This window comes from Anopheles moucheti, chromosome 3, assembly GCF_943734755.1.
Source record: "Anopheles moucheti chromosome 3, idAnoMoucSN_F20_07, whole genome shotgun sequence".
In the NCBI taxonomy this organism is placed as follows: Eukaryota; Metazoa; Arthropoda; class Insecta; order Diptera; family Culicidae; genus Anopheles; species Anopheles moucheti.
In genome coordinates, this window is record NC_069141.1 from 69,777,723 (window position 1) to 69,902,886 (window position 125,164).

At 47.1% G+C, this 125,164-nt stretch overlaps 11 protein-coding genes and 4 non-coding genes across 17 annotated transcripts; 10 read left to right on the forward strand and 5 right to left on the reverse strand.

Annotated features, from left to right (window-relative positions):
* Positions 1-1,387: 1,387 nt before the first annotated feature.
* On the reverse strand, positions 1,388-1,460 carry Trnav-cac (transfer RNA valine (anticodon CAC)). The gene has a single exon. It is a non-coding gene; the product is annotated as a tRNA-Val (tRNA).
* A 4,860-nt stretch (positions 1,461-6,320) lies between these two features.
* Positions 6,321-6,392, forward strand: Trnag-ucc (transfer RNA glycine (anticodon UCC)). Its single transcript has one exon. It is a non-coding gene; the product is annotated as a tRNA-Gly (tRNA).
* Positions 6,393-21,429: 15,037 nt separating this feature from the next.
* On the forward strand, positions 21,430-22,434 carry LOC128302959 (solute carrier family 25 member 35-like). The gene is made up of 2 exons (XM_053039811.1): positions 21,430-22,144; positions 22,220-22,434. Exons 1-2 carry the CDS (start codon positions 21,430-21,432, stop codon positions 22,432-22,434), a joined length of 930 nt encoding a protein of 309 aa, XP_052895771.1.
* Positions 22,435-27,390: 4,956 nt separating this feature from the next.
* Positions 27,391-28,853, forward strand: LOC128304399 (elongation of very long chain fatty acids protein 7-like). The gene is made up of 4 exons (XM_053041586.1): positions 27,391-27,548; positions 27,637-27,827; positions 27,909-28,289; positions 28,352-28,853. Exons 1-4 carry the CDS (start codon positions 27,491-27,493, stop codon positions 28,679-28,681), a joined length of 960 nt encoding a protein of 319 aa, XP_052897546.1. The 5' UTR covers positions 27,391-27,490; the 3' UTR covers positions 28,682-28,853.
* Positions 28,854-32,251: 3,398 nt separating this feature from the next.
* Positions 32,252-33,920, reverse strand: LOC128305120 (uncharacterized). Its single transcript, XM_053042424.1, has 3 exons — positions 33,876-33,920; positions 32,535-33,785; positions 32,252-32,452 (listed from the first exon to the last, which is right to left on the reverse strand). Exons 1-3 carry the CDS (start codon positions 33,918-33,920, stop codon positions 32,252-32,254), a joined length of 1,497 nt encoding a protein of 498 aa, XP_052898384.1.
* A 2,258-nt stretch (positions 33,921-36,178) lies between these two features.
* On the forward strand, positions 36,179-37,108 carry LOC128301136 (brachyurin-like). Its single transcript, XM_053037465.1, has one exon. The coding sequence runs from the start codon at positions 36,179-36,181 to the stop codon at positions 37,106-37,108; it is 930 nt and encodes a 309-aa protein (XP_052893425.1).
* A 784-nt stretch (positions 37,109-37,892) lies between these two features.
* Trnak-cuu (transfer RNA lysine (anticodon CUU)) lies at positions 37,893-37,965 on the forward strand. Its single transcript has one exon. It is a non-coding gene; the product is annotated as a tRNA-Lys (tRNA).
* Positions 37,966-39,015: 1,050 nt separating this feature from the next.
* Positions 39,016-39,088, forward strand: Trnat-ugu (transfer RNA threonine (anticodon UGU)). Its single transcript has one exon. It is a non-coding gene; the product is annotated as a tRNA-Thr (tRNA).
* Positions 39,089-39,756: 668 nt separating this feature from the next.
* On the reverse strand, positions 39,757-41,523 carry LOC128303716 (uncharacterized protein CG1161). The gene is made up of 4 exons (XM_053040766.1): positions 41,380-41,523; positions 41,021-41,260; positions 40,820-40,945; positions 39,757-40,148 (listed from the first exon to the last, which is right to left on the reverse strand). The coding sequence occupies exons 1-4, from the start codon at positions 41,440-41,442 to the stop codon at positions 39,996-39,998; spliced, it is 582 nt and encodes a 193-aa protein (XP_052896726.1). The 5' UTR covers positions 41,443-41,523; the 3' UTR covers positions 39,757-39,995.
* Positions 41,524-41,919: 396 nt separating this feature from the next.
* LOC128305925 (cytoplasmic aconitate hydratase-like) lies at positions 41,920-45,452 on the forward strand. Its single transcript, XM_053043567.1, has 3 exons — positions 41,920-42,076; positions 42,548-42,637; positions 42,697-45,452. Exons 1-3 carry the CDS (start codon positions 42,070-42,072, stop codon positions 45,300-45,302), a joined length of 2,703 nt encoding a protein of 900 aa, XP_052899527.1. The 5' UTR covers positions 41,920-42,069; the 3' UTR covers positions 45,303-45,452.
* Positions 45,453-47,810: 2,358 nt separating this feature from the next.
* On the forward strand, positions 47,811-79,582 carry LOC128301505 (rho GTPase-activating protein gacZ-like). 2 transcript variants are annotated; one of them, XM_053038032.1, is made up of 4 exons: positions 47,811-47,951; positions 63,215-63,364; positions 68,161-68,945; positions 77,361-79,582. In XM_053038032.1, the coding sequence occupies exons 1-4, from the start codon at positions 47,863-47,865 to the stop codon at positions 77,729-77,731; spliced, it is 1,395 nt and encodes a 464-aa protein (XP_052893992.1). In that variant the 5' UTR covers positions 47,811-47,862; the 3' UTR covers positions 77,732-79,582. The 2 variants fall into 2 exon arrangements, with proteins under 2 accessions (XP_052893992.1, XP_052893991.1); XM_053038031.1 differs by lacking the exon at positions 47,811-47,951 and adding an exon at positions 52,293-52,436.
* A 117-nt stretch (positions 79,583-79,699) lies between these two features.
* LOC128302058 (protein draper) lies at positions 79,700-88,562 on the reverse strand. 2 transcript variants are annotated; one of them, XM_053038777.1, is made up of 11 exons: positions 88,380-88,562; positions 87,675-87,970; positions 87,334-87,580; positions 86,799-87,269; positions 86,550-86,695; positions 85,900-86,322; positions 85,056-85,760; positions 82,780-83,139; positions 82,592-82,708; positions 81,853-82,176; positions 79,700-81,297 (listed from the first exon to the last, which is right to left on the reverse strand). In XM_053038777.1, the coding sequence occupies exons 1-11, from the start codon at positions 88,544-88,546 to the stop codon at positions 81,290-81,292; spliced, it is 3,264 nt and encodes a 1,087-aa protein (XP_052894737.1). In that variant the 5' UTR covers positions 88,547-88,562; the 3' UTR covers positions 79,700-81,289. The 2 variants fall into 2 exon arrangements, with proteins under 2 accessions (XP_052894737.1, XP_052894736.1); XM_053038776.1 differs by having other exon boundaries at positions 79,700-82,176.
* A 12,078-nt stretch (positions 88,563-100,640) lies between these two features.
* LOC128302059 (solute carrier family 25 member 35-like) lies at positions 100,641-102,001 on the reverse strand. Its single transcript, XM_053038778.1, has 2 exons — positions 101,287-102,001; positions 100,641-101,212 (listed from the first exon to the last, which is right to left on the reverse strand). The coding sequence occupies exons 1-2, from the start codon at positions 101,999-102,001 to the stop codon at positions 101,016-101,018; spliced, it is 912 nt and encodes a 303-aa protein (XP_052894738.1). The 3' UTR covers positions 100,641-101,015.
* Positions 102,002-106,441: 4,440 nt separating this feature from the next.
* On the forward strand, positions 106,442-108,187 carry LOC128303190 (ribosomal L1 domain-containing protein CG13096). Its single transcript, XM_053040058.1, has 2 exons — positions 106,442-107,189; positions 107,263-108,187. The coding sequence occupies exons 1-2, from the start codon at positions 106,510-106,512 to the stop codon at positions 108,149-108,151; spliced, it is 1,569 nt and encodes a 522-aa protein (XP_052896018.1). The 5' UTR covers positions 106,442-106,509; the 3' UTR covers positions 108,152-108,187.
* Positions 108,188-108,562: 375 nt separating this feature from the next.
* Positions 108,563-109,366, forward strand: LOC128302960 (uncharacterized). Its single transcript, XM_053039812.1, has 2 exons — positions 108,563-108,777; positions 108,844-109,366. The coding sequence occupies exons 1-2, from the start codon at positions 108,563-108,565 to the stop codon at positions 109,364-109,366; spliced, it is 738 nt and encodes a 245-aa protein (XP_052895772.1).
* Positions 109,367-125,164: the final 15,798 nt, after the last annotated feature.

Sequence of the window (125,164 nt, forward strand, 5' to 3'; positions counted from 1 at the left end):
TCGCCAAGCATGAAGGCCGGCAGATTGGACTGCACTGGGGCCAGGCCGGGAATCTTATCAACCGGCCGACCTGTCAGCGTATGTACTGCAGCCATTAATACCACTGTCGCACGTCCTAGCGCGTGTGTGTGTGTGGGGATGGGGGAGGGCATGTATCCTGAATTCCAGCTCGCATCCACGTACAAACGCTGGTCAAACGCTGGCGGACACCACTGGAACGATACACATTCCAGGGCTCTGTCCTACGAGCCGAGCCCGGGACCGGGAGCAATACGACCCCGTGAAGCAAATCAGAAGTTATCAAGTATTCAGTCCGGTACGATGGTGAACGGGGTTGGCAGTAGCGTTCGCTTCAGTTCGACAATATCTAGCCCTACGAAACGCCCCTGCTGGCAAACAGATGCAGATACCGCTCAACAGCTAGAAGAAGTTATCTTGGAAACTCAAGAAACCATTTGCCTTCCCTCCTTTACCAGGGGAACCGCATCCTGGAGCAGCAGTTTCCTACTGCAACCGTACGCTGGGTTCGAGACGTTCGATGTTGTGCATAGTTTTGCACTTGTCTCCCCAACACCGGGCGCCCCGGTTTTGCCAACCCGGGGGTTCGGGTTCGGATCAGCATACGAAAGTCTCAAACGATGAACCAGAACCTAGCCGGCTCATAAACTTCTCATGGACAAGTTCGAAGAATTCAAGAATTTCAACCAATCCGCAACCGGCCGCTTTTTAACCGTCCTGGATGCATCCGAGGGCTCGAATGAAAACCCGTTTTACCCGTTTTTACCCTACACGCCGTACAGAACCGTGCGATCGCCTGCCAAAAACCCCATTCCCCCCCGGGGGGACCCTACCAGCGCGCATTCTAAGATGACCGAAAGGCTTGCTGCAAATGTATGCATCTTTGCAGAAGGACTTGAAATAGACACCCCAGCAATGTATTGCTCTCCACCCTGAACACACACACACACACACTAATATCCGGACGTCTTCATCAAGGGAGAAAGTGCACCGAAGCTCTTCTCCCTCACTCGCAGGAAAATAGGGCCGAACAATTACTTCCGTATCCGGCTGCAGGAACTTACCAACGGCACTAGGCAAAGCAGGCAACTTTATTATTACGGCTGTAATTAAATAAATCCCCGGCCCTGACGGTGGACGGGTTTGCAGTGGGGAATTCAAGTCAAAACTTTATCCTCTGTAAGGGAGCGCAAGCAAGTCTGTGCCTCTTAACACACAGGACAAGATATGAAGACAAAAGTTAATATAAGTCTCTTTCAGACAAGTCCTTCCAATATTATGAAGAAAAGTGTCCTTAAAGTACTCCCTTTCCTCCTTGGAATACATTAAACTTTTTCTTAATACAAAAAAACCAGGAAAGACTTTCACTTGTTTCCGCCCGGGTTCGAACCGGGGACCTTCTGCGTGTGAAGCAGACGTGATAACCGCTACACTACGGAAACACACAGAAGATAAGGCGGTTGGTTGGAGCAACGGTTATAAGAATACTCCACTCGTTTCTTCCCATTCGACTATCTTGTTTTCGCTTATCAGTCGCTCTTGACAAATTAATGCTAACTCAACAGAATAATGGTTTAAGATTACTGGCTTGAAGCATGCATAACTTTGCCGAGTGGTTCGAAACTGTTTATTTTTTTCTGTCAGACAATGATGGGACAGAAACAAATTCATGGTATATTGTCATTTTCACTACTTTAAAGCTGCATATTTAATAAGGAGTTCTTTCGGAGGCGCTCTTGGAAAGAGTTCTCCGAAGAGTTAATATGTAAAGTACCACAGGGACTGTGGGGGATACAATTTTCCAACCTCTCATTTAACACATTTTTCTCATGTGTTATAACAAACTCCTTTTTTCTGTGCGTTTCCGAGCGTTGACCACTGCATTTCTGTTCCGGCAAATCGAAGTCTCTGCTCAGCAAACATTCACAGCCCAAAGACAAACAATACTCAACCACCCGTAGCAAAACGGATTGTGTATGACATAATCAGCGTGCGTTGATTGATAACGATAAGAAACTATAGCGAAATGTACTAATTACCATCGATTTCGCTATTAAACGCTTCACAAGCACTACTGCATTATCTGCACCCACCATTGTCACGGTGAGATGCAGATGAGTGCTTTATTAGATCCCATTACGAAGCTTTAAGGCGAGGACGCTTTAAAGCTGTCCGCGTTTTATGGAGGCAACTGTTGGAAAGCATGATTTGCTACAAACTTTATTAAACATATGATATAAGAGCGATGTTTGGAATAACTAATAAAAAAAATTAAATAATTGATAATGCGCTTCAAACAGTTTATGCCAAATGACATCCTTTGAACCGTCTTCCACCTACATTTGATGGGTATTTATGCAACCGAACGCGATCAAACGAGGATGGTGAGTGATGAGAATAAGCTGTTCACCAACACGGGCAACACAAATACCTACACCGTCAGGATTGTCCATCTCATCGCACAGTACAAGCTCAGGGGCGCTCAGGTAGATTAACACAGTCAGTCCCGGTGTGCCATACCATCCAGTCCCCGTTTACGGTCAAAATCGGGCTGTTTGTTTAATAGTTATGCCTATCAATTATGCAAACAATCTGCTATGCACGTCCGAACCTTCTTGGCCGATGTACATTGAGCCACTTCCCCAACGAACACTTCACCCCGAGGCGAAGTGCAACGATGATTGAGACGTATCGATATCACTGCACGGAAGGAAATGCTTTGAAGGTGGCAACCCGCTGCATCCTCGGTCTGTCCTCTGTTCTAGTCCTGATCAAGTACAGCGAACCAGATATTTAAGGATATAAATACTGTTTTTTGTTTCACCCCCAATTTTCACCCCCATTGACGAGGGGGGAATGTGGTGATTTCCATCCAAGTAATCGGATTCATTCTGATGCTCTTGAACGCGTTTCGCACAGATAACAAAGACAATCATGAGTGTACTCCCGTCACCCGCATTGACATATGCCGGACATGGCCCTACCCGTAGGGCAGGAGAGTATGCGTGGCGAGACAGTTTTACACCCGTTACGCTCTTGTTCTGGATGCTCTGTTCCTCTGCATCCAACCTTTCTTCCACACGGGAAAACCCCCGTACAAAACGGGAAGTTATCGCACCGGTGACCCAATCAATAACCTAATAAATTAATTAGCTTCGAATCATCGCTTCGCTACCACGCTCCCGTTACCACGCGCAAAAGACAAACAGTGCTAGGATCAACCGGGCTAAACCCGGAAGACAAAGGATTAACACTGGCTGGTTAATGAAGGATGGGACACCGGTGATGTGCTGCAGGAAGTCACTATTCAAACCCCGCGACTACCGTCCAGTGTCCATACCGATGATTTCTGATCACTCACAACGCCTCTCCGGGACCGGAACCGGGGGGTACCACCTGCCTGCCATCACGCCCCTGTTGATTTGCGTAAACAGTTACAAATGCCGGGAAATGTCTCGAAACCGTACCGACACAGCCTGTTGCCCCCAGGAACGGTCCACCAACCGGTAGCCGATTTGATTAATGTTTTCAAACATAATCAACTGCAGCGGAGTGCTAAATGGTGCCACCAGAAGATGGGGTTCAACCTGCAAAGCGGGGCGTCGCAGTTACATTGCTGACAATCGATTGTAGGTGCCCTCCTCCTGCTGTAGTTACACGTTGGGTGAGCTAACTTTTTGCTCACTTGCTGAACTTCCTGCCACTGGGAGGAGGAATGGTGGTGCTACACCGCTAGTAGCCCAATTCCCAAGGATGAAACGCTGCGCTGAAGCGATGTCAGTGCGGAGATTGTTTAACAGTGGCAATCATTGTAACGTGCCTGATTTTATAAACCGTTTTGCATGCGAGTTCATTTGGGGAATCATTTTCATTATACATCGTAAACGCATTGTTTGAAGCCATTGCTTTGGGTGACGTTTTTTAATCGATTAGCAAAAGGTTTTTCCCTCCATTATTCTATTATTCTGCTGCAACACTGCTGCTTTACTATTTGTCACCTTATTTATGCTATTTACACCAAATAAAATTATTATGTTGGTATTGTTTTTTTTTTGGGACCCAATTCACTCCATCCTCACCCGATTCACGCCAGTCACTCGCACGTCACTCGTTCGATACTCATTCGAGTGAGATGAAACATGAGCTCGTCGGTGCGTGCCTCTCACACACGCATCGCTTGATCTAATCGACCTCCGCGTGCGGCGCTAGGGCTTACAAGGGAGCGCAGTGGGGAAAAAGGGGGGAACATTTCGGTTATTGATACTGCCAAAAGTTACACATGTTTGTGCAGCGGATGGTGGCCATGGGGGCCTTTCACGTCTTGCTATGGTGGCATATTTTGACAGGCTCTCCTGTATCGCCAGCACGCCAGCGCACGGGGTGAGGACGGTACGGCGTACGGCTCAATTACACACCCGATTACAGATTTGTCGTCGGAGTCGGAGACGGTTTTGCGTGTGTGACAGCGTTTATCAAATAAAATAAAAAGCAAAACAAAAGGTACACAAAACCAGTTTATCATCGGATACTCGTTCGCGTTCGAGTGACGGGTTCTTTGTTTTTAGTTTTGTTATATTTTCACCCGTTTTGCATCCACCGTTCGCTCTCTCTCACGCCCAGGCTCGCCCATCCGAGCGGCAGACATTTGGAATCGATTTGTTCTCGGTTATGCTAATGCCCAACGGGAAACCCATCGCTCGCTCCCTTCCCGCAGAAATAAATCCCATCTTCAAAACCGAATCCTATCGCCGCCCTCCGAACAAAAAAAAAAAAAGCGCAAGCAACCAAACGCTATGGATAAAAACGGAGTATCACATCATGTTGAGCATCGGACACAATTTTGGTAACATAAACAAAAATCTCACGCAGACACGTTCCGCGGGCACAGCAACAGATATATTTATGCCCCTATCGATTCATCGCAAAAGCAACCAGCCCCCGGGACGGCGGGCAGATTGGAATTCGCACAGTTGACTCCTGGGGACTTGGTGATAAATAAATTTACCTAATTGAAACATGACAGCCACAGAACCGTAGGTATATACCGACGGGAGAACTCCACGAACGGAGATTTTGCGCGACCGTTCCCAATTTCAAAACCGAAAAATAAAATTCCAATTGCTAACCACAAACAAGAAAAAACACAAAGGCGCGAATGGCGAGTAAAGCAAGAAGAAGGTATTATTTTCAAAATTAAAACTTGCTGAGCACTGGTTGTTTTTTGTTGGGTTAATTTTTTATAAAGATACATTAGAATGTTGCATTACAATCATTCCCCGCGTTACGCGACACTCAAGTTACTGTCAGAATTTTGACAGTTGATATATTAAAATTGAATAATCCAAATAATTCGTTACATTTGAATATTATAAACATTATTTTTGTCGATATTAATGTAAAACTATCAATTTTTAATGTGCTTCATATCGTGAAAAGAAGAAATCGATCATTAAATATGAAATAAAAACAACATTATTCGAGTTACGCGAATTTGGCTGGCTTGCACCATTAGCGTTACTCGGGAGAGACTGACTTTATTTACATTATTATCAATTTATTTTGCTTCCATTCCTTCATGCTCCTGCATGCGGTTTGTCACACCAGTGGTTCAAACCGATCTAAAAATAGTCACGGTCCAATAAACTTTTCTTCGACCTCTATTCGACAGCGAGTTCCGCACTTGGCGTTGGCACTCACGTTCGGGGTTACACTTTGTTGCGTTCAACACCGGCCAAACCCCGGCAGCGTAATAGCACCGGATGATTTATGGAGTGTTGAACGATAAAAACCCGAATACGAGCAGCATTCGGTTGCATTCTAGTGCGTACGATTGCGTGTGTGCGTATGGCCCCGTACTTCTGAGTGCTTTGCTTGCATGCTGTGATGCTACAGTACCACCACCGTCACTCAAATAGGCAATGCCAATTTCTACCCGATCCCGTCTCCTCCCAGTGCTGCCGATTCCACACCCACGCGTATGGGTGATCCTCTGCCCAAAAAGTGTGAAATATAATACTACTCGCCCAAAACGCATGTAAAATGGAGCTCTTTATTACTTCGCGCACGAGCATCACGACGGTGATGGGGGTGCTGGAGTAAATAGTTTGTTTTCGTTAAGCGGGTGTTACGCGCACTACGCATACGGACAGATTTATCGCCCCGTAATTGACCACGGATCTCGATCTTTGCAACCGGTCGGTGTAAACGCGTGCCGTATTATCTTCGCGCGCCCGGGTTCGGATGCTGCTGGAGTGTGTGTGTGTGTGCGATGATGTGGCCGCGATCGCCGAGCGTGATCGAGTGCGTCGGTGGTGTAATGGTTAGCATAGTTGCCTTCCAAGCAGTTGATCCGGGTTCGATTCCCGGCCGACGCACAAAGCCTTTTTTTGTATCTCTTTTTAAAAACAAATTTGACATTAAACAAGACGATTAACCTTTTAAAAAAAACATATCAGAACTTTGCAAAATATTTAATATCATCCACAAAAATTCTACAAAGCCTTTCATTTCCAAGGAATGTTTGCTTAAATAAACATATTTGTCTTTACAGATTGCCAAATTCATTCGCCCGTGCCAGCATTAACCCATCAGTTTTGTGTTTCACAATAAAACAACAAAGCACACAAAACCAGACGCGCGTTCTGATCTGCCTCCTGGGACTTTCCCGTACAAGGTCTCAAGGTTCGTCTCAAGACCTCGGTGCGACGGGTGTGCTGTGGACGTAAAGACGTCGCGAAACACAACCTGCTCATGGGTTTACGAGCTGGAGAAACTGGTTTACTACTGCCAACCGACACTCCCCCGACCTTATACCATGTTGGCAAGATTGTCCGGATCCTCTGGTCCAAAACGGATTATGATTAACCGGCGATAATGAGCGTCGCACACGGTAAAGGTGGAGCGAGTCTGTGCCCTCCCTGGAGCACTTGCTGTTAAAGCACCTTCGTTGGAAGATGGCCAGCGTCCACGAGTTCAACCAGAATGAACTCAACGAGAGTGAGAGAATGAAAGGTAAAACAGGAGAAGAAAACTGTCCGTATCCTTGGGCATGGAATGTAAAATAACCTCAAGAACAAAATACTACACGGCTCCAGAAGAAGCGCGGCACTGCGGCACTGTACCGATCGGCCCGGTTTGTTGGTGGTTTTAAGTTAAATAGCCTAAGATTTATGCACACATTCTCGGTCGCTAACATCACACCGACGGTCATTCGCCATTTCCCCCCACTTCACCGGCCTTGGGTTGGTCCGGGGCGAAAGCTTTCCTGGTTTGTGTGTTTTCAATGCCCTCCCCCCCCCGGGCACCAATGCCACCATTACACCGCCCCCATGGCGAATGGCAGCCAAACCCAATGCCAGGAAACCGAACAGGAACCGTGCAGACGTGCGCGAGTTCGCGCGATATGTGCGATGATAAATTTATGAGCTATTAGCGTTGGGTGGTTGGGAAACGCTGGCAGGTGGTTTAGGGGGAGAGGTGGGGTGGGGGGAGGGGGAGAGGAGAGAGGAACAACGAAACGCGGAACCAGTTTGGTCGCGGTGGTGGTCGATCACCGATCGAGCAAAGCGGATCACGGGCTGGGTGACGGGCTGTATGGAACAAGTATTGTCATCCGTGATTAGAATTCGAAGCAGTTTTTGTGTTGAAGAGACATTTCTAATAATAAAAAAATGATTTCAAATACCAAATGTTTTAACTAAAGAAATATTATTTAATTATACAAACATCAGTAAAACAGCACAAGATAACTTAGGGAAACAATAAAAATAATGAAGCAGCAACTTATGAAAAATACTAAAATACTGAAAAATAATAGTTTTAAACTTCACAGTATAAATATCATACACCAATCATAAATGAAGAACATAAAATTAAACAAAGAACAAACCAAACACAAACTGAAACAACATATCCGTTGGCTCAAACAAACAAAGAAGAGGAAAAAAACACTACCCTTTGTGAGAATAAAATCACGATCCTTTATTGCTTAATCAATTCTCGCGACGGTAAACAAATATTGCAACAGAGCGTTCCTTCTTGCTTTGCTTAATTTAAACTGATTTTATTTGGACTGGAAAACTGTCCAACCCGTTCGCGCTCCCTTTCGTTCACCCCTTCCCATTTTTTTTATTATCTTACACACTGTATTAACGCGCCTTTACAAAAACCAATCACATTTTGCAGCCCCCGTTACGCTAAACCCGGACACCGGGGCCAGTGTCCATGCACTAATCTTGGCGGCACACGGAACCGTACGCACTGTTCGGTAGAAGCTAATGATTGAATATTATTCCAATAAATCACCCCCAGCGAGAGGGCAAGCCACTGAATTCGGCACCGCAATTTATTCCACACACACACCCCTCCTCGTGGGGGGAGGCTGGAGACACGAAGCGCCAAACCGAAGAACTCTGCCGGATCGTAAATCAATCCCGCTGAATAAAGATTCTCATTCTTGACTGGTTCGTGTCGGAACGGTGCAAGCGAAGAAAAATACTTGCCCGCGCCACGAAGCAAACCGGTCGACCAGGCGAAGAAAAGCCGATGCTCGGTGGCCGGTGGCCAGAGGATGGAGAAGAGAAGTAAAAAAAAAATACCAAAACACAACATAAACATGCATATTCGCTTCCGCATCGATTGGTTGCGATGGGTGTGCGTCTTTGTTTGTATCGCAAGACGGACCGGACCGATCGAACAGGCGGGACCGAAAAACGGGGCCAACGACGCGCAGTGCAGGAGAAAGGCTACCGATCTTGATCTAGGCATGAAACAAATTCGTGAAGCACACAGCATCGATACACTCCAGCGTGCAGCGATGGGCGTTGGGTGCTTCTGGGAGGAAAACAAATCATGCCCCAACGCTGGGATGCTTTACTTTTCTAATCGCCTCTGTTTTCGAAGTGCTAAATCGGCGGGGAAAAATGCACACATGTGAACGAAATGTTGGCGCACACATGGATCCTTCTGTCGGTATAGTTTACGACGTGTGGATTAATAATGAAAAATTGGTCGTCTCCCCCTGTTTTGGGGGAAAAAGGAAGCCGCCTTAGACTTTAAGCCTCCATAACCGGTGACAATCGAAAACCAAACATCCCGTAACCCCTTTTTGTCAGAAGGTCTTTGGATTAGCAGCGGGAAACTAAAGTGAGCATGAAGTGCTATATCTGAAGACATTTTTATAACTCTAGCGCCAAAGCATAGGTTTCAAGTACTGAAGTTTAAAGTCATGATGTTGACGATGTTTTGCTGCAAGTGGCAATTCAATTTTCGGCTTCGTTTTGTGCTTACACGCCTAAAGGTATGCAATTTTTGTTATTAGAATTTAACGAAATAATTTGATTAGAATTAGAAGAATTAGCAACCTAAGGATAGAACAATTGCATGCTTTCAGGCGTTAAGAATCCATAACGCACATCAAGTAGCTGAGTTGATGGAAATAACGCACTATAATATCAGTATTTTTCCCTATTAAGTTGCATACACTCCTTCCATGCCTTCATCGACTTTAAGGCCGCCTACGACAGATGGAAAACTGGAACATATGGAAAGTGCATGGAAAACTCTATGGGCCTTTTTGCTGTCAGCGAGAATCTACGCCAAGAAGATGGACTAGCTTGTTTCACTATTCAACCTAACGCTAGAGGGGGCTATCCGCGACTCAGAGGTGAAAACTTTGAGAACCATCTTCTATAAGTCAATTCAGATCCTGGCATACGCTGATGACATAGATCTCATCGTTTTACTGCACTCCTACGTAGAGCATGTTCACCAAAGGTTTGAACTGGTGACAGAAAACCTCGAAGCCCTGCCTACAAATTCTAACTTACTCAGGGGTGACGTATAGATAGGTGAGTGCACTATTGAACTCCTCCAAAACATCACCTATCTTCAGTCAAAAATCAGCATCGACGGGAAACTTCTCCACTCAAAATACCATTCGCGACGAACGAAGCTGGGACTATACAGAATTTATATAGTTCCAGCACTCACATACTCCTCTGAGCCATGACTTTGTCGAAAACTAATGAAACCCTGAGACTCTAGTGGTCTGGTGATGTCATGAAAATGACACTGAACGACTCAGTCCGTAAAGTCCTTTGAGGTTGTCCACATCGACAGAAGAGGAGTGGTAAGTCCAAATTGAGATGGCTTTGATGCGTTCGCCTGAAAGACCGGGATAATGGATCAGCAGACGAAGGCACTGGCGGTTTAGAGGACTCCTTCATAATAAGATAAGCAAATAAGTAAGTAAGGGGCAGCCCGGTGGCATGTGGCCAAAATTCCATCCGGACCAATCTCCCGTAGCAAGGACTCTGACTATCCGGCTACGTGTTAAAATAAGTCTAGTAAGCGAGAAATGGCAGGTAGTAGATCGTTACGCCAAGAAGAGAGAGAGAGAGAGATAAAGCAAGCAAATAAGTAAGTTGCATACTTTAAGGCGTTTTGCATCACTAATATTGATCTCAACAACACATACACAATACGCCTAAAGTTATGCAAACTGCAATGTAAAATTAACTTGCTGCCAAGCGCTTGTTTTGTGGCTCACGGAGATGAACACATCTCCACGGACAGTAGAGATCAAACACTCTAGACATGTTTGACATGTATACGGTGAAATCACTTTAATAAGCGTGCAGATAGTATACATCCACCCCAGCTCATCCTAATCCAAACTTCCAAATCAACAGCCAATAAATCAGCTGCCCATTCGACCGGCCCAAACCGTGACGGAGAGCTCTTCGGCTCCAGTTCCACCCGGAACCGGTAGCTTTAACGGTTATTTAACGCCCGACCTGCTACTCAATGCCCTCGATTTGATGCGATTTGCATAGGCCGTGTTGGGCAGAGCGCGGGTAAACGGGCAGCAAGGCCGCCATCAAGGCTATTGTACGGCAAGGAGCCTGCTTTGCACGGTCCTGGTCTTTGGATTTCTTACAGCACGTGCGAGCGGGATGGACGAATGCATAACGGATTAGGGTCTTTGCTCGTAAATAGTACGAACCAACAACAGTAGCAGCATCTGTTACCACCTTTGTTTTGTACCGAACCGTTCCAAAACAATTTTCCGCATGCCGCATTTGCCCGGACACCACACTCGGCGGTCCCATCCCTTGGCCGAAACCCAACCCCCCACCCCCTTTCCGTCCCATTTCAGTGTGGCAATTGTTTCCGACTACGGTTTCGGGATCGAAATGCATAAATTTCCTCCATTTATTATAAATGTTAGAGCAAAATGGGGGAACGCGGGATGGAGGAGTCGGGCATTCGCACTCCTGCAGTAGCCACAAGGTGCAACTGCAGTTTGGTGTTAAAGGGAAGGTACCGGGGGGGGAGAATGGGTGGTCCGCTTCAGAATGGCATCGTTTCGCACATATGGAAGTCCTGAACATGCTACATGCAGTTCATCGATGCCAGGATCGTTTCAGTGCTCACTCGCTTCTCGCTCGCTCCCCAACCCCCGGTGCACGTTCCGCTGCATCCTTGCGGCATGTACCGAAGCGTACAAAGGCAGTTAAATCTCTCGTCCATTCCTGGCACTCGCTCACACCCGCTCCATTCCGTTGCATTTTCCCGTATCGCTTTCCCCCTTTTGCCACACGCACACACACATCTAACGGCAGTACTGACAGTATCGATACAAACATCATAACTTCCTACCAAACGCTGCACCGTGGCAAGTGGACATTCCGCCTTCCGTTTCCCTCCAATCCCTCCCCATCATCCCTCATTCCCTCATGGCGTTATTTCGCATAACTTTAACATCAACACATATTGGCTTTCCATGCTCGCCGATATGCTCCTGGCAACAGCACCGTATAGCTAACGGCTGTATCGATGGATGATCGAACACGGGCCTGGTAAAAACGAAATCATGAACAGAGTCGACGGTACGGTTCGACTACGGCCTCGCATCATCCTTGTGCAGCAAGGCCCGAAATGTGTAACAATTCGCCAAACCACCTCGGCTACCACCCGGGTTTTCCACCGCCCAGCTAGAATTTTCCAATAAATTTAAACAAACCCCCATCACTGCTTTGGCCCATACTGCTGCTGCTGCTGCTGCTAATATTATGCATAAAATCCTACACAAATTCTATCGGCAAACGACAGCAGCTAGCAGCACCGCACACAACCGAACGATGTTTGATACATTTACCAAGCCATGTCTTGAGTGCAGTGTTGCACTTTTACAATACCACTAGAAGTACACTTCGCACCTAACCAGTGTGTATGTGTGTGTGTGTGTGTGCTTTGTTTACAATGCGTTTTGACCCTAGTCTTGTACCGTCTTTGATTGCTTTTATCTTTAGCAGCTTCGATAACATCCCTGGTAGCAGAGCCTATTGCTTTAGAGATGGACCAGCTGTGGCAGTAGTTAATCAAATAAACACTCACACTCAAACGCTCAAACGGTACCGTACAATGAAGCAAACGATGGTGGTATGTGGTGCTCTATAATCCACTCATACTTTTCCTATTTATTACTCGCATTTTATATACTGTAACATTCTGAATGAATTACAAAACGATCAATCGAATTAAATTTAATAAAACATGAAAACAATCAACGTACACACGCACACACACACACACATTTGCGTTAAATACACAAACATTATCAATTTGTGACGCCGATTGCATGCCTTCAGGCGCTTGACGCTAATGTTGATTGCATACATTTAGGGGTCATTTGTTTGCCTGTTGCATTAATTTATTAAAGTATGCAATCTGCAGTACAAAACGTCTCACGTCATGCTATTTTATTCGTCACAACTTTCGCTCCTTTATTCGTTTTCATACATTTTCTTCTAAAAAACCAACATAAAAAATCCCATCAACTAATTTTCCCCAACATCTTGTGTGAGACACCGTCGCCGGTTCCTAGGAGCTGTTTGGTAAAAGCTCACACACTCAGCAAGCAGGGAGTGCTCGAAGCCTTCCCACAAAAAAATACCCGAACAACAGTTCACTCACTTCCGGCAGGCAGTCGGTTACTTCGGGCCGATCGTACTCCACTGACGAGTAAAGTTCCAGTACCAGGAGCTCAGCAAGCGACGGTAGCTTTCCGGCAAAAGTTCCGATGCCCCTTCCAGCCGGGGTTTCGTAGCTGAGAAGTTTTTGGGGAAAAGCTATCCAATCGGACATGCAGAAAATTCGTCTCTCCAACGTAGCAAGCCACACTGTTCGGATGGTAGAAAATGGAGAAATTGTGCTCCTTCAAGATGGCATCACAATGGCTGCTGAAACTAAATTTCCCCTTGCTTTCGCTTTTGGAAAAGCTATCGGCGATAGAATTTAATTGTATGCGTACTATTTTATAATTCAATTGTTAGAACTTCCTTTTCGTGGTATAAAGTATATGTTCGATAATCTTTTTACGGGAAACGCTTTCATACTAGGCGCCCGACATAATTAAAAAGAAATTATCTAATTGCTAACAATCTCTCTAAACAGCCCAGGAATTACGAACACGGTGATATAGCATAATTAATTCCTGCTCAATCTGTACCAGTTTCTTCGTAAGTGATTCAGAGAATTCCTCCCAAATCCACCAAAGTTCTCGCGTATCCATTTCCTGCAAGCGAGCCAGCTTTCATTGATTCGCAAAATATTTGTGCCAATAAGTCAGCAAACAAAGAACTCCACGAGGGCTGCTAGCTGCACAACACTATTTCCAATAATATTTATAGTGCCAATTCGCCCCGGTACATGCATGCCGGTACGTCGGGTCCCCCACTTGCACTTCGAGCCATTTCACATCCTGCCCGAGGTGGTGCGGGTCTCCTATCTCCACTCGAAATGAATTAATGATAATTGATTCGATCGCCCGATCGAACGTATATAAACACACTCGCACATGCAGCCTCGTAGCCGAGGATTACACCTCCGTTCTGCCGCTCGGTGATAAGCCCGGGTTCCCGGGTATGGGACATGTCCTGATACCAAGGTCCTTCACTACCATGCTGGAACGCTACTCCACCACGGACAATGGCAGATGGTAGCCAAACATACAGCCGAACAATGAGTACACCGCCAACATGATCTGCATTCGTCGCTCCACCGGCGTGTCTCCCAGCCATCCGAACTGACCACAACGTCCCACCATGTACGGGCAGCATGGGATTCTCCAACCAGCAAAGCGAAACCGTGCAATGATTCTATCGTTTCCCTTTGCGTGTCCTGCACACAGCGATGCGTCTCTATCATGCTCGGGGCATCCGAACCGTACATAGATACACACAAACACTCACACATACACATATACATTCGCCTGTTCCATCCCACGATGAAAACTGCCCCAAATGAACACGGAACATCGGCGGGTGAATCGACAGTCGAAAGCATGACCCAAAGGTACCGGTTTATTTACCGAAGTCAGGATCTCTCGCACCGTACACCGGGGCAATCGGAGCGAAAGAGACATCTGCCGGATACCTTTTTGATGTACCGAACACTCAGTAACCACCGACAAGAGGGGACGGTTCCATCGGTTGCCACCCTCCCCGCCCCGGACGACACCGGTGGCATACATTTGTAATATTTTCCTATCCATCGGTTATCCCCTACACGGACTGCCTCACTCATCCGCAGCCGGCACCGTGCAGGCAGGCGAACCCATTTCCATTTCCAAATCCCGAATCCCCATCACACCTACACGCACCAGGGAACCACCTTCCGCGCACCTTGACTCCAACCCACCTGCCAGTACCATCGTTTGACACATCGGACTACAGCCCGTACGGTAGGGCACGGCTGTAGTGTTACAACCGTACGACACAACGACACAACGCCGGGGTGAGGGGGTCTTTGAAACGGAAGGGAAGGATTTTTATGAGGTGAGTGCCAGTTTGGGTTTGTGTTTGTCAGCAAAGGCACGCTACATCACAGCCCATGGGCCCATGTGCTACAAAAACCGGGAAGCTAAATCGATTTGCAAACCGTTTGCGCCGGTTTTGGGCTGGTTGCAAAGGATAACCTTCAAGAAAAACAACATAAACATACCGACTTTTCCCAAAACACTCTCCCTAAACGGATAACTGCCACATTAACCTTTTTTTTGAGGAGAGAGTGAGTACCGTCTATTAAACAATACACCTTTGCACAGATGAGATAAAATTTGTCGGAAAATATTAAGAAAGAATGTATCTTGAGTATAATTCTTGACCGTATTGAAAAAGTTATCAAAACATTATCCGTAAGAAGAATTTATTAATTTATGTGAAGAATTCACAATTCACAAAAGGGAAAAACGCTAATGTACTGTTTTAAAAGAAAGCAATCAAAAGGTTCAAACAGTGAAGCAAAGACAGAAAAACAAAACATGAAAAAAAGGAAACGAAATAGAACAAAACAAATGTAAAATAAAAACCAAATGTAAAATAAAAATAAATGTAAAATAGAAAGAGTACCTTAACAGTGTAAAATAAATAAATAAAAAGCAAATGCTACTTATTTAAATAGTAGCAAAACAGTAGTAGTAAAAGAAACCATAACGACAGATAAATAATGAAATAAAAAAGAATAACAAATGTTAAAAAGTCAAGCTTCAAAATCGAAATGTGTACGATGGCAGCTTGAAGTAAATGTATAAAAAGAAATGGCTACTTATTTAAATAATGAAACAAAGAGTTAACAACAAACATGCCGAAAAGGAAATGCCGGTAACGAAATAGAATAACAAATATTAAACAAAAGTTTGCCTTGCAGTCGGAAAGTGTACAATAACAAAGTGAAATAAACTTAATAAAAAAACAAACAAATATCAATTGAATGTTAAATTCATCCTTCTGCTCATTCTTGATTTGTCAACCACTGTACCTTGTACGTACGGTGTCGCCCAAGGTTGGCTTTCGGTATGACATTCAAAAATCGAAACCCTTCTGCACCACAACACCGGGCGACCTTCGCGTTCCGACCGATCAACCCAACGACAGTTTGCGAGAGGTCGAGCTCCCTGTTGAACTCCCTGTTGAGCTGGAAGAGGCAGAAGCGTACGGACCGAACGGACAAAAATAAAAGCAACACTGCATCTCCTCCAGCACACAGACACGCAGTACGTGGGTGGTTTCCGTTTGGAGCCGCAGGGTGAAGAAGAACCACAAGCATTCGGACGAGCACGGTGTGGAGGAGCGTGCTTCGTATCGAGATGGGTGGAATGACCAAAATAAAAAGAAGACATACATACGGATACGGTTGAACATTGCACATTCCGTATGATACATAGTAGTTGACGGCAGCACCATTATATTGCTCCGCTTGCCAGCGAAGGGAGAGAAGGACACCGGGAACCTCCAACAGTAGGGATGGAACCTGACGATGATGTTGCTTCCGACTGTTGGCACTGGCATTACCGGCACCGACGCACGCTGAACGACCCTCGCTGGCAGCGAGGGAACCAACGATTCGTAATCGAACTTGATGGCTAGCCAACGACCGAATCGAACTCGTACGGGATGGAGTCATCGAATCACCATCACCATCTCTATCATCCCATGCACCACCCCCGTTCGCTCTTTTACACAATAGCCCAAGCAGATCGGTAGTTTCGAACGTCGCAAAATCTATCCGTTCCCCCAAAAATCGAACCATCCGGCGGAGTTCGTCGGTTTGTCGGTCTCAAACATTGAATAAACAAATCCGGCGTATCCGTTATCGGTCGGTACGGGCCGGTGGCACTGGCTGTAAGCAACACTTGGCCCAAAACGCACGGCCACATCCGTATGTTCCCACACCGACGCCGATCCGGCCATCGGCGTTGATTAGCTTTTCCGTTCCAAAACTCCAACCCGAACTCACCGGGTGCCGTCTACTAAAACGCTCCGTGCCGGGAGTTCCTTTTACCATATGGAGAAGTAATTTTTGCAAACGAATTCGTACGACCCTAGCATTTTTGTTCTGTTTTGCTTGTTGCTACCGTTTGCTGCTGTTTGCACAATTTGGAAATGAATTTCACAACACAACAGCAATCGTTACGGTCGAATTGATGCATTACGGCATGGAGAGTGAAGTTGCTAGCAGTGAGCGCGCATCAATGCAACTTCGAGATCCCTGATCGATTGTACACTCCCCATTGGGAGTTCGATAGAGTGTATCGTAATATTAAAGTGTTATTAGATTAAAGTCGCCGCTAGTTTAACTGAATCATAGTATTTATGGATAACTAGTCGATGATGTTGATAGTAACGTGTGTTTGAACGTTCTTTGGTAAAAGATTTTTGTAGTATTTTTGTTATTGGATATAAAAAGTAGAAAAAAATATAATCACTCACCCGATATTCAACCAGCAAGCAAAATACACAATTACCAATTGTCACAATTTCTACACAAACACTTAACAGGCACTACATAACACTACACTACATAACATAACAGGCACTTACTAGTATTATTTGTACACCGCCAGGGATTTGATAATTGCGAACCAGATTCATTATCTACAAAAGACGAACAATAGAGATTACATTAAAAATTAGAAATTTTATAAGAGACGCTAATACTCACTTCTGACAGTTGTACCAAAGTCCCAACAAAGAGTCACTAACGAATACATTCGAGCTTGATCAACTCGATCATAACTATTTCTTACTACACCACATAACTGCTCTATGTACGCATTGTAAAACTATATCCCGCGAATAAGGATAGGATAGGATAGGAATAAGGATAGAGGACTTATAGGATAGGATAGAGTCGAAAGGATCGATAAGTACAGAACAACACTGGCCACATTTGATGGGCACACTGCGATGATATTCCGACCGAACCGAAACATATTTCACTGTGATCTAGATCGAATTTTCGATTGCCTACACCGAAATGACCGTACGCGATCTCCAATAAACCGAAAAAGAAACTTTTGCATTGTAACAAGTTAGCAATTTATAAGCAAATCTTGCGAAACTAAAACGGGCTACGGCACGAGAGTGTTTTGTTTTGTTTTCTATAAGGACCACGCGCAGAAACGATAAGTAATTTGACAGCTCGATCTAGTGAGCGGATGACAGCCAGGGGTGCTCAATGCGAAACACGCTCACCGCGTGGACTCAAAGATTTTGCAGATTTTATCAAATTGTTTTCAACAAGGGTGTTAATGTTTTATTTTAATTTTCCCGTTGCAATGGTAGTTTCAAACGGTAAGTTAAGGGAAGTTCAGTGAAAAATAAGATTTAATTTAATAAACTATCAATGTCACGGTTTATCTTATTCGCTTGTGCGATTCAAGAAGTTAGGCACGCCATATCCTGTCTATTGCCAAACCCTGTAATGAAACCCATCTAGCTCCCACAAACAATTCAGCGTAAGTTATTCATTAACCGTTCTGTGTAACCGTCATGCATAGATCATGCCAACTTATCATACATCAAGCCCAATCATACCCAGCAAATGATTCAAAACCATCCCTCTGGCTAGTGATCCCAATTCCGTTGCCCAATCGTTTACGGCAATTCACTTCGGGACAGATTTACACTCAAAGGCACCACCGCAAGTCCATTGCTACAGGACAAAATCAATATACCGATGGTTGATAGATAGTCACAAAACGTTTCATTCCGTGCTCGTGTATGTTTCGATATGTTTTCACTTTGCCAAAGCTCCTCTTGAGGCAATGCAATGTCATCGTCAAGCCGATCTCTCTCACTCCCTCATACATTTCCGGTTTCCGGTCCATCGAAGGAGTTCCTGCTGTGCATTTGACGTACGTACCCGGCCAAAGGGGTAAGATACTGAACTAAGCAACGCGTTGCGTCTTCCCAAGACGCTACCGGGCCACTTTGCATGATGTGTAAGTGTATCGATGAAGATGCACTGCGGTAAAAACCTTTTTTTTTTTGCAACACGGGTGGACAAATCTTTGCTGGATCCGGTGGCAGAAAACATGAGCAAAACGAGAGAGAAGCACACCAGGGAAGGCAAACCATTGGGGCAATAAATACAATTATCTTACTCCGCAAGCAGTGCAACCAGTGTGCGACTACGCTAGGACGGCGGTTCGAAGGGTGACATCAAGTGAAGCGGCAATAGACGCCGTCGAGACTTCCAGACAAGTTATGGACGTCAGGGCAGGCGGTTTGCCGAGCTCGGTAGCCTTCGTTTGTGTCGAAACTCTAGCACTTCCATTGCGAACGCGCTCCAGCAGTAACCGATGGCGTTCATTGGCATTCGAATTGTCAAGGCATCAGCCCAGAAAGGAACGCGAAGAAGATGTCGATGTTGGTCTTTCGTCTTCCCACCAGCCCCACAAACCCACCCTTCCCCCCCGCATATACCATCCCGCCGTTCCTCCACTCTCTCTCCCCCCGGGGTTTACCCAAAGGTCGATGCATCCTGAACCACGAAACGGGGGATAACACGATAGGGTGCTTGCACTCGTCGACAAAGAGTCCAACGAGCTGCTATAACGGATTTGCTACATGCCAAGCGCATATCACAACATTTTCACCGTCCCAGGCACCGTCCGTTCGCACCAGCAGTCTGATGCAATTCCACCCCGTCGTTGTAGTGTGCGGCCGAAGCGAGAAGCGAAATGTGCAAACAGCAAAGGAGAACGGTCGGTAACTTCAAAATATGTCCCCACCAATTGATCCCCACATACACACCACCCACCACCCCCGTGCACGTCCTGCGACCCAGCAATTACTACTCCGCCCTCCCCGCCCACCCCGTATGACCACTTTCGAAAGGAGCCGTACAACGGTGCAACCATGGACGGATGCGACAATGATAACGATCTCATATTTTGACAAAATTTATGTTATTGCCGAAGCAGACAAAATCGTCACCCAAACGGGGGACGGGCGCTACAGTGGTCGAGCGCTGTCTTTTCGGTCCGGAGAAAAGGTGAACTTTCACTTAGCACTTGCCCGTATTAGGATTATAGGGATGGAATTGGTCTGGGCAATTAATTGATTTGCTACGACGGTCTGGTATGTTTCTGCTAGGTGATTTCAAATTAAACAATTACAGTTCGTACTTACTTACAAAACTACTGGCAAGGTTTTGTAAATTTTGGGTTAATCAAATGTAAAATTGTTTAGCGGATTTCTGAATCCATAGAGTTGGAAAACTTCGTGGATGACGCCTCCACTGAAGAAAGGTAATCCTAGCCTTGGGAATATCTTCACTGTGCAAAGTTTGTCGAATTAATACTACACGATGTCCTGTATAACGTATCCCGTTTAGAGATGTTATTTTCGACTCTTCTGGAAGAATGAATCTTAATGTTTCGTTCTCTCGAGTCGGATTAACTTTTGAAACACGCGTTATGAATCGAACGACCCGCTAATAGCAATGGAACCGTGGAGAACCAATCATGCACTGAGCATTACGTCTTCTAACGGCGAGAGGCTCAAGGCCTTATAAGTCGGCAACTTGCTGCATAACACGGAAGGTTTGTGCGATTTCGCTGAGGAAGTAACCGTAGAGCAAACCGAGTTAACTTGCGCTGGATGGTCTCTAGCCGAGTGGCGGTAGTAGGTCTCCCAGTAGTATCAAAGTATCACATGCGATCACCATTTTGATGCAGACAGGGTCTCGGAATTCTTTGGTAGTCCTAATGATGAGGCCTAGTAGTTGATTACCTCTGGTAATTACCTCGTCAGTGTGCAGATTGAAGGTTAAGTTTGCATCGAGCAATACACCCAGATCTTTAGAATAAGTCCTGTCAATATTCCTACTCCTACAGATACAAAAGCATGTGTCGATGCAGATTGTCAAGCCGTTGTGCTTACACCAAGAACAGAACGAATCAAGGTGGCATTGGAGAGAGTTACAGTCACTTTGGCACCCTGATCGGTGCATAGATTTTTACGTCAGCTGCATTCACGAGGATGCTACTACCTTGGGACACGCCAGAGCTACGGGTAAACTCACCAGAGAATTAAATTTTGACAGGAAATTGGTACAGGAAAGACCTAGCTTGGCTAATTTGGCAAGAAGAATCGCATGAGGTAACGAGACAGCATCGATTTGAACTCCAGTGTCAATTTGAAGAGTACAAAAGCTGACGGACTCCACCAGGTTTGTGATGGTCCGAACCTTTTAGGCACGAATCCATGTTGAAACGGACTCAGATAGCAACTACAGGCTGTGTGCATTATGGTTCAAAATAAGTCCAATTGATGAAATCAAAATTATCTTTTGCATGTAATGTTAAAACCATCTTTCCCACAGCTCCAAGACACGTTGTGTGATTATTAGTCGTGTTCTAATGTTAATATAGCCTGCATTTATCTTCCCGAAAGCTGCAAGATCATTTTTTGGTGATGTTTCTATCTTAAGGTAAACAATACGTACCTTAAGATAAGATAAGAAGCGGAAGCCTCTCATACTTACTGTCTCAAATCAGCGGAGCGTTGACTCTGCTCAGTGACTCGTCCACTCTCGTCCACACGAAGGTAGGTGCGAACGATGGAATTCCTGCTCGGTGGTGCCTCGTCGATGTGTGCCGTGCTGTTTACAAACCCTTTGGACGTGCTCAAGACACGCCAACAACTTGAGGGTGAGCTGATAGCCAAACAGAACCTTACGCAGCGATCCTACAAGGGAATCCGCCAGTCCGTCATAACGGTGATCCAGACGGACGGTTGGCGTGGTTTGCAAAAGGGTCTGCCAGCCGCGCTACTCTTTCAACTCTCCATGAACAGCGTCCGGCTGGGGACGTACCAGACGGCGGAGAATCTCGGTTGGACGAGGAGTACCAAGCATCCCTCACTGACACCGTTGCTGTCACTGTTCTGGGGAGGTTGCGCTGGACTGGCAAGTGCTACTGCATCCTGCCCATTCTACGTGGTGAAGACACAGCTTCAGGCCGTCACATCCGGATCGTACACGGCACGCTTTCAACATCACCATAGTGGCACCGTGTCGGCTTTTGTGAATATCTACCGGCAGAGTGGAATTCGTGGACTGTTCCGAGGGTTTCCAGCATCCGCATCGCGACTCGGGGTCGGATCGGCCGCTGAAATGGCTTCCTTTAGCGTGTGTAAAGGGTTCTTCTTGCGCTACCAACCGTTCCAAGAGTCCATTGTGCTGACCGCACTGGCCAGTAGTATCGTAGCGGGATTTTTCACCAGTGTTCTAATGTGTCCGTGCGATGTGGTGACGACACGCATGACTAACCAAGGTGTGTTCCATTGTTGAATGTTTCTGAATATCTCCCTAGGAAAGACATTAACCAGTCATCTATCTCTGCCCACAGCCGTATCTGCCAACGGGAAAGGGTTGTTGTACACCAACATCTTCGATTGCTTCCTGAAGATCTACCGATCGGAAGGCATCCACGGTTACTACAAGGGATTCGTGCCAATGTACCTGCGTGTGGCTCCACACACGATGCTTAACCTCACCTTCTGGGAGTTCTTCAAGGGTCTTCATCAGCGATATAGAAAGCATAGTTACAGAATAATGACTTAAATTCTGCGCTGTAAGTCGTCTAAAGACGTGCCTGACGCGCTACTAAACTCATGGTTAATGAAGATCTGATCAGGGGATCAATCGCACTGATCATCAAAACGGTCTCTTCAACGTGTGAGACCTTCGCGAATTCCCTAATAATAATTTACAGCATTAAAATGAAATTTTGATTTCATTCTTATAAATATGAAGGAACCTTCCAGGAGATCATCTTTTCAAGCGTCACATTGGAATTGAACAGCCCGACACTAATTAAAATAACATGGAACCTGCAAAGTGTGGCGCAAGGAAGGGATTTTCCCAAAACAATCTCCACCAACTCGAAGTAACTCTCAGAACAAAGGCCGCCCGAATATTTGTCGATTCGTAGAAGCCCTATTACCCTATCGAAGTGGGGTGTATTAAACTGAGTTCCATGAACTGTACACCGCCATCACCGAATGACGTTAATTGTCATGAAATCTACGCCAAGGTTAATTCGCGCTCACATCCGAAGAAATGTGGCTTTCCACGTAGAATTCAAATACCCTGCGAGAACATTCCACCGCGAATAGGCGGAAGGTGGACCTGTCGGGTGTGGATGAATTACAAGCGAAGAATGCGGTTTTTTGTGCGCGTTGTAGCTGCTGTTGCTCAAATGAAACGTTGAAACGATTAGATACAAGGCGAACGAGGTGGAGAATAGGTCCTTCTCGGTACTCCATGATGGAAATGATGGAGATGCTTGCGTGCCGCTTGCTGGTGGGGGTTTGCCTCCCGTTCGGTTCATCAGTGCGCCATAAACGGGCACACATACAGAATGCTCATGTGCTTGCGATTTCATGTGCGGAGTCTGCCTGCCTGCCGAACGTGGTGTGTGCTGATGGGTCCGTGTATCCTTTCGCAGTACATTCGAGCGGTTCATAGCTGTTTGAACAACCTTACCCTCTGCAAGACGTTCGTGAGCGCTACCGTATCCCTTCCGTACCGGGACGGAAGCAATGCACGACGGGGCGACGGATTGTGGGAATTCGGTAGAAAATTCATTTTCCCACCAAACAACCCACCGGCAAGGCAGGAACGGAAAACGGAACAAGTTCGTACGCTGTATTCCGTGTGCGGTGCAAAAAAAACCCCTTTTGCCAGCCAAATGGAAGCCAAGTCCTGCCGGAGGGAAGGAAAAAAAACTTCATCCTTTCACTTCGCTTCACTGTTCCGAGCGTTCCGAGAGTCCGCAGCTTCACTGGCTCCGTGTCTGGGCGGTTTTCTCCCTTGTGAAGTGAAAACTTTTCCTTCTACGTGCCTTCGTAGGAGAATTTTCCGTTTGGACTAGCACCCGGTGCGGTGATGGGGGGGCCATGTAAAGCAGTACGATGGAAGCTGCCACTTGCATGGGCAGAAGAGAAGTGGGCAGATACACTGGGCAGGTGGGACCGAACCGAGGGGGAAGGCACCGCTTTATCCCGTTTGAATTCTCCAACACCTACACCTTACCGCAGCCCTAGTAAATCAACTCGACGAACTTACACCACTGTACATAACCCGTAGTTCACGGGAGATGCTGCTTCGTTTTGCCACGGTCTGACTTTTGGCTGACATCCCTCACTCGGTCCCGTTCGGCCGGTCGGTGTTTTCCGGGGAGTTTCGGAGGAGACTATTTGAAGATGATTACATAATGCCCCCCGGGATCGGTGGCGGGGTAGGTTGAGCGTACAGCAAACAGAGAACACTAGAGATTTGTCGAGAGAAGTGCTCGGGTAAAAAATAAAACACACATACACATACATACACAGGGAACGATCAGAAAGGGCGAGAAATGTGAAGAAGTAGGTCCATATCTACGATTCATGGCGAAACCGCAACAGAGTGCCGCCGTACACAAACGCCAACGTGCAAAATCCAAATGTAACCCATTATGTGCTGATTTGTTTAAACAACTTTAACGTGCGGGTTTGCGAGTGTTGCAACAAAATTTAATTTTCTTACGATCTGTGTCTGTGGATGGTATTTTTGGTATTGTTTTTTTTTTACTTGAACAACTTATTGCTTATTAAACATTTAAATTTCTTTAAAACGTTAAATTTGTATCACAACTTGCATACATTAAGGGTAGCACGCTAAGAACACTTTTAAAGTAAATTGGAAATAGCGCCTAAATGTATGCTATACGCACAAAAAATTCATTTCCTTTTATTGTAGTGCTCTGTTTGGGTCCCGCCTAAAAGTATGCAATACTTTGCTGTAAATAAATTTCTCCATAGTTACCAAGGACAATAGAATCATTAACGAACTTTAAAGTGTAATCGAAGAAGGCATTCCTTCCAAAGTTTTGCACACGGTCCGGTAGCTAAACTTTCCAAACATTCGATTGATCTCGAAACAAACGTCATCCGGTCGCATTTAATTCATTAACATTAACCCACCCGGTAAAACACCCACGGAATGAACATTCGGCAGGTTGGTGTGGTTTCGCGCTGATAGGGCCTAAACTTTCCAACCACACTCACAAAACCATCCCTGTCGTTTGCGCCCCCCCCCCGCATCACATTCGCGCAGTTTTCCGATGCATGGAAGCAGATGTTCGGCGCGAGCTGGAGGGATCACCGTTGGAGTGGAAGCCAACCCCGATCGAATAGCAATTGCGATAAATTATCGTTACAACATATTGACGCGATTACCGCAACATTTCAGCAATTTTTCATTCACCACCACCACTCACGACGGCGTTGGCATTGTTGTATGCAGTAGTGGCATTTGATGGAGAGCATACCGTCAACCGCAATATATTGATGTGCACGGGTTTGATGCATCCGGTTGAGCGTTTGTCGTGGAATGGCCGGGGTAATGTTGGGCACATGGGGTTTGCCGGTGAAGTGCGAATTAGAATGTTCGCTTATATACAATGCTGGCGCGATAATCGATCCAAATCAATATTGGTGCACGAATCAATCGGTAGCAAACCATTCGATAAAAAGCAATGAACAAAAGGATTCGACTTGGTAGCGCGCCGGGGCTAGATTTAAAGGACCTCCGTTAGGTAGGAACATACTTTAAACAATATTGGTTTGAATTCACACCAAACAGTGGCATAATTTTTTTCCACTTTACTAAACCTGTTCGGTGTGTTTCGCATGACATGAGATTAGTTGTTCACATTAGTTGTTCCAAATTATTCTAGTTAACATTACCTTAACACCACCTTGCATTAAACATTTAAACCTCAAAATTCAAAGACGGATTTACCCACGTCAGGGCCCCACCAAACGGTGGTACCTAATGAACCCGCTATTTTTGGTTTTCTTTAACTTAATTTATTCGTACGTGGATGCTCAGTCCTTCGTACTATCCTCCGGATGCGATTTTAGACCAGTTCTTTCGTGTAAAGACTGTTGTCGCTTCAGGCTACTCCAAAGATGGCCATTATCAAACATATTTTAACTAACATTATAATGAGGTTTATATACTAAGAATAATTAATAATATCACCCATTCTATTTGATATACATCTTTGTTGGTTTTAACGCCGCTAGTAACTTTGAAGTATAATTGGGATTATTTATGTGTTCACGCAAGGCTTAAGGCTTAAATGTAGACGTCTTTACAATACTATTGTTTAAACCAGCACCAACCCAGTTATCACTAAAAGGCCAAATATAAAATAATCCTGGAGCTGGTGGACGTATGTTGCTATTCGTGTTGCAAACTTCCAAGAAGATTATTCATAAAGATATGATATAAAACAATATTTGCTCTTCAAGACATTTTAAATCTGTGAACCACTGGGTCGGCCCGACGGCATGGTGGTAACAGCCACGGTCTTCACACGAACGGGACCGGACCACAATCCCATCCGAACCAATTCTTCCGTGCAGAGGACTTGACTATCCGGCTACGTGGTATAAAATAAGTGTCTAGTAAGCCATGATTGGCAGACAGACAGGGAAACTAAAGTAGGCAGGGTTCGAAGTCCCCTACAATTCGAAGTCCCCTTGAGGTTGTGGTCAATAGTGAAACATGATAAACCTCGAAATGGTGTTGCATCCCTTAGGTCACATACCTTCAGACCACCTGTCCCGATAGCTAACCCACATCTAATAGAATACTCTACAGCCAAAAACTCTCTGCTCCTAAGACTGTGTCACCCAAACGTTGATCGCAACTTTGTATGGTGAGCTTCTTTATAAATGCAACGCAATTTTTCAAACCTTGTGTGACCTTTCGACTTGTGAGTTGACTACCCACCAGCTTATGTTTACACCTTGGAGTTGAACGACCGCGATGCATTCCGGCTCGATGTCAACGAACTTTTGGCGTGCTTGTGTCCGTGGTAGCTTGTCCACACCAAAGTCTACTTCGACTATCCTAAAACCCGCAGATCCTCGACCGTGCGCGATCTGCCACCAAAAGCACCAAAAGGGCGGTGACTTTGTGTTCGCAATGCGTCCGTTCTAACCTCAACTCGATACAGCCCAGGTCGAAGATCAAACAGTCTGCGGCTTTCCCACGGCGTGTCTCTCTCTCTCTTTCGGTGTGTGCGTGTGTTTTTCCCTCGCATTGCTGCACCACACAATCGTAACATGCGCAAGTCACAGCAGAGTTTGTAACAATGGCCGAAGGGCGGAACATACGGTGTTGGATGGGCATTGAGTTAACGACAGCTTGCCGGCAAAATGCACAACCAGCCTGTTAATTTCAAATGGAAAATTATACATCACAAACCACCAACAGCAAAAAAAAAAACACACAAACTTCCATTCAACCATTCAGGTGCCGAGTGGTAGTAGTAGTAGTTCCAGGAAGCGTCACCATACCGTTCAGTTCGGTGTGCGTGTGTCCCGGGTATCGCCCGTGTCACAGTGTACAGGAATAGTGTACATCTCGGGCGGTCGCTATTGCTAACTTAGCCGACACCCAAGTAGTACGGGCCGATGCGGTACGGGGTTCAGTAATGTGCTAAGTTCTACCCGGTCCGGACACGGTTCCCTCGGCGGTGTTTTCGCGTGCACGACCTCAGAAGAAGACCTCCAGCCCTGCTGCTAGAGTTGAGCACGGACTTAGACGGTTCCCCCATCTCAAGATGCTGGTGCTACGGTACTTGGCATCGTTTTATCACTACGTCAACTACGAAGTCAGTGGTCAGTGCTTTTGTGCAGCGTGGGACGCTATGCGATCGTTACGATCCGTTACTAAACTGTGTTGCCATCTGCCATTTTCGCTAAACAGATCCGCGGGTCAATGATTGGTTCCTGATGAAAACGCCCTGGCCCGGCGCTGCCATCCTGGGGCTGTATCTGATGTTCGTGCTCAAGTGGGGCCCGAAATGGATGGAACACAGAAAACCGTTCCAGATCGACACCATCATCAAGTACTACAATCTCGCACAGGTGGTCATCTGTGCGTTCTTGTTTGTGGAGGTAAGTAGTGTCTCCCATTCGTATCAACCCTTTGCCCTGTTGTACATCTCACCCGCCCGGTCTATCTCCTCATCCTGCAAGGGATTCCGGCTGGGGTACCTGCGCGGATACAGCTTTCTGTGTCAACCGGTCGACTACACACCGACGGAGATACCGACAATGATCGCGCGGCGCTGCTACTACTACTTTCTCGTGAAGGTGCTGGATCTGCTGGATACGATCTTCTTCGTACTGCGCAAAAAGCAGAACCAGGTTAGCTTTCTGCATGTGTACCACCACACCGGCATGGTGATGCTGATCTGGAGCGGCGTCAAGTGGTTCCCCGGTGGGCACGGTGTGTTCATGGGCTTCATCAACAGTTTCGTGCATGTGGTCATGTACGCCTACTACTTCCTCACATCTGCCAATCCCAAGAACAAAAACAACCTCTGGTGGAAGAAGTACATCACGCAGCTGCAGATTGTAAGTAGTACCGCTGCGATACTGTAGACCACCGTCTCACTCACACCTCGCAACCCAAACAGATCCAGTTCGGCATGATCTTCCTGCAGTGGTTTGTGCTGCTGTTCCAGCCCAACTGTACCTTCCCGAAGTGGCCACTGTTTGTGATTCTGCCGCAGAATCTCTTCATGTTCTGTCTCTTCCTTGACTTTTACTACCAAGCGTACATAAAGCAGAAACCGGCGGACGTCGCGCGGCGGTCTGGTGGTGGCACGGTCGCAGACCTACCCCAGAACGGTATCCACACGTGCGGCTCCAACGGCAAGTCGCCAAACGTGGAGTACAACGGTAAGGTGAGCAGTGACGCGGACTGCACAAAACGCAACTCATCCAAAGAGGTGGTGACCTCCTAACCTCCGCGTGTCCCTGGTGGAGCCGGAAACGGGAACCCAACCCAACACATGCCTCATGCGTCACATTACCGTAGCGGAAGAAGAGCGTTGTCCAGCGGGGGTTTTGCTTTGTTTTCTTTTCTGTGAAAATTAGTCAATAAAAAAACACGCCACTGGCCACTGCGCGCCAGTTGTCAAGATCCAAAACATCAAGCGCCATATTGGCTTCGTGTCAGTGACGGCAGTCGCTCAGGGTCAAGCAAGCGGCAGTGTCCATAACCACCGAAATAAAATATTCACCTACGGTGACGACGCCAACCGCGCTGTCATTTGAATTTCGATGAGCACTCTTTGTGCGGAGTTTGCTTTTGGGAAGTCTTGGGTGGACATGCATCTCCCCGGGGGGGGACAAAGGTTTTGCGATGCATTCTTTCCTACTGTGGCTCAGTGTGAGCGTGTGTGTTGGTGAGGTAAGTTGGAATCTAATTTCAATTGACTGCCCGGTGCATACTGGCGTTATTATTACAATACCAAATTTGCAGAACTTCCACCGCCGCTGCATGTTGTCTCCTTGAAGACAGGCTAAACTGCAGCCTGTTACATCACGCCATTGTGCAATGGCAAATTATCGTCCAATGTCCAGACACACACACACACACACGCGCGTGGATGCAAACAACGCACCAATAAACGTCACTCATAAAGCAAGTGGCGGTGCTGTTGCACATTAACAATTCCGGTGTCTGTAAGCTTGACGTCAGGATTTAGCTCAGATTCCAACGCCTGGGAGAGACTCCCCATGCGGTAGGATCCACCATTGCTGGAACCGACAGGCAGCGTTGCCAACCTCCCGGTAGACGGGTCTACATTGTAGAGACATCATCATCCACCTTCCCTTCCTCTGGGAAAGGACGTTGGTAATTGCATCCACAAACACACCCAAGGCAATAGGGCCATATAGTGTCCGGTGGAGGGAGTTTGGTTGCGAGCAGTGCTTACTTGCCAAGCGGTAGGACGATTTGCCGTATACCAAATCCCATTTATCGTGATGGACACACCATGGCAGACGCATACCGTAAACCGACTCCGTACGACGAAACATTGGACATTGTTCTCGAGTGGTCAAACCCGAGTTGCCTGCGGATCGGGCCGATGATGCTGCTGCTGTACGGGGAGTGTGTGTGTGTGGATGAATGTTTTATTTATGTACCAGAGCCATATCCAAACCAAACCATCCAAACATGTCGCCGGCCGGAGAGCGTCGCTAGTAGCCGTCGTGCTAGCACGGACTAACCGAAGGCACAGCCCGTCGACGCATTCCGGCATCCTCACCGTGAGACAACGCAGGACGAGCGATGAGCGTACGAGCGTGAGTGAGTGAAGTGAGAGACCCAACCCCTCGCACCGTTGCTGGATGTTTCAAGCGAACGAGCCGGAAAATTATGATCCGCTTACCCGTCCGCTAACCAACCTGCTGGCCTGCAGGCACTCGGGCACTCGGGAGTCGCTCTGTACCGAAGTCGCTTGGCGCATTTCCATCAGCTCCCACCAGAGCCGGTTATGATGAACAGAACGGCGGCGTGTGAAATGTGGGACAAAGTTTTGGGTGGATGCTTTTCCAACACTGAAAGCGCTTTGCAAACTGTGTATCAAGTAGCGCTTCGCATCCACACTTCCCCCGGACGCGGGACGCTTGGTAGTGAGTTCGCGGTGATAATGCTTTTTGAACATAAACGGCTTTGCGCTTTCGTTGCTTGTACATAGTCGTCGGGCCCTATGTTTCTGTGGCACGGACGCACAGTGGGGTAGCCAATACTAGGTGGAGATTATTTATAGGTCACTATCCACCCAACGTGCTGCACATCTTTAGACCACTGCTGGGTAGCGGTGAGAGGTGTTGGCATTGGGTGGAAATATGTTTTCCCAGCTTTCATCGCGCACTGTCAGTGCGCGACGACCACCGCTCTCGAGCCGTGATTGCATCCACTAAGACACGAAACAATTACGCTGGGTGTTAATGCAGACAGGCTAATTTAGTCGATAATGCTAAGCTTCCTCACCGTGTACAATTATTAGTCGAAATCTAATAGTTTACTGTGCCAAAATTAATTGATTTCTTCCATGGAGAGGGGAAAAAACTATTGTCTATTTACCATCTTGATAGACTTCAACCGTCGATGAATACGTTGAGCACCCGATCAGAATCATTATTTTAAATATTGTAGCACTGACACTCATATTTTAATAAACTATTATTGTGCTGCTGCCCATAACACATCACTCGTCTAACTTCGTCTTTCGTTCACATATCCGGAGACCCCGAAGGTAGTGTTGCTCAGTCCTCTTCTCTTCATCCTTTTAATTAATGATGTTAGTTTATCCCTCGACCCGGTAGCATGATGGTAACGCAGCCGGTCTTCACACGAATGGATCGCACCAAAATCCCAGGATCCAGCTATGGGTAAATAAAGTCATAGAAAGCCAGAAATGGGGGAGGCCTTTTTAGGCCACTTGAAGTTTTTGTGTCGAAAAAGAAGAAAAGGAAGCTAATCCCTTCCTTTAACCTTGTCACCTCTTTTACGTTGATGATCTCAAAATCTTTTATCGTATCTCCTCTACTTCTGATTCTATGGTCCTGCAAAATCTTTTAGATTCTTTCTCTGCTTGGTGCTCTAATAATTTGGTATCCATGTGCCACTTCTTGGACAGCAAGAATTGAGAAACTTCAGTGCACCTTCAACAGAATTGCGATACGATGTCTGGTGGATCGTTGAAGAGCTTCCATCCCATTCAATGCCGACCGCAGCCAAATCCTAGACCTTGATACACGTCAGGTGTAACAGGGCACTTTCCAGTCTCATTTGTCTATAGGGGCAGTAGGGCATTTATCTCTAGCTGCTTTCCGATCTCGACTCTCTTTCTCAAACCTTCATCTTTGCATTTCCACTATCAGTTTTATCTCCTCTCATCCTCTAAGTCTGCTATATGTCTATTGTTAGATTCTAGGTTTATATTCTACCTTAAAGTTATTGTTACAAAGTATATTATTTTAATTTAGCTTTCAAGACACAGTTTGTAATATATAATAGTAAGTTATGCCTAAAGGCGGACCACTTAATAATAAAGTGAAATTAACTAATTTCGGAGATGTATATAATGCACGTCATTGAACAATTTTGCTATCTAACACTCATTATACATCTTCACCAGCATCCTCAAAGGCACAAAACACCGAAATGCATAAAATTGCCTACATTTAGGCGCAAACAGACCATCGAAGCAACAGAGCTCAGAACTCAGAGAACAGAGCTCAACGACTGCTTTTAACAAAAAAAAGGTTGTTATACTAATGAGTAACCCTGCATTATGCAATTCTAGAAAAAGCAATCACTTGCTTGTGATTTAGCATAAAAACAATAAATATTTAATCAAATAAATTCATTTTCTCACACATACAGTCAAATACCTTGCAGATATGTTGCGTCGAAAATGCAATATTACACAATTTTATTGATGTTTATTTTTCACACACACACACACACACACACACAGCTTCGCACAAATCTGGTGTTTTTTTTTTTATTATTGCTTCTATACTACAGGTCCACTATCAGCACATTTCAAAATTTCTGGCACAATCGTTTTATACTTGACCAGTATTTGCTGTACCTTCGACGACCAGCAAACGCTCAGCCGCTCCTTGCTGGCGTTCAGCTCAATTTCGGCCAACTTTGTGAAGGCAGCCAGTTTTGCATCGTACTCGGTCGAAATGACGGTAAAGTAAGCGGCAAGCTGAAAGACAAGAAAACAAAACCAAAAGCCATGTCACATGCGTACACCTGTTTCGCTTTCCGTCCCCAACCGAGGACCTTACCTCCGTCGCACATGGTCCAACGCGGGTGGAAGCGGACGCGGGCAAAAAGTGGCACGCGCTCGTGTACGGATAGATAATCTCCTGATTGAAGGAGATCATTTCGATCTCCAGCAGCAGTGCTTGCTGCAGTGACTGCAGCCGATTGTACTCGCGATCGTAACACTCGCTGGCAAAGTTCGACGTCAGCAGAATGTTGTGCAGTAGGCTGGCGTACTTCCAGAAGCAGAAGCGCGAAAAGGGCCCGTTGGCAATCAACACGCCCACCAGTACGGCGGCTGGGTTTTCGCCCGCCAGGAAGGAGAAGTTGGACTCGATCGGTAGCAGCTTGGAGAGTTCGAGAATGCGCGGCACGTACAGATCCTTGTACGCCTTGAGGGTGGCCGCCAGCTTGGTGTTCTGTACTGTTTTCAGCCCACCGATGGCTGTCGTCAGATCCGCCACATTGTACTCGGTGGCGCTCGCTGTGGCCAAGTCGAGGTCGCTAGCGTAGTCCGAGATAAGCGCGTTCATGGCATCCTCCACGGGCTTCGAATATGCAACCGTATTGTCGTAAAAGTCTTTACCGGATGCGTCAATCTCGTCCAGCACGCGGTCCGAAGCCAGCCGCAGCCCGTAGTAGTATTCATCCGCCTGTTGGATGTTCTCCAGCGAGGAGGTAATCGTGTACGTCAGTACGGGAATGCGATACGCTAGCAGCGTCAGGTGGCGCGTCAACTCGGCGACCAGATCGGCATTGATGAACTGGCGTACGAGCGTATCGGACACTGGACCACCGTTGGCCGCGGTTTGCGCATCCTGGGCGGCTTTCTGCAGCACCGTGAGTGTCGCTTCCAGCGCTGTCAGGCGCGCCGAGATGTGGAAGAAGTCATCCACCAGCTGGTCGCGCACGTACAGACCGAGCAGTGTCTCGAGATTGTGTATCTGCTCCTCCAGCACAACATTGATGTAGTCCTCAAACGTTATCCGTGCCATCGTGATCAGTGAGAACGTTTTCTCGACATTACCACTATCGTCATCCGACGCTGTCGTCAGCGCATCTATCAAGGCCGGACCGAGCGTGTTCACCTGCAGTCCGATGGCCTGCAATATCACTGCCGCATCGCGCAGCTTGCTGATATCACTCTTCTGGGTCGGTATGATGTAGTCATCCACGCGCAGAAAGTGTTCCTTCGCCAGCACGGCGCGCGCGTTGATCTTCACCACACCTCCGATCGTACCCTGGATGCCAAAGTCCGGGCTTGCATGCGCGACCTGTCAAAAGGAAGACCAAAAGACAAACGAAAGCGAAACACACTCGTCAACCTGAAGCGGACACACCGGGGTACGCCACCCAATACCGACCTGCAGTATGCAGGCCAGCGCCACGGACACTACCAACGCGTACATGGCGTAACTAGAGCTGCAGATACGTGTGATGAGAACCCGACCCGCTAGATTACGGTGGCCTTTTGGGGTGTCTTGTTTTCAAACTGCTCGTTGCTTCTACGAACGGCACCGTTTGGGGCACCGTGTACCGAAACACGTCTACCCGGTTGCGGATTGGGCATCTGTGCAAACAAGGCACTCTCCGTCAGGATTTTTACAGTGCAATGCGGTGGATTTTGCTTGCACAACTGAAACACCTTCGTGCGAAGTGGTGTGTGAGGGTTTCGCAGCGCTAGTCGGTGGGTGCCGATGCTTGACACTACATGTGGATGGATTTTTCTGGGCATCTATGAAAGCAAAACTGGAAAATTCATTTCATTCGCTATAAGCGTTGCCAAAGAGTTTTTGTTGCGAGCTAGTTTGTCCAGCGTTCCTCTCACTGCACACGGCTAGAGCAATTAGTGAAGAAAGTCTCAAGATTCTGAAGGGATATTCCAACTTCATTCAAAACAACAATATAATTCTCCCAGGCTTTCGGGGAATTGCAATCAAACGAAGTCCTGTGATACTACCTTGTAAAAAACAGATCCAGAGCACGAGAGGCATTGTATTTCTAAACAAGAGACGTCAGGTTTACATATGCTATGCAAACATATGCTCTCCATATGCTATTTGGTATTTTGATGAATTATTAAACGATTCAATTCAGTTGGCTCAAGAATTATAAGGCACCAGGAACTTATTAAAAATGGAGGATTTTTTGCCTTGTGATTGGAATCTTGGTATCATCTGCCCCATATACTCCCTAGAGTGCAACAATTCCAAGGGTATTAAGGTGTTGAATACCACCTACAAAATATTCTCCCCTATACTACAAGATCGTCTTGTCTCATTCGCTGAAAAAGCAGTTGGAAACTATCAGAGGGGATTTCGCAAATGATCAGACCTTCACCGTGTAGAGCAGCAGTTACACTCCTTCCATCTCTTCTTTGACTTCAAGGCCGTATACGATAGCATAGCAAGAGTAAAACTTTACGACGCAATGAGCTCTTTTGGAAGCCCGGGCAATCTTACCAAACTAGTACGAATGACAATGACCTACATCACATGCCAGGTGATGGTGCCTGGAAAACTTTCAGGGCCATTTTCTGCCACCGAGAATCTGCGCCTAGGAGATGGGCTAGCTTGTCTACTCTTCAATCTAACGCTGGAGAGAGCTATCCGCGACTCCAAGGTGGATAAACTTCGGGGGGCCATCTTCTATAAGTCAATCCAGATCCTGGCATACGCTGATGACTTAGACATAATTGTTTTACTGCGCTCCTACGTAAAGGATATACACCAAAGGATTGAACTGGCGACAGAAAGCCTCTAGTTGGAGATTCACGGTGCCAAATCCTCCATTTTCAAACTCCAAACTTCCCCACTCAAAATACCAGTCACGACAAAGGAAGGTGGGGCTATATATGGAATTTTTATAGCTCCCCTCGTAGCCTCATATAAACCCTGGTAGCCGCGATCGAGCTGAAGATGCACAGAAGGATTTTTGGCTCCGTATGTGGGGAAAGACTGCTCCTCTATGAGCTGTACGGCGAACTCACTGTCGTACCATGGTTTAGACTCCCCAGGCTTCGATGGGCTGATCAAGTCAAGAGAATGACACCGGACGACCCAGCCCGTAAAGTCCTTTTAGGTCGTCCACATGGAGGCGTGGTAGGCCCAAATTATAATGGAGTGATGGCGTTGATGCGTCCGCCAGAAAGGCTGGGATAATGGATTTGCAGACGAAGGCGCTCTACCGTGAGCGGTTTAGAGGATTCCTGCAGTAGGCCATGGCCGCGAAAAGACGTCAGGTTTGAAGGTGATGCTTAACAGGTAGTACTGAGCGGCTTAGATATTATCACTGATCACTGCAATTCTACAACAGTCGTTGAGCTTATCATCTCTGTAGATGATTTTTCATTCAGCACCGGACTTACCCTAAACGCCATCTCCGGAACGGAATTCCCTCCATTACGCCAACGATATCACCGTACTTACTCACACAGGTTGAAACGACCCATTCATACGTTTTTTCCCAATAGGGCATTCCCCAAATACTATAGCAAACCAGCTTAACCTTCTTATCAGGTATCTTCTTATCAAGCGTGACACCGGCGAAAGGTAACTTTGAAATACAAACTGATAAAATCCTAATCGTAATGTTTATCGTTATCAAAATCGATATAAAAGAGTGCTTTCAGAGTCCGCCATATCACCATACCTATCGGAACTCCAAAATGAAGTACACGGTTTCGCTTTCGGTGCTTCTGGCAGTGCTCTGTGGTGGCTCTGCGCTGCCTGCAAAGAACAGTATCGATTGGTCCCAAGTGCGTCCGATCGAAGAGTTTGAACACATCAAGGTTCATCTTCCAGTCCATCGGATCTCCGCACCAGGAACGCCGCAACGTCGCGTCGTTAACGGACAGGAAGCCAGTCCGGGCCAGTTTCCGTACCAGGTGGCACTTGTTGGACAGTACGCTGCCGGTGTCGGGCTTTGCGGTGCCTCGGTCCTTACGCACAACTACATCCTGACAGCGGCCCACTGTGTCTACGACAGTTTCGACTCCACCGTACCCATCGTGGGCGGTACGGCCATTTTGGGCGCACAGAATCGCATGGTGGAGGAACCTTCCCAGCAGCGCATATCGTTCACATCGAGCGGCATCGTTGGCCATCCGGGCTATACCTTGGAGAATATACGCAATGACATCGCCGTGGTACGGCTAGACGAACCGATCGTCTACACCGAGCGTATTCAACCGATTCGGTTACCAGCACGCACCGATACGCGCACCTTTGCCGGGGTGATTGGTACCGTGTCTGGATTCGGTGTGTACTCGGTAACCAACCCAGCACTGTCGGACGTACTGAACTACGTCGCCAATCCCATCATGACGAACGCGGACTGTTTGGCTCAGTGGGGCGGAGCGGCCGCGTTGATTGAACCCCAAAATATCTGTCACTCCGGCGATGGAGGACGGTCGGCGTGCAACAGCGATTCCGGTGGTCCACTGACGGTGCAGGACAATACGGAAAGCTTGCAGGTCGGTGTAGTTTCCTTCGGGTCTACGGGCGGATGTGATGATGGCATTCCAACGGTGTATGCCCGGGTGTCCTACTTTTTGGAATGGATTGAAGACAACTCGGACTTCATCGCTGACCCATGATAGGCTGATACGGGGATGTGTCTTCTGGATATAATAAATTAATATGAAGCATTCACCAAACTGACAAGGGGAAAATAGTTGCCCAGTGAAAACGTTTAAGGTTGATAAAGAATTATGCTTAATTTCCGATTTTAATGTTACACTTCAATTAATGAAACGTGGTAAACTTGAACCTTTGAATTTAAAATTTCTCTCCAGCGTATCATATTGTACCTTTCTCCAACAGCAACAGCTCTCAATCGCTGTACACCCATTTGGGCCACTCTCGGTGCCGTTTGATTGCCGGCGTTCTTCTGTCCGACCCATGCGTTATCCGCGAGGACCTGCTCACACCGCGCGTTCCAGCCGTGTTTGCCCTCGGCACTCGTTCTCACGCTCATTCGCACTCTCCTGCCGAGGGCAAGCAGGCAAACCGAACAATAGCACGCATCGGGACCGGTGGAAGGTTTTCTCCACCACTCGAAATGAGTTGGTGACCGCCACCTTAAGGTGAGATGACGAGGTTTCACTCATGGATGCGCGCCTTTGCATCGGCGGTCTGTTTCCCATCCTGCTTGCCTGGTACTTTTGAGCGATCGAGCTCTCGATTTGCAGGAAAAGCTGTCTCTCATATGCTGCCGGCACCCCGATAGTTATCGCTGAGGGAGTGCGAAAAGAAAAACTGCCGCCGAAATGGATGGGAACGCATCCTGCATCCGCCGTGACGCTGAACGATATTTGCTCGACCATCAACGAGTGAACGCACGCGAACCGGTAGCGCAAATGGTGGCTGGGTGGCAATGGTGCCCGGCTAGCTCAGTCGGTAGAGCATGAGACTCTTAATCTCAGGGTCGTGGGTTCGAGCCCCACGTTGGGCGGAATGAGCGAAATTATTTTTATAACCAAGTTTTACATACATACAGGCATATGATATATTATATTTATATTTATATGACCTAATATCAAAGGTCGTTACGCTAAGAAGAAAACCAAAACCCTGATTTGTAGATAGCAGTTATTAGGGGGTGTGTTTCCTTTGAAAAGAGAAGGTCGTCGCAGATAAAGCGGTTCGATTTTATAAAACCACGTGAAGGCTCACAAACCCGGCTATTTACAGGGCTATTGGAATGAAGACTATAAGCGGGCTCGAGGGGGTAGCCAATAGTAATTTTCTATTGTTTCAGTCAATTTCCCCGTAACTGTATAACGCTTTAAGCGATGAGTTTGGAGAAAAAGATACGACACCGTATCTACCCCCAGATAACGTATCTCACAGATTAATTTTTCGCCGGATTAAACACACCGGACAACTTCTCTATCACGTACTGTACAACTTCTGCACAATAGTACACAACAGAACACCAACAATCGCGCGCATGTGCTGTCCCACAACAATCCCACTCATTTCACTCAAGCAATGCTTTCGTCGTTAACCGCTGTGCGAGACTTGCTTGCTTTAGCTGCGTTTACACGCAACGCTATAGTTGTAACTTGTATCGATTATGAGTCGTGTAAGTCAGCCTTAACTGTGAGATCTGCACACGTGAAAGATCAACATGCTCTCTCTATATTTTCCAGATACGATTGAAAGTTAGCGAGAGCGAACCGGCTTATAAGGCTAAAAGTGAGTGCAAGGATGCGAATGAGTGAAGTTTGGACTTGTGAGTGACCTTAAAAATGATGCAATACGAACCAATCGACTCATACAAATAAGCCTTGATTTAGTTTTAAGTTTCAATAGAAATTTTAATAAAGTTGAAACTTACGATCAATATTTGATTGGTTATCACTTTACACGCCACGCAGTTCCGATCATTTTGTTTATTGCATGTTGTGAAGGTAACGTTGAAAGAAGAGTGACTCATTGTTCCCTACAGCCATTCTCGGATCTCTGTTTATATACACATGTACGAACCACGTAATCACCCGCCTCTTTAGCTCAGTAGGCAGAGCGCTGGTCTTGTAAACCAGCGGTCGTGAGTTCGATTCTCACAGGAGGCAGAGATGATTTCTCACATATTTTCTTTTTTTATTTATTATATTCAGTAAGTTTTAAGTTACTTCAATCAACAACAGTAATAAGTGTGCATTTACCACCGCAAAAATCACCTACAAAACTGAAGACTGTATGCAAACCGGAGGTTAATAAAACATGGCTTACTTACTATACTTACTTCCTTATCGGGCGCTACAACTGCTACGCGATGTTACTACTGTCCGCCGCCGCATGAACAGTCAAGTTAGCAATGAAGTCCTAGTGGAAATCATCACCGCGTTGTTGTGTTCTGATCGCGTTAACAGGACCTCGCGCGTACGGCAGCATGGCCAGCACGGAAGCGCTCAACACAACTAGTAGCTTGAGAAAGACGTCGACCAGGGAAGAGGTCAAAAGGGCTTAGCTAGCATCGGGAGAACCTTGCTTGGATTTCGGCGCATTCGTTGGCATTTTACATTTAAGGAACAGCTCAACAGAGTTAGGAAGCATAGGACTTGCCACCCTTGCTAGTCGTGAGGTCTCAACTACCAGAACCGCTAAAAGAGCTTCGAATAGTGGATTGATGTCTATTGATATTAAAATTAAAATAATAGGTGTGTAATTTTGGCCTTAAATCAGCAAATTCAAAGCATTAACAGAACATCATAAAGTATCATTAGCAAACAGATACAATCTACAAAGTCTGATTTTATTCTTCTATCGATTATGCCAAACATTTCCAACCAATGAGTCACAATTAATGAGGGATCTGATGCATGCTACAACAATAAATTACCAAAAAACAATAGTTCTATTACACAGCTTATCGGACATTTAGTATGGAATCCGTCCTATAAACTTCCAGATCATCGGTAAAAAGCATTGCACATTCGTGTGATGATAACGTTCGGTTGGCCGGTCCCCGGTTCTATGTTAGTTGAGCATCGTGTGCCGATCATAGATATTACGCCGCTGTTCACGTACCTGGCGCTTCCATTTGTCCTGCTGGTGGCCTACTCGGTTCAGCACGTTGTTTTCGCGCACATGCATATCCTGCCCATTGCCCACAGTGACAGCCGTATCGTCCTGCAAGAAAAAAGAAAAAGGAAACATCGATAGGACCATGTGTTATTCGGGAATTCTCAAACGGGAGGGGTCGAACAACACTAAACCAGCAAATAGTGAATGTAACACATAACCATTCCTTTGCACCGGATTGTTAGTTACAAAAGACAGATGAAATGATTAGCGAACATAAATTTGGGCACATGCTACCAAATTGCTACGAAACAATGAGAAAGAGTTACATAAAGGTAATGAAATTATAAAACAAATAAAAACAGATAAGCTTTGTTTTTATTCCGTGTATCGGAAAGTGGAATGAATGGCAGTGCGGACGTGATGAATGAGTCTCCAGAAGACTCGATTCTACGTCGGCGTCAAGGATGTGTGTATGGTAGGAACATTTCGTAACAACGACAAATGTCGACCCGTGGAAGGTTCTTCTCGAAGAGTATTCAAATCGTCGCACCATCTCAATCACTTATTAGCCGCACCCGCTCATGTACGTCGAGGCGATGGTTTGTGGCCAAAAACTCTACCTCACTCTCGCTCCCACTGTCCCCGGATCGGGCAATGGTCGTTGTTACGAAAGTTCCACTGTACTTATTTCTATACGTGTCGCGAAATTGGCGCAGCGACCCATTAATGCTAGTGCTTGTGGACTTAGTGCTAATACTATCACTGGCGATAATCACATCTTCATTCGTATGCTCCTGGTAGTTAGCTTTCACGCGCTTGTTCAGCAGCGGATCCAAACACATCAGGAACAGCATGTAGATAACGAGCAGCGAAATGATCCATATCACAATGATTACAACGACCTGTAAAACGTGTGAAACAAAAGGATATGTGAAAGCGGCCGTAATGCGGATGACATTCTGGGCTAAACCACGCACCTTTATGATGGTCGTGTTACGGTTTTCGTACTTGCAGTCACACCGCGGACAGATCTCCTGCCCCTTTACGTTAGGGATCTTGTTCGCTAGCCGGGGCAGGATGACACCGTCGCAGTTGCATTTGTTCGGTGGAACATTATCGATGATCAGCATCCGGTCGGTGCCCTCCTGCGTGGTGTTATCCACCGTCTTGAAGCTCGGACAGATGCATTTGCACCGTTTATCTTCGTACGATTGGCTCTAGGGGGGCGTAACAAGCGGAGAAAAAGTGATAAAGAACAGTCAACAAGATGACGTTGTAATCACATTGGGGGTGGGTGGTAGAGCTTTGTTTGTTTTAGGACCTTCCAACCACTTACCTGTGTGGATGCAATGTGGAATATTATCACTATGGTTATACTGTACAGCAGTTTACGATACATAGTGGCGCAGTTCAAGTGCTACATACGCGAGAATTTTCACTTAATTTACGCCTACCAAGCAAAATGTTGTTTTCATTTGTCTCCGCGGACAAACCCGATCGAAGCAGGCCAAGAAGAAACACCAACTTTGACATAACGTCAAATGGTACCCCAACTGTCACGCCGTCGTGGTCCACTCTGTGCTAGCAACAGTTTTATTGGCCCAAGAATTGTAGATTTATTTAAAATTATTATTTAGTTACCGATCCGCTTATTTTAAATACTTTGCCTAATTTTAAAACACCTAAGCAAGATGGAAAAAAAATTCAAGCAGATAAAGCAGATAAACAAAACGCATCCGTCAACCTGCAAAACGTCAAAATAATTTTTATTCCGTGGCCCGTTTTCCTTCGGCGACATTGCGTTGATCAACAAAAACTTGCTACTTTCTAAAAGAAACAGGAATTTTCTTCTTCGTGCTTGGGGGCAAAGCATTAAGCCATCAAATAAAGTTGCTCGTTGTTCATTTACACAACCTCCATTCAACGTCACCAGGTGTCGTGAAGTTCGCAATTCCAAAAGAATCCTTCTGCCGGTTTAGAAGTCTTCACTGTTTCAAAGTATTTTTCAGTAAAAACAATCGTAAACATGGCGGGTAAGTAGAGCGAAACGGTAATTTGTAGGTTGGTAAATTATTTTCCAACTACGAAAAACCATCATTCCTTTCGATAAGGATGAATCTTCTTCGAGTGCACTAGGTGGAACATTCCGGGAGCTTCCTTTCATTCATCTTCCAGCAACGATAAGAGTTGCGAAAGTACATACTACCCCGCCGCTGCAACCCACTGATTATTGTGGGTTTTTTTTGCTTGAAATGGTACTCCAGATCACAGATAACACGAACAGGATTAATTCTAACAGCCTACGGTTGAGTCGTACAAAAGCTGTTTGAAGAATCATGCAAGCGACCAATGTGAACTCTGATAGTCGAGGTTGCGTAATGACGTTGTGGATCGTATTGTTGCTTTGATTGCTTCTATGGAGGCTTGTCACTGAAAGTGGAAGTGTTGGAAATGATCGTTATCGCCTTATTTTAATCTCATTCTCGTTTCCCGTTCCCTACCAGGTGCCAATCCATTCCAGAGTTTGCTGAAGGAGATCAACGTTAATGGAGAAACATTCCATTATTTCGACATTGCCTCATTCCCGGAGTATCGTGAGTTTTAATGGCTTTCCTTGGCTTCAAGTTCTTGCTTAACACGGTTCTGCTTTCAGGTGAACTTCCTTACAGTGTGCGCGTGCTGCTTGAATCAGCCGTCCGAAATTGTGACAACTTCCAGGTGCTGGAGAAGGACGTACGGGGAATTCTACGATGGAAGCAAATGAAGGGCACACCGTCGTCGGAGGACGAGCTGGAAATTCCTTTCAAGCCGGCACGTGTTATTCTGCAAGATTTTACCGGCGTACCGGCAGTGGTCGATTTTGCGGCCATGCGTGACGCCGTCCTAAAGCTCGGCGGTGACCCGGACCGCATCAATCCAATCTGTCCGTCCGATCTGGTTATCGACCATTCGGTACAGGTGGATTTCGCGCGCAGTGAGGATGCGCTGGCCAAGAACCAGGATCTGGAGTTTGAACGCAACCGCGAACGGTTCACCTTCCTGAAGTGGGGTGCCAAGGCGTTTAACAACATGCTCATCATTCCGCCCGGTTCGGGCATCGTACATCAGGTGAATCTGGAGTACCTAGCCCGGGTTGTGTTTCAGGACGCAAAGGATGGCGCGGTGCGGATGCTCTACCCGGACAGTGTCGTTGGTACCGATTCGCACACGACCATGATCAATGGGCTCGGTGTGGTTGGCTGGGGTGTTGGTGGAATCGAAGCCGAAGCGGTCATGCTCGGTCAAGCCATTTCGATGCTGCTACCGGAGGTCATCGGTTACAAGCTGGTGGGCAAACTAAGCCCCCTCGTAACTTCCACCGATCTGGTGCTAACGATCACGAAGCATCTGCGCCAGATTGGTGTGGTGGGCAAGTTTGTAGAATTCTTTGGCCCGGGAGTGAGCGAACTATCGATTGCGGATCGTGCAACGATTAGCAACATGTGCCCGGAGTACGGTGCCACCGTCGGTTACTTCCCAGTGGACAAGAACGCGCTCGACTATCTGCGTCAGACGAACCGGGCCGAGGAGAAGGTGCGTGTGATAGAAGCTTACCTGAAGGCAACGGATCAGCTGCGTGATTTTGGCAAAGCCGAACAGGATCCGGTCTTTACGCAGATCGTTGAGCTGGATCTGGCCAGCGTTGTGACATCCGTGTCGGGTCCGAAGCGTCCGCACGATCGTGTCGCCGTGAGCGAGATGCAGGAAGACTTCCGACAGTGTTTGGTCAGCAAGGTCGGTTTCAAGGGTTTCGCCGTCCCGGAGGCGGAACTTGGTGCGGAGGGCACATTCAGCTGGACCGACGGCAAGACGTACGCACTGCGTCACGGTTCGGTCGTGATTGCAGCGATCACATCGTGCACCAACACAAGCAATCCCTCGGTAATGTTGGGAGCGGGTATGCTGGCAAAGAAAGCAGTCGAAGCGGGACTGAAGGTGGCACCGTACATCAAAACTTCCCTGTCACCGGGAAGCGGTGTCGTCACGTACTATCTGAAGGAATCGGGTGTGATTCCGGCACTCGAAGAACTTGGATTCAACGTAGTTGGGTATGGCTGCATGACCTGTATCGGCAATTCGGGCCCACTGGACGATAACGTGGCGAACACGATCGAGAAGAACAACCTCGTGTGCTGTGGCGTACTGTCCGGCAATCGTAACTTCGAGGGCCGCATACACCCGAACACCCGTGCCAACTATCTGGCCAGTCCACTGTTGGTGATCGCGTACGCGCTCGCCGGCACGGTGGACATTGACTTCGAGAAGCAACCGCTCGGTACGCGACCGGACGGTTCGGCCGTGTTTCTGCGTGACATTTGGCCCACGCGTCAGGAGATTCAGGCCGTGGAACAGCAGCACGTCATTCCGGCCATGTTCCGCGATGTGTACGAAAAGGTTGAACTGGGATCGCCCGCCTGGCAGGGTTTGAATGCGCCGACCGGCAAGCTGTACCCGTGGGATACCGCCTCAACGTACATCAAGCGTCCTCCGTTCTTCGAGGGTATGACGCGCGATTTGCCCAAGCTCGGAAACATCGCCAATGCGCGCGCCTTGCTGAATCTGGGCGATTCCGTCACGACCGATCACATATCGCCGGCCGGTTCGATTGCGCGCAACAGTCCGGCCGCCCGGTTCCTCTCCGACCGTGGCCTAACGCCGCGTGACTTCAACTCGTACGGTTCACGGCGCGGTAACGATGACATCATGGCACGCGGCACGTTCGCCAACATTCGGCTGGTGAACAAGCTGGTGCCGCGGCCCGGACCCCGTACGCTGCACATTCCCAGCGGTGAGGAGATGGATGTGTTTGATTGTGCGCAGCGCTACGCCGGCGAAGGCACACCGTTGATTGCGCTCGTCGGTAAGGATTACGGTAGCGGCTCGAGCCGCGACTGGGCAGCGAAGGGCCCGTATCTGCTGGGCATCCGGGCGGTTATCGCGGAATCGTACGAGCGCATTCACCGTTCCAATCTGGTCGGGATGGGTATTGTGCCGCTGCAGTATCTAGCCGGCGAGAACGCGGAAAGCCTTGGACTGACGGGCCAGGAGCTGTTTAGTGTAGCCATACCGGCAAACTGCAAACCGCACGAGCGCATCACCGTCAGCACGGACGGTGGCAAAACGTTCGAGGTGATTGCGCGCTTCGACACGGAGGTTGACCTCGAGTACTTCCGCAACGGTGGCATCCTCAACTACATGATCCGGAAGATGATCGACTAGGGTGGGAAGCCCGTGGTGTTGCTACCTTATATTACAATTTTTGATACTTTACTAAATTTTGTTACAAAAAAAAAAACACAGAAGCAAAGCTCACTAGAGAGGCAATAAAAATGCTTTAATGCGGTTGGTTTTTGGGTGGGTATAAAACTACACGCTGTTGTTGTTATTGTGTACTTTTCTCTTCACGTGCCGTCGGATTTTCCCGAAACTCTCCAGGGAAAGCAAAAGCAGGTTGCATGTTTTCCCTGCCAACCAGCTGGCTGTTGTGCCGGCTTTTGTTCGCTTTCAATCACACAATTCGCTCACCAACACACCCAAAAACCAAACCACCCTCCTGTGTCTTTAAGGGGGTTAAAACGAATCCACTCGTTGTGTGCAACACAGCAACCGGTGTGTGATTGCAATGAAAATTGGAAAATTTTCCCCTCCGTTTTTGCAATACTTGCGAGCGAGAAGCGTTCGTGCGCGCTAGTGTTAGTGTGCGGGGAAAACGAAAACACTACCCTAGCCGAACGAGCGCACATATAGAACCCGATTTCGCAAGCATCTCGCAACAAATCGTTAGTCCTGGGAGTTTGCAGTCAAACGCTCTCCCCCCATAAGGGTAGTAGCGTATTGGCCGAGCAAACACATGGTCTCGCGTTGAGTATTCCGCTTTAGCAGTGGCGAACTATAAACGCGCGGTTGGAAAAGCGTTCATTTCCACCGACCCCGGTCGGGATGAGCTCATCGGGGTCCGGGATCAGATGATGCTGGGGTTCGATTTTCCACCCGCGTACGACATATGAGCGACCGTAAGATGGTGACACATATATTCGTGGACTGTGTGCGTGTGTGTGTGTGTTTTTTTTTAAATTGTGTTGTCTATTTGTTTTGTTTGTTGCTGTTTGATTGCGTGCGATTTTTTCCCAATATTTCCCGCAGCGAACACTAACACTAATGCAGATGCAGTGTTACGTGTAGCAAGAACCAAAGGAATATACGGAGGAAGGAAAATTCACAATAATCAACTGTTCGTTGTTGTTTTTTTTTAACAAACGGCGGCTCCAACACACGTCCAGATGTGACGGTGGTCGTACGTAAGTAAAGGTCGTTTAAAAACCCGTGTGATCTGTTGCGAGGCGATCGATACAGGGACAAGTTGGTTGCGTTCTACGCGCGACTCATGATGGGCAGTTCTACAGAACATTCCGTCACGGTGGGCACACTAAGGAAGATTTTCATCCCGATCAAACCGACGGTGCTCTCAGCAAGTGAAACCTGGTGCGTATCAATCCGCGAACGCGTATAACGTCAGCGACGACACTGCATCTGTGTGTGTGTGTGTGTTGGGTGGCGCGGTTTTCCACACAGCCCATCCCTCCTCCCCCTCCCCCGGGGAAAAGTCATGTCGTCAGGCGGTCGCCGTCTTCACCCGACTGACGGGTGTTCTGCCGATATGATGGGTGGAAATAACTTTTCATCGTTCGTGTCTCCGGGCGGTTGGAACAACCACCCCCTTGCACCGCATGGAGACGCAATTCAACAAAACCGGACCACAGTTTTCCGCAGCATCTTCCCACGCCATACGAAGCTACATTGGGGAAAGATCGTCTTCGGGGGGTTGGGGGCGAAGGGCATCGGTTTTTGGTTGTCCTCCCACCCCACCCACCACCGCGTGTGCATCTACAGCGCTTGGTGGGATGGTGTGACAGGTTGTACGCTCAACGCCAACTATGTGTGGAGTGCGTGTCTGGGTCAAATGTTGGAGAGCTGTTTTATTGCTAGCACCTGCTCATTAGGTGCGAGATCCTAGCAATCGCTGAGGAACTGGTCGCATTACCAGTGAATGTTACGGTACAGAACATTTCGCTTCCAGCGCTACTCCGAGACGGCCGCCAGTTCGTAAGCCTGTGTGTTTCTCTGTGTGTATCAAGTGTTTCTCGGGCAAATTCTACCGCGACGGCTTTTCTCCATAAAACTAACCTCGGGAGTCACCCAAAAAAATACGTTGAACGAACATTGGCCATAGGTTGAAACCAACCGTTCCTGCACAGTACGAAGAATTCACGGACTCGAACCCGTGCCGCAGCGAAGATCTAGTCCAGCCGAGGCCGTGTGGTGGGCAGTTTGGAAGTGGCGAAATAGGGAAGCTCTGGTTCGGAGAAGATATTTCTGTACATCAGCAGACTTTGAGTTCCGCGACGCGTAATCCAGCCACCAGCACACCGGACAGTCGATGCTTTTCCCTCGCAGTCCCATTAACGTGTGAATGTGTTTGTGTGTGTGTTTTCCGGTGTCGTCATTCGAGTGAAGTGGATGTTTCCTTTTTTTTTACTTTCCCTTAGCGCTGTCATTTTGCAATTGTGAAAAAAAAACAACATATTGACCACAGCTGCCTCGTCTGTGGTATTTCGATCAAAAGTTTTCCCCTCCCTCCGGCTGCAGGAAAGTTCTAGAGCTGGCAGGGAAAAACCAGTGCGTGAACGGTTTCACGAATACGCAACTGGTACAGAGACCAACAGTTGGTTGCTGACGGCGCTGTGTCTGTGTGTGCGAAAGATTTGCCATCCGTCCAACCATGCCACCGTCGTACTGTTCCGTGAATGGTTGTACCAACAGCCGCAGCCCTTACTGCAGTTTGTACTGCTTCCCGAAGGATGTTGTCATGTAAGTACAGAATAATTCCGTTCCCAAAACACGAAACGCGTGCTTTCAAAACGGTGAAACGTAAAAGAAAACCCGTACCTTCATCTCATCATCTTGAGCTTACGGTTGGGGTATTGCGAGATGCTTGTTGGGCCTAACCACAAGTAAATACCATAGCAACGGCTCACAAGTACTCTTGGAGATGGGGAGGGAGGAGTTTGCCAGGAATCTGGCACGGTTTCGATCGATAAGCAACCGTCGGTTTGCTGCTAAGAAAAAGCTTCCACACTGCAGCTCCCACGCACATTCGGCGGTGCTTGTTTTCTTGAGTGTTTGGTTACAAGACGGTCTCCGGGTTTCTACTCAGAATCTGGGTATACACGAGCTGGTTTTTCATTGCTGCCGTTGGCATGCTGCGCAGCTTCTGGGCAATTTTCATGGCCTGCTGTGATGAATGTGTCAGGGCTGCAATATGGTTTGCACGAACATAATAGGACATCTTGACTAAATCGTGTCACTTTTGCAGATCCTTAACATCTAGCCCATCCTTAACGTCTGTTGGTTGCCAACATCTCAACTCTGCCACTCTGAATTCGCAAACTTCAACATCAGCAACTCTGTTACTATGGAAACCGAGAATCCTTGGATCTTTGGAGAATCCGAGAGTTCTTGGATGGACTAAATCGTGTCACTTTTGCAGATTTCTAGCACATCCTTAACGTCTGTTCGTTTCGAATATCTCAACTCTGCTGTGTCAACTCGCAACCATCAACATCAGCAACTCGCGTGTCCACCGCAGGGATACTACGGAAACCGGGAATCCTTGGATTGCTATAGTGAGATGCTTTCTTTTCCGCTTTGACTCTATCCCGCCAGCTTCGAGCTGCTCACCCATAATGAACAGCACATGGAACTGCTGCTTTAATGGAAAAAAAGTCACCCATAAAACTACGTTTGAACCCTGGTGTTCCGCACGCCTCCATATCCGCAAGAGCGCCGTGAAATGCTGAGTCCATCCTGCTCTGGCTGCCAGTAATAACTGGACTTTTTTCACCTTCAATCTGGGGCCACGAGGGATAGCACGAAAGTCATACCGGGAAGGGAACCTATTTCACCGGCCAAGAATCCATTTTCGTCGAGGGGGTTCTTGGTAAAGTTTCCTCCAAGCAGCGCGTTGCTTGGTCCATTCCGTTACCGTGCCGGCCCCGTCATCATCGCCAGTGGTTTTTTCGGGATGAAAACTGTGCCGCAGTTTACTCGGAGGGGTGGAAAAGTTTTTTTTTTACCCTTCGCTCCTGCCTTTCATCCCCCTCCCTCCATGACCACCTTCATCGTTCTATCTCTTCTGTCCCCCCGAACGTTATAAAAACGTCTTTTGCCACGGGGTCGGTTAACGCATTCGGGATGCTCTCTTGGGTAGGGCGTCCGAGCGACAGGTGGCGGTCCGGGAGTGTGGATCGCGGGAACCGAGAGTGTGGTACGCGTGTGTTGGTGGAAATCTCTTCGTTTTTGTTTTTTTTTCTTCTTCCTCCTCTCCATCCAATAACTGTGAGCCGGATAGCTGGCAGGGCAGATTCCCGGGGTGGGTGGGTGGGTTTTTCATTTCCCCCGGTTGGCGACAACGGTAGGATGCTAGCCGGGAATGCTGGGCTGGAACTGACTGGTATGGATCGATATTTAGGGTCAGAGCCTTTTCGGATATTTTGGCTCGGCCGGGTCGTGTGCACGCGTAGGGTAACGTTTTCCAACCACCCCTCTCCAACCGTCCCCCCTCGTGGCCGGTTCGTCCAGTGATTTATCGATTGACGAGTTCCCGGGATGCGGTTGATTGGCCGGGGAGAGTTTAAAGAGAAATGGCTGAATTGCGGGATAATTGTTTGACGATTTGCGGGAATGGAGCTGCGTTTTCTGACATTACGCTGACAAGGTGACAGGACAAAAAACAGCGAAACTTTAATCACGAAAAGGCTGGGTACGGATCGAAAGGAATGGAAGTCGACCCTCATTACCAGTAAGTTCTGGAAGTGGACATATTTTGTTTTTTATTGGTTCTGAATTTCCGTATCTTTTCAATATCTTCTACAGGTTATTATTCTAAAGGGGTGATTAAACATGCTTGCTGGTCTAGCACCGATTCAAAACCATTAACACGCGCCTACGTGCGTAAATTAAAGCCAAAACGTTGCTTTGGTGAGACTGTTGTAGGGTTTCTCTCCTTTTCAAAACGTTCCGTTTATATGCCCCTTAAGGATGCAAACACTTTTCTCTCTCCCTCGCTCATTCTCTCTTGCTATTGCTTCGTTCTCTCGGACACGCTTTTGCTGATATGGTGCAGGGTAAGAACACCGATTTTTCTGAAACAGATATTTTTACAAATAAAAATATTTTTCATTTATTAGTTAGTGGAAATTCAATTCATTCACCGAAATTCAATAAACACTCTTGCTTCTTCTATTGTGTAACCTAACAAAGGGTTTATTTGTTAAACAACAAATACATCCCCATGATACATTTATTTAGCTACCGACGAGCCCTGTAAAAACATTTTACTCTCTGGTTTCGCTCACTTTCTCTCTCCCTGCCGCTCGCAGTGTTTCGTGAGATGCTCAAAACAACCCCGCCATCGGCATTGGGCAGATGTATCGTTTAATTCTAAGTGAGACACCGCCGAGAACGTGTGCGCGTTTGCTTGCCTCTCGTATCGGTCCGGTACCCGTGGTTCACGTATTTGTTTGTTTCCCTTATCGGCGGACTTTCGTGCGTACGTGCGTGCGTGCGTGACAGAACAACAACAGCATAACCGTGTTAGTGGTTAGGCATTTACTGTACGTGTAATTGTAGCTTCTCCGTGCCAAAAGCGCTGGGAGGATAATGGTGTTCCCGGATTCAATCCTTTCTGGCCTGCTTTCCTGCGCCCATTACATTCTTGGCCAAGTGTGCGTGTGTGCCGCCCGGTTGACAATTAAACGATTAAGCGAGATTGTTATTGTTATCGATATTGGTACCGAATACTCCCACACACACACCCACACACACACGCGCACAAATACACGGTCAACTAGCCTTCATCGACCCCGTTCATCCCGATTTATTCCACTCCTCGTTCCCCGTCCATCGGTTCCCCAACGAGCCCCTTTTTGAAAGGGGATTTGTCCCCGGCTGGAAATCAAAAACCCCGGGCGACCGTCATCCCGGGCATCCCGGGTAGTTGTATGTGTGCGCGCGTGTGGAAAGGAATTAATGTGTGGCGAAAAAAAAACCCCTCGTCCATCCCATCCCATTAAAAGACCGTGGCTTTGTGTATGTGCGTGTGTGTGTGTGGGTGTGTGCGTACCGGAAACCGCAGTGCTACACACACTCGGGGTTTGGTATTTGGGACCAACCTCCCCCGCACCCTTCGGTTTCGGAAACCCAGAACCGGGGGCAGACCGCGCTGAGAAAAAGGGCAAGCGTGGGGACGGGCCGGTTAGTGCTTTGTTACGGTGTGGAGTGGAGTGGTGGTGGAAGCAAAAACCGACGCTACAGGGAGAGGGGAATCACAGAAAAAAAAGGGAAATCGGCTCACCCCTCGGCCATTTAGCGTTGTGAACCGTGGCACAAACGCACAAACACGGCACGCGGCCGAGCGGTGGACAGCAGCAGCAGCAGTCCCATCGCCATTGTGTCACACGAGCGCGCTTCCCGCACACGTCCTCCCCTTCATCACGTCCCCCGGTTCTGTACATTCCACTCGCTCTCTGTCGCTCGGAGACTCTTAAAGGTCCGGGTGGCCCACGGACGGGAGTTTGGCATCAACATCCATCTCGGAAGGTGTAGTTGCGTTGTTGTTTTTTTCTCTTGCCAAACCCGGCCTGTGAACCTTCCCGCCCGGCCAGACAAAGGAAGAGCCGAGACACGCTTCCACCGTTTTTAGTGGAGATCCGGTTCGGTGGGTCAAACTGACCTGGACTTCCCAGAACGAGCGAGAGAGAGGGAGAGAGCGTGAACGAGACGGAGACCTTGTTGGAGCACCAGGCTGGCAGCGGTTCACGGAGATGTAGATAGTGCCGCTCCCGGTCACCATTCGTTAGCACTCCTGCCGTTTTACTAAGGACGTCCCCGCCAGAAGCGTGCCAGAACGAGTGTACCGCGCGCGTGTGTTGTTTTGGGTTTGGTCTAATCGGTTCAGTGTCTATGCCTATTTGCAGAAGATTCCTCCTGCGAGGTGTGATCAGGTGCGGTGACATCGGAGAACGTCACTTACGAGCATTATCAATCCCATCAGTGTGGCACCTCTTTGCTGGGTGTGTGATAAACGAGTGAAGAAGTGCCAGATAGTGTGTGTGTGCGTGTGCGTGCGTGTGTGTATTGGTCTGTGTGTACGTGTGTTGGATAATCACTTCCCTAAGTAGCGGAGATGGGGAAAATCTCCGGAAGTCACTGTCTAGTCCTTGGCTGCCGTAACCGGCAGCTGCTGAACCAGGCCAACACGCGTTCCTATTTCCGCTTTCCGCGAGATGCCGACCTGTAAGTAGCAGCTTGTGATGAAGAACCGAGTTGTCCCATGTTCCGTTTCGGGATCGATGCTCTTGTCCGTAATGTTTCTTCAGATATTCTGAGAATATTAATGTTATTGAGGTTTTTGGAAGTCCTTTTGATCTGGGTCCATGTAATCAGAGTGAGATATCAGGTCGAATCAATAAAAGAATTGAACATTGATGATTTCCGTAATTTTCTTCAGATATTCTGAGAATATTAATATTATTGAAGGTTTTTGGAAGTGTATTGAATCTGGGGCCTGGTAATCAGAGTTAGACATCAGGTTAATTGAATATCGTCAGGATTGAGTATCTTCATGTTTTCCGTAATATGCTTGAGATATCCTACGAATATCCGTATCATTCAAGGATTTTCAGCTAGGGCTGTGTCATACCAGCTTGAATGAATAAAAGAACATCCAAAATCGGTACCTCAGTACACCAGAATAACTAAACACGACCGGATGCATCGGCAAGTCGCAACCTCGATGGCCCTCGTTGGCCGGATGTGAGCCAGTTTTGCTTCCTCCATCCACTCATTCCGGCTTCTTTTACGGGCCTGGACATACTTCCAGCCACACAGCGGATGGGATCAGCTCACCCCGCGCACACCTCAGCATAGACAAATTTCCACCTGGCATCGCCCAAAAAACACAGTGCGCCACAGTGCTGTGCCGAGGTCCAGGACGTAAAGGGAACCCGATATATACAGCCAGCACCAGTCCAGTAGGTAGATCTCCGGCTTCCAAATCCCAAACTAAGCGACGAAACGTTCGGAGCAAGTCCTTTCCGCCGCGCTGTACAAGGCCCCGAAGAGCTAGGGGTTGTCCAGCAAGGCACCACAAAGGGGCCCCGATGGTAACGACACACGCAACAACTGACACACGCAAAACGTGTACGGGCGAAAGGAAACGGTCTCCCGAACGATGATCCTTTGGTGGCCCCTGCGGCTGTTGCGAAGGAAAACTGGCAAGAGGACTGGCAAGCCTCCCCGGACTCGGCACACCACCAGTCCGTGGGAGCCGCCGGTAAGGGTGCGGGGTGCCGAGTACCGGAGGGGGGCGGGGTCGACGATATGTGACGGCGAGTAACCGGAGGAAAGCCAAATACCAAGGGTGGAAATAAATGGAAAAGGGCAACGAACAGCGGCACACACGGAGGCTGGCGAGAAAGGCGAGCCGAAAGGAAGTTGGAAAAAGGACCATCTGCCATCATCAGCGGCCGGGCCCGACGTCGTCGTCGTCGTCGTTGTCGTCGTCGTGGTTGAAGTTGTGTAGCCTCCGCACGGGCATATGGGCATGGAACTTGGGTCTTGGAGTTCCTCCCTCTCTGCCAAGGGCTCACAGACTGATGGAAGTTTTTTTTTTTTTGCTTGCGGCCGTTGTTGCTCTGCCGACCCGCTTCGTCGCTGCTGGTTGGTGCTGCTATTGATGTTACCGTATCCGTCCTCTTCTTGTTTTTGGGCATTTCGGGACACAAGGGGAGAAAAAAAACAACACTCGTGCCTGGTGGAAAGCGAAGCCCGATATCCCATCCGTTTCCCCGGGTGTGTGTATATATATATACCACACAACGGTTCGATTGGGTCACCTTCATCGCGCGCACGCTGTGGCAATCGTTGGGTTTTTTGGGCATTTCTCGGGGATTTCGTGTGTGTGTGTCGTAGTAGTAGTAGTTGCCTTGGTTCCACCCGGGGTGTGTAACCGTCCCTTCCCGTCTCGTCCCCATCACCGCACTCATCTACTGCAAAACCGACGCCACGGACCGTGCTTGATGATGATGAAACCCATCGACGGTCGGAGGCCTTGGGAATGCTTTCCCCGTGGATGGTTCGAGCTGGTGTGTCTTTGAATGTGTGTGTGTGTGTTCCGATGGCCATCGTTGGATTCGAGGGGTGAAATACCCAGCTCGATGATTGCTTCTCCCGGCTTTCGGTCCCACTCACGGGGCCGAGCCGGACGTACGCTGGTTTCAATTTATACGCCTCTGACAGCTGGTGGTGGCGTTGCGAAGTTTCGTTGCGATGGGTTCGGTGCGCCGCACAAAGCGCGTGGGATGGCTTGGGTTTCCCCTGCCGAACGCGTTCAGCCGCACCGGGCAGCCAAATTCTAACCAAATGCTCCCCAACCGGCCAATCCTTCAGTGTGGATACAGTTTTACCAGTTTTTTTTTCGCTGAAGTTGCTTTAAAGTTGCACCAAAAAAAAAACCTTTTGTTTGGAGGAGAACGTTTTTTGGGAGCTTGTGGCCCGGCCAGTACCTTGGGAACATGCTGAGAAGGGATGCCATTTTGATGAGAGTTTGATCCTTTTTTTTGAGAAGCGAATTATTTCTGCTTTGAGCACAACCAGCACAGAGTTGGTTGAAAATGCCTCAAGGGGTAGAGTGTTGCAGAGTGTGGGGAATTCTGGTCTAAACCCTTTGTGAAAGTGTGAGGAATTCTGGTCTAAATGCTTCCTAGCTTTCCACGGTACAGATTTCGGTGAGTTTCTTGCTGATATGAGCTATTCTTCAATTGATCACATCCAGAATCGATCATTGTAGATCTTTTGGGAGGGAGGTTGGATTTGGTCTGCTTCCCCCAGTCTGATGCTGGAACACCACAGGCGACAGGTGGAGGAAGACAGCAGGATCGTTTCCAAAACCTTGCCGAACTGCTGCTGCTGCTGCTGCCATGGTATGTTGCACACAGTGGCAGCTGCACGAACAAAAGGAGGAAACAAACCACACACACGATCGTGCCCAAGGGGGGGAGTCAGTAGCAAACCGAGAGAGCAAACCAACAAAAAAAAAAGGCAACAAAATCCCCCCAAAACGGTGCTTGCGTGGATAAAATCAACCGACCGGACGAACTTGGCTGGTCGGGGCCGGTTGCTAGCCGCTTTGCCTGCTCTGGGTTGCTGCTGGGCTGCGCGCTAGTGTGCGTTAGCCGCCGCCACCGATGCTGATGATCACTGCCAGCCAACTTCCTTCCCTGTTTCCTCCACCGCGCAACTTCCCTCCCTTTTCTCCCAAACCACGTCCGGCCACACGGTGCAGTCAAACTTGACCGCGCAACCACCCATTGGCATCATCATCACCCTGTGGCTGCGCTGCGATCGCAACGACAGTGTCGCTACGTGTGTGTGTGTGTACCGCGGACCCCTCGGTGTGTTGGTGTTCATCCGGCAGTGATGATGGTCGCGCTCTCCCGGGTTAGTGCTGCGGCGCACGGCCTATAGCTCTTGGGTGTTGTTGCACGCGCATCCGCTAACACAGAAAAACGCTCCACAAAACGCTCCACGCCAGCAAGCGGAAGAGAGGAAAGGGCCCCTGCCCACCGAGTTTCCTTTGCAGCGCTATCGAAGGGGGAGAGGGGGAGCTATATGGTAGGTGGTTTTTCCCAATCAACGCAATGTTTTCGCTTTCGGTCCGCGGGACCGCAGGAACTTGCTGTTGATGATGATGATGATGATGATGATGATGATGGTGTGCCGCATCACCAGCAGCGCGACAAATGACACGGACAAATGAGTAAAGAGGGTGTGGGAGGGGTGGGTAAGCGTTGCGGAAGTAGAGGGGGGGGGGGGGGGGTGGTAGTCGACGGTGAGCGGGGACGGTACACCACCATCACGAAACGCGCTCCGGTTCGCTCGAATCGAACTCGAGAATCCACCATCCATTCGTAATCGTCCGCCACGACCCTCAAGCCCAACCCAACCCAAACCCCCCCCCAAAACAACAGTGTGCCGTCCGTCCGCCTTCATCCATCGGTAGCTGATATCACGCGTTTAACACTCCCCCCTCGTCCACCGCCAACTCCAGTGGACGCTTCGCGCTCCCATCCTCGCTTGAAGTGGATCTGTGGCAGTAGCGGCAGTGTTGTGCCTCACAAACAACCAGCTAACCACACATTCCCAAGTTCGCTGCGCCGCGGCACCACTGTGATCGAGCGGGTGTGATGTTGCTCGTTTGGTCGCTTGCCAACTCCAACCTCGCGACTATGCGCGTGAGAGAGCGAGAGAATGCGAGAGACAGAGAGAGCGAGAGGGCAAGCGATACCATCCAGTGCGTGTACGCTCACAGAGTCGTCGTGTTATTCCACAAGCTCCAGCTCCACACATTGGAGGGGCCATGCGGGGGGGGAACGCAAAAACAGGGGGCAAGAGGGGTGATGGAGGCAGCACGTTTTGGAGCCATCGCCATCGGCGAAAAAAAAAACCTTTATGAGGGTGCCCTACTGCTGCACTAACTGCCTGTATGTATGTGTGTCCCCACGCGAGTGTGTATGTGTGCGCCCATACGTCGCTTTGGAACTCCCCAGCGAGAAGCCCCACGAAGGGTAGCTGGTGCTGGATTGGACGGAAGCGAATGGGGAGGCAAGGGTGATCAGTACACCAGCACGACACACGCTGATGGCGAGAAGTGATGGGCAGTTCGATGAGGTAGCTGGAAACGGTTTTGCCCCAGTGCAGCAGTTAAGTACACGGCGTGTACTCACGTGTGGTGGTTCCGGGAGGGAGGGAGTACAAAGAACTTACCGGTGGAGTCGCCTGTCCCCACACTGATTATGACTTCTGACCATGGGCCCCGAATAGCAAGGCCATATCATTGCAGGGGCTCCAAGTACAACAGAACACCATTTGGGGCTGCAGACCTAGCAGCTGAGAGGAGTGATCCCACTGGAGGAGATCTTGCCCCTATATCCAAAAAACAAAAACACCCATGAAGTTATTAATAGCACCAGAGCGCTCACTGATGGGACTTTTTGTGCTAGTTTTGTCCAGAATGTCCAGGAGCCTCCACTTCTACCTTCGTCACGATCATCATCGATGGTTCCAACAGACTACGCCTCTGATCCGGTTTTTAGCGCTCGCCACCGTAATCAGCAAACGATGTGTGTTATCACACGCTACCAGCGCGCCGTTTGATTGTGTGCCATCCCGAAGAAGGGGACCAAAAAAAGTCACGCCGTACCGAAAAACAAGCCTGGCTTGTGGCGGACTTTCTACTACCCCTTTGGGGCTGGGTGACGGAAGGGGGCACTGTGGACAGAAGGCACTTTTTTTTTGCTTATCGGTTGGCGTAGAATTGAATATCGAAGAATTGCGAAGCAAAAAAACTCATGCGTCACTTCCAGGAAAAGCTTTCGATCTTTATCTTAGGGCTGGGTGATTCTTGGAAACCTTTCGGCGAGGAACCCCATACCTGGCGCAGATCGTCGGGTTTCCCTTTCGGGGGCTCAGTTAGGGCATTAACTTCGAATTTGACTTTGACTTCAATGCGGAGACATCCAGTTCGTCTATGTGTGGAGATGTTCGGGAATGAATCATGTCCCAATAAAACGCATTGGAGCTCTCTAGCTCTCGCCCATTTGGGGCCCAACTTTCTGCTACAAATTCCACTACGAGGAGTTATCTCGTCTACATCTGTAATGCCTCACGAAATCAATTATCCCACAGTGAGCGACCTAAGTACACCATCACACCACAGCCGATAGATTGTGTGCATCCCACCCTGGTGATGCTTCATTATCGGCCTGAACCTGAAGGTATATGGCTTTTCGGAGCGAGAAGTACCCCCCAGTGCTGCGGACAGTTTTATGTGCCAAAGATTCATTGGCGGTACGTGCCGTGTTGAGCATTTGCCAATTGCTATTTGAATCCCATTCCCCTGGATGGAGGGAGGTAGGTGAAGAAGGTGACTCAGACGCACGTTCCGAGCCCACGCGTTCCGGGTCCAGTTATTGACCATTTTGCCGAACTACCGGTGTGTCGAACCGCGGATGATCGGTGATTAATACTTTGCATATGGAGCGCCCGTAGTACAATTCCCGCCCATGAGGGCTCCTAAAAATAGGGTGTCTAATCGCGCCAGCTTTACTTGGGGGAAACAAGCCGCCAACCCAGTGCGCGAAAGGTTAAGGTCAGTCAGGGGGAGTGTTTTGGGAAATGGGAAGATTCTGTCCCCCCTCCTATTACAATGTTGTCGGGCGTTGAGTCACTCTATCAGCGTCTCTATGAGGTCGATAAGCATTATCTCTCTCTCGTTTGGGTGTTAGGGCCACGGAATCGAATGCTGCCAATCTTTCGTGATGGATCGGCGGGGTCTTGTAGCTAAACGTCACCGTGTCAGACCCGCAGGACAAGACGAAAAAAAAATACGTCCTCGGCACGGTATTCCCTTTGCCTGCGAATGCGAAAGGTGCCACACACGCTGGGCCCCAAAAAGGAGAAGAGGATCGATTAAACTTCAGCTGCTGCCGGTGGTGGTGGTGTATGTGTATGCGGGCACTTTTGCTACGGACAGGTGTTTGCTGAGCTCTCTGAGTCCCCTTGTGTACCCTGCTTCGCGGTGGGACACACCTCCCGGGGAGTGGGGGACTCCTTGAGGATTGCTGGACAGGAGAAGATAAAGAAACCCAACGGACTTGCCTACGTGCCCTTTCGGTGTTTTGCGATGCCAGCCGAGTGCCAGCTGGCAACCAACGAGCTTTTTAAGACCCTTGCATTCCCTTTTGGGCAAACGAAAATTGAAGGTCCGACCACGGGGGACCACGGGACATATGTCGAACCGAGCGCTTTTGCTGATGCACATGAAGAAGCAAACGAACTCTGCCCACCTCGGGGTCTCGGTTTACTTGCTCCCCTTCGAGCTTGATGTGCGGTTGCAGCCGGACTATTTTTCCTCTTCGGGGCGGTGTTTAGGGAAAGCCTTGGCCTCCTATAAGAAAAGGGCAGCCATCTACCTTTTACGTTTTTATATAAGCGATCGAGTTTGGAGTGTTTTGTACGCGTCTTGTATGTCTTGCCTGTGAAGTCCTGGCACACCCGGCGATATTGGCTTCGGGACTTGGTAGTGACTGACGGTTTTAAAGAGCGAGAGAGGTAGAAAGAGAGAGAAAGAGACTCCAATAATAATCAACGAAGCATGAGCAGCAGTAATCAGAAGCTGCTGCCGGTGGACAAACAGGAAAAAGCGGGGAAGGGTTTCTCCATGGACGACAGCTGCTGGTTTTCGGTTTCCTCTTGGTGTGCGTGTTGCCCGTACCAGAGGGCCCATGGCGAGAAAAACTAGGGGCTGCTGCCCCGGCCAACCCAGATGATGCACCGCGCCAAGAAGGGCGATGCACAAAGAAGGAAGACGAAAAGGAAGAACCGCCACCGAAAAAAAATAAAAAATCAAGCCGCACTCCAACCAACACCGAGTTGCCTGCTGCAACGCCGTCGGACGGCCGGCACCGAACCGACAGGGGGTTGGGAATGTGGACGCCGGCGATCGACGGTTGTGTCGCTAGTGCGCATGTGTGTGGTGTGAGGATCGCCACCGTCACCGAGAGAAAAATGAAACCTTCCACCAACATTCCACCTCACACACACACGTCCCTTTCGCCGCATTTCTTCCTTTTTCCTCCGCCGTGTGTGATCGTGCGAATTGTCCGGGCCCCGGGGTTTGTCCTTCATCGAGCCTTTTTCTTGCTGTTTTGGGCGTGGAGTCGTCGGAACCCAAAACAGATCTTGGTGCTGTTGGAATATTGGAGCGAGATTCCAGAGTTAGCTCAGTTAGTTTTCGGGAACCGTTGAGTTTTTTTGGAACATCTTCCGTGGTTAAGGTATTGGGTGATATATGGGCCGCACCGAGTGGTTGACTCAAACCAGCTCCCCTTCCTTTGACCGAGAGCCGCATATACATCATCGGTTGGCCGCGAGTCGTCGTGTAAGGGGGGCGCTGGGCGTTCCAACGATTTTTCTTATCGGTCGCCAGGTCCGAACGTTCCCGGACGTGCGCAGCAATCTCGCCCCGTCTGTGTATGTGAGCTTATTCCTCTCCTCCCTCCCCCCCCTCCTCCTCATGCACCCTCTTTCCACCCCAACATCCCGCCCTTGCAATTGGTGGCCGGCGACAAGTCGACGGTGTGTGCTCGTCGACGGCCCCGTCGTAATCGCCTGCTCGAAAACCGAAACCCACCAAACCATTGCCCACCTCCCTCCCTCCCGGCCACTGCTCCGGCGTGGGAGCGAAGAAGCCACAATGCGCCGCTACACACAGCCCCCCTTCAAACCCCCCCCCCTGCTTGGTGTGGGGACTGTCGCTGGTCGGGTTTCGGGTCGGGCCACTCTCGTTTGGCACACACGGTGTAGGGGGTACGGTGTGTTGGCATTCTTTTTTTCTCTCTGCCACCCGTGTGCCCACCAACCCCCCCCCCCCCCCCCCCCCCATCTCGCGCCTAACTGTGTCGCGCTGTTGAACCGTCCACTGCGCGCCCGTGTGACACACACAACCCCCTCCACCCCTTTGGGGTGTGTTTTTTTTTGTGCCTTGTGGCTGTGTGTAACATCATTGGCAAACTGTGCAGCGCAGCGCGCGCGTACAGTGTGCATGGATGGCGGCCGCCCAGACCCACCGGGGCAGAGAACCGTCCGCGTCCGTCATCGTCGGTCATTGTGCCCCATTCCGAGCAATCACCAACCCGTACCCACCACCTCCACTCCTTTCAGTTCCATTCCACTTCCAGCTGCGTCTCGGCTCCCTGTCAACACCCCATCCCCCCCCCCTCTTCCCCCATCCCCCCTTGTTGGTGATCGAGAGCTCGTGCGCTCGTGCGTTCAGTACCTTCGGTCGGTGGCGACTTTTGCCCCGCTCGTGTGGTGCGCTGTGTGTTTGGCGTCATTGTCGCACCGCGCGGTTACTCGTCGCGCTCGTAGCCAAAGCGAATCAAAAACCCACTGGCGGCCTGTGTGTGTGTGTGTGATGTTGGATTTTTTCATTGGCGATGATTACGACATTCATTTCACTCACGGCGACCAACGAGCCAACCTCCGAGAGAGAGAGATCCCTAGCGGTAGCGATCACCGCCCGGGTTCGACTGACCTCGGTCTCCAACTTGGCCGCGATCGGCACACACCGGGTTGCGCAGTTGAACACTCGGTTGGCCGGACGAGGTGACTAGAAGTTCTGGGATGCGCGCACACGCCTCGACGCGCTGATCGCTTTGGGGGGTTTGGCCTTGGTAAAGCCCGCTAAGCCACCCTGGACCGGGTCTGGAATCTGGGAGTTACCGTACCAATGCTAATTGCTCGCTCGTCGCACCCTACCTGCCCTGATTGCCGTTTGTAGCCGAGGGTACATGATCTTGCCCGCCGTGATCGATAAGTTTGAGTACAATTTCAAACTGATTCTGGGGTTTGCCATTGGAAGCTGTACTTCACGAGCATTACATGATGTTCTGACACGAGTCAGAAGCATTTCCGTCTTCAACTGGTCTAATTCAGTGTCTGTGAAGTCGTTGAGAATCATCGACAGAACCAAACGAGAAGTCGATCGATATTCAAACTCGGGAAGCTTGGAGTCCACAATTCCAATGTCCAATGTCCAAAAAGTTGGTAAATCGTTGAGAAGCTATGCTTAGACCAAATTCCCGTCAAGTCAAGTTCTGCTCTGGAACACGTAGTGCTCATCTCCGTAGAGGGTTGCGAAGTCCTAGCGGCAACAACCTTCGGCTTTGTTTTTCCAAAAATGCCATGGGGGAAGTCCGCGTTTGGAGACTGAAATCATTACGGACGTAGTATTGGGATGCGTAGGATGGTAGGATGGAGTCTCTATCCCTGGTCATGTTGCACATCATGTAGTTGCTGCAGTAGCGCGCACAGTATCTCGACCGAGAAAATGAATTCTTGACTCTCGTGCCAAACAAGGGAATATCCACCTAGTGGTGATCCCTTCGAAAGTACAAGTGAGCTCATATTCTTAAAGAAAACAATTACAATTTCTTCTGCAAACAATAAAACACATAGGAAATAGAAATTATACTCTAAAAAAAAGCCCTACCTATGTCACATTATACGCTAATTAAATCATAAATATGATTTGTGCGTATTATACGTTTCATCCGATTATCCGGCAACCCTCTCGAATGTCCCGATGAGCACGGATAATCGGCGCTCTACTGTACCATCCAAGTATGTTTGTCTACCAAAGCTGCAAGTCTATGTAAGATAACGGTCCTTTCAGCTTGCAGGTTAGAGAGACTTGACTGTATCGGGCCGCACTCATTCTGAATGGATTTGTGAAGGGCATAGCATTTTGACATAAAGAATGACATAAGACATAAGGCCTAAACTCATTCAGACCAGCAAGCAAAATGCTTTATTTTGACGTTTGTTGAGCAGCTGACGGAAGCTTTCATTAGGAAAACAATTTAATCCTTTTTTTCCTAGGCTTAACTTGGCCTTGTCATTTGTGTGGGGAGTTGTAAGCGGAAACGTCAAAACGCATACAAAAAAAAACTGACTTATAGTAAGATCTACCCCAATATCAGAACATAATATGAATATAGCGCACTAATAATCGGGCCGCCCGGTAGCATATTTGGTAGCGACGCCGGTCTTCACACGACAGGACCGGTCCAAAATCCCATCCGAACCAACCCCACGTACGCAGGTCGTGATTATCAGGTTATGGGTAAACGAAGTGAATAAATGTCCCAGAAATGGTAGGCCTCTTCTGGACCTCTTGAGGTTGTTGAAGAAGAAACAATAGCAATGACGCATACTTTGACGATGCAAATTTATATTCGAGCTGATCAGTAAGAGCTGGTGCATATCACAAGAAGGGACCTCCAGATACGCAACAAGCGAAGAATAGCGATATTTGTAGACATTAATGTGTGCTGTACAGTACTTTTCAACTCTCGCCTTATATAAACTTCCTCCTCTATAACACTAATCGCGTTGTAATTCTTCTCTGTCTGTTTCTTCTCTTCCATTTCCATTACCGACACGACTGGCAGCTGCAAGAAGTGGGTCGACTTTTGCAACCGTCCGGAGCTCTACAAAAAGTACGACGAGAACGGGCCCGAATATCTGTACAAAAGTTCCCGCATCTGCTCGGACCACTTTCAGCCGACGGATTTCAACAATCCCAATCTCTTCAGCCAAGGGTAAGTCCCTGCCAGCATCTCACCGGAATCCTTGGACTGACGGCACCGAAAGGGATGCCCCCGACCCGCGTTTAGGTGTAGCGTACCCGCGAGGACACACGAGCAGTGGGACTGATCCCGCACCAGCAGGGGACCTTGGGTTCTGTGGTTTTTTCGTTTGGAAAACCTTTTTTTTTTGGTTTGGTGCACCCGATTGGTACGGTGTATTTTGTTTTTGTGTGAGAGTACGTCCACGTTTAGCCTTCTCCGTCTGCACCCCTCACTCTCGCTCGCGCAGTATGCGGGAGTTTCTTGCTCGCACACACACACACACACAAGCGCGCGCTGTGGACCGGATTTGGTGTGGAACGATTACCGGACGGGGCAGCTGGACGAGGGCAACCGGACCTCTGATGACCGGACGCGGTTGGTAACGCCGATGACGATGATGATGCGTTGTGGGACCTTTGGACCAACTCGAGGTGCTGCGCTTTCTGAATCGTCCACCGTAGAAGACGAGGAAAGAAGAGGAAGAAAACACCACCTCGAGAAGGACGGTATTGCGCACATCTCGGTTTCGCTTGCCCTCCGGATCTTTCAGGCGGACAGCGGAGAGGAGGGGAGGTGCATGTATGTGTGTGTAGTTGGCTCGGGGGTTTCTGAGTTTTGCTGTTGCCATTGGTATTCCTTTGGTTTGGTGATCAAAATCCGATGGCCTTCTCGGCCATCGCGCGCGCTCTAAGGTACACAGTGCTTCTGGGGCTTTTTAGTCGAGTTGGCAGATATTCTCTAAATACCGCTCTATCCCCCCCTCCCGGTATGTGGGGGCACTTGTGTGTGTGAGCGGTCGCTGTTTTTTTGTTGCTGTACTGCGAAGACCTCTGCGAGTGATAAAACAGACCAACCAGAGTGATGAACCGTGCCGTGCACCATGCCGGGCACCCATCCGTGGTCGTCGGTTTGTGGTCTTGCCACAGTAAGGAACCTTACAACGGACTTTTTTGTTGTAGTTGTTTCCTTTCTTCCGTACCCACTACCACCCCTCCTCGCGCGTTGAGTGTTTATTTATTTGCTGCCGCCTGCCCAGTGTCTTCTTACGCGCGCGGTGCTGCAACAAATCAGAGGGAACAGAGCAAAAAAAAAAAAAAAGCCACCCCAATTCCTCCCGTATATAACCGCGAAGGGTATTCGGAGGAGACTGGTTTCGTTTTTGCTCATCTTCCTCGGAAGACGCAGACTCCCTCCGCGTAGCGTTTTTTTTTTGTTTTGGATGGTGGGCCCCAGCAAAAAAAAAAAAAGAAACCGACACACCTTCATACCGCGGTGTGTCGGTCACTCGGTTGAGAGAAGGTATGAAGGTACACCCGATCGGTTGCCACCGTGGTCGACTCGCAAAAATCGTCGACTCTTCCCTACACACATGCCCAAGTGCCCTCAAACACGGGTCTGCCTCTACCACTCATCATTATCTTCCGGAGGTGTAGTCCGGGGAGGGAGGGCAGAGGTCTGTTAAGGTGGAGGACGCACCAGTTCCCCCCCAAAAGTCACACCGAAGAAGAGATGTGTGTGGATTTCTTTTTCTTCCACCTTTTTACCAGGTGGAGGCTACACTGGGTCGCGGCAGTTGATGATGTTGACGTCGTCGTCATCTCCGCCGGGCGTAACGCGCGCGCACACCGTTGTAGCGCGATCGGTCAGTGGTGCCCAAAACTCAAAAAAAAGGGAAGAAAAACGTTGAGACTGGCGGAAAAAAACGGCGAGGCGCTCAACGGCGCAACGCCCCAAAGGGATGGGCGCAGACTGGGCCAGAGAAGGAAGGAGCCACCTTACCACCAAAAAACCGAAACGAGCTGGCATGCTCTGGGAGTGGTGGCAAGAATAAGCGAGACCACGAGCGTTCCCTCCTCGTCCCGGTAATCTCCCCTCCCTCCCCACCACCGCACCTGGCCTTTCCATATTCCAATGAAAATAACTTACCGCGGTTAGCGCGGCGGTACCGGATCATTGGCGATATGTGTTCCATCGACGCAACTCCAACACCAGGACGGAGGGAAAGGAAGGGGGGCCTGGGAGGTTGGGTTTTTTTTTTCGTCGTAAAATAACTTTGTGTGTAGGGAACGAATTTGGAGGCACTGTGCGCGACCCGTCCGTGCCGACCGGTCCGACCGACCGATGGGCGAAGGAGAACTTAATGGTAATCGATTTCCTTGACTCTTTCTTGAACCCACTTGCCGTCTTGCCAACCTCCCTTGTCCATAGGAGAAGTGGGGAAGAGTTGTCTCTATCCCGGGTGCTTCACTGCCTTCACCTTTGGCAGGGATGGTGGTGTCCCCCGCGTAAAAAGGTGAGGATTTTTACCGGTGAGAAACTAATTTAGGCTCGATCACGCACCGGAGGGCGTAACGGGCCACGGGTAGTGTGTTTGGGTGAGGGAAGAAGAAAGTTTTTATCCCTACAATCGCAAGGAAGAAGTACCTTGATGTCCCTTTTTTCCGGTACCTTCGTTAGCACTGGAGTTTGAATTGCAGGGTTTTACAATTGATAGGATATGTGCGAGCACAACTTACGGGACAAACAAACAAATAAGGCACCAACGAATAAGATTAACTGGAAGATTGATAGTGTAACGCAAAAACCAAACGTTACTCGAATCACTAAAACTTGATATGGAAATGCGTGCACAATTTAGTGAATGCTTAATCGGACAGGCCGGTTTACGCGTAGGCGGATTCAAGAGTTGAGATATACAATACAAAAATTAACAAAACTATCTACAAATTATGATGAGAATAGGAATTAGAAATATTCACAAATACACTCACTTCATTTCCAATTAATTCAATCCTCAAAATTTTCATTTTATAGCTCAATTTGTAAAGCCACCGGTATGTAAACCGACGGCCGAGACGCGATTCAAATTTTTGTGTATCATTAAAATGTTTTGTGTTTCACTATCAACCTTTCCGTTTATTTTATTCGCTTGCGCGATGCAATTTGGTCGCCTTAACCTAACTGGATACCAACATAGGCCGACTCGGCAAGTTGATGATTGGTTTTATTAATTGAGGCTCGACAATTATAATCCATAATAAACGACGGTCGCCATATCCTATCGAAAACCCTGCAATCTTCCTATTTGCCGGCAGGGTTTTCGGTCCGAGCTTGTAATGAAGGCAGCACCCACGCAGCAGCAGCACCAACCAACTCTCGGGCGCATTGAATTGCTTGTGGAACTTTTTGCCAGTTTTTGCCTCTTCTCTCGCTCTCTCCGCTCCCTTGCTCCATCCTTTGCGGAGTACGGATCCGCATCCGTTTTTTTTTTCTGAGGTGGTAAAACCCCTGCCTGTCTTCCCATACGATGGTTTTTGCACTTCACCGGCACACCGTTGTTGGTGGGTTGGGATGACGGACGGGTCGGGAGTGGACCGTCGAAAAGCGTGTACAGTTCTACCTTTGCGCGTCAATGTCAAATCGGTTGTCCCCTCGAAGAGCCTCGGTCCCTCGGTAGCGCGTTCTCTTCAACGCATCCGCCAAAGACGGATCCCCCCCCTTTCCCCTCTCTCCCTTCCCTCCCAGCCGTGTGATTCAAACTCCAGGTATCGGTGTAACTTGGCTTGACGCACACACACACACACTGGCACGACTACAACGGGCAGTACCGTGCTGCGGCGAACCCTGCTGGCCTCGAACCTCACTCGCGCACACACTCCCAAAAGCGCAGACGGTGTGCGAGCGCGCTCACTTTGCCACCACCGGGGGCCCGGGTCGACCCGAAACCGAAGGATTTGAAGGTTGGTTGGCTGGTTGGCACCGGTTTCGCTTCGGTTCTTCCAACACGGGCATTTGCCAGCGTACCCTTTTTCGACACAGTGCCACTACCTGTGCGTGCGCTCGCTTACACACGGCTCGGCATCGCCCTCACTCTTTCGCGTACTCGCCCGGTTTGGCTTCATCATACCTGAAGTTTGTGATGGCCTCCGCTTTTTGCCCAACGGTCTGCCAACGGTGTGACTCTCTGGTAGGCTCAAATCGATACCGAAAACTCGGCGCTGCGTGACACACGGGCAGACAAAGCAAGGCAACGGTCTGTGCGCGCCTGTGTGTTGGAGAGTCTCTGGCGGTACGTTGGGTCACCTGGTCCATCCGCCGCTTTGGTGGGTCTTTCGGGAACGGTTTCGGGTTCGCACATTGTCGCCATTCGCCCGAGATGCGCGCGCGTGTGTGTGTGTGTGTTTGTCCTCTATCTATCATTCACGTGGTACCCCTTCGGTCCATCGTTTTTCATCCTTGGTGTATTCGTCAAGCTCGCATTTTTTCCCTCTGCTCAGCTTCTTTTCTTCTGGGGATGTTTTGTTTTTGTCGTAGTCCCCCCGGGCAATTCGAACGCTGCTGAGGAGAGATCCGGGAGAGTTTTCAGAAACAAACAAACAAACAAAAAAACAGAACCATTTAAACATCACCAACTAGCAGCAACAATCCTAACGACGTTTTTTTCCTTCTTCTTCTTTTTCTTTCTTTTTTCCCACGCCTCACGCACCCGAAATGGCCTCGCTTTTTCGGGGATGATGATGATGATGATGATGTCCTTTGTCTTGGCGTTGATGGGTTACAAAAACCACCCCCTCCCGGAATGGTAAACCGACGGTGTTTGATGCCCTGGCATTGATGTAAACTGACGTCATGGCGCTCGTCCTCAATCGTGTGTGTGATCCGGTGGACTGGACAAAATCTGGCACGAACGCTCATTAACACCTTTGCGCGCGGTTCGTCGTTCTCGACTGCATTAAACCGTTTTTTTGTTGTTGTTGTGATTGTAGGCTCAAGAAAGGCTCTATTCCCTCGGTAAACCCAGCGAGCCACGAATCAAAACCAAACGGAGGTAATGGCGTGACTGGCAATGGTGGTGGTGGCGGAAGTGGCAGCAGCAATGGCGCCGGCTCACCAATCGATGAGAAGCTGCTATCGGCCGTGGCCTCGATCCCGAATCTACACCCCAACCTGTCGCTCATGATGGCGGCGGTCGCTGCCGCGGCACAGTCCCAGTCGAACGCAAACCACCTGCTCAGCAGCCTACCGAACCTCAAACGATCCGTCGCGGCCATGAGCGGTGGCACCATGGTGGCAACCGGTCAGGCGGGTGGCGGCACCACCACGACCACAACGCCCGTTTCGTCGAAGCGCAACCGGGCGGTGCCGCCACTGGCCGCACCTACCGGCGCCCTTGCCAACCTCATCCAGCGCCAGCAGCAGATCAAGGAGCAGCAGCTGAAGGACCAGCAGCGGAAGGCGGCCGCACTAGCTGCCGGTGGACTCGTCAACGAGCAGGTGTCCATCACGCCGGCCATCATCGGTGCCGGTACGTCACCGAACGGCAGCAACAATGGTGGCCCGATCTCGCTGGTGACGACGAAAAAATCCAGTGCAAACAGCCACAACAACAATATCAACAACAACAACAACAACAACGTGACCAATCACAACCACAACCACCACGGCAAGCTGAACAGCAGCAGTGGGCGAGGAGGGCGTTTAGACCAGCAGCAGCATCGGGACCATAGCGAGTATGGGTTGAACGTGGTCGACATGGATATGACCGGTGGAGGTAGGTTCCCCCGGAGTGGCATGATTTGTTATCTCGCGGCACAATTCTTGTTTATTCCGAATTCCGCGTACACCCCCTCCCCTTGTACGAAACTGCATCTAACTGCGTTTTGTGGAATGATTATTACGCATGAATTGAAACATTGAGACCTGCGGAAATCTACGGGGATAGTAGCACTCATCATGGAAATTGAGCCACAATGTAAGCGGAGATACGCTCAGCAGCAGCAGCAGCAGCAGCAAATGTTAAGCTGGTGAGAATTAATGTACCCAATCAGTCAGTCAGTCGGGCTGCGGGTGCCAGAAAACCTCGCTAGATTACGTACGTATGGTGGCTTTGGTTTCCGATCGACTTAACGACCGTTGTCACCATCAAGGTCAGGCGCGCGATATGTGTGCGCCATTTCAGCATCGCATCTTACCTGCGGCACGCTCGAAACAACACACAGCCACTAATGAAGCTGGCCTGACTCCACCACTACCATCGGCTTACAACCACGCGTGCTCCCGGCGACTTCTTCGTACCTCCGTACGCCGAAGATCACGAGCCTGCTCGTTTTTTGGGGGGATCTTGAAAGATTCGTTTCTTCGTGCTTCTTTTTTACACGTCCCGCTAGCGTCGAGGCGGGAAGATATGTTAGGTCGTTTGTGCTTTTTTTTCCTGCCGTTCCAACTGGTGGTACACCGGGTGGGACACGGAGCAGTAACTGCGCCAACCAGAAGAAGATGTACGCGTTTTTGCACGTTCCAGCCGCGCTTGTGTGTATATGCGCGGGGAAAACCCCGTGATCGTGATAATGGTTCCGTACATGTCGAAGCATGTCACGGATAAAGGGGATGTCTTCGACGGGGATCGAAGGTGACAGACGAAAAGCAGAAAAAAGTGGAATTGGAGTTGGAACTCAAGGCTCCGGCGCGCGGTGATCACTAGTGTCACGATCACATCATGATGAAGAGACGGTCCAAGGAAGTTACGCATTGTCGAGAGATATCTCCCCTCTTTTTTATCGGCACAACAACTTCAAGAGATCTATAGAGAGGCATGCCATTTCTGGCTTTATTTTTACGTAGCTCCAGATGGGATTTTGGACCGGCGCGGCTTCCAAATACACCACCGGGATCGACTCAATTGTTGAGAGATATCTCTTCCTAATTTCACTGATTGAAGAACAGTGTGTAATAGTTTAAATACAACATTGTAAAGACATTAGAATTTATTTTTAAGAACTCTGTCTCCCTAACCAAAGTGGGCATCCGGTGCACTCTGAGCCACTTTGACCTGCAGTTCATTGCACTTGGAAAAACAGATTTTCCCCACGTTGCAATCAAAACTAGTGCGATGTCTCACGCATCGTATCACTACCAAACACAGTTGTACGGTGATTCCATGTACCCATCCCCCCTGCTAAGCGTATCCTGTCAATGGTACCGGTAAGGCCCCACGCAAACACCAAGGTCGCGCATATAGCATACTCTTCTGCTACTAACGTTCATTCACAAAACCGTTAAAACATACGCGTGGACGATTGGTCTAGAGGAGCATAAAATGTGGTAGCACAGGAACGGAGTAGTGTATCTATAAGGAAGGGGGGGGGGGGAGCATTCTAATCGCTAACATCTGGCCGGTTGTATTGTTAAAGTGCGCGAGAAAGAGAGTGAGAGTAGAGAAATTTTCTTCATCATTTGCCTGTTTTTCATTGCCGTATGCTCTTTCCGTCTGAATGTCGGAATTTTCTCAACCATGTGATAAACGTACCGACGCGACCGAACGGCCAGAAAGCCGCGGAGAGCCGAAAGAAAAGCGCATGGTCGCTGGTGACATTGCTACGCGCTACGAGACGATGTTTGTTGTTCGGCTGTGTGTGCGCAAGTGTTGTCAGAATTCTTTTCCGGCCCGAAGGTGAACTAGCGCTGTTCCAACTGTTGCGTTTTCCTGTTGCCACGCTGGGGCGGACGGAACGGAGGGCGGGTTCTTTAAACCCCGAACAGGAATTTTCTCTACACTCTTTTGAGCGATGGGGTTCGATATTCAGCAGTCAAATTCGTCCCATTCAACACGTGGCCGGTGAGATGCGAGACGACGACGACGACGCCCCTTGTGTTGTGCGTGAGGGAGAAGATTTGAATTGGAATTGCAAGTTGAAATTCCATTTCCAGATAGTGGCGATCCCTTCAACGGGGGCCATGATCATTCTTCTTTTGGCAGAAGAAGCTTTCGTTTACTCGCCACCGCAGAAGAGCTTGGTTGGTGTGTATTTCAATCCGCGCTTTGTTTTATCAAAACATGACCTACATAAACAACAATGGCTCCCTTGCTGCAAGTAGCGCGCAGCAGACGGGACTGTTACTGTTTTCTCTCTCTTTCTTTTCCTTCTTTCTTTCCTCTCCTTTATCTGTCTAGTCGTTGGGGTGTCGCCGGGGACTCGAAACCCGGACGAGACCACCCCGACCCCTTCGAGGAGTTTTGGGGTGGGAGAGATGTAGCCACGCATGTGCAATCGCGTCTTAACACCCCAAAGTTGAAGTCGTCATCATCGACCGCCCCTCCCGCTCCACCCGATCCAGGCAGATCCCGATTTCATACTGGTCCCGCCGTGCAGGGGGGTGATGGAAGAGGGTTGCTGCTTGCAGGAATCCGAATGCTCTCCGTTCTCTTTTTTCGCTCTCGCGCTATGGCTCGTACACCGTACGTATGTAGGTGTTGCACATCGGGGGGAGGAAAAAAAAAGTTGTCCGATGTTACCACACCATATGCGGTCCATTAGCGATACGCCCGTGTCCATCCCTCGCCGAAGGGTGACAAAGGTGGCCAACCGTAGCGGAGAGTGTGTTTGTGCGTCGTCTCCCGTGTGAGGCTTCCTTCTTACTCGTCGCGCCTGCGTTTGTGTTGTGGATGGCCTGTCGCGGGGCCGATCAACCGGGTATGTATGTGAAGGTCACACACAGTGGGACTCGTTTTAATCCTCCCACCTGACGTGAATGCAAATGCTGTGTGTGCGTGTGTGTGTGTGTGAATTGGAGAACCTTCTGCTTGTGAGTATCTGACCGGTGGTACAGAGGTTAAATTTTCAAGTAATTTGTATGCATCAGGTTTGTATGTTAACAGGTTAAAGCTCTGGTATGTAAATCTGATCTAAGCTTTAATTCTAGTTCGATAGCTCTGTTTCGAACTGATGCTTCCATTTCAAGCCTTCGATTAGTAAGATGAGATCGATATACTAAGGTCAAAAGGCCGAATAGACATACTGCAACTCTAAGAAATTCAACGTTTACTCTCATTTCTCACAGTCTTATCATCCATGATAACCTAGAAATGTTTTGATAAGTTTTTTGGAGGATTTTCATCATTAAAAATGTACCAGAAATCGGAAATTGGTCATGAAGACTCAGTGAGCTATTATTAGTATTCTTCGAATTGCTGGGGCTCTCAGAGGCACTTGCATTACTCATAGCTAAATAGACAATTCTCCGTACGATAGGTTTAAGAAGTCATCAAGATAAATCTTGGTTACAGCCCACAACTCGTAATACTCTATTTGAAACAGATCCCACCAGTCTCCTAAAGCCGCACTGAGGTGTTCAATTGGCTGAGCCTATCTGTGACTTGAATTACTCATAGTTAAGGCTCAAGATATATATATAGGCCCAAGAAGTCATCAAGACAAATCTTGGTTACAGCCCACAACTCATAATACACTATTTGTAACCGATCCCACCAGACTCTTTAAGCCGCACTGAGGTGTTCAAATGGATTTCTGACTTGAATTACTCATAGCAAAGGTTCAAAATACACGTAAGTCCAAGAAGTATATCACGAGCATATCACGACAAATCTTGGTTACAGCCCACAACTCATAATACACTATATATAACAGATCCCACCATATTCTTAAAGCCGCACTGAGGTGTTTAATTGGCTGAGCCTATCTGTGACTTGAATTACTCATAGCAAAGGCTCAAGATACATATAGGCCCAAGAAGTATATCACAAGCATATCACGACAAATCTTGGTTACAGCCCGCAACTCATAATGCACTATTTGAAACAGATCCCACCAGTCTCCTAAAGCCGCACTGAGGTGTTGAAATGGTTGAAATACTCATAGCTAATTAGCTTACAGCTAAAACGACTTGAAACAGATCCTACCGGAATAATTTAACCGCATGCTTTTAGAGATCTTTCAGCCAACTTCAACACTCTTCTTGTGCCCACATTAGTCATAACCGTCCCTGATAATCGTCTTATCATCTCACTACTTCTTCGCGAGACTGCAAGTTATGTTGCAGCTTCTTTTCTTTTATTTAAAAAAACCGTGCACGTGTTCGTTCGGCACACGACGCCTTTTAGCCGGCATTAATCGCTATGTGTATTGTGATTATGGACATTTTGTTTTGATGTGCGTGTCTATGTAGTGTGACGCGCAAAGGTCATCGCCGTGTTTTTACGACATTCTCTGCTGACCCAGAGTGGGGCATGGTGATGGTTATGTCGAGCAAAGAAAAGCGACGGAGAGGAAAAGAATGTTCGGGACACAAACACAAAAACCCAAAACGTCATCGCGCACATCCCCTCGCAAGGGGTGAAAGGTGTAAACGCGCGAGCATTGTTGGGGCTTCTTTTAAAGTCCACATAACTCGATTTCATCGAATGCTCAAGGGGGATACCAAAACATGTGTGTGTGTGTGAGGGAGAGAGAGAGAGAAGGAGAAAGAGAAGAAGTAAAGAATGTATGCGAAAATAGATAATACATACGGTCGTGTGAAAGAAGTAAGAAACTACGGGACGCAAACGAGGCGTTTGCGCAGAAACAGCCATAACATTTGCACACGCACTTTTTGTTCTGTGTCTTGTAGTTTATGCTTTTTCTCTCTCCCTCTCTCTTTCTCTCTCTTTTTTAATCGAAACTCACCACACACACATGTAGTACCAGTTTGTTTTCCACCACCTGTTTGCGGGGGGGTAGTTTTGCTCTATCACTCATTCACACACACACTCTCGCTCTCTCTCTCTGTCTCTCTCTCTCTCTCGTTGTAGCATAAAGAAAATAAAAATAGTTCAAAACAAAACATGATCCCGGAGTAAAAAGGCCGCATGTTGTGCTCCCGTGCACTGGTCTTATCAGATGGCAAACAAGGAGAGTGAACGCACACAACCCCAACGTAACAGAAGCCACCCGCTGGCTCTCTGAGTGTGCGTGTGTGTGTGTAGAGGGGGGGGGGGAGTCTTTGTTGAATGAATGAAAGTGAAGTGTGGCGTCCTAAGACGACGACAAGCACGAATTTGCGAAAACACACCACCATTCCGATTGCTCCGGTAAACAAATGGCAATCGAAATATGGAGCAAAAGGGGTTGACAGCCCCCAACACACACACACACACCCTCTCACTCCCTCCCTTCCTTCCTTTGGAGGCCACAAATGGAGTGTTGAGTATGACGTTGCCGGTTGTGTTGTTTTGACGTGCGTTTCTATATTACCTTTCTTTCCGATTTCATCCGCGTGTGTGTGTGTGTGTGTGTGGTGTCCCTGGCCTTTTGATGACACACATAATGCTAATGTATTTCCAACCCCCACGGTTCAATACACTCTTGCGCCTTGGGGGGTGAGTAGGGAAGCGATGAAAAGTGGCCAGTTTATTGTGTGTTATTTTTTTTTTATTTCTTCCCTTACTCTTCTCACATCTATTGTTCTCTCTCGCTCTCTTTCTTTTATTCGCTCTTGTTTTGATTTATTTATTTTGAAACCACACAACATAAAACGAAAACGAAAGTATATGCAGTTGGTGCGTGCCTTTTTTTTATTATTAATCAACAGCTTTAATTCTTTCGGCTAAAATGTTCTTCAAGGGGGCTAGGATTAAGAAAGAGGCACAAGGAGGAGATAAACGTGGTTTGTTTTGATTCATGGGTTTCCCACTTTTATTACCCGCGGACTTTGCCTACTCGTCGTTTACCTACTTTTGCTCCGCACTATGACGATTATCATCATCATCATCATCATCATCGTGTTTTGTGTTCGCTAATCAATTCTTCCGACCACGTGATTTGTTTGTTGTTTTTTCTCTTTCTTTCTTTGCTTGTTTCTTTTGTTTGCTCTTTTTTCTCTCTTCTCTTGTTCGTTCTACTTTGCTTCTTCTCGTTTGTTTTTATGTTTACTGTTTTGCATTACTTACTACACCCGGTTTCGTGGTTCTGTTTGTGGGTTTCACTTTCTTTTTCTTTTCACTATTCCATCTGTTGAGTAGACCCTTGGAGTTTTGGTTCTCTTTGCCTTGTACTTCTCATCCGCGCTAGACTTAAAGTTCACTCGCGCGCAATGGCAAACGAAGCAAGAAGGGGAAGAAGGGCAACCGTCGACACACGTGACGTCGGTTTTCCAAAGTGCGGCCGATGCCTAATGTGCCTTGGTCTAACTAATCACGATCAAGTCCACGGTCACTCGCCAGCAACTCGGCAGCACCGGCAGCGGTTTAACACGCAAGCAGAACCGGTTTTTGTTTCTTCGCGCATTTGACCTTGACGCGGGTCGAAGGAAAGGGAATAATGGTGTGACGCAGGGGGGGGGGAGTAGAAGAAGAAGTTACTCGAGGAAGGTGGACGAGAGAGAGAGGGGGGGGAATAGCATAACGGAGCGGCAATGTGTTTCCTTTTCAATATTTCCACAACCACCACCATTAAACGATGTGGAAGGTGGTGTTTGGAGGTAGGTTAATTTTAGCCATCGAATGCATACCACCACCACCACCACTATGCCAAAGGCCCCACGTAGGGTGCGCGAAATGCATCAAGCATAAAAACATGTTTTTCTTCTTTTTTTCCTATTCCGATTGGGGCGCACCGCAAATATTTCCACCGTTCGTTCGCTCGCGGTAAACACACACACACAAAACGTACAAACAGATGGAGGAAACCTGTTCTATTGCGGTGTTTTATGCTCACGTTGTTTTGTTGGTTGTTTCTTTAGAAAGGGAAAGAAAATGGAACAAAAATTGCATTCCACCCACACGCACACACACACACATGCGCCACACATGATCATTATGTAAGGAAGGTTCCCCTTTCGAACTGCGACCACTGGTGCCCGATCACTTCAGTCACGATCGTTGTCAAGTGCGCGTTTTCTTCACCAGCCCAGGGAAACTATCTTCCGATCCGACCGCCGAGATCGGTTGATTAAGCGTGGGAACTGCGAAAACCTCAGCGCAAGCAACCTCAAGCTGTCTGTTTCTGCGGCGATTGTTATCATCACACCGAGTCGCCTTTTTGGCGTTATCCGTCACCGCAAACTTTGTCCAACCGCGACGTAAGCCCATTGACCCCCCACACGACATCCACGACTGGGGTTGTTGCTTAGACGAAACGAAGAAAGAAGGGAACTGCGTTATCGGAAATACTCTGTTCCAGGAACTCGCTAAAAACCTTGACATTCTGACGCGTGGTAATGCCCGAGTTGGGGGAGGGGGAGGTCAGCAGATAATAAAATGACCGTGTCCAATCAGCAGAAACGTTCCCAAAACATACTGTCCCGGCGACGAAATGATGAAAACCATCGAATTATTGACTTTTCCGTGGTGTGTGGACACTGTCGGAGCATAATTCCTGGATGTACACACGTGGAGTCGCGATGATTCATAATCCGCTCACGCATTCTCGGAAAGGGTTCGGAGCGCTGGCTGGACAAACTTCTTCGCATTTGATGTGCCTTTATCGTGCGTCTCTGCCAGCGTAAGGAGATCCAGATTTTCGACCGAAAAAAGATAAAGATTTCAATTCCAAACCCGATTGAGATACTCCAAGGTGGCCAGATTTGTTGGGGAACTCTTTACATTGAAAGTCACAGTTAATGGAATTAATTCTTTGCCATTGAAGATAAAAACAGTTCCTTATAATACTTACGCACTTACTTATCAGGCGGTACAATCACTTGGTGGATTTGACCTGCGGTAAGAGTTCTTTCCGGGTGAGCACCGTCGTCAGGCAATATGTATCACGGCCTTTCTGGTGGACGCAACAACGCCATCACTCCATCTCAAGTTGGGAATAGCACGTCTCCTCTCGACCTAAAAGGACTTTACGAGTTGGATCGTCCGGTGTCATGCTCATGACGTGGCCAGGTAGTGTCCGAAGATATCTAAAGTTCTAAGAGGACCGAAAGGACGCTTATAAGTTTCCTCCCTCACCTGACTATGTCCAATGTCGAGGTAAATAGTGAAGCGAACAGATGATCTTCAAAGTTCTATTAAACTCCATCAGGAATTGGGTCTTGAGCTGATCTAAGTTATGCTAGGATTCCGCAGCAGATCTTTGCAGCTAAAATTATATATTTGATTGTAAAATTGTAGCATCAATTTAAAACAATTTCACTAAAATCTCTTCTCTCCTGCTTTCTTTTGCACTTCTCCCCGCCGCACATCCAGAATCGTCCGAAGGTGACTCGAGCTATCAAAATTCGGCCGACGAAGACTACGCGTACCATCAGAAGCTGAAGGTCGCCAAGGTGGAGGCGGTCATACCACCGTCCCTCAAGTCGCAGCTCACGGTAACACCGGCCGGGACCAACAACAGCATCACCGCCACCTCCACCCCGAACATTAACAACAACAGCATCCACAACGTGAACGCGAACGGTAGTGGCGTGGAGGAGATCAACATCGACTACAAGGAGAAGTACGAGCAAACGCTAAAGGAGCTGTTCGCCTGCCGGAAGATCGTCAAGAACCAGAACAAAGCGATCCAGCAGCAGCAGGGAGAGATCGATTTCCTCAACCAGCTGCTGAAGGAGAAATGATCCGAAATGGACAGCGGACGGTGCCGGATCGACCGCAATACCTGCGGAGCGAACGTGGACGGTAGTGTCCTGTTGGCCTGCTAGGGAGGGTGGGACCTAGGCACCGTTGTAGATGCGTTTTAGCGAGTCAGTCGTTGTTGTAGGCGAATGAAGTTGCCCACAAGCGGACAACAGTCGTTAGTTACCTTCTCTCCTCATCACCTCGGGTTTCGATAAGTAACAGTGTATTGTAACATAGGACGAACACATTCCAACCGAATCCTTTTTAAAGAAGGTGGTGTTACCGTGACACAGAAATAAAAAAAAGATACTAGAATTACATGGAATGCGTGCGGTTGAGGTTAAGTAGTAAATATACCCGCCCCCTCCCACTAGGTGTACATAGAAGCAATAGGGAGGGAGGGGCGGGGGAATCGTTTTGATAAGGTATGCGGGCATTTAGGGAAATAGTGGAAGAGAACCATGACACGTATGTGGTTCCGAAGGGTCCAGTTTTCTGTATATGTATATGAGCCATAGGCGCTCTTTTCATCAATGAATTGATGTGTTAGAAGCAAACGGCATGAAGTAATTTAACTACATATTTAACAGTGATTCGCGCGAAATGGGAAGAATGTTTTAAGTAAGATTCAACGAGTGGTCAGTACTCTGTTTGCCAACCAACTGCACACACGCAGTTGAAGTGCAGTGCGGTGTACGTTTGCCGAAGGAAGTTGCTCCGGTGGGCGCCAAAATAGTGAATAGTTTACAACGTACACCACACCCCTCCCAGCTATGTAAGATATTCGATCAATTACGGTGAAAGATAGAAGAAGTTTACAAACAACCACAACAAGAAAAATTACACTATACTACACAAATCACCCTATTTTCGGAGGTGTTACACATGCAGAAAACAAACAGATGGAACTATACAAATATATATACATAGAGATGTAGTAAATTAGCTAAGATATTTTGGGATATTCTAATGAGCGTGTGTATAGTATGCAGTTTGGGGTTAGGATTCGTAATTTCGGCTTGGTGTAATATTATACAGTACACTATTTTAGTTAAACCAACTGCGTGATGAAACAGTGCAACATGTGAAGCAGACAAGTAAAGTAGAAAAGCAACAGAAAACAAGTAACAAAAACAACCGTAATGCGTGGAGTTTTTTTCGGGGTTTTATAAACCACTCCTTTTTCCTTTCTTGAGTGTTTGGTTTCGATAGTAGCGTTGAAGTGTAGAATTAGAAACAGAACGGAAACAGATGACGGTCAAAAATGTAAACTCAACACAGGAATAAAAAGGCGCCTTTGATATTCAAATTCAAACGAGAAAACAAAAACGGAAACGGACTGTTTGGTGAAGGGCATCACAGGAAACAAATTCACTTTGTTATTGTTGACTCCATACGGAAGTAAGAAACGGAAAGACTAAAACATGCGCGTGTGCAAGAGAGAAAAAGCGAGAGAGAGAGAGAAAGTGAGGGAACAGTTTTATGTTATTTGCTGCGCAATGTGAATATTGTAAATATTTTCCCATCAAACTAATCCGTCTCAATTACAAAACACCCGACAAAGCAGATAGTTCCGATATGGTAGTATTTAAAGGTGTAGCAAAAGTAAACCGTACAATACTAGATAGGCATTAAAATGGCGGTCGGCGGTGGGTGTTACATGGAATGGTGAATGTTACTAAGGGCAAATGTCTGACGGACTTCTTGCGGACCGTTTGTGCATGTGCGCATGCCGTGGAAGTATGATGTATTACTACCACCTACTACTACTACTATTATGATTACTGTCACTACCACTACTATTACTACTGCTACTACTGGTTCGGTACAATCGAAATAAAAACAGAGTTTGCCATAAAAAAAAACAACAAATGAAAACGGATGTGTTCATCTCAAAACGATTTTAGTAGCAAATTGACCGACTCTGGTTAAGAAAGAAAATACACTTTTTTTTTGTTGTTTTCCAGCAGTAAATAGTAATTCATCTAATTTCGTTTATTGTTCAATATTCAATCCAGTTCGATTTTTACATGCCACACGCCATTCACATATTTAAAGATAACCTTAACGCTTAGCTTAACACATTAACATGATTAGAAATTTGTAGTACAGAAAAAAAAGCAGAGAATCTGTTTTCCATCTCTTCGCCTTCACGATCGAATCGAATCGAGCGCTCGTTAAATATGAATGTTTCACAGTTCCCTTCCGTTTCTCCTGAACATTATTTATCCTTTTTCCTTGTATTGTTTTATTTTTCTTCTAGAAAATAATCTTATCGAAAACTTTTGTATTCTATCAAATTGCTTACCGTGTTTTGTGTGTGTTTGTGTATTTTTTTTTTTGCACTTTTCGTTTACGGTTTTCTCACTTCAAATGCATTACTTATGTTCGTCCTTGACTTTACAAAAAGCTACAGCTATAGTTCGGGGAGAAATGTTTCATTTTGCTCTAATGATTTTCATTGTCAAACGATTTGCTGCTTTATATGATTGCAATATTTTCATTAAACTAATTTAAATGTCACCCGTGCATTTATTAGCCATGCAGCGAATGGATGCGCCGAAAACGATGAGAAGAGCAGTAAAGATCGACGAAATCCTATGAAATTTAATTACATAGTGCACATACAAGGTAACAATTCATCGAATTTCCTTGAATTGTGATCATTCAGAGATAATTTATGTAATGAAAACCGGTACTTACAATAAAAGGGATTTGAAATCGTGCTTTGTTGTAATATAATTGACGCTACCTCCATCCGAACAAACAAAACAGGAAACGTTTTCCTTGTCCCTCTCATAGTAACTTATACTGCTACTTCTAGCTTTTCACCTAACCATTTCTTATAGGAAAACAGTTATGAAGATAGCAATTGCATACGCGACAGACGGAACCTAGCGGGAAAGATTCCCAATCAAACCCTCGAAATAGTGGCAGTTGCTGACAACATAAATCGTATCAAGGATCATACCTTATTGCGTTAATACAAAAACGAATTAAAACAATGTATTTCTCTACACTCTTACTATGAAACACTAACGGTTCCACATCTACACGCATGATATCGTTGTGAAGAATTGGAATTTAAAGAAAAACACACAAAACACATACACTCGCAAAAATAAACAAACAAGATTAAAATCAGTTCTGGGTCGCTCTTTTCTAACCCATCGCTCCGCGTGGTACGATGCGTTTGCTCCTTGCGACACCAAGTTGCAAAGGCTCGATAATAGAATTGCTCCTGTTCGCGCTCAGGCTGAGATTCAATAATGCTTAGTTTTGATACACTCTAATTCGCGCTTACGCCTTGCGGACTGTTTCTTTTTTTTTTCGTTCAACTTCGATTGCGCTTCTTCACTTCGCTACATTTTGGCACGTGGTTTGATGTACGCACTACGCCCTTCTTCGCCATGTGCCGTCGTTGCAAACGTGTATTCTTCCATTTGTTTCATCACAATTACAATTCTATAAATACACACATCCACACACACACGCGCCGGGTAGGCACACGCTATGGGACGCAATAGGTGTGATGAAACAGGCTCACCTAAAAACAGTTAAACACCTAAAAGTAAACGGATAGTGAACGCGGGAATGAAAACACCGACACCGTTGAACACCTTACACAACTACAAATGGCTGAAGGAAGGAAATGGATGAAGCAGGCGGGAAGGGCACTAATGAACGAACTGAAAAGGAACTGAAACGAAGGGGGAGGGGGGGGGAGGGGGATGGGACACATACGGGACATGGGAGATATATCACACAAAAATGCAATGCCAACTTGTGGGCAAAACAGCCACGGCAAAACGGCTAACACAGCGCACCCGGCGTGTATCTCAAAAGGGATTTCACGTGGCCCGAGCGCGGCACGGGATGGCCTAGAAGGGAGCTTGGTTTTTCTACTCCTTGATGTTGAGCTGATGATTGGGTATGTTTAGCCCACCAAACTCGGACGAATCGGAGGACGAACCGGACGGGCCGGGTTCGCAGCCGCCCGCCGTCATGGGCACGTAGAGATCGTCTCCGCTCGGTACGAGCCGCTGACGTTGCTGGGACGGTGAAGGTGGTAATGATGGTGGCGTTGGGGATGAGTTCGAGGACGAGGAAAGATCGTTACCGTGGTTCGGCGAGTCGGTGTTGCTACACTTCGCCTCAATCACGGACGGTACGGCCGGCAGCAAATTGTTCATCATCCTGGTCGGTGCGGACAGATTGTTGATGGGGCCACCGCCATTGCTAGACCCGCCCGTTGCCTCACGCAGCACATTAAGTGCCTTCGGTGAACCACCACCGGATGTACCGGCTATGGGTCCACCGATCAGCGTACCGTTAGGAGATCCGGGAATGTTTCGGTTGGTGTTACCATCGGGCATATGGAAATAGTGCGCCTTGTGTGAACTTCCCGGGCGAGAATAATCCAGATGGTCGTAGTGATCGGCATCTAGGACAAACAAGGAAAACAAATCGAGCATTAAACAGGACATTATTGAAGAGTTATTGCACACATTTCAGTATCGTTTTGTTTGAGAATGTTCAGGGCGAAGCAAACTTACGCGAGGTATAAATGTTATAGGCGTAATTTGAATCCCGCGAAAAAGTAGCTGCATGCGTAAGATTCAATTGAACATTTTAATGATTTATATTCTTCAAAGGATGTGCAAGGTTTAAAAGTGGTTTTAGAAAGCACCACTACGTTGTAAAAGTATTTTAAAGTAAAAAAGTAAGAGTGGTCGCCGCTATGCACAGAAATACGCTGAAGTGCTGTCCCGATTGCATACTGTTAGGCGCAAACACGAATAATCGAATATTGAACGAAAAATTTAACGGCTCACACACGCTTTCAGGTGCAAACTTACCAAGGGCATAAGATTCCTTTGACTTAATCTCATCATAAACATGGTCCAGGTTCGGGTTGGTTAGGTCCGCTTCGTAATTTTTCAAACTGTCCGCACCGTAGTGTGAAATGGAGTACGCTACAAATAGGTAAACAAAACAATTAGCATAATAACAAAATCATCCCATGCTTTCCACTTTCCACACTTACATTTATCCACACCGTACTCGTTGTCCGGGTAGCTGTACTTGTCCTGTTTTGGTCTAAGACGCGCGGACATGGCATTGCATATATTTTTCGGCAGCAGACCGGTGCGAGCATTTAGCGGCGGTACGATGGTTCCGTTCGGCGAAAGTGTACCATTTGCCAGTCCTCCGTTCGCACCACCCGTACGGGCGTACACGGGATTGTCGAAATGGCTCGGTTGCTCCTGTGTCATGTAGTTTACGACGTGGTTTACTTCCGCCTTTAAATTAGCGACGCGACGCCGGTAGTAGAGCAGCATCACGGCAAATATGCACAGGAACAGGACCGTCAGTATGACCGCCAATACGGAAAAGCTGGTGGAGCCTGCGAATGGGATGAAACAAGGTGGGAATAGAACGTTATTGAAGGTAGCGTGTAGGTGGCAACATGAGAAACAAGTCAGGACATCGCTAACACGGTGCTAACACGCAGTGCACACATATTTCTCGCGAGTGTACAATCGGTGATAATGCTTTCTTAATCTGCGGAAGAATCGCTTTGCGTGTGCTAGAGCTTACATACAATCGGTGGCATAAAAAACCTCACACAATACAGCACAATACACAGCAAATACACGCATTCAAATTACCAGCCAATCCTTCCGGCGCACTTATTCGTTCGACAACCACAGAAGATGAGTTGGTTTCATTCTCAACACTCTCCTGGCTGTCTTTTCCGCTTCCATTTGAACCGTACAGAGCGCGAAACATTTTTTGCAGTATTGTAAAATATTGTTCTTGAGCTTTATGGAGTTCAAGAGTAGCTTCAGTGCCATGTGTAGAAGATTCAGTGACGGGATTATTGTGTACTTCTGTGTGTGAGGAACTTTCCCGCCCATCAGTGAAGATTCCTTTTTCTTCCTCAACAGGGGCTTCTGAAGAATACCCAGTTTCGACCAACCCTACTGTGGACTCTTGGTCTTTAGTAGCCGTTTCTGAATTCAACCATGTCGCGGATGTTGTATAAGGTAATTCCATTATTACAGCGCTGTCTTCTCTTGGTGTGAGCAACTGATCACCAGAAACTCCTTCAGTTGACCTTTCCAAACTTGGTCCATCATACACGGAGGGTGTTGTCTTGAGTACTATATCTGAGGTCAATTCTTCTTCTGTGTTCGTTTTAGAATTTTCCGGCATTTTATAGGTTGCATCAGTTGTAGTTGGTTTATCGCTTATAAAGACCGGCGTTACTTCTTTTTGTGAAGTATTGGTGTGTCCACCAGTAACGATTCCTTTTTTCGGCAATTCCTCATTAGGTCTAGGAGTTCCTTGGTCTTTAGCAACAGTTTTTGAATCCAACCCAGTCGCGGTTGTCAAATAAGGTGATTCCTTATCCAATTCATCACCAGCAACTCTCTCAGTTGAACTTTCCACAGTTGACTCATCATAAACGGAAGGTGTTGGGTTAAGATCTCTTCCAGGGGACAATGTGTCAGCTGTACTCGCTTTAGACTGCACCGTTTCACGATAAGTTACAGCAGTTGTAGTTTCTAAATCGCCTTTAATGATCGTCGTCGTTACATCTTTCAAGCTGATCAATCTTATTACAATCTTCTGTCCCACTTGCAACAAAATCGTCCTGTTTCCATCACAATCACATTCCTCGTCGGCTCTTGTTTGCAGATCCACATAAGTTACATTGACTGTTAACTTTTCATCCATTGCTACCTGGTAACTGGTGCTGTTGATGAACGTTTCCATAAAATTTGAGCTACCGATCATTGAACCCCTGCCCGGCGCCGCGTCCGTCAAGGTAACGTAGGAGTTCATTTGCACGAGTGTTAGATCGAGAAAGCCATCGTCACGAAACAGCAGAGTTATCTGTTGCCCCGGCCGAAGGGAATGTGTCCTGTTGTAGTTGGACAGAAAGCTGTTGCCGTACAGCGAGAATTCCAGGGTAATGTTGTACACGGCTGATACTTTAGGACGGTTTTTGTCACTGGTAGCGATGAGATGATGGTCTCGTTCGGGATGTTGCCCAAAGGAATCGTTTAGCAGGTCTATTCGAATGTTGTACAGTTTAGGAATATGATCGAACGAAAGCTGGGTGCTGTTGGATGTTGAGCCTTCAGTAGATGTAGGATTTCCGTCATTTACTAAACGTATCGCCAAGAAAGGATTTAGTAATATTAATTTAAAGCCCATCTTAACCCAACTAGGCTCAACCAATCCTCAAAGACTTATTTCTAAATATATTATACTAATCAACTAATATGTGAACTCCATGGCTGTCCTGCTTACCTGATTCGATCTCCTGAGTAAGCTTATTCGTCATACGTTCGTCACAGTTCTTGCCGGTCCAGCCCACCATACACACGCATCCCTTCGCCGCGTGGCACACATAGTTGCCGGACGGACACTGGCAGGTAAACATGCAATGATTACCGTAGAACCCTTCCGGACACACCTCCTCGCACCGGTGTCCCATCCAACCGGCCTTACAAATGCAGGCGCCATCGTTCTTACGGCAATCGGCATTATTGTGGCAGTTGCAGCGCTGGCTGCAGTTCGTACCGTAGTACATGTCATCGCACGCCTTCGTACAGTTCAAACCCATCCAGCCCGGTGTGCACTGGCATTCGCCGGTGACGTGGTTACATTCGCCACCATTCTTACAGTCGCATGCCTTCGCGCAGTCCTGCCCGTAATATCCGGACGAGCAGGGATGCTCGCAGGTCAGCCCGATATAGCCCGGCGAACAGGCGTACTGGCCGGTGATTGGGTTGCAGGTGCGATTGGTTTCCGGCGAGCCGGCGCACCGTTCCATGCAACCGTGCCCGAAGAAACCCTTCGGGCAGGGTTCGTTACACGCGGGCCCGGTCCAACCGCGCGAACAGATACACGCACCGGTGGTCGGATCGCAGGACGAATTGTTGTGGCAGGTGCAAATTTCGCTACAGCTTTCACCGTAGTATCCTAGCGGGCAGCGACTTTCACAGCGGACACCTAAAAAGAACAAATAAAGCCGCAGGTTAGTGCGTGGACGGATTTGGAAAATTCATCTTTTGAAGTAATTCGATCGTTTTAATTAATTGTTTGCCATTTTGGAACCCCTCTACTCCATCCACCCCAATCGACAACTCACCGCCCCACTCGCGCTTGCAAATACAGCGTCCGGTCGTTGCGTTACACGCCAAAATATTGTCCAGATGGCAATCGCACAACTGTTGACAGTTTTGCCCAAACCGACCCGGTGTACACTTGTTCTCGCACAGTTCGCCCGTCCATCCAGCCGGGCACGTGCACTGCCCGTTAATCGGATTGCACACACCACCGTTGTGGCAGAGACACTTTTCCGTACAATCGCGCCCATAATGCTCAGCGTCGCACGGCCTATCGCACTTGATGCCCTGCCAGCCGGGTGCGCAATTGCATTTACCCGTATCACCATCGCAGGTGGCCCCATTCATGCACTGGCACCGTTCGCTACAGTTCTGACCGTACATGTTGTTAGAGCAAGGTTCTTCGCAGCTTTCGCCCTTAAATCCGGATATACACAAGCACGTTCCTTTAGTTGGAAAAGTTGGAAACCATCATGCAGGAATGAATGAAAAAGAAACAAACAAAAAAACGTAAAAAATTAATATAAAAAGAAAAAAAATACTTAGATAACAGAAATAATTTTAAATACTTTAAATATAACAAAGGTAATAAACATGTAAACGTAGCATAACATAAAAACAAACATATAGAATAGAACATAAAAAGAATATAATAATGAAAGGCTAAACAAACCGTCAATGTGTGAACATGGAGAGGAATTCTTGCAGTTGCAGGTCAGCTGACAGTCCTGCCCGTAGCGCAGGAAGCGGCAAGGTCTATCGCAGGCACTATTGCTCCAGCCGGGTTCGCATAAACATTTCCCGGTCCATGGATGGCACCTGTTCGATTCATCATCCCGGTGTTAACCACAGAATAAATGGAAACAATAATCAAACGTAAGCATAAAACTCAACCAAACTAAAACATTATGGCGTAGCGTACATTTTTGTGTTGCTCCACTTGCAGTCACAGATGCCGGTACAGTTGGCCCCGTACCGATCGATGGGACAGATCCGTTCGCCACAGTCCGCCCCGGTCCATCCGTCCGGGCACGTACATTTACCGTCGGACGAATCGCACAGCGCCTCGTTCAAGCAGCGGCACGTCTCCGTGCAGTTGATACCGTACTGATTGTTCGTACAGGAGTCGAGACACTTCGTACCCATGAACCCGGGCGCACAGATGCACTGGCCCGTCACCCGATCACAGTCGGCACCGTTGAAGCATTCGCAACGGTTCGCGCACTCCAGCCCGTACAAGCCGGGCTGGCAGCGGTTCGCACACACCGTACCGGTGTAACCGGCCGGACATATACACTCACCCGTCACTGGATCGCACGTACCACCGTTCTGGCAGCGACATTTCGACTGGCACTGCTTCCCGTGCGTACCGGCGGGGCATGGTTCCGTGCAGCTAAAAGTAAAAGCAAAACGATTTAATATCGCAACGGTGTGAAAATGCGTCAAACGTCACTTACAGTGGTCCGGTAAATCCTGGCGCGCAGTAACATTCCCCGGACACATTGTCACACTTGCCACCGTTTTCACACTGGCAAATTTCGACACAGTTCTGCCCGAACCGATCGCTCGGGCACGTTTCCTCACAGTAGCGGCCCTTGAAGCCACGGTTACACTCACAGCTCCCATCCGCGGCGTTGCATACGGAACCGTTCCGACACTTGCACGGTTGTTTACAATCCGATCCCCATACATTCGGCGGACAGCCTGAAAGAGTACGGAAAACAAAACACGTTTTACTCACACACAGTTCCATTAGAAAAAAAAGCAGCAAACACCATTCGCACCCAAGGACACTTACTAATATTACAGGTTTTGCCAGCAAACCCTTTGTTACAGCGGCACACATCCGGATTGACGCAGGTGCCATTGACGCAGCCCGACTTACATTCCGGTACGCAGTGGCTTTTACTCTCGTCCAGCTGATAGCCGACGCAGCATTTCTTTACGATGCGTTGCTTGATGATTGTTTGCGTTTCGTTCACGGTTCGGATCTTGATGCGATACGCCGAACAGCGGGGCGGTATGCCGAGACACCATTTCTGGTACCGTTCCTGGTACGCTTCCTCTCTCGGTGTCGTTATCGTGATGGGGATGCTGTCAAATTAGAACAACAATAATAATATACTTGTATTAATATCTCATTCCTTAACTTATTTATTTAAATATTTCTACTTTGTTCTCGCAATATTTGAAGTTTTTATTAAGCTACTTCTAATTTCCTTTACTTATATCTCTCGCTGTAAAACTCTTCCACTTTTTGCCATCGAAAGTCGGTGCCTCATAACTGAGGGAAACCCAGTTTCACCTTCGTTTATGCACCCCTGATTGCAGGCAGCGATTGGTCAAGCTTGTAGCGGGCAATTTCAGCTAACACTTCCAATCCCCTACGCGAGTAATTAATTTACCTCGAAGGTAAATCGACGCAACAGTTAAGTGTACCCTGTGTCACTACCGCACACTGTTACCGGCCACGTTGCCGGTAGTCTCTCACCATCATACTTACTTATCCACTTCCTTGCAAACGTTCGGTCCCTCCAGATGATCATCCTTGACGTGGTCGGTGTACGCCAAAACGCGACTGTTGCTGCTGATGGACGCCAGCAGTATTATCAACAGGAAGGATCGGCCCAGCACCATCTGCATCCACGGTTTTTTTCGTGCACGTGCCATTCTGTGCTTCGGAATCTGTCACACTGCGCACCGCGCGCACTAGCGATTGTTCACTTGTTTGCTTTACTGCAAACCCTGCAATGCACCTGTTTGTCTTTTCTGTTTAAAGAGAAAGGAGGGGGTGGAATTTCATTCATAAATACTAGCAGCGTTTGAGTGTGTTACTATATATATGCTGTATTCTGGTGCTAACAGTGAAGGTGTAAACCACCCTCTCTGTTGTACCTTCACTAGCCCTAGCACCAACACACACTGCGCAGTTCTAACAGATCTGTAATCCCTTTATGATCAGCACACACACACACACTTAGAGCTACACTGCCTCGTCATCAGTCAATCAACCACTTGTCCGCGGTCCCGTACACGATGACGACTGTCCGACGGCAGTTCCGATGTTTTCTTTGTTCCGCACGTCACCAATCACGATTACACTCGCTGTCCTGTGCAAGAGTCCCGCACTATCTGATATCTGTTATTCATCACACCCGTACGTTCGCGATTGTGTAATACGATGCTCGCTGATCAACCATCACAGAGTTGGCACATTCGCGATCGTGTACATCTTTGCCGCTAGAATCCGTTATTACAAGTGCCGCGCTGGTGTTGACGTTAGCGATCGCTGGAAGAAAGTGAACAAACGAAAGAGAAGCGTAAGAATTGGTTAGCTAGCGGATCTGATGAGGTATTTACGAAGGTAGAAGACGAACGAATGATCTTCCACCGTAACGGTACGCTAGGCAACGACGACAAACTCATGTTAGAGGAAGCATCTAATTAGCATAACTGCGCTGATGTCGGAATGGCGAACGATATTCTGCTGCTAGTAGGCTGGGGTTTGGTGAATCATAGTGTCTAGCTAAGTATAGATACCCAAACGTACCGGAAATCTTGAGGATATTTGTCCTTCAACGATTTACAGCAGGATTTGCCTCCCATTAGCTATGTTTTTCAACAATTAGACCATAATAATAATAATGTTACCAACATATAGAGGACCTGTTTGTATCTCATTAAAGTAATTTCATCATGGCACTCTATTGTTCTGACAACCAATTCTTTTGATGCTCCTAGCGTAAAATCAAAGTTCTTTGTTAGTAGACGAAAGAATCCTCAGAGTTCCAATATAAAGACGTACCTACGAGGAGTACTTTGGAGCTCAACTTTTTATGATAATGGAAAAAAAAACATTGCCATTCATTCCAGATAACTCTGCTGGTTCTGCAGTTTCTTTGTTTCTTTCTCAACGCATCACCTCTTCCGCCTTGGAGGCTTTATTGGAGAATAACTCTATCTTGCTATTTCTCACCGACGCCGGCATAAGATGATAATAAATCATTGCCTATCGTTACACCGCGTCAGTTCTGCTATGCATTTGACGCGACAATTTCTTTGTTCGACCATTGGTGGCCGATATACAATCGCTAGTTTGTTTACAATCCACAAACCCGATAACTAATATCGCAATGAAATGCAGCAAAATCAGAAAACCTTCACGCGCAGTGTATCGAGTTCCAGGAAAGTTTACAGGAAGAGCTAACTTCATGTCGTTGTTTTTTTTCTGTTCTTCAGATGCCATTCCGTCGACTAACCGACTGGTGAGATGCAGGAGGCTCTCGTTAAGTAATGGAAAAATAATGCCACCGCAGCTCAATTAAGCCGATCTGCGTTCCGCACGATCGATTAGACACACCGCACAGCTACCACAAAACAACACATTCCAGAATACGTGTTGCGCGTTCGAAATTGGACACCGGAGAGGCATTGGAACTGTTGTTGATACTTCGTTCTCAGTGTGAAACTTTGCGTCGGTTGACAATTGCAGTCACAACATGGAAGTGCCTTTTTGAAGCGTGCTCAATGAATCACAGGGATAGAATTCAACTGAGCCAATTGCTTCCCTGCTGCACTGGGTACTCCCCCGGACATGGGGGGTGTCTACGACAAGTGTTCCTTGTTTGAGTTGTCGTCTTTATCGCACTGGCTGGTAGTTGTTTGCGTGTTGCGATCAGGCGCATACGCTGCCAATATCTACAAGACAGTTTCGGTCGGCGGCTAACGATACGATATGAAAGATATCACACGATAAGGGCTCCGTTTAAATGGCACTTAACTGCGTATTGAGGATTATGCCCCAAAGTACATCCGCACAGTACGCACTCGGCCTAGTATATTGCTATACTCACAAGCAACAAGAATAAATGATAAATGGTGGAACAGCCTCGAGCCAACATGTCTTCCGGCAATGACTCAAGAATCGGTCGCTCACAGCATGTCGCTGCAGTTGTCACCCCACAGAGTTCGGCATGTGTTTATGGGCTTTGTTAGTTGTGTGTTGCAATCGACACCATTATTACAGTTAATGCTGGTTCCGGTGCAGCCAGGGCTATTGACCAACAGTGCGGTCTGTTGCGAGTCATCACCCGCAATGGAAACGTGGTTTAGACACGTCCAAGAAGCCAAAGGGCAACGGTCTGGGGAGTCTTGACGGTTATCAGCAAGCAGCGCATTAGACGAGTGGCCGCAATAGCCGACACTTGAAGACATCCCAGATATAATAGTGCAGCTATCATTTGGAGACGGAGGGTACCGCTGCCTGGATCTATTCCTGTACAACGAACTGTAACGTTTTCTCGATTCCTGACTCATCTCCGTAGCGCCATTATGAAACGATCTCTTAAGCACCTACGTGCTTCCAAAACTGTTCCCAACCATAAACCCCACCGAAAATAAAGGTTTTTTGTTTTTGTATGAAGCAAATAATGCCTCCATATCCTCCACACTTTCGTTGCACTTGACGTGACCTCATTGCGGTGTTGATTTCTGATTTTTTTTGGTTTTTGGTGGTTGGTGGTTATAGTGTTTATTATTTCTTTTGTGCGTTCATTAATTGCGACCCACTACCGTCACGAGCCGCGGCTGTTTCGTCAGGAGTTTGGATTTTATTTTCGTTGTTTCGCCAAGTCAGCTCGATTTTGAAGTTTTGACCTCCACAAGCGATTAGCTGAAGCGCTCGTGCGTAATTCGGTTCGTGTTCCGCCTTTCGGCGATGGGGCTCTCAACCTGCAGTTGATTTATTCTTATGATGTGCAGTTTAACAAATAAATTCCAATTGTGGTGCGGCAAAAGCATTCCTCATCGTTGAGCGCAGTATTTGAAAGTATTTGCGATACGTATAGACCAGGAATCTCCAAACTTTTTAGTCCACTACCCCTAATTGGGGGCCATTTACACCGACTCTAGAGGCTCTTGAGGGCCGCAGTTTGAAGACTCCTGGTAACGACGAAGCAAGCGACACAAAGATTTAGATTTATTAATTATTTAACACCGATCTGCTCGATCGGTGCTTTGACGTTGGTTGCAACATGTTACTTTTAAAACAACAAACGGGGTTTTAGCTGGCCATAGAAACTGTAAATTGACGCTCAACGATCGGATATCGGTGTCAAATGGCGTTGGAACTGTTCCTTCTTCGGCTCGGTAGTTTGTTTCATTTGTTAGCTTTAAAGAGTTGTTAGACCATGCGCACCGACTCGGTGTTGTGTTGGTGTTGGGAGTTAAGATCGCAAAAAAACGAGCTTCTTCTGATGTCCAACAAGAATGGCACGGGGTGCGGCAACATAGTATGACGATCTCAAATTAACACCCCACATCAGACAACACACAATGTCCTTTGATTTCCCATTGTCTGTGTGTTGTTGTGCTAAGTTGCACACCTCCGAAAATGGTTTCGTTGCGGTGGTTGTGTCAGTAAGTGATGCTTAGTACACACACACTCCTCTAATTCAAATGGGTAATGGCGTGTTGGGTCTGTGCCAAATAATAATTCAGATGGAAACAAGTTAGCAAACGATCCACACGAGAGTGTCGTCACTTTCGCCAGCGTGCGTCTACAGCTGTACGTGTTTTGGTTAACATTCCCCCTTCATCTCGTGCGAAAATCATGTTTTCTTCATAGCGCATCATCAACCAATTGGCTGATTGGGTGGGTATGACGCATCAAACTGTACTAAATCTCATCCCGTATCTCTTATGCTTCTTCCACATCGCCGTGTGCGAATGAGTCATTCATCTGGCAAAAGTGAAATACTTGGTCTAACCGCAGGAGTTGTCAGAGCACGTGAGAGATCTTGACACTTCGCACCCTACGACGCATCCACGTCTAAAACCTCCCCGAGATAAACCGATCTATATAGACATCTGCCAGTTTGGAGTTTTCGTGAAAAGGGGAGAACGCCAGCTGAAAACAGTCCGTATCCAAATGTGACCGTATTCTTGGAAGCGACATATTCGCGGCCCATCCGTCTTGACCACGCTGTGTGAGATAATTGGCGCCAAATATGTTCGCGGACACTGGTTCATTCATCACCAGCCGGGTTTAAGTTGACTCCCGCCTAGAGTAAACTAAACTACACAATCGTTCCCCATTGACTAGCGAGAGGATTTACAGCAAAAAGAGGGTCAAGAAATCCAACCAACACACCACCGATCTGAGACGTACACACTCTACAAATCCGGTGCAATGTGTGTTTCGTGAAGGTTTTCTCGGCTACGCGGAAATTTTCTTGACTCATTCCCCGGCTCCACAGTCGATCGCTACCCGGGAGAAGCAAGTTACGTTCGAACATCTGTTTATTGTTCCCGGACCGACCGGAGCGGCATAGAGCGCACGTGGGATGATCCGTGGGTGTAATATTTATTTCATCCCAAGATTAGCTGTACTCTCTCCCGCAGTTGCAACTTGAGCGCTAGAAGTTCCAAGTAAAGGTGGACAGTGTCCATGCAATAAGCGACTCGAGCATGTAGATAAACCCAACGATGAACCACAGTGAGCCCGTCAGGATGCTGAAGGCGAGCAGGAAGACAGCTTTGAGCGCAAAATAAGCGACGTAGGCAATCGTTCGGCACACTTTCCGAGCACTGAAATCGTCTGCTACGACCATTCTTCTCGGCAGACAACCCTGCATAGGACGCCATCTTTCGAAAGAGTTTCGGCTACTGCGCGACGACGCGGAATATCCACCCCATAATGTTCCGAATGCTCCGGAGTACGATATCAGTTGATGTACAGGATCGTAACGGCTGTAAACAATCTTCGGAAGCAACTGTCCAGCAATATTCAGTAAGACACGTAACCGCGGTATTATTAGTTTTCGAAGCTACAAAAGAGGCACCGAAGAATAAGTTGTTATCATCAGGATCAGGATAATACATCTAACATTTCATATAGCCTACTATGTCAGACGATTGCATTCCCAGAGATGCGTTGGATATGAGCTTGGGTTCCGGTAAGACATGCGTGCAGTTACAAGTTGTTAATACCATTGGAATCATTACAGCGCGACACGACGGGCATCGATCCGGCAGTTTTGGTTGCATAATGTTCGGACTAAGCCCTTGATGCGCACCACCCCCTGTGGCTGTGGATGAGGTAAGAAATTATTGTGTGAAACAGTTGTAACCCGAGAACTGGCCCTAATCTAGGGGCGGTGTGGAGCGAAGTCATTCGCCAATGCGTGTGTAAGTTACGCCGCACCGCCGTGTTGTGTTTGGGATATATTATTCAATCTATTTTCATTGCACTCTCTGCTATTTTTATGACACGCCAGCACGGACGACCGTTCTGGCAGTTCCTCTCTGTCGTGTCCGGTTCATCCGGCTAAATTGGGAGGGCAGCAAAATTATTTACTCACGCAATGCGTTCGCACAAAAAAAAAACTGAGAGGGGAAAATTGCATACCGTTGGTAGAATTATTGCTTTTATCGGTAGATGCACTGCACACGCACTGCAAACAAACGCTCAGGACTCCTGAGGAAAATTCCTTGCTACTGAAGTCCATTGTATATAGGAGCTGTCAGAGACGAGAGAAATCATAGCTTGCTTCGAATGAAACGTGCTCTGCTCGTCTCGCGCGAAATACTCTCGAGTAGACTACATTCCGTTTCCAAGGAGATGCATATGCCAGATGATGTTTCTCCACCTCCAAAGCACCTCCAGAGAATGTGAAGAATTGTTGTTATTAATTGCCCGCTTATTAACACATCGGCTGCATCCGGAAGCCCCCATAAAAATGATTATCAGTTTGTAATGGCTTCATTCGGTACGTCTGATCGGTTCCGAACGGCTTCAGGCGCCACAGCAGGGCGCTACGCAAACAATGCAGGTCATGATGGTGGAAACTGGCTGTATTTATGTATGCTTCCAAGTCATCCGTACACAGGGAAACCCATAGCGAAAACTGAACTCTAGGAAATCATTAACGTTTTTTCCCCCATTCTGTGATTTATGCTATATTTAGTGAGGCCAGCAATCAGCAGTCGAGTACCAGCATACATTGCTGATAAACAGCTTTTTAACTTTCCTTTGGTATCCTTCTATCTTTGGTGTACACATTATGTCCAGACGGACCAACGGAAACCCCCGGGGGGACAGTTTTTATTTCCCCCCAAATGCAGGGTTTGGCAATAGATAGGATATGGCGTGCCTGACTTATTGAATCGCGCAAGCAAATAAGATAAAGTGAGAGAGTGATAGTGAAAGAGCAAAATACTTTACGGTATCGCAACAACTAGATATGGAATCGCGTGCACAATTTAGTGAATGCCAATTCTGCCAGGAGTGTTTACGTACATGCGGATTCAACAGTTGAGTAAAATATAATGAAATTTTCAACGATTTAATTTAACGATCAAAATAAAACACAACTATTTCTCATTACTCAAAATTATTTTTAATTTCCGATCTGCACGACTTTTGCTTCAAATTTCGTTAAAGTTTGTAAAGTTGAGTTTTAAACTCAACTCTTGAATCCGCATATGCGTAAACAACCTGACAGAATTGGCATTCACTAAATTGTAAATTGTTTTGCGCTCTCACTATCAATCTCTCGCTTCATCTTATTCGCTTGCGCGATTCAATAAGTTAGGCACACCATATCCTTTCCATTGCGAAACCCTGTAAATGTATCATTACACGCACTGGCTTATAAATCCTACTACTGACCCAATCTACCACACAAGGCGACCATCAATCAGCAAATCTGAAGTTGTTACTTCCTGTGATGATGTTCTTACTAAAAGTTTAAACCGAATTCTGTTTGCTGGACATGAGAGACAATTTCGCGCAACAGTGTTTGCTTCAATTTCGTTGGGTTTTCCTTTATTTCACACTGTGGTGCCTGTTATCACGCGTGTTACGTCGCTTTGTAAACAGTCAATGTTTTAACCCGCGCTGCTCTTTTTTGTACAAAAACAAACAATGGAAATATTAAGTGACTTATTGTGACTTGAGAGCGGCATGAGCTATATGACTCATACGCTGCTGATACGATCGTGTAAACATTGACAATATACGCTAGAAAACGCAGCAAATCACCCTTCCACGAGATTATCAATTATTACGTACCTCAATTTCCATACACATTGGGCGTTATTTCACTGGACACCGAACACCGAAATCCTTTGTGCTTGAACTTGACTCATATATGCTCAACGCTCACTGTCCACACACATCAATCAAGCGGAAATGTTTATCCCGCACGTAAAAGTTCAAGGTAATTGCTCGATCGATATCACAGCATCGATTAATGTAATGCAGAGGGCAATCAAATGTGGGGTCCTAACACACATGTATTATCAACTCCTCCAGCCATAGCCTCTTTTCCACAGAGGAACCCTCGGACCACCCACCCCGGTCACGTTGCTATTAATTTTCCATCAAGAAACTTCATCGAAAAACGCTAACCTTTCTCTTGCAGCAATGTAATACCACCACTACCACGCGGATGCATAATTTATGTGACAATACACCCATATGCACACAGGTTGACACGCAGGCGTCGATTGTAATACGCGCTCAGCAATGCATTCAGCAACTCTCTCGTCCGGCGCGCAATAACGGAAATGCGATGACATAAAGTGCTTTATCAAAACGTTTTATTTTGCTGGAAATTTTCACATTGCATTGTATTCACAAACAACAGATTATAGGTTGTGATACTGTGGAACTAATTCACTGTTTCGCTGCAGCTGTTTGGTGATCATTCGCTCTCATGCTATTGTGCCATTGTTGAGGCGTTTTTAAACATTGGTTTGAGGCACATGGTTAGCAGGACTCCAGAACAGCGCATCGTTTGTGTAAATATCTGACTGTTTTGACATATCAAATGACACTCACAAATGATCCACAATCGGTGATCACTAAAATTGGAGACTCATTCTTTTTCTTCTTTGCTGGCACAACAACCTCAAGAAGAATAATGGATGCGCGGGTTGAGACGAAGGTTAGGCCGATCTCGTTGCATCCATGGATCGGAGTCACTTATGGCAGCTTGCTCCTATGCTTAGAAATATTTCGGCGAAATCCTACTGAACCTACTTGTACTTAAGAGTCCACCCGAACTTGTTGCACCCACGGGACTAAAACCCATGACATCGATTCCGATATTCTCGAACATGACTCTGGGTCAGTTCCTGAAATGAATCGTATGACTCCACCACGAATCCCAGATATTCCTACCATTTCTGGCTTTCTCAAACTCAAACAACCCGCAACAGTCCGGATGTGATTTTGGACCGGTCCTGTCATGTGAAGACCGACGTCGTTACCACAAACACCATTGAGCCGCGCCAAAATGGATGACTAAGAGATCCTAAAAATCTAACCTCTAGGATATAAATTTAAATGTTACCTATGCTGTTAAATAATAGCAAATTGAATTAGCTCAATTAACCTAAAAAACAAGTTAATTCCACCATTAAAAACACCCTACGAACAGCAACACTTTCGCTTTCATTTGAATGTGCATTCGCTTGAATGTGGATTAACGCCAAGTAAAAACCAAAGCACATGTAATTAGGCAACATCTTACGGCGTAGCAATAAAAACCAGCCCGCAAAACATTCCATTCCACACATACGCATTGAGGCCGTTTTTGTGACAACGCAGCTTTTCTGTAGGATCACTTTCGCTTCTCGTATAGCCTATTCCTTGGTCCATATTCGGTGGCTTTTTCTTGCCTCGCTGTGACTAATCTGACTTTTTTTTTCTATCGTTCCACCTTAGGGCTTTATGTTTCTTTCCACTGCCCGCCTGATCATTGATAACATTGAGTGGCGTGTGATGTAAATACATCTTTACCTGGGACTGAGACATACCGAGTGGGGGGAGGGGGCGAAATCGGGCACACACATTGGCCCACATTTGCCCGTTGCCGGAAGAAAGAAATGGCCGGGTGGTCTGAACACTTTCCGTTTCCACTCCGCACGGGTGGGGATGTTTGCTGGCCTTGCAACTGAATTCCCGTACACCCACTCGAATTTCCACCCCTCGGCGTTAGATAATGTTCCTCCCCGGCAGGGTTTCCTAATGCGCATAAATCGCATCGCTTTCTACACCCGTCGATATTGTATACTGCACCCGGTCGAGGGCAGGAGCCGGATCGCTTAGAAACAATGAGCTCTGCTCGATCTACACACGCGAACCTGTTGTACGTGCAGGCCGCGGTAGGTATCATTTTCCCACATGCACCTCTAATTTCAGCTTTAGGTTCGTGTTTTGTGGTTAGGTTAAGCAAGTACAGTACGGCAACCGCAATAGCGTCACGATATCGCATCAAAAGGGTAAAGAGACGTAGACGGCTCCAATAATCATGGATTGTTAACATTTCATCAGATTGGTTGCAATAACATTGCATTTATAATATTGTTTCTAAATATTTGCTTCCTTTAAGTCGTTTTACAACAGAAAATGTCCCATAGGTACAGATAGAATACAAAAGGTAGCGGATTTAAGCCTGCGCTTTGTCTCAGTAAAACAGTTCACCTTAAAAATGCAACTCATATGCGAAAAAAATCCTCTGTTATGAAATAGAATCGCTTCCAACTCTTCCTCGGGCTGTCGAGCTTCCTTCTCTACCCTCGTCTGACCTCAATAAGAATCTTGAAAGTGCGCTGAGGGCAAACAAGGAGAAAGGGAGACATAAGCAAAGCAAGTACCGTCACATATACGGGTAATAATTGCACTCCCAACCGACGCCATCACCAGAGAGCCCTTATGACCCGCGACTGTCTAAGCCCTCTACCCGCAACCACGGCAACCAGTCAGAGGCTCAGTACCCGCACCAAACGGGAACTGGAAAGTCCACCCTGTGTATTCCGTACCTACTCTTTCGCCGAGGATCGGGTCACTGGAACAAATGGGCCAAACTGTGCAAACATCCTCCCTTCAATTCCCCTTACTCACACACGGATGCAGCCAATGCACCCAGCCCGACGGGGATCACTTTTGCCACCGTAAACCGTTCCGCGTCCACACAACTTCTCGATCGATATTGTGATTTTGCTCACCGGGTGAACCAAACGCAATCAACAATTCATCAACGGTATCAATTGATTCTGTGCACAAACAAACAATCATAGCATGCGCCTCGATGAATGCGACAGATCGATCGATCGTGGACAATCTAGGACACGGCGGCCGCATGCAAAACGAAATGGAGAAAGTATTCACACTTACCCCACACACCTTACCGTTGTCGCATTCAAAATGGAGAAAGTAAATGGACGGCCATTTTGCGCAAAGAAAAAAAAACATGATTGAAAACTACACTCATCCGGAGCTTAGGATTTACATATTGGCAGCAGTTGGCAGACACACTTCACCACTGCCAAATCTATTCACCAACACGATCCACAACCTGCGACTAGTTTAGGCACACTAAACTTAGGTCACTTCATCATTTTAAACTTCACCAACTGGGATCCATCATTTTGCGTTTGGATCGAGCTCAGTACGATGCGTTCCAAACTTCCCAGAATCAATGCCCTCGCAATTCACTCGATGCAAGTTCACAGCTCAAAGCTTCTAAGGAATTTGTTTGCATGCTACAAACACTTGTACCCTTATACAGGTGAGAACGAGTTCGTTCGGCAAATTTACAGACCCGATTCCGCTATTGGGCCCGTTCACGTGTGGCTTGGCCTTATTTTTGTTTTCCACAGTAACCCTCAGATGTAAACATTGGGTTATGTTAACAATAGTGCGAAACATAACATAAGCGTATCTAATAGGTTTGTAATGGACCATTTGATGGGAAGAATGATAAATTAAGATAGTTGAGCTCTGTTTAGGTATTTTCGGGTTGTATTACTTTAGACCTTCAATTATATCGAGAGAAAAGTAGCGGCGTTCGAGAGGAGGACAATGTGAGGAGCCGCTACAATCGGGAGCTCTTTGACGAACTCACTGTCTTACAGCGGATTAGATTCGCCGGGCTCCGCGTGGGCTAGTCACGTCATCAGAATGACACCGGACGATCCAGCTCGTATAGTACTTTACATCAGCTCGGTACAAATCGCATACAAATCGAACTCAATATTACAAACTCGAATACATTTTTCGGCGTCAACAATGAAATGATAGGACTGATCCAAAATCCCATCCGAAGCAATCCTCCGCACGCAGGACTTAGCTAACCAGCTTACGAATAAATAAAGTCACAGAAAGCCAGGAATGGCAGGCCTCTAGACGTGTTGAGGTTGTTGTGCCGACAAAGAAGAAGAAGAAGATTGTATCTTGTTTGGAAAACCGGTTAAGATTACCGGACCTGTTAGAATGACATCGACCGATATCAAATTGGATTGAATCATAGAAGAAACTCGAGGCCACCAAAGGGATCTTAACTGAGCAAGTTTGTTGTGTTCTTATCCATTAAGGGGAACATCCAAGGCTTGATGCTGAGAACCTCGTGAGTTGAGTTATCGTTCCGTCTTCGAACTTCAACCAACGGCACTCACAAAATAATGCGAAGAAGTTGGCTAAACATCAATGGAGTCGATTGTTCGGATCTAGTTCGGACAGAATGTTCCAGACATGAGGATGATGCTATAAGGTTTACATTACTTCCGACATTGTCCATCCAGCCTAGTGAAAGTGATGTCATCAATTTCAAGTGCCCGGAAGTACTGCAAAGTGAATCAAATTCCACATTTCCGTTTGCTGCTATGCCTTTTCCACTTTGGCGAACTCTTGCATTGTATCCATCGCATACATCGGAAGATTACGTCTGTGCTAAAATCTAATCGTTTAACGACCGTATCGCTAGCTTCTTGCTGCTTATAAAAATAGGTTTCCCTGTTCCCGCACCGCATTTGTGGGCTATTATATAGCACCAATATTTGCTAAGCGAAGCAGGTGTGGCATGCATTTGAAATGCGAACTACTGGAGTGGAGTGGCGTGACTTCGTATGTGTGCGTATGTATGTAGGTTGATTTTTTACAAAAGCCAAGCCTTTTTTAGAACATCTACTGTGGTTGCTGATAAGATAAGCGGTTAAGACGAAGCTACACATTTGCCATGTCTTGCATCAATCGGTTTTGTATGTTGTGGCGCGCGCCACTCAGGTATGGTTGGGAATGGTATCTCCGGAGGAGTTTGAGAATGTTCTGGTTCCGCACGGTTCTCGCTGTTTCTCACTGTTTGCCGTAACGTTCGTGGAGACCCTTGAAGAACTCCCAGAAGGTGAGGTTGAGCATCGTGTGTGGAGCCACACGCAGGTACATTGGCACGAATCCCTTGTAGTAACCGTGGATGCCTTCCGATCGGTAGATCTTCAGGAAGCAATCGAAGATGTTGCTGTACAACAAACCTTTCCCGCTGGCAGATACGGCTGTGGAGAGAGTGTGTGAATGTGTTAGTATCGTCCCAGTGCAGACATTTAGCCACGTTCGAGATGAGGCACACCTTGGTTGGTCATGCGTGTCGTCACCACATCGCACGGTGACATTAGCACGCTGGTTAGAAATCCCGCCACAGTGCTGCTGGCCAGTGCGGTCAGCACGATAGACTCCTGGAACACTTGGTAGCGCAGGAAGAACTCTTTGCACGCACTGAACGATGACATCTGTGCGGATGATCCAACCATCAGCCGCGCGAGGGTGGCCGTATACCCTCGGAACAGTCCACGAATTCCACTCTGGCGGAAGATATTCACAAATGCCGACACGGTGCCACTATGGTGATGTTGATAGCGTGCCGTGTACGATCCGGATGTGACGGCCTGTAGCTGTGTCTTCACCACGTAGAATGGGCAGGATGCAGTAGCACTTGCCAGTCCAGCGCAACCTCCCCAGAACAGTGACAGCAACGGTGTCAGTGAGGGATGCTTGGTACTCCTCGTCCAACCGAGATTCTCCGCCGTCTGGTACGTCCCCAGCCGGACACCATTCATCGAGAACTGGTACATGAGGGCGGCCGGAAGCCCTTTCTGCAGGCCGCGCAAACCGTCCGTCCGGACCACGGTGATCACGGACTGACGGATGCCCTTGTAGGGCCGCTCCTTGAGATTCTGTTTCGCTATCAGCTCACCCTCCAGCTGTTGGCGTGTCTTGAGCACGTCGAACGGGTTCGTAAACAGCACGGCACACATCGACGAGGCACCGCCGAGCAGGAATTCCATCGTTGCTATCGAGAACTTTTCCAGGCGGCCTCAAGTGTTACGAACCTGCACAGGCCGGACCTTCCTGAAGTGCTACGCCAACTCCCGCGCAGCGCTGAAGAGTCGAGATACGAAGATGTTTCTAAACTGTGTCCGCTGGATCTGCTGCAGCGTAACGGTCAGCTGGCAGTGGTGGTTTGTGATAAGCGTGTTGGATAAGCATCGGGCATGAGTTGCAGGTCGCGACACAGTGCTCAGCTGCGAGAGCCTTATCTTATCTGCATGTCTTTTGTTTATTTTGGGACTAGGCGGTAGAACACCGATATATTTTGAGTTGCAGAAAGCGTGAGTTAAGAAAAAACAAAAGAGATAAATGCATATTACGACACATCCAATTTACCAGCCCAGTTAACTCTGGTTGCGATCGTGTTTTACTGCCATAAATCAAGCACTTCCCGCAAACATCCCACACATACAGCCAATGTGTTCCGCTGATTCCAAGATCATTTCTTCCCACCAGATCGGTCGTACTTTCACGTTTTAATAACATCAACACGTTCGGAAGCTTGTAAGACGACGGAGAATGGAGCCATGTAAAGTCCCAATTTGGGAAAAATGACCTACAATTCCAGAATTCCACAAGACCTTCTCGATTAATCGAGGTTCTTTTGTTATACAATTTTATAGCTACGATGAACGAAAAAACATAAAGTCATGCCTTTCGGAATCCAGCCCATCATTCCACAGTCCCTAAACCAACCTAACCTATCCTAAGCTGCTCGGGGTTAATGTACGTTCGACGTTACCCATTGCTCGAAACACAAAAGCTCAGAGGTCCCTTTTTCCCTGTGCTGTGTTTTTTTTTAATTCTTTCGACCGCTTTTGAGAGGGTCGTCGTCATCCCAAACAGTGAGACAAGTTGAAACCGGTTGGCGAGACAAGTTGAACCGGAGGGACTTTTGTTTGCCCTTCCTTTGCGTATCACTGCAGGCCCTTTTTCATGCTGTGAGCTTTACGAATACGAATTCTGTTCAATGTTCGATAAGCACTCACCCCATCAGAGTTGATAACATTCTTATCGTTTGGATGGAAGGCAAATGCTGTGCCGGAAATTGGATACATTTTGCGTAGGAAATGTGTTTCTCGTTCGTGAACGTCCCATTCCATCGCGGAGTCAAGACGTTCATTAGCCTACGCGCCTTCATGCATACAACAAAAACGACAAGCATTCAGACATCGTCCCATTCAAGAATTTCATTTCTGTTCCTCTTGTGCGCTTCATGCGTGTGTGTAGGAAGTAAATCCCTCGTATTGTACACAAGGAATGCTATAAAAATAAAATCCCTCTAACTGAACGTTGGACTGTGCCTCCGTGCTGTGATCGTATTTAAACTGGAATTAAACACGTCTACAGCCCCTTTTTGCCGTGTTCCACTGTCCTGTGTACCTTTCACTGCAATTGAGAATCGTCTTCAATTTGCATCTTAGAATGCAACTGCCTTTTCATCTCCCTGTTCCCATGATGCACCCGGGTAAATCTGTCTGCTTCTAATGATGCACGTAGCAGCCATAGGACCTAAAGGCAACAGTGCGTTACAAAACACATGTGCACTGTGTACAAGGATTGTTTGCGAATGCTGTTGACAAGCGAATGTCGTCACTTGTCAGTGTTCGTCCATGGACGTAATGGGCGGCGATAAGCGAAAGTCACGTTCTTATCACATCTTCGGAGAATATTTTTCAAAACTTCAACCATCTTGGTGGTCAAGGGGTCTCTACCGGGGACATATTGGTTTGCTGTGAAGGGTTCAAGGGTTCTAGGAAGCAATTGCATGAACTGAGATGACAATTGACTCCGGGAATTCGTTTCAAACCCAAGATATCCTTTTAACGATTTCATGATTTGTTTGCTGAGTTGGTGGACAATCCGCACATCAGCAACACAAAGTTCAAGAGACCGATTCCCGATCAAAATAAGGTCCGATTGAGTTGCTTTTGAATTATTAAACATCGTAGCCACAGGTTCGCGTAACTAAGCATAGCAAATCCATGATCACATCAGCCATGAGAGCGTCCTGCGAACGCATCTCGTCCGTAGTAGACTAGCAAATTCTTTCAAATTATCATTTGAAAAGAGTTAGGCAGAGCACAAAATCTCTCTTTCAACTTTTACCTCTCACTGTCCTAAACTAATTCTCATCTAACATGAAGGTTAACGCACACCACACACGATGAAATCAAACGTGACAAACACACACATTTTTCCACGTCATTTTTCGATGCTGTGCGGTTCATCCCTTTTTGCACCCCTTTTGGGAAGGCGATGCCGGGATGAAAGGCGATGACACTGACATTGGGACTAGCGCCCCATTCGATTGCATCATGCGCATGGGCTACACCGGGACACGGGACGATGCACTTTCCGGTCGTCGAGGGTGGCACAGCATCATCCCCTCAATCGCATGGGGACACAATTTGGGGAGGTGAGTTGGAAAGAGACCGGAACCGTACCGGTTCTCTCCTTTACTTAACCGAGGTCAGCAGAGAGCACTTTGCACTTTGAGTGGAAGCTTCCCTGCTTTGGGGGAGATTTAACAAATCCGGTGGGAGTTATCATCAGCAAACCGGGTGAGAGTTTACTTACCTCAAAATTTTTCCGGTCGATACACCGACTGCGTCTCTGTTTGACCTTTTTGCGTCGTGATGTGATGTTAAAGGTCCCGGTGTCCTTGCTGTCCACGGATGAGCGAATGGTTTTCTACAGTGAATCGAGCAGTACAACTTGCTGTTGCACGCCAGGAAGCACTGTAAAAACAACTTTGAAGCCGTGTTGCTGGGGCGCGCGCGACCGTCAAGTATATTTACGCCCTTTGGCAGTGTGGAGCCAGTGGAGCAGCTTCACCATATGCGCAACAAACTTTCCACCAACACACGTACGCGCACCGCCTGAGTGCGTGTTGCTTTTTACACACTTTTTATTTGTTTTCGATGAAACGAAATTGAACCAGCTGCGAGTATAGGCATAGAAATAAGACACCAGTAGCAGAAGCAACAACAAAAAAACACACACACTTGATGAAAACGATGGGGTGATGGGACGGGTGTGACCAACAACACTGCCTACTTTTGCTAGTTCCGTCGATTTTATTAGCCCGACGCGCACACAACTACACACGCACGCAGGGAACTGTTGGATACACGGCAACAACGCAAACACCCTCTCGCACACATTTCCAACGCTCGTGACGGTAACAATATTGAGCAGCGGGAGGATGCTCGATGATGGGGTGGTAATTTAAATAATTTAAACTCAACAATGGAGCGAATGAAAGGAATGACGTGAAATAAATTTCAGACAAATTGTGTTTAAGAAAAACTAGCTCTCCATGCACAGTATAACATTTGTTGTTCACTCACAAACACTTCAACCAATTAGCAGCCACAGAATCTATCCACGGAAGTGGTACCACGGGCCAATGGCAAAGGGGTTGCGAATTTCTGCAACTGCAGCAAACATTTAATAACTGGCAGCTGGGTACCACTTCGTAACGCGTCCGCTGAAACGTTGACGGACTTAACATAAGTAGCAGGCGGTGCGTTTCACCCAACTGCAGGAAATGAAAGTTATACACATTGAGCTGTTTCGTGCCTGTTGATGGAAATCATCTAAAACTTTTGCTACACGCAACACACGGGAAGAGCCGATTTCTATCGAAACGTACGCTATTCTAATGAAAAATTAGCACTTTGAAGTAGCACGATCCACTCAAAAAAAAAAACGTTACCGGGTCGCGGTGGTTTTGGCACGAATTTTCGCGCGATTCACAAAAACGTTTATTGTTGTTTAGCGCGCACGGTGCTCGGTAAACAAAGGCGGCACACAGTACGCGACGACTGTTTGACACTCGGATGCTGCGGAAGGTGTGAAGCCAAAAACTAACCTTTAACAAGCGATGCACATCACATTCTACACCCACAAAAATGTTGTACTGTTGTTCTACAAAGCCCTTTTGGTAAAGAAATTCAGGCAACGAAACTCGAATTACAAACGAACGGAGACGAAATTGATGCACGTCTGCACGCGCCGAGGGCTGCAGTAGGAAAATAGCTGGCAGTTGTTTGGTGTTCAACAGCCTGTGATGTTTTCTGAAGGGATCTCATGTGACACGCACACTATCAAACGGCTATCTCACGGGCAGGGATCGTCGATAAGCCCTTTCTATTTCATTTAGTTGTGTATGAAATTAGATTGGATAATGTTAGTTTTTAATTACTTCCATGTCTCCAAAACGTCTCCAAAATGAAATGGTTTGTTGTTATATTTATGAGATGTTTCTTTCGTGTTGGCATTCTTTTGTACTTTGAATGTTTTTTCCCCTAAAATCAAATTGGCTACTTGGGTGAAACGTCCCTTGTCAAATGTCGCTGTCAAGCAAAACGTCAAACTAAAAACAACACGCGCATCGTGCGGTTCGAACAACACGTGTATTTTGTTTTAGTTAAAGAAATCGTGTTTGTAGCACCCCAAAATGAAGGTAAAAGCGGCGAAAAAGGGAAAACCTGTCCGGGAGGGACTGGTCCAAATAAAGAAATCGAAAACAGACATTCAAAAGGCGAAGAAACTCAAGGAACCACTGAAACAATCGGCAGCCAAGGTGGCGGCTTCCGATGGTGCTGAGGCCGCTTCAGTGAAACTACCCGAAAAGCGTGTATTTTCCATGAAGCTTCAGCCGAAAACGCAAGCCAAACAAAAGAAACCTTCCGCTGGGAAGAAAAATGAGCAAGAAAATTCACCGCCCGCGAAGGGGACGAATGGAGCAGCGCCTGCCAGAAAGGCCAAGAAGCTAAAGCTGCCGAAAGGTGTACCCGTAGTGGAGGAACAAAAAGAGGAACAAATGGAGGAGGATAAGCAACCCAAGTCGAAAATAGGAGAGGCAAACAAAGCTAAAAAGGAGCTGGAATCGCAAGTTAAGGCATTGAAAGACGAGGAACGAAAACTGGGTGGTAAAATACCTAAAAAGTGCACCGATGAAACGTTGGAACTCGTTCCGGAGGAGCTGATCTCGAAGATGAGCTTCAAGAAGATTTACGAAGTATTCCGTAAAAAGGGTGATGCGAAGGGAAACAAGCTGTTCGGAGATGATTTAAAGTATAACCTTCAAATTATCAGCGTAAAGGTCCCACGATGTCCGTCAAGGAATTGTCGAATGTAAGTAATTACGGTTGGCTCGTGGCAGCTTAGATCAAACACTAAAAATGGTTTCTTTTTCCACGTCCACCAGTACTCTTCCACATCCATTGCTTCGTCAAGAGGACGACATTTGTCTGATTGTAAAGGACGCGATCCGTGGCCGTGCAGTAGACTATTTACCCACGTTGCACGAGTGGGAGGATAAACTGAAGGAGTTGGACATAGGCTACAAGGTGCAGATTATTCCGTTTCAGCAGCTAAAACGTGACTACGGCTCGTTCGAGATGAAACGCAAGCTTGCTCAACGCTTCGAACGTTTCCTGGTCGATGCGCGCATCAGCGGGCATGTGTTTGCCTTCCTGGGGTCTCAGTTTATTAAGCGCTGTAAAAATCCCACACCTGTTAAGCTGGAAAATGAGGCCAAGATCAAGGAGGTTCTAGAGCATGCATTGCAATTGCACACCTACCGCCAGGGCAATAAGGGTAATTCATCGGAAATTAAATTTGCCGCACACTGGATGCCGGTGGAACATGCAATTGAGAATGGGTTGGCACTGCTGGAGAAACTCAAGACCGCCTTTCCGGGCGGTTGGTTAAACATTCAGTCGATAAACATAACAACGGCCACCGAAAAGTCAGACTCGTTACCGATCTACGTCAGCACAATCGATCCCAATCTGGTGCCGGTGCCGGTTGTGGTTGGTACGCGCGAAAAGTTTGTCAAGAAACAGCAGCAGTTGATTCAGAAGCACACTGGAGGTAAGTACGAGGTGACCAAGGAGGGTATCGTACGGAAGGTACGCACACCGAAACTGTACGGTTGGGCGAACAATGTGGAGGAATCGGACGTTGAGCTGGAAGACGTAGAACTGGAAAAGGATGATGGCTGGGTGCCGTATGATGATGATCCACAGAGGCGATATCGTAGACCCCGTCGTAGCGGTAAGCGTCAACGTGGGCCGAAGATGAGGGTAAAGTAAGCTGATTTACTAATGTTCAATAAAATTCTACGATACCATCCCAATTTCGCGATTTTACATTATTTTCGCCACCTATGGACTAGGTCTACATAAACGCAGATATTTAAAAGCCATAGAAAAATGAGCCATTAAAATGGCTTTTAATTGCTGACAACAGGGTTGGAAAGAGAAATTGGAAGCAGATCTATTTCGTTTGACGATCATTCTTCCAATTTCAAGGGATCATTCCCTTCCCAATTTCCCACGGTAATCTTTAATCCTCTTAGAACGAAACCACGTTTCCAGTTAGTTCCGGTCGGTGCTCTATGTGGTGGACGATGAAAAGTTATATAAACACAGTCCACGCTTTTCGACGGCTTTATTCTTGATTGAGATCTTGTCTTAGTGAGTACGGAACAGAAAATACGACTAATGGTTAAGGTGGAAGTTATTTGTTTAGTTGTAATGGCATCCGTTTGCCTATGGTGCGTTCTAGGCCATTCTCCTCCGGTGGTAATAGATAAACGTGCAGTGCTCTCGTCCGTATACGATGCGATCAAAGGGAACAGCGTTGCAACCGTTGGAGACGATACGCGAAATAAGCGAAACGTTCGATATTACACCTACGACGATCCGCAAAATGATGAGTACGTATTGCAGCGCGTGCGTTTTAGATGCTTTAGATAGTTAATGTTGTGTTGTATTACTTGCAGTTTATATCCTGGCTATGGTGAAATCGTACACCCGCCACAATCAGGGCCGGCGCAAAAGCAGTGCAAACCGGAACCATCACCCGCAGTGCAGTCCATCAGCATTTCCGATCACAGTTGGAGCGGTATCGGGACGTCGATCATTCACCTGCTCAAGTATCTGATCGCGGGATTAGCCGTACTGACGCTTCCGGTGCTGTTGCTACAAGCTTTCATTTTACCATTGAAAATTCTGGTCGGATTAAAATCGGTTGCCGTAGCGAATACGCTTGTTCTCGGTACCTTCCTGTGGAAGTATCTCAATCGACACCGGTTAAGAGGCGACGAGGACGACGACGACGACGATGGGGATCAGCAACCGGGTTCGGGTGCACCCGGGACGATCGATGCTGGCGGAGCTGGATCATTGGCTAACGGGAACGATAATCGGTTCTTTCCCTTCCGGGCGGAAGATTTTGAGAACATGACTGAGGAAGAGATTAAAACGGCGTTGAAACTGTTGCTTAAACGAAATAAACGATGGTGAAGCATGCTATCGACTAATTGTGCTACATTCATTTCATCCAACAATTATAAAAAGACAAATTTAACAAAGATCTCTGATGTTCACGTAGCTCAAAAAACAGGAAATAGTTAAATGAAAAAGTCGGATAAATGTTTGGATGAAACAATGTAATGTAATTGAAAAAAAAGAACGACGAATGATAAGCAATAGAAAGGAATTAGAATTTTAACAATTCAAAATTGATCCGTGAAAAGTTTCATCCAAACACGGACAACAAACGTCAAAAACTGAGCGAGGCTGCCACAGTGGTCGATGCATTCGATGCAAAACTGCTCGTGCATATAAAATGTTTCTTGTCTATTTTTATCACTGCTATTGTATCAAATAGCTTAACAAAATAATTTTCAACAACTCAGTTAAATAACTTCGCACAAAACAGTTGTTTTCCACTTAAAACCACCAAGAAAACTCCATTTCAATTTAGCGAAATGTCACACATCTGTCCACTTTGCACGCCATGTGTGGGAACCAACCGTCAAGTGCTGTGAATCATAATTCCTTTGCACTCGAGCCACAGTACCGTGGCGAGCTAGAGCAGGACAGTGAGAGCATAAAAAACCCAACGCTCTGGTTGAAGTACGTGCATCATCTGCACGGGCAAATAAAATATCCAACGTGAAGGTGAGAAAAATATGTGTGCAGCTGGCAAAAAGGAAGGTATTTGCACGCGTCGAAGGTAAACGGGATTCGGTGGTGTGTTTCCCATAGGGCTCCGCACACGTACCCGTACGGCCACAAGATACGCGCTCGCACGGTACAGGAAGCAGTGACTCGCGGGTGAAACAATACATCGTACACAAACACCCCGTAGTTGGATGAAATTAATATCGGCTACGACAGAGCAACGGGGGCCCCAGATAGCCGTGTTGTGGCCACTGTTGCGTGTTCTTCCTTGGTGACGCATTTTCTAGAAGTTCACTGTGGCAACCGCGCAAAACAGCATCGCGATTTCGCTTTTTCGGAATGCTACGACAATGAGTGATTTATGACGGATTAGCTTACTGCCTGGTTTTACAGTCACGTCGATTGTGTCCGGTGGGTCGTACAAGTGGTGAAAATTTCAACAACGTCGACTGTGTGCGTGTGTGTGTTGGGCTAGGTGGGTGGATGAAAAGTGCCAGGAAAATGCCACAGCATTCCGAGTAGTGTGAAACGTTCGGGTGGTCGAACGGTTCTGCGTTCCGGATCAGCAAAACTGTGATGTCGGAAAACCGCTACGAAGTGTCGTCAACCAATAGACAACGCGTACACAGCGCAACAACATCCGGCAGGGAACGCATCCGATCGCAATCCGTTGAGAAGCGACCGCAATATTAGCGTTCAGAACCTGTCTTGTTTCACATCCGGGGTTTTTTTTTGTTAACGTTCGGACGAGCAGGACCGCCGCGTCGATATTAATTCACACGAAACACGCGGCCGGAAACGAGAATTCGCTAGTGTGTGCGTGCGTGCGTGTATGATTACACAGGTGCTCGCGACACAAGTGCCATTATCATAGCCATCCTCCGTTCCGTGATCACATCACGCTCCAAGGCCCACGCGGCCCACCGTCCGATATAAGCGACAGGTTTTGAGTACGTGTGTTGTGCTTTGACATTTCGGTACCACGATTGGGCGCGACAGGATACGGCTGCTCGTTGGCGAGGGGGAGGAAGAGGAGGAGGAGGACGAGGAGACGGCAGACCGATCGGACGCTGAACGGGGACGGAGCTGGCCACCGTACGGTGCGGGCAAGTCAAACATGACGAAAAAATCGTTAAGAAAACCCATCATGGTGCTGCGTAGCCGCAAGACGGCCATCATCAAGGACGGCGTGATAACGGTAAGACGATTATTGTAATTGACCAACGCTACTAATGTGTGCTTCCTCGGCGTTTGTTCATTTCCGTTTAAGGGTCGGTACCGTCGTATGCTCAAAGAAACCATTCTTTCGAGCAAGCAACAGTTTCCACTCTTTGGTGCGAATCTTTCCCGAGTCCCCGATTGAACAATCAAACTAATGCCAGTGAAAAGAAAACAATCGGTCGGATTGTGACAACGTGTGCTTTAATAAACTCACACCCCCCCTGCCACGGGTGGGGGTTTTACTCGACAAGCACTAGTAATCGGGGTGTCTACGTGTGAGGTACGTGAGACACACCGCCTAAGACAGTTTGTGCCACACGGTACGGGTGTACGTAAGCGCACTAATGTAATTTGCATGAACGCGAAAACCACGACCAATCTGTTGCGATGACGCGAAACGGAGAAGAAAAACAAACAGCAAAAGAAAATACCCACCCAGGTTCACCTTGAAAAGAAAGAGAAACTGTCCACGGTGAGGCTCGTTGTCGGTGGATTAGGTTGGTGCTGTTGTTTTGTTTTTTGGTTATGAAGCGTGTGCGAAATTTCACCAAAGCGGATACTGCGGTTGAAAAATAGTTTCACTATCGTTTGCTGTTAGAATTTTCATATCATGATTCTTTTTGTAGTTGCGGGGGCAGTAGTAATTAAGGTACAATTAAATTCATTAATAGCTGGAAGCATCCAGATACCGAGAGGGACCCGAGAGTCAATTAATTCGTGCAACCGCCGCGATCATGCTGATGATCTTTGGCTCGATACGATTCGATGCGTCTCGGACTTGACAGTGAATTCAAGGGTGGTGGTAGCTGTCTTTTTTTTTGGAACCGGTTTTTACACACATCCTCCCTCTCGTATTCGTATTATGCTACAGCAAACAGGCTGGAACACGCATGAGGTCGCGGTTCGGTACCGGTGGACGATTGCTTTCCAACAAAACAAAGATCAAAAAATTTCCATCAACAAGTGGCGGATCGGAGGTAAAGCAAACGTAAGAAAAGCATGTTCATAAACTTGCGTCTGGTGTTACTTTCTACTTGACCACCGTCCACCAGATTTGTGTCTCCTCGTGGGGAGGTACCATGTACGTACAGCTGATCAGCTGAATCGATTCGTTGGTCAACCCTTGGCGATGAGACAGGGTGGTGACAGGAGAAGGGGTTTCGAAGGTGCGTACATGAACTTGACCGTGATATTGAGCTGCGGGCTCTCGAACTCTCAGGGCAAAACCGGAGGTTCGTAATGATAGTGGATTATCGCTCTCCCCCCTTCGCCGGAGGCAAGCATACCACATGACCCTGTCCGGGGGTTGCTGTGAGCAACTTCACCTAAGCTGTCTGCTTCTAACGCTAACCCGCGTTCGAGAGAAGTTGACGCGTGTTTTGAATAATAGACACTTAAATTACACATTAAAAGATCTGATTTAAAAACAATATTATGGCTCCCTCTCTGCATGCCAGCTTTGCAATTCGAGTGCCCTGAATAAGCATTGATTTGTTTTGTTGTTGATCTTGATTCACAAGCCATTTTTGGCATCTTGGGAATCCGGTTTCCCGATTAAGTGTCGTGTAGGTCAGTGTTCACAAACGCTTGTCGAATGGGAAGCGTTTACGATTGCATTTTTTTACATTTTTGTTTACATTTCTTTTAGAGAGCTTCATGTTGTTTTTTTCTTATTTTCGATGCAATGTTTCGCTTTTATTTTCTTTTTAGTACAAAAGCTTATTGAGAAATATCTGTCTACCATGTTTTGTCTTATGAAGCGAACACAAACATTTGGACCGCATGGTACAGCCAAATCGCCCAAAAAGACGTCACCATATGGCTAAGGAATCTTCCCGGCGAATTGGTCTGGAAATAGCATTCGGTTTCGTTCGCTTTTTTTTCGTTGTGCCTGTACCCAGAGTCCATCCCATCCAAACTAACAAACAAACAAAAGGCACTGTTTTTACAGACGGACAGTGTGTGGTCTGTTAGTGTGCAGGATTTTTTTTTCCGTTTGGAAGTTACGTAAATTCACCGCTTACGTTAGGGAATATTTGCTTCGGCAAGTGCGCGCGTATGCTGTTTTCTTCTTTGCACGGTCTTACAACCAAATGTGACCCATTTTTCACAGTTTTCCTCGAGCATACTTTTACTTCACTCGTGAGATGAAAAGGTGCCCTCGGGGGAGATAGGTTTTTTTCGTTTTTCGGTAGTTTTAATGAAAATTCTTCTTAGTTTGAATTTGCTTACAAAAATCACATGATGTGCTTTTGGGTTTATTAATCGGTACCATTTCATTGTCACGAGTTCTATGTTCTTTTCCATGCTTTTCGTATCTTAGAAAATCTTTTTAAAAAATGTCCCTTCAGGTCTAATCTTTTAGGCACCTAAAACTATTGGAAGATCAGTTTGAAAGGAACTTTCGACTACAGAATTTAGATCGACAAACATTTTTAACATTTTGTTAACTCAAAAGACTGCCCTGTCGTCTAGGCTAAACAATGATTACTGAAATTATAAACTATTGTAAGGTGGGAAATGGAATACGTAACAGAAAAGACTGAGACGTAGAGTTAGACGATAGAAGACGGGAATGAAAAGAGCTTGAGGACGAATTGTAATTAAATGAATGGGAAAAGTGGTTGAATCATCTAAAGGAAGATAGAACAGGATCATTCGGAGCATATAAAAAGTAATAAGCCCAACAATGAAACAGGCTTGACTCGCATGAGATCGATAGTTATGTGACTTTTATTTTGGTAAAATCTAGATTCAGATTCAAAAATGAATTTCAGGCATTTAGAATAACTTGAGGATCATTAGGACGGATTCCAATAGAGAATTTTGATCGACAAATATTCGATCTATTTGTTCTTTGATCAAATTTCAGTAACGAAATATGATTTTCGGGGATTACGACTGAATTCAATAATTTGAATTATTAAACAGTAAACTTCACTCCTTTTTTTGGTTTAATGTATGTTTAATTGAAATTGTAAACGGAAATGGGAAAAACCAACATTATTTTTTAATTAGTATCGCAAGTAAAATATAATAAATTGTCAGCCGTGCACCAAATGCAATCCACTCTTTTGAAGGGTATTCAAAAATGCATTACTGCAAATAATTTGCACGGTAATTATCTGCACATGATACGATGCCATGCAACAACAAAAAATTGTCGTAGATTGAAAATTTCAAAAGGTCAACCATATTCTCCCTTCCCATCTGCTCAGTTGCTCAGTAAACGGTGCCCCAACCTGACGGTGGTAAACATCCGGCGCAATCGATTGGGATATCAATCTGCACATCAATCACATCAATTGCACCAACGGCGTTTGTGGAAAGCCAAACCGGAAGCAAACCAAATGGATTTTTAACAACACACACACACACACACACAGCCCCATGTGACCTATTTGTGCGGAGGATTATATCTTGTTTTGCTTTTCATTTGCAGCGTTCCGTTCGGATGAGATGAGAAAGTCGGGACGAGAGAGTACACACAAGGCGGTTGTAGCAAACCTGTGCTTTTGATTAACACCGTTTCGAACGCGACCTCTTCGTATCGGTTATGTTGCGAAATGGAATGGATTGGTCACCCCAATCCCATTGCTTGCAATTTCAATTATCAACTCCGCGTATCAGTAAGTGGGGAACCGAACCCACTTTAGTGCCAGTCTCAGCGAGTACATCTCTTATGCGCTGTCACGATGGGCCGATAGATATGGGCCGTATTACCCAATGCAATACTTCGTCTCGTCTGTGCGAGAACTGGCAAATGGTTGGATTAATTTCGTTGTGCCGTTTTTGTTTGGGTTCAATCGTGTTACAATCGCAAAAAAAACGCTTTGCAGTTCGATCGTTGATTGAAAGCGATTAGTCATGATTGTCCCCAAGATTGACCAATTATGGATTTTGTCACAGCTTAAATTAATTTGTCTTTATCATGACCAGTGCGTCGGATAGATGATTCTGATGGAATGAATTAGTATTTTAATTCACTTGAAGCATACAAATCGCATTAATCTCCTTCACCCCGAAGTGCGTTTCATTTCCCAGTTCAAAGTCAGTGTTGCTAATTAATTGAGTTCACTTGAATTACGAATTCAACCGTGGGTTGGAGATTAACGAGGCAAACCCCAAATTGATGGTGGCACCACCAGCGGCCCTGCTAACAAATCCTAACTTACGCGGGGGTGTCGTACAGATAGGTGAGCGTACTTTCGAGGTCGTACAAAATTTCTCCTATCTTGGGTCAAAAGTCAGCATCGACAACAATATTGATGTTGGGATAGGCGGTAGGGTGATGACTGCCAACAGGTCTTTCTACAATCTGAGGAAACTTCTCTACTCAAAACACATGTTGCGAAGAACGAACTTGTATAAAACCGACGAAACCCTCGAATGTGTGGAAGGACAATGGAGGAGCTAGAATGTCGAGCCCTACAAGTTGCACGACGGACTCACTGTCGTACAGCAGATCAGACTCGCAAGGCTCCGGTGGGCTGGTCACGTCATGAGAATGACACCGGACAACCTAATCCGTAAAGTCTTTTTAGGATGTCCGCATCGACAAGAGGAGTCATGGGTATGTCCAAATTGAGATGGAGTGATGACGTTGATGTATCTGGCAGAGAGGTCGCCTTATATTGTCTGACGACAGTACTCGTGCGTGAGCGGCACAGAAAAACTTGCAGTAGGAAAAACATTCATTCAGAGAAAGGAGATATTTCTTATCTTCTTTTTTTTTTAAAGACGCAATAACTTTTCATTTAATTTAGTATAAAAGTTAACCATAAAGTGGAGTACAACGTGGCAACGTATTTTAGCAAACAAATAGTTTTCCAATGCCAGATGTTGTTTTCATACGTCCGGGTGCAACATACAGATGTACGGTGCTAAATTTTACATGTTACCCCCCATAAAAGCTACCGCACTTGTTATTTTTCGACAGTTCGTTGTTAAATGATGTGAATGTGTGGACTTTAGGCTTCCATTATTTGGACACTGAAAAGTGTAAAAATTAGCACGGGAAAGTATGTCAAAATTAAGATTTGTTGTTACAGTGCGTTCGAGCATCGGCCCAATGTTTCGCAGTAATCGCCATAAAACTTTAAGCAATCAAAATGGAGCGAATTTTAATTCAATCGTTTGTAATTTCGAGGTTTTATTTATAGTGAAGATTCGCGATCGCTACTAGCCCGATATTGATTGAAATGAATTGAAGTTGATCAAACTGTTTGCCTTGCCGTGTTGAATCGTAACGATGCTCTTTTCCTTCCACCACGACCTTGTTTACTCGAAGTCTCGGTTTATGTCCTATGTCTGACCGCAGGCATAACACATAACACGGTCGCTTCGAGAACCGTTCCACCCGCCCGGCGTCTCAGAATAATCCGGACGTTCTTTGCGACGTTGGCCGAATGCAATTGTCCACGATGATTGAATTTGCATGGGTGCAGTGTCGGTTCCAATTGCAATTTTCTGCCACCAGTTGCAGTACGGCATCTTCACGTCTTGTTTTGCGAAATTGTGGACTAGAGAAAACGGAGCTCTGTAATGATTTGTTATTGTTACAATAGTAAAGATTTACATGAACAGCAGGGAGTAGCAAAACGTATCTCTAGTCTGATCACTATGTATCTCACTTCAACTGTAGTTCTTCAAGATGGAGTAAAGCAATTTCACTCAATTAGCAGACAATTTTATGCCTCAACTTATCAGCACTAATTCCTATGTATTTCAAGTTTCCAGACGCGGTAAAGTGATGGAGGAAGGAGGACAAATTTTGATTAATTTCATGCGTCCAACAATCAGCAATGGTTTCGCCCACCCAGACTCCACCCGATGTGTGATGCTGGCGCGAGACTCTTACAAAGTCGTGGCCGTCCATGCCAGTGACAAGTGGAACAAAACACAAACCAAGACGGTTGGAAGCAGAATCGAAACATCACAATTTTGCATCGTTGGTGTTGAAGAAGAGACGGTTGCTGACGAGGTGGAAGGAGAGACCTGAATGGCGCAGCTCTGCTCTATGCTAGTTGATCGCTTTATATCTCTGGCCAATACCTAACCGCGACTAGCGTTATTGTTGGGTGTTGGGCGAGCTCAGCTAATTTATTGTCACCTTCTGCTGGCCTGCGAATGGGAACGAAGCAATCGTTGGTTACCCTCGTGCAGTGGTCGCGTTGACGTCAATGTGTGGTTACGGCTGGGCAGCGTGTTGATTGTGGGGCTTTATTGTTGGTTTTGCCCCTGCCGCCGTGTGGTCGCGTGGTTTTGCACATTGTTTCTTCGTCTCGTGTACGCACGCGATCAAGTCGAAGACGAAAAAGATGCACGTTCCGGGTGGCAATGTATCCGAACCTTTCGCCCGCGGTTGATGGGGTTGGGCGAAATTGCATTTGCGTAGGATGAGCCTATGAGGTTGCTGTGCATCGGGAGGAGATTATTTATTTCCGTATTGTTTTTTTTTTGTTTTCTTTGGCTATTTCCGTAGCTGCGTAGCAATATGACTTCCTCTGCAGAACATGTTTATTCAGTGCGAAAGTACGAAGAACACACATGCACATGACTCAAATTCATTTTGATAGCTAATCACGCGTAGGTCGACAAAAAGCCTTTCCGCTCTTGATTCTAGTCGCTGGGCAGTTGCGTCTAGTTGCATACCGAGCGCTCTAATCTTTAATTTTTAGGGCTGGCTGTATGGAATTATTCATTCCTCCCTCGGAGCTCTCGAGACCCCGTCCGCTCCACTCGCGGCAATTAAACGCGATGAGATCATACACTATCATTTGTATGTTGTGCTGAGATTTTGTAAGAAAACTGACGATTAAGCCGTGTGTGGGTGTAGCAATGATAATAGCATACATGTGCCCAACAGTATCGGGTTTGCGGGAATTTTTTATTTGCATGATGAGGGCTTTGGTAATAGACTGGCCTGGAAGTGGATGGGAGCTGTGTAATTAGCAGGCTAATTTATTGCTACTAAGTAAATATGTGCCTTCAAGTCGAGTTGATGCTGACGACACTTAAAATTCCGCTGCGCATGACCTAATCCTGTTTGATTTAGTTAAATGTTGATAAACGAACTAATGTCCATGTTTTGCTTTATCGTTTCAGGTAATGTATCGAGAAAATAACTATCATATTCCACACATTTCGAAACTGGCCAATGATGAAGACGAAGGAACAGCAGTAAGATATATTTATTTGCCTACAGAAACGATAACAACGTACAACAAAGATCGGAGATAAGCATTGTGTAAAGGGTATTTTCGCCTCAACAAGATCAGACATGCATTCGTTTTCGTTTGGGAAAATCGTTGGCTTATCTTCTTTTGCAGCTTGTTCTCAGAATTAAAGCAATAACGTTTGTGTATTGTGGAACCAATTAATTTTTTTTATTTATTTTTAGTTATGTTATTTGAGTGAGTGAATTAGAGGATACGATAAACTTCGTTACATTGGAGATCCATCAATGAGACTCAATGCAATCCAGATTTCAACTCAGTTCGAACGTATAATACAATTTGAAATTGGTGTCGATGTGGCATCAAAAGAACATTCAGCTAATAAGCTCAAGAGACGAAAATTTCCCATCTGCAACACAAACTCTGTTAGTAACTGTTTAAATTGCTTCGTTTTTACTTATCGTTTTGAAGCAGAGTATGGCACCCGAAACGATAAGTTGGATTCACCTGTCAGTTGTCAGTGGCTGCAGGCCAGTGAGAGCGAAAGTATGAGCACAGTATCGTTTTGTGGCCAATTTGAATAATAACATCCGCTCGCTCTCTATCTCTCTCTCATGATCAACCCCCCCCCAGTGGGCCACCGTTGGCAGAGAATGAAATACATTGCGTTGCACTCGGGGTGAATGAATAGGGGGGTAAGATATGTTCTACGGCTCTGCACTCAAATGCATGAAGCACGAGTTCTGAGCAGCAGAACCGTATGCTCTGATGATACTCTCTTTTGTGTATAACCACGAACGTAATGGCCCACCTGCCTCCCCACTGGAACGTAAACATTCACCCCATGCTTTCCACTTCCTTCCGTACACAACCCACTCGCGCTAAGGGTTTCGTATGGGGGGATGGATTGGATGTTAAAAATTAGCACCCTGTCGTGAGATGGAACCGCTCACGCGCTCACGGTAAACCGAACCGATCGAGAGCCAGCTACGCTCTTGAACGCGGCAACTCGGTCTTCTCCGGTCAGCCTGCGACGTGGTGGCCTTCGTGCAGCAGCAGTTCGTGGTTTACCATCGAACGCGTATGAAGCCGTTCGTCGTTTTTGGTTTCTTATTTTTTCGGTGAACAAAAATGGTGGAGTTTTGTGGTGTTGTTGGATTGTTACAGCAACGGTGACTGTTCGCCACGGTTCGGTTTCGACCATTTCTGGTGACAAACGACAATCGTTGGCTGCCCCTGCACAGTGGGCAGTGTTTTTACTGTCAAGAAACATAAAGTCCATCTAGTACGGGATGAAACTCATCCTAGCAACCGAAAAGAAGCAGTGAAATGAAAATCCCTACTGCACAGTGTCACTTGTGAAGGTGGTTGTTTCAGTGCGTTGTAGAAGTAAAGGTTCTGTTGGTGTGAAAGAATTTTCAACACTTCATTGTGTGGTGGAAGCAAAACAGCAAAAGAGAGAGAGAAAAAAAACAACTCCGTGCGAAACGAAATTGCACCCCACGGTTTTTGTCCCACGGTGAAGATCGATGTGTGCATTCGCGTGTGTATTCATTTTCCCAGTGCGACAATAATCAAGCATATTCATTTCCCGTGCTGCTGTGCTTCTTGCTTTTGGGTGGCTAATCCGTACCAACGGTTGGTAACAACCTGCTGTGCAATAGTTCTATTACAATCGGAAAATCCATCCGCACACCACCATAATCTTTCACTTAACCGAGAGTGCGAGATGGTGCGGTGGGAATCCCAATAGAAAATGTGCAGTATTATTTAATAGAAGGAATACTAAAGCAATAATTCCTGTTATACGTTACGAAAGCTGGCAGCTCTGGTGAGCAGATAACATACCCAGTCGAAGTTATAAAGACGTGCAAAAGCATCTCTTGTTGGGATTTTAAAACGTTGTGACCGCGACACGAACTGTGCTGATGCCTCACACAACCCTGTCCCAGAGACGGACATATTTGGCACGATTCGAACAACAACAAGGCACGGAATGCAAGCCACGGCCACACAACAGCCAGCACGGCAACAGCAAGGGAAACAACAACCTTCCAGAGTATGTATAAGCACGTTAGAATATATTGGTATGAAGGAAAGGGTACGCGACGGTATCTTTGCTGAGACATTTAATCCTTCATGTCGTTGGATACTTTTTATGCACTCTGAAGCATATGACCAGCATATTGGGTTGATGATGTACTGCTGCTCGTCAAGGATGTTCCCGCAGAGACAGTGAGAGAGAGAGAGAGGCAAAAAGGAATACTATTAAGGAGTAATCTTCAATGTGGACGTGAAAGAAGGACACAAGAAACATGGCACGGAATGCAACTGACGGAGGAAGCACCCGTCGAATGGCGTTCTGAACTTAATGCTTAATATATAGAAGTAAAAAAGGCGATCGCACAAAAGCAAAGGACCTTTCTAACGCGAATGAAGGAGCGCTGCTAGAAGTACCATACAGGAGAACACAGAAAGAGAGATCCTTTCTGCCTTGAATCCTCGTGAGACGGTTGACAGCTTGCCATGCTTCAAATCCTGCTCACCAGCACACCAGAATCTAACGACGATTTCTGGTCGTATTTTACTTTTTTTCTCCCAAGGTTCCCAACATATTTTACTCTCTCGTTCTTACGTTGCTTTTGCTTGTGGATTCTGGCGGGTTTGGCGCTTATCGGTGCTATCTAAAGCGACACGCGGCTAGAGGAATGCCACGTTGGGTTGGGGCTATCACTGGCCGACCGTTGATGTCGCTGGGGGTTGAATGGAGCTGGGAGATGACAAAAAATTAGTTAAAGATTTCCGCTTCCTTCCCTTTTCTTTTGGTCCGTTTCGGTAGCGTTTGCCTATCGTATCAATTATGTAACAGTGTCGCCATATCGTCCTTCCGGCGGGGCCCGAACGGAACGTTGGTAGTTGAGCGAATGCTTTATTTTCTTCTATTATTGATTGATTTTTTCCGTGTTGTTCTTTCATGCTCTCTCTCTGGCATGAGGTGAACGAGTGTGCTTCTCCTAGCACGGTTTGCCGAATAGAAACACATTACGTAATGTTTGTGTATGGTAAACTATCCCGGTGTGTGTGTGTACGTGTGCCTGCCCGCCTGTGTGTTGTGCTTGGGCCTAAAACGATGAACTCATGATCTCGCATGAGAGCATCGGCAGAAGGTAGTTGATTGGGATGGGATGATGTTGTCATCACATCACGACCGATGATTTGTTGCACCACGTCGGTTGGTGCGTTGCAATCGTTCGACCAAAGTCGCGAGACGTATCGTCTGACGTGGAGGATGCCGGTGGGCCATCTTACTGCCCTGTATGATGATAATGATGGATGAGTTGCTAGGAGAGGGAGTTCCCCCCGTCACTCGCGGAGGTCTAGGTCGACCGCTTCGCTATTGGCACGAATCGGCGGTGTTGATCCTGCTCCCTCCATCCCCCCTCGTCTACTGCTAATGGGGAGAACATCAATTCTTTTGGCCTCTAACATCATGCCGCAAGTCGTACACTGGTTCGTCGCTGTACGCTGACCATGGGCAAGGACACCGAAAAGCTAAGCCAAGCACATATCTAGAACTAATCGAGAATCGCTTTGGAACATTGCCCCGTGATTGGAAATGTATGTGTGTGTTTGTTTGTGTGTTTTTTGTCTTCATTTAGTTTGTGGAGAACAATTTGTGAGATAAAATATCCCGGGCTTTTGGTGCTGAAAGCGGGTGTTTCGCTGATATCGATTTTGGCAGCAGTTAGTGTTACTCTATACCAGGTTGCGGGTTAGCTATGCTACGGTAGCAAAAACCGACATGATAGAAGATAAATGAACCCGTACGAAGACAGCATGGCGCTAGTTCTTGTGGGCAACAACGAGGTAGAATAGGAGGATCTTTATTTGCTAGCATTCATAAAATTGGACAAACGGATGGTTGTATATAATATCGGGCAAATCCTTGAGGTTTCGGTTTAAATGTTGTCTAAGAAAGATTTGGAACATAGTTTCGGACTTTTTTTTCTAATTTGGCTGTGAACTTTTTTCTTGTTTTGAATTGAAGACTGCCTGGAAATATGAAGACTAGTGTTGGGTTAATCTATTTTAGATACATGAATTTCAATGAATCTTTGAACTGAATGAGCAAATCTGAATCTCATTTCCAAAGATTCACGAATCATCCAATATTATTGTCTTTCAAGTAGCTTGTCCTGGGCCGTGAGTCCTCCCCGTTATTGGCTGCTAAGCTGCAATTTCGCTTGGGATCTCCAAAGGGCTTGAGCTGCCACGGCTCCAAGGAGTTCCTGATTTGAATTCCTCGCTGAAGATTCGAATGAATGACCCTTCTCCAAAAATTCATTAAACACAACACTATAGCCAATTTTCATCAATATCTTATGATTCATAAGTCTTGTACAAAGTATATTATTGCTGAGATTTTTATTCGAATATCTTCAGTGCAAAAATATCTTCCAATCGATCGCAAGTCCCCAATTGGTCTTACGGGTATTAAATAAATTTGCTTGGAAAAAATTAATACTGTCGTGTTGTTGGAAACCTCGGAAACAGGAATGGATTAATGTGGCGTATATTTAACGTCCATTTGCTAGCAAACACCTGCATTACTGCGAATACTAATGGGATTACCTCGATGTGATTGGAGAACTCTACACCCCCCGCTGTAATGTGCCGCTCGGTAGGCCACAATCGATGAGTGCTAATGAATGACAATGATGGTTGGTGGGACTCGATACGAAACGGTCGTCTGACATGTAGTCGGTGGCAGAACATTCCAACCGGTAGATGATCGCTTGCGGTAGAAAAATGATTCCACTTGTAATCCTCAACCTTCGGCATTGAATAAACCTTGTGGCATTGTTGCATATTTCATGAGATTTCCCCCCCCCCCCCCCCCAAACAAAGTGGTAGCAAAAGCAGCTTTGTTTAATTATTTTGCTCATAATGTGGCTTCGGGGGCGTTTTACCGGTGCCGTGGTGTCCTTTCTGACCTTTTCCATTCAACTTATTACATCGTGTACTTTTGGTTGATGATGTTTTTTTTTGTTGCTTCCGTGACCGATAATCTGGTCAATTTCTGTTCTCCGCAGTGGGGTGAACGGGTGTACAATCGAACGTCAAATGGTTTGTTTGCTGCTGGAGCAATCACTATACACCCATCGAATGCCAAATTTACCTTTGTGTAACGGTTGCGGTAACCACGACACAATGTCCATTTGATTGTAGTTACTACACCAGGCTGGTGGTGTCCGAGGGGTATCTGTTTTCGCGCTGAAAAACCCCATCCCGGTCGTGGAGTGGACGGCGTTCCGGTCAATATTGACAAAACTCTTAGCATACTACTCCGCTATCTTGTCGACTGGATTTAATGGCGGAAGGCGAAGTATGGGCGCGCTAGTGCTCTACTTCCTGGCCTGTCTGCCTTGAGTGTTGTTTGGATATGGTTGGTCAATAAAAAGGGGTGATCTGATGGAACTGCCGGACTCCCACCTCCCCCCATCCACCGGGCCTGACGAGATGATTTTGTTTGAGTAACCATTCAAAGGAAAGTGCTAAATTAGCACCTTTCCGCCTCGGTGCACATTGTAAAGGGGTATGAAATTTTAAACCGAACGACCGTTCGAGTAGATCAGTAAAGACCGATCAACTTTTATGGAGTTTGTTCTGTGTCTGGACAATGCCGGTTGTGGCGAACGCTTGCCGAGTCTTACGTTCCTATGAAACACCCCTTATGCGAGGTATTTGCGAGTTTTAGACAACGTTTGGGTATGGCATTATGTTAATGAGAGCTTTATTAGTGAAAGCTTTAAGAGATTCTGTTAATAAAACACTACCATAAGTTACTTGTTACTCAAAAACGTAGTAGGAAAGCATCATTAATGCGCGATATCAACATTTGATTTGGGAATTTTCATCATTTTCTTACATTAAACAATACATTCCATGCGTTTGATTGCTAAGTTATGTTTTGAATAACTAATTTCCTTGTGCGTTTTGTGTGTTTAACGGCAGGGTTTTGTCGTTCGATGGAATCCACCTTCCAATGGAGGCGCCTGGTGCTGTTTAGAATAATGAACTTCAGGATGTTATTGCCATTGTTTTTTTATTCTACAACGCACCGGATGACACACTGCTGGTTGTATCGCATTCTAATGCAGCTTTCCGTAGCTTCAGTGTTTTTTTTTGTGGTTGTTTTACTGCTTCGATACTCCTCCAGAGCCGATTCCGTAAAAGTCACGCCCAACCCATTAATCAAACAATCTACATCTTTTGGTGATGTTTTTTTTTTTTTGGGGGGGTCTTTTCTGTTTATTTTTGCAATGTGTTTTTATTTTTTTCCTCATCATCTTTCCACAGTGCTCGCTGTAGTTTGCAATGGGCAAAAGTTCCTCGTAAGCACGAATGCACGACCGTATGGAATGTCTCGAAAGCACATTATTATGAGTTGGGTTTTGTGATTTTGTTGCCCACGCGGCAGAAGGGGGGGAGGGAGGGGGGGGGGGAACGGAAAAACAAAACCGAATCGAGCGAAGCAAAGTTTTTGTTTTTGGCGAGATGTACGCAAAGTAACGGCAAGATTTTGGGGCGTTTGCATTAAAAGCGAAAGAGAGAGAGAAATAGAGAGAGGACGAGGGAGAATGTATGCAAAAACGGTGAGGTGTGTGTGTGTGTGTGTGTATTATCGTTATTATTATTAGTTTTATTACCAACATTCCGACGAACCGAAGCTCGC

Bases quoted from the DNA above. Each gene is read 5' to 3' on its own strand.
- LOC128302959 (XM_053039811.1), top strand. From the start codon at position 21,430: ATGGAATTCCTGCTCGGTGGTGCCTCGTCGATGTGTGCCGTGCTGTTT. The intron at 22,145-22,219 runs GTGTGTTCCATT...CTCTGCCCACAG, and splicing joins GACACGCATGACTAACCAAG to CCGTATCTGCCAACGGGAAA.
- LOC128304399 (XM_053041586.1), top strand. From the start codon at position 27,491: ATGCTGGTGCTACGGTACTTGGCATCGTTTTATCACTACGTCAACTAC. The intron at 27,549-27,636 runs GTCAGTGCTTTT...TTCGCTAAACAG, and splicing joins CGTCAACTACGAAGTCAGTG to ATCCGCGGGTCAATGATTGG. The intron at 27,828-27,908 runs GTAAGTAGTGTC...TCATCCTGCAAG, and splicing joins GTGCGTTCTTGTTTGTGGAG to GGATTCCGGCTGGGGTACCT.
- LOC128305120 (XM_053042424.1), bottom strand. From the start codon at position 33,920: ATGTACGCGTTGGTAGTGTCCGTGGCGCTGGCCTGCATACTGCAG. The intron at 33,786-33,875 runs GTCGGTATTGGG...TCCTTTTGACAG, and splicing joins CGCTGGCCTGCATACTGCAG to GTCGCGCATGCAAGCCCGGA. The intron at 32,453-32,534 runs GTAAGGTCCTCG...CTTGTCTTTCAG, and splicing joins TTGGACCATGTGCGACGGAG to CTTGCCGCTTACTTTACCGT.
- LOC128301136 (XM_053037465.1), top strand. From the start codon at position 36,179: ATGAAGTACACGGTTTCGCTTTCGGTGCTTCTGGCAGTGCTCTGTGGT.
- LOC128303716 (XM_053040766.1), bottom strand. From the start codon at position 41,442: ATGTATCGTAAACTGCTGTACAGTATAACCATAGTGATAATATTCCAC. The intron at 41,261-41,379 runs GTAAGTGGTTGG...ACGCCCCCCTAG, and splicing joins TCCACATTGCATCCACACAG to AGCCAATCGTACGAAGATAA. The intron at 40,149-40,819 runs GTGATTATCGCC...TTTTTCTTGCAG, and splicing joins AGGAGCATACGAATGAAGAT to GACGATACGGCTGTCACTGT.
- LOC128305925 (XM_053043567.1), top strand. The intron at 42,638-42,696 runs GTGAGTTTTAAT...TTCTGCTTTCAG, and splicing joins TGCCTCATTCCCGGAGTATC to GTGAACTTCCTTACAGTGTG.
- LOC128301505 (XM_053038031.1), top strand. From the start codon at position 52,327: ATGGGGAAAATCTCCGGAAGTCACTGTCTAGTCCTTGGCTGCCGTAAC. The intron at 52,437-63,214 runs GTAAGTAGCAGC...CACGACTGGCAG, and splicing joins TTTCCGCGAGATGCCGACCT to CTGCAAGAAGTGGGTCGACT. The intron at 68,946-77,360 runs GTAGGTTCCCCC...CCGCACATCCAG, and splicing joins CATGGATATGACCGGTGGAG to AATCGTCCGAAGGTGACTCG.
- LOC128302058 (XM_053038776.1), bottom strand. From the start codon at position 88,546: ATGGCACGTGCACGAAAAAAACCGTGGATGCAGATGGTGCTGGGCCGA. The intron at 83,140-85,055 runs GTAAGCAGGACA...TCCCATTCGCAG, and splicing joins TACTCAGGAGATCGAATCAG to GCTCCACCAGCTTTTCCGTA. The intron at 82,177-82,591 runs GTAAGTTTGCAC...TGTTTGTCCTAG, and splicing joins AAAGGAATCTTATGCCCTTG to ATGCCGATCACTACGACCAT.
- LOC128302059 (XM_053038778.1), bottom strand. From the start codon at position 102,001: ATGGAATTCCTGCTCGGCGGTGCCTCGTCGATGTGTGCCGTGCTGTTT. The intron at 101,213-101,286 runs GTGTGCCTCATC...CTCTCTCCACAG, and splicing joins GACACGCATGACCAACCAAG to CCGTATCTGCCAGCGGGAAA.
- LOC128303190 (XM_053040058.1), top strand. From the start codon at position 106,510: ATGAAGGTAAAAGCGGCGAAAAAGGGAAAACCTGTCCGGGAGGGACTG. The intron at 107,190-107,262 runs GTAAGTAATTAC...CACGTCCACCAG, and splicing joins CCGTCAAGGAATTGTCGAAT to TACTCTTCCACATCCATTGC.
- LOC128302960 (XM_053039812.1), top strand. From the start codon at position 108,563: ATGGTTAAGGTGGAAGTTATTTGTTTAGTTGTAATGGCATCCGTTTGC. The intron at 108,778-108,843 runs GTACGTATTGCA...TATTACTTGCAG, and splicing joins GACGATCCGCAAAATGATGA to TTTATATCCTGGCTATGGTG.